This window comes from Ovis canadensis, chromosome 7 (genome assembly GCF_042477335.2).
Source record: "Ovis canadensis isolate MfBH-ARS-UI-01 breed Bighorn chromosome 7, ARS-UI_OviCan_v2, whole genome shotgun sequence".
Classification (NCBI taxonomy): Eukaryota; Metazoa; Chordata; class Mammalia; order Artiodactyla; family Bovidae; genus Ovis; species Ovis canadensis.
In genome coordinates, this window is record NC_091251.1 from 55,330,988 (window position 1) to 55,475,166 (window position 144,179).

At 42.1% G+C, this 144,179-nt stretch overlaps 2 protein-coding genes across 2 annotated transcripts; one reads left to right on the forward strand and one right to left on the reverse strand.

Annotated features, from left to right (window-relative positions):
• The first annotated feature begins 7,186 nt into the window (after positions 1–7,186).
• On the forward strand, positions 7,187–21,840 carry RTRAF (RNA transcription, translation and transport factor). Its single transcript, XM_069596182.1, has 8 exons — positions 7,187–7,457; positions 9,207–9,331; positions 12,238–12,337; positions 16,420–16,509; positions 17,355–17,443; positions 19,454–19,522; positions 21,364–21,412; positions 21,520–21,840. Exons 1-8 carry the CDS (start codon positions 7,397–7,399, stop codon positions 21,672–21,674), a joined length of 738 nt encoding a protein of 245 aa, XP_069452283.1. The 5' UTR covers positions 7,187–7,396; the 3' UTR covers positions 21,675–21,840.
• A 116-nt stretch (positions 21,841–21,956) lies between these two features.
• Positions 21,957–106,130, reverse strand: NID2 (nidogen 2). The gene is made up of 20 exons (XM_069596180.1): positions 105,808–106,130; positions 104,870–105,178; positions 95,656–95,888; positions 88,759–89,444; positions 78,080–78,229; positions 77,407–77,652; positions 75,949–76,149; positions 74,421–74,651; positions 44,153–44,296; positions 43,328–43,456; positions 42,284–42,427; positions 32,895–33,014; positions 29,602–29,823; positions 28,813–28,982; positions 26,845–26,974; positions 26,297–26,468; positions 25,479–25,636; positions 23,753–23,876; positions 22,937–23,046; positions 21,957–22,658 (listed from the first exon to the last, which is right to left on the reverse strand). Exons 1-20 carry the CDS (start codon positions 106,030–106,032, stop codon positions 22,648–22,650), a joined length of 3,915 nt encoding a protein of 1,304 aa, XP_069452281.1. The 5' UTR covers positions 106,033–106,130; the 3' UTR covers positions 21,957–22,647.
• Positions 106,131–144,179: the final 38,049 nt, after the last annotated feature.

A 144,179-nucleotide genomic window follows, 5' to 3' on the forward strand; every position in this document is an offset into this window, starting at 1 on the left:
TGACATTCCTGAGGTCTCCTTTAAGCCATCCCCTTTTCATCCCATGCTGAGTCCCACCAACTCTGGACTGTTTCTTTCAACCCTCTCTCTGGTATCTGTCCTCATGTTAGGACTATTTCATTTGTAAGTGAAAAAACCCCAACCCTAGCTGGTTCAAGGACCCAAAGGAATATATGGGCTCACATATATGAAAAGTAAGACATTTTCAGAAATTGTCTTTCTCCACCTCTTGGTTCTGTTTTCTTCACGTTGTTTTCATTGCCAGGCAAGGTTTTCTCCTGAGCATCAAATGTGAAAGGTGGATACTTCATGCTCCCTAGATGGCTAAGGAAATTCCTATTCATTCCTATTCCATTTCTACCATTAAAATTGAGCTTCATAGGCCTGCTTTTTGCTTTTAATGCTAAATCATGAAATTCCAGAGCCTGACCTTCCAAAAAAAAAAAAAGGAATAAAGATGTCCTATCTCCAAGGAAGAAGAAAGACTCTCTGTATTTACAATTTGTTTTAAAACGAGATCTAATTTAATGGGGCATTAAATTGATAGCATTCATTAGAATATCAAACTTGTCTTTCTAGACAATAGAGACTTCTGTAGAAGTGTTATTAATTTGTTCTGTTTATTGTTTTTGGAAGAATAATTTGAACAAAGAGGTCTAGTAAATCTGCTAAGACTTTTTTAAAAATGTTGCAAATCATGAAAATAACCTTCAAAGAGTAACCTGTATCTCTGATTTGTTGTTTTACTTGATAGTGAGTTGGCCTGGTAATAATATTGAAATTTCCACCTCTGCATTTCTGAAACCATGCAAACTCTCACAGATACTCCAGGCTTCATGAGCCATGTGGTCCCTGTCACCAGCATTCAACTCTACCCTTTAGCACCAGAGCAGTCAGTGAGCACATGGTTGTGACTATGTTCCAATACCACTCTATTTAGGGACACAAAATTTGAATTTCATATAATTGCCATGTGTCATGAAATAATCTTCTTTTGATTTTTCAACTATTTAAAAATATATAAACCTTCCTTATCCCTCATGTGTACTGAGTACTCTGTCTAGAACAGTCTTAACCCTGTGTATTTATGTGGCTAACTCCCTTGCCTTCTTAGGTCTCTACATTTTACCTTCTTTTTTTTTCTCTCATATTTATTTATTTGGCTACACCAGGTCTTAGTTGTGGTACTTAGGATCTTTAGTTGTGGCATGTGAATTCTTGACTGGGGTGTGTGTGATCTAGTTCCCTGATCACGGATCAAACCCAGGGCCCCTACATTGGAAGCATAGAGTCCTAGCCACTGGACCACCAAGTCCCTACATTTTACCTTCTCTGTGAGGCCTAACCTGACCATCCTCTTGAAAAATGCTACCTGTATCATTTCCCACTGCCCCTGCCATCCCCATCTCTCCTCCTTATTCCCCTTATCTGATTATGACTACCCCATAGAATTTATCACCTCCTAAAACATGAAATAATTTACTTATTTATAATCATATAGTTCATCTTCCCTTGCCAGATGGCAGGCTCTCAGAGGGCAGAGGTTTTTGTGTGAAAGTGCCTAAAAGACTTCCGGGCATGCAGGCAAGATTGAAGAAGTTTGTTGAATAATTAAACAGATGGATTAATGACCTATCAACCCCTTGGCCAACTATTAGATTGGGGTTCAGGTCATTTGATTTAAAAAAAATAGTCAATTTCTCCTTCTTGATGTACATAAAGGACTTAATTTTCAGAAATGGAATTGTCCAAGATTTACTTCCTGTTGGACACTATAGGCCAAAGGACTCCTTCAAATGCAGGGGGGAAGAAAAGACAAATTTTTGTAAATAAAAAAGTTGAATGCTTATAATCTTCTATACTTCTTTTCCATGATTAGTTTTAGCCCCTGCTTGAGTCTGGTGGTTCCTGCAGCATTCTGTGTGTCTGAATCCTCTTCCAACCTTCTCACACCTGGGGGTGATGACCAGGGAGTTTCAGGTGGCTGATAACTTTGGGCCTGAAATAGAGAGACATGGTCAGGAGCAAAAAACTTAGTGTTTTGCACTAAGGAGTCAATTCCAAAAAGCAAAATTTAAAAGCTGCTTATCCTCACTCTTTAAAGAAATACACTATCTGTAGTTGCATTAAGCATTCCTTTATTATTTTCCCTTTGTTTATGGGTTCTGGTCATTTTTCTTAATTTTTGGCTGGTACCTCATTAATTATACAATTAGTATAAACCACAGTGTGTGACTAGGGCCACAACTCTGATCAAATTTTGTTTGAGGCAAAACACTTGGAGGTAATTTTCCTGATTTACTCAGTAAACATCTTATTTGGAAAATATAGATTTTTTCACAGTTCCTCCTTAAAGCTGTATTCTGACCTGATAGCACGCTTTGCACTTCTCAAAATGTATCACTTTATAACTCTAGATCATAAGCACTTATTTACATGCATACTTTTGCTTTTATACTTGAACTTCCATGTGTAGAGTCTTCTCTTGTGTTGTTGGAAGAGGGTGTTTGCTATGACCAGTGCATTTTCTTGGCAAAACTCTATTAGTCTTTGCCCCGCTTCATTCCGCATTCCAAGGCCAAATTTGCCTGTTACTCCAGGTGTTTCTTGACTTCCTACTTTTGCATTCCAGTCCCCTGTAATGAAAAGGACATCTTTTTTGGGTGTTAGTTCTAAAAGGTCTTGTAGGTCTTCATAAAACTGTTCAACTTCAGTTTCTTCAGTGTTACCGGTTGGGGCATAGACTTGGATAACTGTGATATTGAATGGTTTGCCTTGGAGACGAACAGAGATCATTCTGTCGTTTTTGAGACTGCATCCAAGTACTGCATTTCAGACTCTTTTGTTAACCATGATGGCTACTCCATTTCTTCTGAGGGATTCCTGCCCGCAGTAGTAGATATAATGGTCACCTGAGTTAAATTCACCCATTCCAGTCCATTTTAGTTCGCTGATTCCTAGAATGTCGATGTTCACCCTTTCCATCTCGTTTGACCACTTCCAATTTGCCTTGATTCATGGACCTGACATTCCAGGTTCCTATGCAATATTGCTCTTTACAGCATCGAATCTTGCTTCTATCACTAGTCACATCCACAACTGGGTATTGCTTTGGCTTTGGCTCCATCCCTTCATTCTTTCTGGAGTTATTTCTCCACTGATCTCCAGTAGCATATTGGGTACCTAATGACTTGGGGAGTTCCTCTTTTGGTATCCTATCATTTTGCCTTTTCATACCGTTCATAGGGTTCTCAAGGCAAGAATACTGAAGTGGCTTGTCATTCCCTTCTCCAGTGGACCACATTCTGTCAACACCGAAATCAGATTGATTATATTCTTTGCAGCCAAAGATGGAGAAGCTCTATACAGTCAACAAAAACAAGACCAGGAGCTGACTGTGGCTCAGATCATGAACTCCTTATTACCAAATTCAGACTCAAATTGAAGAAAGTAGGGAAAACCGCTAAACCATTCAGGTATGACCTAAATCAAATCCCTTATGATTATACAGTGGAAATGAGGAATAGATTTAAGGGCCTAGATCTGATAGATAGAGTGCCTGGTGAACTATGGAATGAGGTTCGTGACATTGTACAGGAGACAGGGATCAAGACCATCCCCATGGAAAAGAAATGCAAAAAAGCAAAATGGCTGTCTGGGGAGCCCTTACAAATAGCTGTGAAAAGAAGAGAGGCGAAAAGCAAAGGAGAAAAGGAAAGATACAAGCATCTAAATGCAGAGTTCCAAAGAATAGCAAGAAGAGATAAGAAAGCCTTCTTCAGTGATCAATGCAAAGACATAGAGGAGAACAACAGAATGGGAAAGACTAGAGATCTCTTCAAGGAAATTAGAGATCCCAAGGGAACATTTCATGCAAAGATGGGCTCGATAAAGGACAGAAATGGTATGGACCTTACAAAAGCAGAAGATATTAAGAAGAGGTGGCAAGAATACACAGAACTGTACAAAAAAGATCTTCACGACCCAGATAATCATGATGATGTGATCACTAATCTAGAGCCAGACATCTTGGAAAGTGAAGTCAAGTGGGCCTTAGAAAGCATCACTACAAACAAAGCTAGTGGAGGTGATGGAATTCCAGTTGAGCTGTTTCAAATCCTGAAAGATGATGCTGTGAAAGTGCTGCACTCAATATGCCAACAAATTTGGAAAACTCAGCAGTGGCCACAGGACTGGAAAAGATCAGTTTTCATTCCAATCCCAAAGAAAGGCAATGCCAAAGAATGCTCAAACTACTGCACAATTGCATTCATCTCACATGCTAGTACAGTAATGCTCAAAATTCTCCAAGCCAGGCTTCAGCAATACGTGAACTGTGAACTTCCTGATGTTTAAGCTGGTTTTAGAAAAGGCAGAGGAACCAGAGATCAAATTGCCAACATCCGCTGGATCATGGAAAAAGCAAGAGAGTTCCAGAAAAACATCTATTTCTGCTTTATTGACTATGCCAAAGCCTTTGACTGTGTGGATCACAATAAACTGTGGAAAATTCTGAGAGAGATGGGAATACCAGACCACCTAACCTGCCTCTTAAGAAACCTCTATGCAGGTCAGGAAACAACAGTTAGAACTGGACATGGAACAACAGACTGGTTCCAAATAGGAAAAGGAGTATGTCAAGGCTGTATATTGTCACCCTGCTTATTTAACTTATATGCAGAGTACATCATGAGAAACTCTGGACTGGAAGAAGCACAAGCTGGGATCAAGATTGCCGGGAGAAATATCAATAACCTCAGATATGCAGATGACCCCATCCTTATGGCAGAAAGTGAAGAGGAGCTAAAAAGCCTCTTGATGAAAGTGAAAGAGGAGAGTGAAGAAGTTGGCTTAAAGCATTCAGAAAATGAAGATCATGGCATCCGGTCCCGTCACTTCATGGGAAATAGATGGGGAAACAGTGGAAACAGTGTCAGACTTTATTTTTGGGGGCTCCAAAATCACTGCAGATGGTGACTGCAGCCATGAAATTAAAAGACACTTACTCCTTGGAAGAAAAGTTATGACCAACCTAGATAGCATATTCAAAAGCAGAGACATTACTTTGCCAACAAAGGTCCATCTAGTCAAGGCTATGGTTTTTCCTGTGGTCATGTATGGATGTGAGAGTTGGACTCTGAAGAAGGCTGAGTGCCGAAGAATTGATGCTTTTGAACTGTGGTGTTGGAGAAGACTCTTGAGAGTCCCTTGGACTGCAAGGAAATTCAACCAGTCCATTCTGAAGGAGATCAACCCTGCGATTTCTTTGGAAAGGATGATGATAAAGCTGAAGCTCCAGTACTTTGGCTACCTCACGCAAAGAGTTGACTCACTGGAAAAGACTCTGATGCTGGGAGGGATTGGGGGCAGGAGGAGAAGGGGATGACAGAGGATGAGATGGCTGGATGGCATCACGGACTCGATGGACGTGAGTCTGAGTGAACTCTGGGAGATGGTGATGGACAGGGAGGCCTGGCATGCTGCGATTCACGGGGTCGCAAAGAGTCGAACATGACTGAGTGATTGAACTGAACTGAACTGAACTTGAACTTCCTGAAAATATCTAACTCATTTGTAGGCCCCACAAATGCTAACACAGTGTTTAATTATAATCTGTTGAAATGAAATTTATATAATTGGCTTACCCCCCAAGAACTTCAATAGTTCCCAGTAGCATGGCATGAAAGATCCTTCTTGATCAGGTCCTTGCCTCTGTCCAAGTCTCATCAGCTGTCATTCTGTCCTACCCTCCAACTCCCAAAAGTTCTAGCTCCCCTGGGCCATGCCTTGCCTTTGTATATCCTCTTCCCTCAAGACAAGTTACCCTTTTGACTGCATGGTGAACTTACCACCTTCAAGTCATAATTTAAGCTTGTTTGTCTGTTTATTGCTTTTCTTCCCTCTAGGGCTTATAAACTTCATAAAAGTAGAGGCTTGGTCTCTCTGGCTCACTGTTGTCTGTCCAGTATCTGAAAGCAGATGGGGACTGAATCAGGAAGGATCTTAAATATGATAAGGAGTTTTGATGATTGCTAGAAGGCAATGAGGACCCACTGAAAGATACTAAGCATTAAACTGTTATGGACAGGTTTTTGTTTTTGGAGGTTTTTATTTTACAAAATCACTATCATTGCTGTGTGGGGGAGTGGGCTGGAGAAGGCAAAACTGGCTCTAAGAAATCAGATAATTAGAGCAAGCAAAAATTATGAATCCCTGATTTGAGGTAGCAACAGTGAGGTTGGGAAGAGGTGAGGAATTTGAGAGGCAGAAACAGCAGGAATCAAGGAGCTACTGGATGTTGTAACTGCAGTCAGAGGGAGTAAAGGGTAAGTCCAGGTTTCTGGCTTCAAAATTTCATGGTTGCTAGACATGTCAGGAACTATCACGTAGTATTATAGTTGTATGTTTATCTATGGACCACTCCTAACAAGTCATGTGTATGCATACTCAGTCGCTTCAGTCGTGTCCGACTCTTTGCGACCCTACAGACTGTAGCCCGCCAGTGCATGGAATTTTCCAGGCAAGAATACTGGAGTGGGTTGCCATTTTCTTCTTCAGGGGATCTTCCCAACCCAGGGATCAAACCCAGGTCTCTTGCATTGGCAGGCGGGTTCTTCTACCACTAGCGCCACCTGGGAAGCCGAAGGAGTCATAAAGTGGTGGTTTGAGTGAGTGAAGTCACTCAGTCGTGTCCGACTCTTTGTGACCCAGTGGTCTGTAGCCTACCAGGCTCCTCCATCCATGGGATTCTCCAGGCAAGAATACTGGAGTGGGTTGCCATTTCCTTCTCCAGGGGATCTTCCCGACCCAGGAATCGAAGCCAGGTCTCCCACATTGCAGGCAGATTCTTTCCCGACTGAGCCAGGAGGGAAGGCCCAGTCATAAACGGACCTCGCTAAAAGTCTTTGTATTAGCCTTGTTAGAAGAGCACCTATTATGTAGGAGGCATATAATTAAATGAATGAATGAATGAATACACTGAAAATACTAAACAGTTTGTATGGTCCAATAAGAGGTATGGCCCATAGCAGAAATTCTAAGGATACTGTTCTTTGCGTGCTGTTATCAAGACCGCGAAGAAAGCAAGCGGTAACTATGTTTCTCAGTTGCTCTCTGCCTATTGTACAACTAGAAAGCTGACAATAAAGTTTATTTAAGCGTCGACGTGCCCCGACGTGGCCCCGCCTCCCCAGCCAGAGCCGCGATTGGTGGGCATTGTCCGGCGGCTGCCGTTCCTAAGCCACGATTGGCTAAGGCCGCCGTCATTTCGGAGCTCCCGGTGCCCGCCCGCCTTCTCGTCGCGTCACCCGTGTTTGCGCCTCCTGCTTCTCCTTGCCTTGCCTCGCCTCGCCTCTCCCGGCCGCATCCCGGGGGACCGAAGCGAGCAGCGGGGACCATGTTCCGACGCAAGTTGACGGCCCTTGACTACCACAACCCTGCCGGCTTTAACTGCAAAGGTGAGGCGGCGGCCCCGGGCCCGCAGCGCGTCCGTGACCGGCCGGCCGCCGCTTTCTCAGCGCCGGCTCCTGGGCTCTCCACCCGGACCGTCCGCGGCCTTGTCTCCCCGGCGCCCCTCTCCTCCCGGCCCCGAATACCTCTGCTTTCTCCCATCCTTCCTTCTCCGCTACCCACTCTTGCCTCGGCATCGCCACTTTCTGCACTTGCTGAACTCCAGACACCACCCCCACAGCCCTCGCCCGCGTCCTCAGCACTCTAGAAGGAAAGTCTTCGCTTTTTAACTTAGCCCTTCAGCCCCGTGTTTCACGGGTGATTGGGCGATACCCTGAGCACCTGCTGGGGTCGGCACAGTGCTGGAATTCGAAGAGAAAAACCGAGTAACTTGAAGACTCGTTCAGGGAACTAAGGAGGGGAGGGATTAGGAATAAGGGCAGTTAGAACCCATCCAGTAGTTTGAGCCCAAGACAAAAATGAAGTCCAAGACAGTGTTGGGGTGAGCGCGTGTATTAACGAGCTAATTACAGTGTGGGGATTGTTGGGGGGGGAGTTAATAGATGAGCGGGGCGGTTGAATTGTAAATACAAAGGTGTTTGGGATTTCACAGCTTGAAACTGTAGAAAGTATTAAGATTGCTACCCACTGCTACTCACCTGTCGCCCACCACTACTTATTTTCTTCTAGAATTCTTGGCCTGTGGTAGATTAAGTTTGAAAGGGATCAAGTAACACCTGGGATGTTAAGACCATTGTGTATTCTCAAGACTTGGGGAAGCTGGAATTTGAACTCAAGCTTGAACTTGAAAATTGAAGATGATTTCCAAGCAGGATGACAGTGTTTTGTCATCTCCTGTAGAAGCATGTCATCTTACAGAATCTTGTTTTTCTGCTTTGCCTTTTATTTAACAAAAAAGGTTCAGTAGGAATAGAGCTTAGATATGGTTTTGAAACTTTGAGCCTCAACTTTTTCACTGGTAAAATGGGGATATTACTTACCTCAAAAGCATATGGAAGGATTAAATGAAACCACATGCACACTATTTCATGAAAGTGTTTAATGTCCTTAATAGCAAATGACAGTGATAGTCGGTATCCTTGTTGTGATCGCCATTTAATTTCTTGTACTTTATTGTTGCTATTAATTTAACCTTGCACAGTCCATTCTCCCCCTTTTCCTCACAGGAACTGAAATAATAACTGACACTTAAGTAGCAAAATTGTGTGCCAGGCACTGTTTTTATTGTTATTTTATTAAATCTTTCATAACAAGCCTATGAGGTAAGTCCCCATTTTGTAACTCAAGAATCTGAGGCACAGAAAATTTAATTAGCCCAGGTTCACACAACCACTAAATTTCTGGAGCCAGAATTTGAATTTGGGCCAGAATATGAACAGAAGTTAATTCAAAGTCTGTACATTCAACTCCTACTTCAAGCAGCTCAAGTGATTTATGATTTTGCAGTTAAAAAAAAAAATTCCACAAGACTGTTTGTGGAGAAGGAAGTGTTTTACCTAGTGCTTCTCAGGGGCTTCCCTTGTGGCTCAGCTGGGAAAGAATCTGCTTACAATGCGGGGAACCCTGGGTTCGATCCTTGGGTTGGGAAGATCTCCTGGAAAAGGGAAAGGCTACCTCTTCCAGTATTCTGACCTGGAGAATTCTGTGGACTGTATATAGTTCATGGGGTGGCAAAGATTCAGACACGACTGAGCAGCTTTCACTTTCTTGTGATTTCTATGGTGTTTTTATTACAGATGAAACAGAATTTAGAAACTTCATTGTTTGGCTTGAAGACCAGAAAATCAGACACTATAAAATTGAAGACAGAGGTAACTTAAGAAACATCCACAGCAGTGACTGGCCCAAGTTCTTTGAACAGGTAATGAATTAGAAAGTAAAATATACCAAGAGCTTGTCTATGAAGACAGCTTTTAAAATAATATAATTTTTCTTTTAAAATAATATAGCTGAATAAAACGGATGTTTTATTTGCAGGGCGGGAAGAGAGATGCAGACTTAAAAAACACTTGAATACAGCAGGGGAAAGAGAGGGTGGGACAGACTGGAAGATTAGGATTGACATATATACACTGCCGTGTGTAAAGTAGATACTGGGAAGTCAGTGTATATAGTGCAGGGAGCTCAGCTCGGTGCTCTATGATGACCTAGATGGGGGATGAGTGGAATGGGGGGTCGGGTAGGAGGGAGGTCTAAGAGGGAGGAGATATACACACACATACACAGGCATAAGTAAGTCATTGACAGCAGAAACTAACACAACATTGTAAAGCAATTATACTCCAAACAATAATAATAATAATAATAATCAGTGTTAGAAAAGCTTGATTTCAGGGATGGAATTTTTTTTTTAAACCATATTTTTAAAGCATATTCTCTCTTCCTACCAAGCATTCAGTATTAGATAGAAATAGTATGGTGAACCATCAGGCATGAGGGTGGGGGCAGGGGTATAGGGGATAAAGAGTTTGATCTTGATCGAACTAGGGAGCTCTCACAGTTTTAGGTGATATGACTGGACTAGTGTTGCCACTCCTCAGCTTTCCCAACCAATCCCTAGCTTCTCGAAACTGTCAGCATTAAGGTAATGTATCTGGAGAGCAGGCCTTTATCCCCAGTACTTAGATGAGTGCCTGACATTCAACAGAAGGATGTTTCTTTCATGAAAATATATATTTATAAGTGTGTATTTGTATACATATATGTTCTGAATATAAATGAGTGATTGATATGTCAGTATTCATTTCTGCATTTTCCCTATAGCAAAATTTATTCAAATCCTCTAGGGCCCTGTACCTGACTAGCAGGCTGCCCATTGAAAACAAGCTTTATAAACTATTAACTAATAAAAGTAATGGCACAGTTAGACACTCAAAAGAAATAGTGTAGTCCAAAAAACAAAGAGACTTCTTAATTAAACAGTGATACATATTATATAAATAGTAAAAATGGCCAAAATAAGATTTTTTACATTACATTAAAAATGTAGCAGAAATAGTATTATATTAAAATAAGACATTATTAACATGATTGTAAACTAAGGTTCTCTTGTGTTTGCTTATATTTAATATACACAGTTCTCCTTTGTTGTGTACTATAGAAATAATACTTTTTAAAAAACGGTATTATCTTATTTTTGTGGGTGGAATAACTTTTTCATTGACCTAGTTTAATTTTAGTAACATTTTTGCAGAAAACAGTTTTTTTCAAATTAGAATAAAAATTACATTTTACAGTGTCATTATATTAAACATTTTATCAGCTCTGTTACTTTGATGAGATCTTTTCCTTTAAGAATTTGAAAATGATGATGTATGGCAAAACCAATACATACTGTAAAGTAATAACCTCCAATTAAAATAAATAAATTTATATTTTAAAAAAAAATTTGAAAATGATTTAATTTTTCATTGACTGGAGCAGAGTGTTTAGGTAGCTAACTTTCTCCTTTTGTGGACTAGAGAACTATGTAAGTTACATACTATCTCTGTGACAGTGAGTAAGTTTATTAACCTTTCTGTGGCTCTAGATTTTTATCAATAAATGGGGATAACAGTGGTATCTTATCTCAGGAGTGGCATATTGTTAATGAAATATACCTTCAGCCTGTCACAGAGGTGCCTGGCCCATCGCAAGTGCTATATGTTTGTTGATATTCCTGCTTCTGCTACTAATACTGGTACCACTAGATCATTTTCCTTTACCCTTCAAAATTATATTTTGAAATTTTTGACAGACTTGTTAAGACTTTGAAATACATTATTAGAATTTTATATTTGCTTTTATCACATTTTACTTACTGGTCTACTTGTGTACAAGACGATACAGAGTTCCACATGTGGAGGGTGTTGAAGAATAATAAACTTTCCAATGAAAAAGACCCAGAAATGACAGTAAAGTAGTACAACCTAAAGATAAATATATTGGAACTCTCTTTGGAATGATGATGTCATTGCTTAAAGCATATTTAGAACTTCTTTTGGAATTACTTTTAGATCAAGAGACTTATTTTGAATATTGGCAGTTTTTTTATACTTTGAAGGTGGGTTTGCTTTTTGTATCATGACTAAATCTTGTGAATGAGGTGCCTTTTTTTTTTTATAAAAGCAGGTGAATAACATTTTTGGTTAGAAAATAAGTTATGGTTAAAAAGTGCTGATTCATTAGGTATCCACCAAAGGATTTCCAGAAGGTTTGAGTTATAGCATTGTTGTGGGATTAGATTTTAAGCTCCTGAGATATTTACTTTAAGGACATGCTCATTTGAATATATTGCTTCTGATGTTTATTCAAAACACCAGTGTGTCACATAGCTTACTCTGTTGGAAGCGTTCCAAAATATGAAAGCTAAGGTTTAGATAATAATTGGGTTTTGTTTTTTGATACATATTTTTATTTAACTACTCTGTGTATTGAGACCTAGAATCATATGGTTTAGATTCAGGTCCCTGATTTCAGTTGTGTAACTGTCAGGAAGTGTTGACCTATAGGCTTTGGTTTTCTCATCTACAAAATGAAGTTATCCTAGATCAGTGATACCCTGTCTGCAATCTGCAAAAGTAAAACTTTCATAAACCATGATGGAAGTACTTAATTTTTTTCCTAAGTAGTATATGCTTAAATGGGTTATATAATTGCATCAAAGGTTTAGTAATATAAATGTTGCAAGAAATTCTTAAGAGATACAAACTCAGGTCTCTTAATTCTACTGTGTTTTATTTTGTGACTTTATAGTAACAATGAAGCAATTTTCTTTTTCCTTCACAGTATCTCAGAGATGTTAACTGTCCTTTCAAGATTCAAGATCGACAGGAAGCAATTGACTGGCTTCTTGGCTTAGCTGTTAGACTTGAGTATGGAGATAATGGTATGTTTTGTGGGGAATATATTGTTTTAGAGAGAAAGGGTGGGAAAGGGGGTTAAAAATGTAGGGAACTTGCCCGTTTGTCTTAGATTGTTTTACCTTTGATTCATTTTAAGTTTTGTACATCCTCATCTCACTTTGCAGTATCTGATTAAAATTTTACTTTTTGTTTGTAGTCATTCTGGATTTTCTTTTTTAGAATTTGAAGGTGATGTCCTCTCACAAAGTCACATCACTTCAGTGAATTTGCCGGCTTGGCACAGTCTGGACCTTAGCCTTCAAGTTCACTTTTTGCTACTGTCCCAGAATTGATAGGATTTCAAGTCTTGGTTGCAGCAGCCAGTTTCACTAGAGACTGAAATATACATCTAATGCAGATATGCACAATAAGCCAAAATATATTTATTATTCATGTTTAACATTATTTTATTACAGAGACTGATATCATTGGAAGATTTTGAATATTAGTACTTATTATGAAAATAGTTTTCCAATAAACCATTTTCTCTCATTAGGCCATTTCATTTTGAAAGGCCTGTTAACATCTAAATGTAAGATCCGATTATCTTATTTTATCTCCATCTTCTGCATTTATGTTGTTCTCTTTCTTGCGACTATCAGTTCCAGTCTTAATCATTTGCTTTTGAAGCCTTTTTAATGCCTTTTGTTGTTTAGTCTTTAAGTCATGTCTGACTCTTTGGGAATCCATGGACTGTAGCCCACCAGGCTCCTCTGTCCATGGAATTTCCTAGGCAAGAATCCTGGAGTAGGTTGCGAGAAATGCTCCAGGTTTGGTTTCAGCGTCTTTGGCCCTCTTTTCTTCCCATCCATCTTTTCCTTTGTCTGCTGTATCTTTCATTCTGCATCTCCACTGCTGTCACCCTAATTCTAGCTCTTGTCCCTTTCTCCTGAGATTATCGTAACACCTTTCATAGTAGTCTCCCATCTGTGTCACCCTCTGTTTTCATCCACATGCCCCCAGCAAGCTAATTTTTTAAACATAAATGTTATAGGATGCTACACTTTGTCTCCAAAGAATAGTTCCTTTTATATGTTCACAAACACCATTGCTTTCCCATTTTCTACAGAAGGAATTCCAGGCTCCTTAGCATGATATTCAAAGCCTTTAAACTAGTATTCATATACTTGCCACCCCAGCCAAACTGCAGTAATGCTGTTTCCTCTTTCCATCTCCTTTTTTCCCCCTTCTTTCTTTGCTTTCACTTTTCCCTTGGCTAATATGCCATTTCAGTCTGTCTGTCCTTGTAAGATCCAGCTCAAATGCCAGCTAGCAGCAATGATACTTCTTAACTTTCATGACTTTTACCTCAATACCTTTTTAGATCATTTTCACTTTCCATTTTGCTCGTCTTACTGGCCTCACTAAATTGTAAGCTGATACTCAGCCTTGTTTTCTACATGGTACCTCTGTTAATTTCCTGTTGCTGCTGTAACATATTGCCATGAACTCAGTGATTTAAAAGACAGTATCTTACAGTTTTGGAGGTCAGAAGTCCAACACCTGTATCAGGACTAAAGTCAGTTTGTCGACAGGGCTGGTTTGTTTTGGAGGCTCTAGGGGAGGATTCATTTCTTTGTCTTTTCCGTCTTCCGGAGGCTGCCTGCTTTCTGCTCCCTTTGTCTTCGAGTCTAGCTGCACAGCAAGTTCTAATCTCTGTAATTCTGCTTTCATTGTCACCTCTCCTCTGACTCTGACCTTCCTGCCTCCCTCTTCTAAGGATGCTGTGATTTCATCGTGCCCACCTAGATAATCCAGGGTAACCCGCCACCCCCAGTTTCAAGGTCCTTAATTCAGGCACACCCACACAGTCCTTTCTGCCACATAAGATACCATATTCATAACTTCTAGGGATTGCAGTATGGCCATCTTTTGTGGGGAGGGAGCAGTCATGATTCTCTCTGCCACAGTGCCTGGTGTAATTTCTTGTGTACAATAGATGTGCTTATCAATTTTAATAAATCCTTGGTAAGTGCAGTATATTAACGTAAGTACAGGTATTTCTCAGTGACAGCATGGTTTCTTTTAATGTGTAAAAAAGCTGAGTTTGTATCTGAAACACTGCCCCTTATCAGTAGGGGGCACTGTTGCTCTCTTATGGCTTTACGTTGGTGAGTTCATTCTTCTTGACTTTTAAGTTATTTAAAATTTTTATTTTTGATAAATTATGAATTTTTATTATTTATGCCATAATATTTTGTAAAGCCTTTAGCTTGCTTGTCAATTAAGGTGGTTAAAAGCTAACTTAAGTTCTTCTAACTTTTTTTGATAATTTAAAATTTACAGATATGTTGCAGGAATAATAAAAAGAATTATTACATACTCAAATTCTGCAGGCGTTATTAACATTTTACTTCATTTGCCTTATCCTTTTCTGTGTATTCACGTACTCCTAATTTTTTTCTAAACCATCTGACACTAAATTGTAGATGATTTCTCTTTTAAGTACTTAAATGCACATTTCCTAAAAGAAAAAGTCATTGTCTTACATAGCTGCAGTATGCTTATCATAATCAGGAGATTAACTTTGATTCTCTGCTGTTGTCTGTAGGTATTACTCACATTTCAGTGTTTGTCTCAGTAATGTTCTCTACGGCAAAAACAAGCGAATAAAAACCTCCAGAGCAATCCTGGATTGTGTGTTTTGTTCATTCTCGTTCATCTCTTGTGTTCATTCTCCTACACTCTGGAACGATTTACTCAGTCTTTGTGCTTTAGGACAGTGACATTTATTTTGTAGAATGTCCTTCAGTTTGGGTCTGTCTGATGGTTCCTCGTGGTTGGGTTGAGAGTTTGTAGTTTTATTAAGAATAATACAAGTTATGTTGCATTCTTGTTAAGTACCTTATATTAGGATGCATGTGTTAGTGATATACCTAAATGTTAGTCATTTTGCTGATCACTTCGGTAAACTTCTCAGTGTAAAGTTACTGTTTTCCCCTTTGCGATAAATATGTGTCTTATTTTTTTCTTTTTGACTGCACCTCACAGGATGCAAGACCTTGGTTCATCAAACCCCATGCCCTCTGCAGTGGAAGACCAGAGTCCTAGTCACTGAAATTCCTTAGATACATATCTTGGAAAAGAGATACTTTGAGATGATTTCTCTGTGCTTTTCCTCCTTAAACCTTAGCTTTAGTATCCATTTGATGATTCTGGCCTGAGTCAATTATTATTGATTATGATGGCCAGAAAGTATTTTTCTAATTCCATCATTCTCCATTTTTTTTGGCTTTCCACTGAAAGGCCTTTAAGAGCAGTTTCCTTCTTACCAATGTATGTTTTTATTCAAATCAGTATAGATATGTGAATTCTTATTTTACTCAGTGGGTTTTAATCCTTATTTGTCATCATGTATTTAAATGTTTGTTCCAGATTTGGCTAGTGGGGACTCCTTTCAGCTAATTTCTATCTGACTTAAATTTTAATGCTTTTATTTTCCCTTTTTTTTTTTTTTAAGCAAATTATAAAAGCACTGTAGCCAAAGATGTCTTTGGGGGCATTAAATTTAGTGAATTACTATTAAATATTTTTATTTGTAAAATCTTAAAATATTATTTTTCAAGTAGAGCTAATAAAATCTATTTTTGGAATTCTGTATTTTAAGACTCAAAAGTTTAGCTTTGTGTATCATGGTGTATTTGAAGTGCTGTTTTTTCTAGAAAGCAAAGTTTTTGATTCTGTATACAGCATTCAAAAGAAATTTTGGTAAGAAACTTCTTAGTGAGTTTGTATTTAACCTCATGTGACCTATATTTACCCACTTCCCATTCTTCTACCCCTCCGAAGTTTCAGAGGAAGCTGAAAAGCACACTCTCTCTCTCAAAATTTAGATACTTTAAGAAACATTAATAAAAAGGTATTTGTGTTGGATAATCATTTTAGCTTAATTAAAAAAATAAACTCGCATTGTCTTGTAGAGTTTTTTAATAGCAAAAAGTAATTTTGAATGGATGAGTTGTCTATGCTTACAAGCAATTTAGCTTAGTTAAATTCAATAAATAAGCAGTGTTTATTTTACCTTAAGTTGAAGTCCTACAGATTGTATTTTTGCCTATCTTTACAGCTGAAAAATACAACAAGGACTTGGTACCTGATAATACAAAAAATGCTGACAATGCAGCTAAAAATGCAGAGCCACTGATCAATTTGGATGGTAAGTTTATAAATGCATAAAAATTATCAACATTTTTGGTTTCTTAAATGTTTTTTACTTCTAGAATGAAGTTTGGGTTTACTTGGTTTTAGTAGATTAAGAGTGTTTCATGCAGACAGACATTTGTGTTCATATTTTTTATTCTCTATGCTGTTTTTTATTGTTGTGACAGTGTCCTTTCTCCCTTATATAGTTGAATACCTGAAATTTAAAATGCTTTTCTTTCATCTGTCTGTAGTAACTTGGGCATTTGATTTGTATTTAATCATAGTGGTGATTGCTTTCCTAGGTGTAGAAAATATTAAATCTAATGACTATGAAACAGGTGTTAAATTTTTTCATTTTTATAAGTCCCAGATGTCTTTAGTTCTTTCTCCTTTTAAAAGTATGATGATTCTAATTACTTAGGTTATGTTAAATATTCTTTTGCTGACTGATGTTAACTTGTTATTTATGAGTTACTCTTATGAATTAATAAGCTACTTGGACACTCTAGGGCTGCTGCTCAGAGAAAAGGTTTTGGGAAAACTGTCCTTTGAAGGGAATCTGTGTGTTAAAATTAATAGCTTTGTGAGAAAAGTTAATTAAAAGTGCTACATAAATGGGCCTTGCAGAGAAAGTTACAGGACAAACCTCATGTAAGTTAGTCATTTATTGGGTTGTTCACTTTGGTTAATTAATAAGAAGACCATTGATCACATCAATTTACCTAATGATGATGCCCCATACTACTTTTGTCAGCATTAATTTTAGAAATTGAGATTTTTTTTGTTATATATGCTTACATTTATGTCTGTAATTACATGCTTACAGAGCTATAAGTTTCCATTTTTAATCTTTTATAGTAAATAATCCTGATTTTAAGGCTGGTGTGATGGCTTTGGCTAACCTTCTTCAGATTCAGCGTCATGATGATTACCTGGTAATGCTTAAGGTCAGATTCATATTTTTGATTCATACATGTAACAATTTTAAAAACTCATTTATAATTATATATTTGTATATAATTTTTAAAATCATCATTTTCTAAAAATAATTGATATTTAAATCTGTGGTTGAATGAGTAAAATGTGGAGGAATGTAGGACATAAACCGGATTTAATTAGTTCATTGGTTTTATATTATCTAACAACCAATATCAAAGTATTTACTGTGTACCTGCCTCTGTGCTAAATCTTTTGCAAAGATGATCTCATGCAGTCTTCCCAACAGTCCTAGAGCTAGTTAACTGGTATCTTTTTAAAAATATGTATATGAAGAAACAGACTGAATGATAATAGATAGAAAATGATAGGATTTAAACTAGACACTTGACCTTAAACTAGACACTCGGTCCAGTCTTCCTCCTATCATCCCACCTCTTTTTAATTAGTCCTTCTAAAGATTCATGGTCTGTAATTCATTAAGATCATGGAAAATGCCAAACTAGTAAATGGTGCATTTGGTCAAAAATATATACCCCCAACTTCTTTGAGTAATGAATGTTTCTGTCCTCCAAGCCCCCCATGCTAGATAGGCCATTCAGTTCAATCCTTCCATCAGGGAATCTGATGGTCTGAAAGATGTCTTATTTCTGAGAGGAAAAATCTACTCTTGCTTCAGACAATTCATGTTGAGTAACTATGATAGTCTTGTGGGGGAGGGACAGGGGAGTGGTCCTTAGGATACCAGATTTGAAAGTTATTTTAGAAATTATTATTGATTTTTATGAGAAATTAAGGAGCTTTAAATTACTTTAGGCTACTTTGCAGGAAATTAATCTCACTCTCCCCACAAGAGATTAAGCCATAATTTATTCTCCTTTTTAGAATTATATTAAGTGACAGTTGTAAGAAGGGGAAGACTATTCTCTTCCTAGATTAGTATAATTCTGCTGAATCTGAATGTTAACTTTGATTGTCTCAACTCCAGTTGGATGCCAAGAGACAAAAGTTGTTTTTAGTGAAATTTAGCTCTTTCAAAGGCTTGTTCCTTTCTTGGGCAATTACGGAAATTATTTTGGGATGGTTCTACAGTGGTGGTGTCAGCCTTAATCATAAACAGAGAGAGAGGAAAATACTGTATTTGGGATGCTAAAGTATAAGTCAGTTACAATCAAAAACTATAAAATTCTAATCCTAACTGCATGTTTGTTCTTTTGAGTTAATTGAAGCAAACAATACATGACAATATGGACATCTTCATAGGTTTGCTAGGTGTGAGAATCAGTACATTAACTGTTTGGCAACTGGACTATGTAATATATTTGCAGTGCCTGTTAAGATTGGTTTAGTTATTTTTCAAATGTATTTTTCCAGGTTTTTATTAAAAATAATTTTTCACACTTTCATACTTATTTTGGGGTTTTCACTATCATTCACTAAAATTCCTTAAAATCTTTTCGAGTGTGCAAGTACATGCATGCACTTGTGTCTGCAGTGATAAAATGTGTTGATAATGAAAAAATCAATGTGTCCTATGAATAATATGAAAAAATTTTACTATAATGAAGAACCCAAGGACAGTATTATACACTACTCTTTGTGTCAAAGATTATGTGTGTAACACACGCATGTGCATATATCCCTGGTGAGCTTGTAATTTGATAGAGACTGTGTGAGTATGTAGAAGGATCTGGTAGCAACAATTGTTTTCTGAAACGATGACTGAGGCTTGGATAGAAAGGAGACCTACTTTTTCACCGTGTATCCTTCTTTATTAAAATTTTTTACCACACACAAATTACTTATTAAAAAATGTAATTGTTATGAACATCATTCCACATTATTAAATGTTAAAAGTGAAAACTTTCATTACAGTAGCTGTTTTATTTAACTTGCTGGCAATTTGGTACTGAATTAGGTATTTCTAATTTCATCATATTGAGCATCCTTATTCTATATATTTAGAGAAGAAAAGATAACAGCCAATAAAAAGTAGAAATAATATTTTGGGGAATTTTTAGGCAATTCGCATTTTGGTCCAGGAGCGCCTGACACAAGATGCAGTTGCTAAAGCAAATCAAACAAAAGAGGTACGTTGTGTTTTTTTTAATCTAAATAAATTCTAAATTATTACTGAACGTTTTTTGGGGGGTTTGAACTTTGCTTGACAATGCTTGAGATATTCTGTGTTAGAACTGCCCAGAGAAAGTACTTCAGCAGGGTTGAATTTGATTCTTAAGCAAATTGTACCCAGTCATATTTGAGTGAAAAGTGAACTTCACATTTATCTCACTTCATTACTTTTAAGAAGCTACCAGTAGCACATTTACAGCCTACCAGTAGAAAACCACTGTGTGTACTCAGTTAATTTAAAAGAACTTACCCTTGTGAAATTTACTGGGTTATTTTGACTAACTACTAGAAAACAGGACACATCTCCTCTTTGTTGCTCGTTAGTTTTCCTTTTCTGCGTAAATCTTTATCTTCACCCTTTTGTTTCTTCAGAGAAATCTCATTTCCTACCATAAACCATGATAAAGTAACTTGTTCATAATTTTAGGGTAGTTTTCGATGGATTGTACCAAAAATCCAAATGTCCCTAAAGTCTTCTTGAGTATGGGTCAGTGTAGACAGTGTCCTCGGGTTAGCAGCTGCAGATATCTGATAATGCCCCTTCCTGCTGCATAGATGAATGTCTTGGTTACAGTCTGTATTCTGAACCCTGGTCCTTCGGTCATGCCTCCCTCACCCTCTAATTCCCCAGTGTCTGTTGTCCTCTGACCTCATCTTTATCAAAGCCCGGTAGTTTTGAAAGGTTATTAATGCCAGGGCAGGGTAGTGCCCCTCTGAAAGACACTCAGTTTCTTTTAAAGGTTTTTATTGGCTTATTAATTATGTATGAATCAGGCCACTGGAAACTAAAGATCAGCTTATTTCACCCCCACTGCAGAACAAACAGTAAGTTGTTTTGGCATAATAAAATCATTCATCATCATTCAGCAAAACTATGCCTTTGGTTTGGAAGGCAGTACAGATAAGGCCATAACCAAATAATCTTTGCTCTTATTTGCCAAGTAAAATTCAGTTTATTTTCAGTGTTCCAAATAAATCCTAACTTCAGTGTCATCTCAGAAGATACTGTGCTACAATAGTAACAGTGGAAGAGTTCTATAGTTTCTTGTTTGCACTCATTCATTACACCGGATTTGGGGCATGAAGTGAGAAGTGACAGTTCAGCATTTGTAACATTGAAAGTATTGACGTTAACTGGTAATAATTTTATACAGTATATAATTAGCAGAAAGTCTAAACCGCCTTCCTGATTTTTGATAGTTATTGTGAACTTTATATGGTTTGGCATCATACCAAAGATGGTGATTATGATACAGGTGCTGACTGGTTAACTAAATGGTTTAGATTCTGTTCGTTTTCCTAGACCATTTCAAAGTAACTTTTAAGTAATATATAATCTGATGTCATAACCAGAAAAAAAGTTATGTATATTTTAGATTTGTACAGTTCATAAAGACAATATGCTCAAACAAAGTTGAGGAAGCTCATGAATAGAAGTGATCCTGTTGGTTCTGTACACTGGCTGCTCACTGTCACTAAAGTGGGATCAGAGCAGCCCTGTTCAGCCTTTGCTGCATAGCTGTAATGATAGCACTGCTGCAGAAAGGAGCTATGCTTTTATATTGCCTGGGTTTTAAGGATTGGATTGTGTTACGAAACTAGCTTCTTACTACATGGAAAAAAGCCTTTTTTGGGTGGGGTTGTTTTTTTTTTTGGTAGTAAGAGAAAATTCTCAGGCACCTTGCCACTGCAGCTAAAAGGGCTAAAATAACAGGCTAGCTAGCTGCTTTTCAGTTTGAGGTAAGAAAATAGAAATGTATAACTATATATAGTCTGATTTTTGTCCTTTTTCCTTAAGGGTTTGCCTGTTGCCTTAGACAAGCATATTCTTGGTTTTGACACAGGGGGTAAGTGATTTTTAATTCAAACTTTTTAGAGACTTGGTGATTATTTGGGGGAAGTAAGTGAATAAATGCAAAAGTTACTGATTAATCCAGTGTTTCTTATGAAACAGATGCAGTTCTTAATGAAGCTGCTCAAATTCTGAGATTGCTGCACATAGAAGAGCTCAGAGAGCTACAGACAAAAATTAATGAAGCCATAGTAGCCGTTCAGGCGATTATTGCTGACCCAAAGACAGACCACAGACTGGGGAAAGTTGGAAGATGAACACTTTAGGATTTCAGCTTCTCACCTACTTAGTACAACTGGGAACCATGTACGCTTTGGCATGTGTTTGGAAATGTCATGTTTTCAAGGGAAGAATCCCAGAAAATTGACTCTGTTCTAGAGATTTACCATCATTGCTTTTTCTTTAATAAAGTTGGGAAGGCCATTTTTTTTTGACTGTGTGTTGTTTTATGTATCTGTAAAAGTAATCTTTCTCCCTTGTGGTTCCTGCCCCCACCCCCGCAACTTGATTATAGACAACACAAATCCTTAAGTCATAGGAAAACTTAAAAATATATTTTTATTGGAGTAATCTAGAAAATTTGAGAACTGTTACATCTTTGGTATTTATATATAAATGTAATTTCTGTGGGTAATCCTATAGAGGGATTTACAGGATCAGAAAATACAAATTGAAACATTCTAGCACCTTTTAATATAAATAGAAATGCATTGATGTAGAGGTAAAAAAAAAAAACAAACCCTAGAACTTTTGTTGGGAGACTATAAATAAGTTGGTTATTTCCCATCAGTTCTGCATTAGCCTTCTCTTAACTATGTCAGGGTTTATGATCTTTTAGGATTGTATTTTTATACTGATCACGTGTGCTTTAATTTCTTGTCCAGAAAGCAAAAATCAGATTTAGGATCTCAGCATGCTCTAATTGGTTATTAGTTGAATGAATTTGACCTTTTAAATATGATATAAATGTTTATGGAAAGTTGCTTATATAAGCAACAATTAAAATTCTGTTGCCTTTCTTAATCTTGAAATAACTTGTTTTTTAAAAAATACAGTAGTAAAGATTGAGGTATAAACTTTTCACAAAATATACTTAGTCTTTTTGCACCGAAAATGTTCATCTTGTATGTCCAGGAACTTCTAATGACCAATTCCTTTTTCACTTTCACCTTTGTTCCTGATAAATGTTCTTTAGGGTCCAGATTCCAATTGTAAATTCCAAGTCCATATTTACTTTCTTCCTGTGGAGGGAGGGAACAATATGTGAGTATTTTATATCTACTTTGCAACAGCAAGTCTTTTTAAAGGGGAAATACTCTGGTAGGCTGACACTTTTTGTATACAGTTAAGCTTGGTAGGCTTAAGGGAGCAGAATGGTCACCCCTATGTGTTAGCCATTAGCTTTTCTAGCTCAGAGTGGCTCTCACTGGTGGTGGCAGCAGGCCAAGGGTGATCAGCTACTAGATCTATCCTCCTCTACCCAGCTGATCCAAAAGGAGCTGCCTGAGCAGCTGTTTACCTGGGCAGTAGGGGTAGACTGCAGTTATCCCATAGAGGTGAGATCGCTGCTCTGGGAGATACTCATCAGTAAACTGGCCGGTGTCTCTGTTGACTGCTATAACACCATCCCTGGTAACAGAAAGGAAGAGTGAATTCATAGGATTTAAGACTGGGGTAGAAAAAGTCAGTTTATCGATAAACGAAATCTCTGCCAGACTTCTCAAATACATTTTTAAAATTAATTTAACTGTAACTTTTGACTTGGATTCTGAAGATCCGTCTATATCAGTGATTCTCAAAGTAGTCCTCAGATCTATATTATCTGGGAACTTGATAGCAGTACAGATTCTTTGGGCTCCTACTCAGATGTCATGCTAAAGTTTGAGAACCACTGTGCAAATCAGAATTGCTGGGGGTGGAATGGAAGAACATATACTTAATGTTTCCCAGTTCCTCTTGGTGAACTAGTGTAAGGTGTAGTATTTTTCATTCTCCTAGGGAGCAACTAATACGTCCATAATGTCATTTTTTATTCTCTGAAGATCAGATTCAGACTAATGTCCTTGCTTTTTGGATAGTTTATTACCAAGTAGTATTGCTCACATGTAACTTAAAAATGGCAGAGCTATTAAATTTCTGGGTGATATAAAAGTATGCTTTTAAAAGTCTTCAGTAACACTTGAATATTATCTACTAATGAAGAAAGAATGAAAAAAAAAAAAAGCTCAAGCATAGGGCTTAATTTCTAAAGTCACTTACTAACATGGTACAACAAGTGCTGTGTCCTCCAGAACAGTTTGCCTTTTCAGGCTTGTCCAGAGTGTTTCAGGCTCACCTTCTCCAGTCGGTGTGGTAGAAGTGATCTGCGTAGCTCACAATGTTGAAGGGGTAGTTGAGGTTGCTTTGAATGACACGCCGTCCAGTTCCATCAGGTAATATACACTCCAGTTTTTTAGTTCCTTTTAAAACAAAGAGATCCTTTTATATGATGAAAAAAAATTTTTTCTTTTACCAAAAACAGTGGCAAGTAAAATTCATTCTCAGAGAAAACAAAGGTGGAATATTTTATCCCCATTGCAATAATACAAATTAAAAACTGTGAAATTTTCCTGTTCTATTACCAGTCTTCAGGTTGTTTAAATTCCAATAAAAACTAGAATGGTCTTAAACTCTTAATCCTCTTTTGGAAAACAGGATTGCATTTACAGAAACCTGGCTAAGTTTCTCCCAGAGGAGGAAATAGAGATAAAGTTACATCAGTGTTAAAGAAGTTTACATGTGAGCTCATACACTGCTAAAACTTTTGGATAAATACCTGCCCTTTGTAAGCAATGTATGATAATAGCCAAGGCTGCCTTTTAACTTAAATCCTTTTTTTTAGACTATATTATTTTCTAGGCAGGAATAAAAAGTAAAATGCTAGCCTGACTTGTATTTTTCAATGTAAATATTTTAATAGCTAAACAAGACAGGAATTTCCAAGTGTGACCTCATGGACTGTGTATCCCACCAGGCTCCTCTGTCCATGGAATTCTCCAAGCAAGAATACTGGAGTGGGTAGCCATTCCCTTCTCCAGGGGATCTTCCCAACCCAGGGATTGAACCCAGGTCTCCTGCAGTGCAGGCAGATTCTTCACCAGCTGAGCCACTGGGGAAGCCATTTTCTCATGGAACCCTTCAGTAAATTTCAAATACCTATTAAAAATATCACTGTTGTTTTAGGCAGCTGGATTGTAATATTGACCCACCTGCATTTTTGTCCCTTTTATTAGAATCAAATTCCTTAAGAACAGCTTTATTTTTTAGTATCGAATGAAACAAAGTATCTTTTCAGTTGTACTAATAGTAACGAAATTACACAACAGAGAGAGAGAACCTGGGAACAGGCAGCCCAAATTTATTACTAAAGGAAGCCATCCTGCCACATTGCTTTTCAAAGAATGTCCCCAGCGTAACAGCATACTGACTGTTAGAATAACATAGTTATACATGTTGTAATACTGAGACAAGAAAATAATAACCTCTGTTCATTTTTCTAAGCCTGTCAATTCCAACAGTGTATAATACTTATTTTTAACCTAAAAGATGTGCCAAGTGCTTGTGTTGGGAGAAGGAAAGCAGTAAAAAATAAGTTGGACATCGTACTAGTTCTCAAACTTACTGCCTCATTTATACACATAAGACCTCAGGAAGTTCACTGTAAGAATTGTTACAAAGTGTCCTTTAAAACAGGGGTCCCAAATTTCTGGGCTCCAATGCCTGATGATCTGAAGTGGGGCTAATACAATTAATAATAGAAATACAGTCACAGTAAATATAACCTGCTCAAATCATCCCAAAACGCCCTGTCCTCCCCCGTCCATGGAAAAACTCTTCGACGAAACCAGTCTCTGGTGCCGAAAAGGTTAGGGACGCTGCTGTAAAAGGCATAGAGCATTTGCTGTAGTGTTATAAATTTAAACCAGAAGTTCCAAATGGTGGGATCTGGTTTTACTGTAAAATCAGAGTGCTCACACTGCACGCTGTAGTGTTCTGTATTTGCATTCCATCAATAGTATTACCTGCATCTGCCCAGCAGAGCAGTTTGGAGAAGGGGTCGAAGGTTAAACCATTGGGTAGTCCAATGTCTTTATTCACTAGAATTCTTCTGTTTTCTCCATCTAAGGATGACATTTCAATCTTAGGTGCTTCTCGATTCCAATCTGTCCAGTACAGGTTGCTATGGGTAAATGAAATGGAGAAAGATAAACCTTCCTCAATGCGTTGAATCCAAATTTCAGAGTCAAAAACACTGCTGAAAGTTAAAGCTGAAGGTTATCTTTATATGTCCCAGTTGATGACGTTAGCAATTATTGTAGACAGGAAACACTGTTCTGTTAACCACTGCCACTGTGAAAATGGGGCCAGAGGAATAACACATCTGGTGTCTGAGTTTTGCTTACTTGCACCATTTTACACAGGTAACCCCACTATGGCTTTAACAACTGGGATTTCCTAATATGTTGCTGGAGGGAGACCCACCTCATTCCAGTTGAAGTCGCGGGGTTGGCCTGATCCAAAGTAGCCCCCAGTCTCTCTCACATACTCTTGAATTCTCTACATAACCACATCACAGGCTTAGTAATTTCCTTGTTATTCTGTTATTCATTAGTTTACTGTCTTATTTCCTAGAACGTAGTAGAACATAGGCTCCATGAAAGGACAGACCCTGTCTTTGCCTAAACAGTGCCCGACACCTAGTAGATCCTCCGTGAATACTGTTAAATTAACGTGCACTTTTATGCTCATGTTCTGACCCTCCCTACATTGAACTTAGAACCCAAGGGCTTCAAGTGAGGGTCAACAGGTAACAGAGGAGAATTAGGGAAGCCCAGCTGACCCCTGGATTGGATCCACAGCGATGGCACGAGGGTTCACTAGGTCCGTGTGGAAGAGGGCCCGACGCTCAGAGCCATCCAGCCTGGCCCTCTCTATCTTATCCAGGCCGCTGTCCGTCCAGTACATTGTTCTACGGAAGTGGTCGATGGCAAGACCTTCAGGGCTTATTAGACCTGAAATAAAGCAAAGGCAAGACTGAAGCAACTGCAGCTATGAAAGGAGAATCTGAAGCAGAAAGGTCTACAATGTTCCAACAGTTAAGGGGAAAATCTTGAGAGTCTCTAAAAAAACAGACTTACTAGAGGAGTAGGTCCTTTGTAGTTTTCCTGCCATGTCTAGTTCACTCTAGCCTCATAAGACCTCCCCCCAAGCCTGGTGGCACCAAGCGCCCCCAGGGCTGGGGCCACTCCCTGAGTTCCTACACAAGCCCTTCCTGTTCAGAGTCCTATCTAGAAGGTAGATGGGAGACTTAGGCACAAAACAGGCAAATAACCTGGACTGAGTAGAATGAAATAAAATGGGAAGTGTCTTCTGGGTGGAGCTGCTGACCTGAGTTAATGACCATCTCAGGCTCTGCTCCTGGTTCCAAACTGGCGCGGCTAATTGTCCGTCCAGCAACATCTGTCCAGTACACCATCCTCTCCCGGCAGTCATAGTCAATTCCCACGACTATGGAGCCCTGTGTGACCAAAACACAGAATTGGAAGAATTAAGATTCCTTGTACTTCCCCCGACTTCATGCTCAGCCACCTCACTCGTTTGTTCATGGCAGCATTGACCAGCCCTGCACTGTATGGTTTTATGGGCAGCTGGGCGCAGTGGGTAGAAGTATAGGCGATGGAGGCTGGCTTCCCTGAGCCAACACCAGGCTTGGCCACTTACTTCGGCACTGCCTTCATTTTGCAAATGAGGTGACAAAGGCATACAGAAGTTAACAGCACCTACTTCACATGGCTGCTATCAACATAATACCAGAAAAGCTTATGAAGTATCCTAACCAGTGATGAATACATTGTAAGCTTTCAATAAGTATTATTACTGTTGCTGGTAAAAACAAAAGTGATTTCATGAAAAGATCAGCCCATTCAGTGATTAGAGGACAAACGTTAGTCTCAGCAAAGTAAGTCTTCAATACTTAACTGGACAAAAACTGACTCTGTCAAATGTAAGCCAGCACTTTTTGAAAAAGCCTGTCTAAAATTTGCCAACATATAATGAAATCAACCCTCCCCTGCCCTGTCAGATCTTTCTGCTATTTGAGGTGCAGACACCCTTACCCTTGCCTCTGCGTCTTACTACAAAGCAATCCTTGGGCTGTACTCTAGTGTGAAAGAAAGTCTGTTAGAACTCGAAGGAACTGGGGAATGGTGGCCACCTGACTTCTGGCTTGGGAGCTCTCCCCTCCTTCCTTATTGCTAAATAAATGACAAAATCCTTTTTTTAAGTGCTGAGTCGGTGATATTCCTTTCCAAAATTCTGCACAGAAGTTGCTTCATTGAATTTCCAGCCCAGACTCCTGCTCTGAGAAGCCCAGCAGATGTGCAAAGCCAACACCAATGCTGTCCCTGAGGTCTTACAAGCTCCCTGCTTGCCTAACAAAGCCTCCTGGGGCTAGCCTGACTGGGAGAGGAGTCAGGACAAGAAAAGCAGCATTAGGCTACTGTGGGAAAGTGGGCAGTTTTATATAGGAGGATTTTCATTTTCAATTTTACTTGAAAATTGAAAGTTACCTGTCTTGGGCAAGGGGGCACATCCATACAGGCTTCCGTTAACCCAGGGATCATGGGATTTTTAAGCCCGTTAATGATTTCAAGATTTCTTGGAGAAAAAAGTCCCACTTAAATCTTGTAGAGAAACTACAAATCAGCAGCTAGTGTCTGGAATAACACACAATTCAAATCTTAAAAGTGGGGAGGGGAACCCATTATAAGTGTCAGTGCCTTTCTGGTGAACTCCCTTCTCTTTCCTCCCATCTTAGTGAAGAAATCCCTGTTCCAAAATGGAGTGTGTTGACCATAGGGAAGCTGTCAGCTCGGGAAGCAGCCAGCATCCCTTGGGGAAAGCCCTGTCTACTCCTTTCCAGCATCATGTGCTCCCCATATTTTCATCTATGACAGATTCAGAGAAGAGAAGAAGCTGGTCAACAGGACCAAAGAGGAGGGAAAGGGTCCACAACAACAAGGCTATCACTAGTTGACTTCCAGATGCAGAGATGTCTATGGCTTAAAGAGAATGCTGGGGGCTGGGGTTAAAAATCACTTTCCCTTGGATCCCCATCACTGCCTCAGTATCCTGACAACTCTGAAATTTGCCTTCCACATAGCTGAAACCCCACACACCAACTGGAGAAAGTGGCCTGGATCAGTCAGATGTGGCTCCCAGCAACAGCACCCCTCCCTTAGGTTCCCAAAGATAACTGCCAAACAGGAGCCCTCCAGGAGCGCCCCTGCACCTCAGACCTTGCCGGGATCTGATAATGCAATACAGCCCCGCCCCCAGGGGAGAAGCCCACTTTACATGCAGCGACAGCAGGGTCTTGGCCATGTCCTTCTGAAGCCTGGTACCATTGAGGGGCAAGTGGCCAATCTGCTGGCCCTGGGCATAGAGCAGGAAGGTGCCCACTGGTGGAGGGGTCACGTCGGGCCGGGGCGTGGGCCGGCTGGTGGGCGGAGCCACGGTGGGTATACCTGCGGTGAGGAAGAGGGAGGTGGAAGGAGCAGAGCGAAGGAAATGGTCAGTGGAGAAGAGAAAAGTTTACTTCCCCATTTGCCAGAGTCTCCAGAAACATCAGAAGTTCTTTACTCTGGACAGATGTGCCCCAGATGTGCCTTAAAAGAAATTCTAATTTCCAGGGTTTTTTCTCCCAAAGATCAATTATACAAATCACTGCCAATTACTGGGAAGGAAGACAACAAAGTATTTCCCTTTGAACAAAGCAGAACATCCCCCTTTTTTTAAAAAAGAAAAATATCCAGAGCCAGTGTTGTGTCAGCTTCTCTTTGGGGCCCCATGGTGACACCTGTCCCCTTACACCCCAGGCTCAGAGTAGTGGGAGCAGGCAGTGGCACTACATATTGAACTGAGCTCCAGATGTTCTAATTACAGCAAGCGCTGATGACAAAACCAAACGTTAAATCCGCACTGGGAGCTAGGGCGGACAAGATTATAAATCAGCACAACCCATCAGAGACTTCTTCCACTGGACCTGTCCACCCCTCATTCCCCCACCTTCACCCACATCTGGCAGCTTCCCTACAGGGACCTCAACATGGCAGAGGGGAGGGAGGGCTGCCCTGGGGTGCTTACATGCAGGGGTGATGCCTGGCTGCGAGCGGGTGCCCTGCACCTCTCTGCCGTCCTGGTCAACACACCAGCAGAAGTCACTCTTGCCGTGGCACTGCAGTGGGGTGAAGTGGCCCAGGTCGTCGCACTGAGGCACGTACTGGTCGTCCCTGGGGGTGCCCCCGTAGTGCTCCAGCAGGCTTTCCCTCCAGCGCTCACAGACGGTCTGGGGCCTCTGGGTGGGCTCTGAGCAGATGCGGACAAAGAGCCTTTTGAGTGTGAGCCAAGGACAGACTGTAGCATGTGGTTCAAGATCCCCAGGCCTGGCCTCCTCATCTTCTTCCTCCTCATGTCCATAACAAGGCCTCAACCAAGCCCTTGAATGCTGGCCCCGAGCAGCAAAGTGCTCCAGGAGGTTCTCCTGGGGATCGGGAGAAGGGGTTGTCCCGATGCTCCTGTGACCCTCAGGCCAGGAGGAGTGTCATCAAGGCCCAGCCACATCAGGAAAGAACAAGAGGCAGTAACATCTGGGGTGCAGGGCTTGCTCAGCCTGGGAAGGGGCCTCTGCTAACAGCACTTCTGGGGACTCTCCTTGGGGACTCAGTGGCCTACATGATGCTTAAAGCAAATATTTATTCCTTCTTGTTTCAAACTCTGGGACCTGCATCTGAGAGGGCTGTCTTGAGACTGGCCAGTGTGTCTTAGGAAGTATTACTGAACACCCTGCTTACGTGTGGCCCTACGTATCTGTCCGCTGGAAAACTATACTGAGTAAAACTGACTATAATTAGTATGTGTGATCATAGAGTTGGTGGCAAACAACTTGATACAGACTGCGACACTCCAGCTCCTTGAAGTCCTTTGGCTACCCTGCCCTGGGTTTATCTCAAAGCTGAGGCCCCAGCTTCCCACCGTGTTGCTCAGTTCCTCCCTTTCTCCAGCATCTTTCCCCATCCTTCCTCCTTCCTTCCTCACGACTGTGCTGAAACTCTTGTTAGCTTCCGTGGCAGAAGAGCTCCCCTACCAGCAGTTTTTTCCCCAACTGCTTCTACAGGGCTGCCAAGGCTCTGTCTCAGATACAGCAGTCCTCTGTCTGCGAAGACTCTGCTTGAGGCAGTTTAACTTGACAGTCTCCTAAGATAGGATGACCTATAGGAATTGAAGTACTGATTGAAGGTATTTGTCCTTCATTAATTCCTGCAACTCAGAGCCTGCAGAATCACACATCAGACTTACTTCTATCACCACGTGGATGTGTAACAGATCTCAGAGGAGAACAAAAACTGAGCTTTCTCCCCTCAAAGCTTCTCTCCTCTAAACTTTTCCATAGCATTATACAGCATCTCCACCTTTCCATTGCTCAGACTCACTAAACCCTGACTCCCTTCTCCCACTCTACATCTGATATATCAAAAACTGCCAGCTGACATCTCTTAAATCTCACCACACCTACCCCTGTCGTCTCGTGCCAGAATTACTGTGTATGTTAGCCTTCTTACTGGTTTCCCTGCTTCCATCATCTTTCCTGCTCCCCACCCCCTGCCCTGCTGTAAACTCAACCAGCAGCCAGAAAGAGTCCCTTAAAAAAAAAAGTCATCTCATGTCACTCCTTTGGTTAAAACCTCCAATGAGTTCAAAGAACAGCTGGAAACACTACATTTGAGCACCTGGAAAGCCAGAAGATAGTGAATAAAATCTCCAGAGCTCCAACCAAAGGAGCACAACTCCAAGACTCACAATGTTGGGGGCAAGCCGATGCCCTTCAGGTTGCCGCTGGAGCTCATAACCCATGGGAAGCAAAGCTCTTTTTAAAACATCATGGAGAAAAAAGACTGACTTCCTCACCCAAATGTGTCTCAGAGGACCCAGAGAGGGAAACACCATTTCCTCAGACACTCGCCATCATCAACGGGTGGGATTCCCTGAAGAAGTTCCCAGCATCGCCCCTGGTCCACATTCCAAACTCAGAGCATCAGTTCTTGGGGGACCACCGAACAAGGCACACACAGCAGTCAGCCTCTGGGAAAGGAGTACCTCACGTCACTTACACGTGGGCATCTGTCATTGCTTACTACTTCAAGCTGTTTCTCAATCCAATCATGGATTTATTTCTCTTTCTGGCTGGCAGGGTTTTAAATACTTTTGAATTTTGGGCACAGAGTGTTCTCTCACCCGTGAAAGCGGACCCTATTATGCAGATGAGACTAGTCAGAAATGGCGACCAAGGCCAAACCAGCACCAAGAGAGGCCTGGTCATGGGAAAGAGTCTACACGAAGGAACGTGCCCCTCTTGCTGTAATTAATGTCTCATTCTCTTGGCTCCCTTCTGGATCACTGTCCTTAATACATGACTATCTTAATAAATTTAACAGGATTCTGAACCATTCTGTTAGGGCACCTCCCAACCATCTGATTTCTTCAAACCCAGCTGGAATTTAATCAAGACTTTTTAAAGACTAGGCATGAGTGAAACAGAATTTCTCTGTATTTGGCGGGGCGGGGGGGGGGGGGGGGGGCGGGGGGGGACCTGAAAAATCTTTCCCCAGAAACAGGGGAAACAAAAAGGAATGCTATAGTGGAAGCAAGGGTATATAGACATCTAGAGCAAACATCACCAATGTTTACTTACATGAATCTTAGAAGCACTAATGTCCTGGCCATAACAATTCATATTATGGAAAGGATCAAAACTGGCAATCAAAATCAAAACTGTAATCAAAATTACAAAAATGAAGTAATTTTCCATTTCTTACTCTCATACATTAAAAGCCAAGACTGGTACTTATGGAACCTTCCTCAACGGTAAAAACTGATCTTTGAATAGTGAGCTCATGGATCTGTACAGGAATTACTTTGGTTAAAATGATAATGCTGTGTTTCATTAATAAAGTTCTTCTGTATTAAAAGAAAAAGTTCTTCTCATCTTTGAACAACTCAGCAAAGGAGCAGTAGTCTGCCTTGGCAACCTACAGTTGGCGTGAACTCTTGAGTGCTTGGAAACCACACCCCACACCCATGCAGACAGGGAGTGCTTAGACCATAACAGACAAGTTCATCAGCAGCATCTTAGGTCTCTAAGGTGAACAGAACAGATCCCTGCACCTCTTCTATAGGTGGCAGGAGCAAGAGTGATTCCCCATCGACATATTGGGAAGAGGGCTGGGGTTACTAGCTTAGAATAAACCAGTGGGATCCACCTACAAGGGTCACACTTATTTTCCCCACTGATATTAAAACAGACTTCAGACTATTTCCTGCACTCCACAAGTCAGAGACAAGTGATACAAAGTCACATAGGGAGGCCTCCCTGACCTTACCAGGTGTGCACTGAAATCCATCCCCGTAATATCCAGGTTGGCAGCGGCAGGAGAAGGAGCCAGGGGTATTAGAGCAGGTGGCCAAGGGGTGACATCTGTTTTCCGAGCATTCGTCGACATCTGCAGCAGTCAGGGACAGAGAGGGAGGGAAGGAAGGAGCATGATTTCACTGAACACGTGCCTCAGTGTGCATGGATCGACACCCAGGCATCCCCTTCAGAAGACCCTCATGTAGGGGCAGAAACATACCGGCACCTTAAAGGGTACAGAGGGTACAGAGTGCAAGGGACACGTCCAGTGTAGAAGTCAAACGTGGTCTCTCACACAGAAATACATCCTGGCGTCTTTCCTCTACAGTTCATTCCAGGAGGTTATTACCTTTGAACTAACCTTTAGCTCATAAACCATTTCCTTTCAGTAACACTACAATAAATATAGATAACAATAGTTTATTTTTTCCTTTCTTTATTGGCACTATCTCGATATTCAATTCAGTTGCTCAGTTGTGTCTGACTCTTTGCGACCCATGAACCGCACCACTCCAGGCCTCCCTGTCCATCACCAACTTCAGAGTTTACCCAAACTCATGTCCATCGAGTCGGTGATGTCATCCAGCCATCTCATCCTCTGTTCTCCCCTTCTCCTCCTGCCCCCAATCCCTCCCAGCATCAGAGTCTTTTCCAATGAGTCAACTCTTCGTATGAGGTGGCCAAAGTATTGGAGTTTCAGCTTCAACATCAGTCCTTCCAATGAACACTCAGGACTGATCTCCTTTAGGATGGACTGGTTGGATCTCCTTGCAGTCCAAGGGACTCTCAAGAGTCTTCTCCAACACCACAGTTCAAAAGCATCAATTCTTTGGCACTCAGCTTTCTTCAGAGTCCAACTCTCACATCCATACATGACCACTGGAAAAACCATAGCCTTGACTAGACGGACCTTTGTTGGCAAAGTAAAGTCTCTGCTTTTGAATATGCTATCTAGGTTGGTCATAACTTTCCTTCTAGGAGTAAGTGTCTTTTAATTTCATGGCTGCAATCACCACCTGCAGTGATTTTTGGAGCCCCCCAAAATAAAGTCTGACACTGTTTCCACTGTTTCCCCATCTATTTCCCATGAAGTGATGGGACTGGATGCCATGATCTTAGTTTTCTGAATGTTGAGCTTTAAGCCAACTTTTTCACTCTCTTCTTTCACTTTCATCAAGAGGCTTTTAATTCCTCTTCACTTTCTGCCATAAGGGTGGTGTCATCTGCTAACCCTTTTCCAACAACACAAGAGGACTCTACACATGGACATCACCAGATGGTCAACACCGAAATCAGACTGATTATATTCTTTGCAGCCAAAGATGGAGAAGCTCTATACATTCAGCAAAAACAATACCGAGAGCTGACTGTGGCTCAGATCATGAACTCCTTATTGCCAAATTCAGTCTGAAATTGAAGAAAGTAGGGAAAACCACTAGACCATTCAGGTATGACCTAAATCAAATCCCTTATGATTATACAGTGGAAGTGAGGAATAGATTTAAGGGACTAGATCTGATAGAGTGCCTGATGAACTGTGGACAGAGGTTCATGACATTGTACAGGAGATAGGGATCAAGACCATCCCCATAGAAAAGAAATGCAAAAAAGAAAAATGGCTGCCTGAGGAGGACTTACAAATAGCTATGAAGAGAAGAGAAGCTAAAAGCAAAGGAGGAAAGGAAAGATAGAAGCATCTGAATGCAGAGTTCCAAAGAATAGCAAGGAGAGACAAGAAAGCCTTCCTCATTGATCAATGCAAGGAAATAGTGGAAAACAACAGAATGGGAAAGACTAGAGATCTCTTCAAGAAAATTAGAGATACCAAGGGAACATTTCATGCAAAGATGGGCACAATAAAGGACATAAATGGTACGGACCTAACAGAAGCAGATGTTAAGAAGAGGTGGCAAGAATACACAGACAAACTGTACAAAAAAGATCTTCACGACCCAGATAATCACAATGGTGTGATCACTCACCGACAGCTAGACATCCTGGAATGTGAAGTCAAGTGGGCCTTTAGGAAGCATCACTAAGAACAAAACTAGTGGACGTGATGGAATTCCACTTGAGCTGTTTCAAATCCTGAAAGATGATGCTGTGAAAGTGCTGCACTCAATATGCCAGCAAGTTTGGAAAACTCAGCAGTGGCCACAGGACTGGAAAAGGTCAGTTTAGATTCCAATGCCAAAGAAAGGCAATGCCAAAGAATGCTCAAACTACCACACAATTGCACTCATCTCACACACTAGTAAAGTCATGCTCAAAATTCTCCAAGCCAGGCTTCAGCAATACGTGAACCGTGAACTTCCAGATGTTCAAGCTGGTTTTGGAGAAGCCAGAGGAACCAGAGATCAAATTGCCAACATCCGCTGGATCATGGAAAAAGAAAGAGAGTTCCAGAAAAACATCTATTTCTGCTTTATTGACTATGCCAAAGCCTTTGACTATGTGGATCACAATAAACCTTGGAAAATTCTGAAAGAGATGGGAATACCAGACCACCTGACCAGCCTCTTGAGAAACCTCTATGCAGATCAAGAAGCAACCGTTAGAACTGGACATGGAACAACAGACTGGTTCCAAATAGGAAAAGGAGTACGTCAAGGCTGTATATTGTCACCCTGCTTATTTAACTTATATGCAGAGTACATCATGAGAAACGCTGGGCTGAAAGAAGCACAAGCTGGGATCAAGATTGCTGCGAGAGATATCAATAACATCAGATAAGATTGCCAGGAGAAATATCTCCCTATAGTACCAATTTATAGATGCAAAAGAACCCAGTGAAGCTCCAACTTCGTTTCTCAACTAACAAACACATTCAGTCTTACATAATCAGAGACTCCTACTACCTAGAATGTCCAAAAACTTTCAGAAATTAAAAAAAATTTTTTTAATCAGAAATTTACTTTCCACCTTTAGAAGAAATATAGAAGTATAAGAAAAATATCATCAGAGGATTTAAGACAACACATAGAAAAGAAAATTTAAATTTGTCCAGGTTTTCAGAACAAACAGTTCAGGTCCCAACATTCCTACACAGTACCATGTGGATTAATCTTCATATTTCTCATAGCTGCAACATCCTGAAACTTCAAAGAAAGGCAGATTTACATTCCTTTTATTTGCTGAAATCAGTGCAGGCAGACAATAGCAACACACCGCCCCTACCCTCCACCCTGCTGCCAGGAAAAAAAGTCTGACAATCTAACTGCTGAAACCAATGGCCAGTAGTTGAGATAAGCCATCTTCAGAGACAGGAAGTCTTCCTGAGCAAAGAGGGGATCAAGGGGGTGGATCTGATCAAGGCTCAATGGAAAATAAAGCAGTCACACCCGAGCTAACATACAAAAAATGTTTTAAAATTGTGTGAAGAGGGAAAAAACATGGGACGGGATGATCAACATTAAACCGAGAGAACAGGAGTCACAGGATGAACTCTGTCGAATCTGTACAGCTTGTGACAGAGACACATGGCGCCCTGGAAGCTGGAGACTTAAGAGTCCTGAATGCAACGCCAGTCAGCTGGGGACAAACATGGCTCCGGGCGCCCAGCCTCCCAGGTCCCAGATGGATTCTTTCCTGGGGTGACCAGTGCCACCCCTGCTGTGACCACGTTGCACCGAGCCGCCTCTCCATCACTAAGGGCTTTTCCCATCTACCAGTAAGTAGACGTACTGGACACAGCACAGACGTTCTCTTCAGGGGAAAGGAAAATCTCTGACATCGTAATTAGCAATGTAATCATTTACACTGCTTATCCTCCTGATCTGGCATTTCAGTTCAGTTCAGTTGCTCAGTCGTGTCCGACTCTGCGACCCCTGAATTGCAGCATGCCAGGCCTCCCTGTCCATCACCATTCCCGGAGTTCACTCAGACTCACGTCCATCGAGTCCGCGATGCCATCCAGCCATCTCATCCTCTGTCGTCCCCTTCTCCTCCTGCCTCCAATCCGTCCTAGCATCAGTCTTTTCCATTGAGTCAACTCTTCGCATGAGGTGGCCAAAGTACTGGAGTTTCAGCTTTAGCATCATTCCTTCCAAAGAACACCCGGGACTGATCTCCTTTAGGATGGACTGGTTGGATCTCCTTGCAGTCCAAGGGACTCTTAAGAGTCTTCTCCAACACCACAGTTCAAAAGCATCAATTCTTTGGCACTCAGCTTTCTTCACAGTCCAACTCTCACATCCATACATGACCACTGGAAAAACCATAGCCTTGACTAGATGGACCTTTGCTGGCAAAGTAAAGTCTCTGCTTTTGAATATGCTATCTAGGTTGGTCATAACTTTTCTTCCAAGGAGTAAGCATCTGTTAATTTCATGGCTGCAGCCACCATCTGCAGTGATTTTGAAGCCCCCCAAAATAAAGTCTGACACAGTTTCCCCATCTATTTCCCATGAAGTGATGGGACCAGATGCCATGATCTTAGTTTTCTGAATGTTGAGCTTTAAGCCAACTTTTTCACTCTCCTCTTTCACTTTCATCAAGAGGCTTTTTAGCTCCTCTTCACTTTCTGCCATAAGGGTGGTATCCACCATTTAGCCCCCATAAATTACTTCACTCTGAAGTCTGAAACACCTTGAATGCCTGACACGACCAAAGTTAATGCCACCTAGAGAGACTCTGCCTAGATGAGCATTTGGCCTGCCTGGATGCCTTCCTTTCACTGACAAAGGCAGGAAAGTGGTTATGAATTTATCTGTAAGGTTAAATTGGTTAGCTCTTCAATTAACCAAAACTAAACCAAATTAATTACAATGGGAAACTTATCTCCAATCTGATCAGTCAGGGCTGTATATTGTCATGTTTCATTATCTTTGAGGTTGGCCCAGTTTGTTGAGAAGGACAATGCCAAGGTCCAGTTGGCTGAAGTTGGTGCCCATTCAGTTCCTTGTGCCTTCTATGATGCTATAAAACCAAACTGCAAAAATCAACATCCAACCAAATACAGGAAATTAAAGCTATTCATAATGCATATGCTAAAAGTACTTCTCATGGTAACAGGAACCCCAGGCAATGGCAGGAAGCAGGAATTCCTGAGACACAGGGCCTATTTCTAGAACCCAGAGATCAGTTGCTTGTGATTACTTTTGTGAACAAAGAGAAAGAGGATTCCCCAGAGATTCTGAGTTATGTTCTTAAAGCCTATGGCCTAGAATTCCAACCAGACCTAAAGAGCAGCCATCCTCCCAAAGGCAAAGTTTGGGAAGATAATAACTTACGAATGAACAGCGAAAAAGTCTGTGAGGAGACTGAGAGCATCACAGGTGAACCACTCCCGTCCCCTAAAGCTGGAGAAGCTTAAGATTCCCTGAAGCAAGCTCCCCATCTCCTCCTTGGAGGCTCTCGCACCATGTCAGAGAACTGGAGCCCCACCAGCCACTCCAGGGCCTGAGTGCAGAGCAGGCTATCCGCCTTCCTCAGAGGGCCAACCCTGAGGAGTATAAGGGGGAACCAGAGCTTTTGTGTAAAGGAGAACTCTTCCTAGCTTCAGGGGATCAGGTGTCAGCAGAAAGTATAAAGACACTTTGAACTCCTTAGCAAGGGAGGAGTTTCTTCTTACACTCCTGAGACAGGGAGTGTAAGAACCATCACTGCCAGGGTCTTCAGGTGCTGGTAGGTCAAGGCAGCAAGGTTCAAGGCACAGGAGAGTCTCTGGGAAGTCAGACAATGCCAGATGGCTTAATCTCAGCGCAATTCTCCATTCTATCTGCTCCCAAGCAGCTAAAACACCTCTTTGGAAAATGTGTTTAAAATTATCTATTTTGAGTGCAGGCTTTGGTGCTTCAACATTCTTCTCCCTGCCTTAATTCTGAGTCCACACCCAAAACCCAGCTGAAATCCCTTCAAAACAAGCCCAGCCCCTGGACTCTAGCTTTCCCCTCCTGCCTCCCCTTGTTTGCTTTCGAAACACCCAGTGAAATTCCCTGGCACCAACTCTCCTTGATCCTGCTCCAGACCCCAACAAAGGCTTGAAGGCCCATGAGTTGTCACTCCCCACCTACTCGGTCAGGACCTGGATTCTGGCTGTGCCCATAGGATCCTGCATGGCAGGACCTGTGAGTAGAGGCAGCTTCTTCCCTTCAAGCCTTGGTCTCTATATCGCTTGTGGCCACACCAACTTTACTATACCTTATCCAGAGTCTGCACTCCTCCCACAAAAGCCATGTGCGAGAACAGTGTAAGAACCCCTAGTCACAGCCCTTCTGTGGGTAATGGGCCATCTGTAACCCAGTTCCTCAACTCACACGTGCTCCTCCCTGAAAAGGTCTCAGCTCACAACAATCTGCTTTTCCATCCAGCAAAGTCACTAAGAGCTGCAGGGACAAACGTGCCTGAGAAACATCCAGCTCACACCAATGCAGGATCGAAATCAATCCTGACTGAGGGGAGCTGGAAAAGATTTCATTCTACTTGCATAAAAATAATTCCTCCTTGTGACTCAGGCTAGATCGAGAACCCAAAGCCAAGGGCAGCCTCCCCAGGGAAACTGGTTTTTAACAAACTTGCTGGAGACAGAAAAACCCACACACTCTTTCAATGCCAGTTTGATGGACTGAAAACGAATGTGCTCTCTAAGGGTGCTCACTTCACAAAACAGAGCCTTCATCGCGATTTTCCTCCTTTCTTTATCTCAGTTGTCACTGGGACACAAGCACCCTGTGACATGCCTTTAAAACTGTGCGCACACACACACACGTTTATACACTTATCCTGAAGGCCACCTTCATGACTAGCCCAGCCTGATTTATGTGCAGCAGAGGCCTTTAGGAAAATGATTGTTATTTTCTACTGCCCCGAAGCTTGGACGGCAACCACAGGGTAACCGACTATGGCAGGCAGCCTCTCATAGATGATCCCAAAGATCCCTTCCTCCTGGTATTCAGGGTCTTCTATAATCCCCTTCCTTTGAGCAACTGGCTTCCAACCAAGACACTAAAGCAATACTGAGGAGACATCACTTTTGTGGTCACTGCCAACCTGCTAGAGAGGCCTCCTGCTGCTGGCTTTGATAAAGGAAGTTACCTTGTGGGAGAGGTCTGAGTGGCAAGAAGCTGAAAGTCACCTCCAGGCAATAGCCAGCAGGGACTTGAAAGTCCTTGGGGAACGGAATCCTGCCGATAACCATGTGAGCGTCTTTCCTGACCTGGACCCCAGATGAGACCCCAGGTCTGGCAGACCCCCTGACTGCAGCCTTGTGAAGATCCTAAAGCAAACGAATGAGCTAGACCATACAGATAATAATACAGTGTACTGTTTTAAGCTGTTACGTGTCTGGGGTAAATGGTTATGTTGCAACAGACTACTAATACACTGGGGAAGCAACAGATTGGCCTGGCCTACGTTTAAGTTTGTGGGTTCCAGAGAGAATCCCAAAAGTAGAGAAGCAGAGATGAAAGAGGGACAATTGAAAATGTCCCTGAAATCAGAAAGAGGGCAGCCATAGCAAAGAATGACAATCCTAGAAAACTCCCAGCATGGAAAAGTAGCTAATTTCAAGGTCCTACTACAACCCCAGAAGGTAACCCAAGTCCTCCAGGACAAGCAGAACTTAAAAGAAGGGAGAATGGTTCTCAAAGGGGTTAGGACAAGCAGCAGCTCACCTACATTAGCATTCTGATTTTAATCCTCATCACATCTAAGCGGCGATTAATTTCAACTTCTTTGTTTTAAACCAAAGACCTAAGGAATGAAAGGCTTTTGAAACACCATCTCAGCTGACCTGAGCAGCCAGACATTTAATATGAAATTCTACTGACAAGATTTTTTTCTCTGGTTCTCATTTCTGAGAGCCAGTAGTGTGTTAGGTCAAACTGAATGATGAGTTTCCACAAGGGAGGAAAAAGCAGTATTCCTACTGTGGGGCTCAACAGAAATGTGAGAGGTTTGTGAGCATCACCTGAGGCCTCCTCCCACCCCCCCACCACCCCCAGACCTAGAGGGTGCCTCCATCTGTATAGAGTATCTGTTGCAGATGGAGCTCTCTGGCCAGTCAAGTGGGACAAGCATCTGTGACTTACACCTCTACTCCATCCTAACTTGAAAAGCACTTGAGCTCTGCCTAAACCTGGGGGTGTTTTTAGGGAGAAAAAACCACCTCATGGCTGAACTGAGTCACAGTTTTGGGTCATTTCAATATAAACTGTGTTTTCAAGAAACCCATACAGCTAAGCTTCTGTACATCAGAAGTGGAAACGTTCAAGAGCCAGGTTCGAAAAGCCCCACATCTGGAAAGGAGCAGAGGGCTGTGCTGCCCTGACATATCTGTTGCGTCAAGAACATGTGGCTTTAGGCTGCTGGTCCATTCAGCCCATCCAGATGAAACCAAAGGGAAAGGGGAGGAGGAGAAGAAGCCAACGGCTGGTGAGGAGGGAGGGGCCAGGCTATGCAATCTGTTTGAGAAGATCGGACCTAGTTAAGAACAGGCTATTTGATCTGTTTGAGAAGGAGGAGAAGGGGACAACAGAGGAAAAGATGGGTAGATGGTATCACCAACTCAATGGACATGAGTTTGAGCAATCTCCAGAAGATACTGAAGGACAGGGAAGCCTGGCGTTCTGCAGTCCATGGGATCGCAAAGAGTCGTACACAAAGAGTCGCAAAGAGTCGTACACAAAGAGTCGCAAAGAGTCGGACACAAGAGGGACTGAATTCCTAGTTTTTCAGTAACAACCTCATACATCTTGAAGTTAAATTTAAACAGTTAGTCCTGCTTTCTGGTTTAGTGATTTCATAAAATATCGTATAAAGTCTTAAAGATAGTTAGATTTCTGGAAGGACAGCTTTGAGTACTTAGGTATGCATTAATATCCTTTTATATCTGTGGATTTTTCTTCTCTCTCTCCCTCTCCCCTTTCAGAGAGAGGGAGAGAGAGAGAGAGACAAAGGAATAAATTACACAGAAAGAATTGTATGCATGTTTAGAGATTGCTTCAAATACCACTTCAAGCAGGGGAATAGCAACTAAAAATTGGGCAAGACTGGAAGTGCTGAATTAAGCCATTAGCCAGAGAGACTGAAGGATGGAGACTTCCTCCCAGGGGAATATACAATTTTCCCTCGCATCCCTCTGAGCTACAGTAGCTCCAGGGAACAGAAGCCTGCAAGCTGGCAGGAGCTCCCCACTGCTCCAGGCCCGTCTCCTCCAAGGACAACCATCCTCGCTCAACAATCTGGTGCCAAGGCAATCACATTTGGCCTCTGACTCAAAGGACACCTCTTTTTTTCTCTTCCAGCAGTTCCAGGAGGTGTGAGTCAAAGGAAAAGAGAGGTTTCTGAGAGGCCCTGGGGATATGGAGATGTGCATCCAAAGCAACTTTCAGGGTCACTGAGTTGCCCACAGGTACTCACCGGTGCACCGGTGCCCATCTCCAGCATAACCAGGCAGGCAGGCGCAGCTGAAGGAGCCATCTCCATGGTGAATGCACCGGGCCTGGCTGGCGGGAGCACAGTTGTGACGGCCATTCTCACAGGGGTTGGGAGGTGGGGTGATCGCTGAAGAGAGAAGGCAAAGATGTCCAAGAGCCCAGGCCTGCAAACGGGTGAGCCCTGCTCTTTGCAGTGTGATCTGCACACCAACAGCATGGGGACACCTCGGGGTTTATAAGGAATGCAGTTCCCAGACCCCAACCCAGAGCCAGTGAACTGGAACAGGAATTTTAACAAGATCCCTGGATGGTTGTATGCAAATCACAATCTAAGAAGTGCCAGTCTTGGTTTGTGTCTATAATACTAGACGTGAAAATAAGTTGTCAGCAAATGTCCTTGACTAAAGCAGAACACTGCTACTTGGCATGCTTTGTGTGTACATGCACACACGCACACACGTCTCTATGATTGCTGCTACCTTGCTCACTGGATTCAAAAGTGGGTTTTCTCTAAAATCATCTAGCTCTAGCAATGGAGTGACTTCGGAATTCTAGTTCTTTTGGATCCACTGTTATATCAAGTATTTATCTGGAACTCTAGAAAGGGTATATTTATTACAAATGGAGCTTTTGGTCAGTCAAATAGGACAAGCCTCTTTAAATTACAAAATTTATGTCATTCTGATTTGAGAAACACTTGACCTCTATCTAGAGCTGTTGGTATTAGAAAAGTTCACAGTCTTACTACATGATGGGGCCCAACACCAAGCTACACAGCAGTCCTGACAGACGTGAACATCCTTCCATGACTTACACCAAAAATTTCTATTTAGATAGATAAATAGCACAATACAACAACAACAAAAACCCAGACAAAAACAAAACCCCAACACACAGGACTGAACTGAGCCATAGCTCTGGGTTCTTCCCATGTAAGTTGTCGGTCTCCTAGAAAACCTTGCAACAGGCCTTCTGTAGAGCCACAGTGCAAACAGTCGTGCATCCTGGGGCACGGGTGGGCACTCACAGATGCAGGTGTGCCGGTCGTCTGCAAACTCGTAACCACTCCGGCACTCACACCTGTAGCTCCCCAGCAAGTTGACGCACACAGAGTTGGGGCCGCAGCGGTGGAAGCCAGTTGCACATTCGTTGACATCTAAGGAGGAGTAAGAACAGAAAGGGCTGCTTAAACCAAAGGCCCCACAAGTGGACGGTCTGCAGACTTGGTATTCTCTCACCCCTGCGAGGTTTCAGTGGGACCAGCGGTCGGTAGACTAAACAGGGGGCAAAGTGAAGGCTGCCTCAGCTCCAGGTGCAGATGCCCATTGCAGACCGTCAAGAAAATAAACGTTTATTTCAAGTCATTCGAGTATGAGCCCCAGGCAGACGTGTTCTGAACAGATATTCTGAGAATTCTTTAAGCATTTAAGCAATTCGGAACATTGAGAAGAAAAACACACAGAGTAACCATGTTTCTTTTAAAGTGTAAAGAAATCTCCATGCCTGCTTTTGAGATACAGTGACTGAAAGAAATGGATGAAATGGATGTCTGAAATCTGAAGGTAACCAGAAAAATATACTCTTTAATGAATGTAAAAAATACTTGATTCAGGCCCAAAATGACAATGTTTAAGAGTATAAAATATCCACAAATTACAATAGCCCTAAATACCCACTCCAAACTACTCTGGTAAACCTAACCAGAATTATGCCTGGTTTTTAAAAAGTTGGTATTTTTCAATGAATAGCTGCTAAACTCATTGATCCATGGAGATGACAAAGCAGACACTTGTCTTCTACGGACAGGATGCTGGAGGCCTTCATGGAGGAACACAGAGCACCAGGGTCTTACCCACGCAACTCCGTCCATCTCCCTGGTACCCAGATGCACACTCGCAGGTGTAGTCCACACCGGTCGCCGGATGGCACCGAGCTGTGGTGGCACACGTGTGGCTCCCATCATAGCAGGGATTCACTGGGGTGGGCTCGGAGTCTCCTGGGTGGGTAGAGAGAAAATACAAAAGCAAAGCACAATCTGGCTGTCATCAAGAGAACGGCCCAGAAGGAAGAAGATCGGCAAGTGGAACTGGCTGTGGACTTGTAAGTTTGAGGCCTGCCTGGAAACCTGACTAAATTATTAATATCTAAAGTGAGGGTGGATCATCTGCATTGCAGTTCTCAATTCCAGAATGGCTTCCTCTCACCTACTCTGCAGATAACTAACCTTATTTACAGCAGGTTTGTGTCCAGGGAATAAAAATATCCAACACATAGCATCCTTTTATTTAAAAGTACTTTCATTTTATTATCTTCTGTGATTCTCGGGATAATTCTGTGAGGCAGGCTGTCATTCCTTTTATTGGTAATTTTCACCAATAAGGAAAATAAGCAAGAGACATTAGAAAAATTGCCAAAGCTCAGAAAGCTGGGAAATGGGACAGCAAAACTTATACCAAAAATTTCTGCCTCTAAATTGGGCAGTCTCACTAAGTGTACTACTCTATGTTTCAAAATTCAATTAATGAGAAAAATCTTGCCTTTTTAAGATTTATAAGACCAAATAAATGGGAATAACTTGTGCCGTATTTACTCTTTAGGATTAACCTTGCCATGGCTCCATCCGACCACTAGGCAGTGATGACAGTTAACATCTGAAATCTTCCCTTAATCTACTAGATTGAGTGTAACAGTAATGCATCTTAAGCACTTATGTGCCAGGCATTGTTCTAAACTATTACCTACTCTATTCTATTAATTACTCATGACTATACTGTGAGGCAATGGCACCCCACTCCAGTACTCTTGCTGGCAAATCCCATGGACGGAGGAGCCTGGTAAGCTGCTGTCCATGGGGTCGCGAAAGTTGATCACGACTGAGCGACTTCACTTTCACTTTTCACTTTCCTGCATTGGAGAAGGAAATGGCAACCCACTCCAGTGTTCTTGCCTGGAGAATCCCTGAGACGGGGGAGCCTGGTGGGCTGCCGCCTGTGGGGTCGCATAGAGTCGGCCACGACTGAAGCGACTTAGCAGCAGCAGCAGCAGCATCCTGTGAGGAATGTATTATCTTCTTTTTACCGCAGCACAGAGAGGTCAAGTAACCTGACCAAGGTCACACAGCCAGAAGAGATGGATGGGTCCAAAAGTCAGGCAGAGGCCATGCTCCCCAAATCATACAGGCATGCTTGGACGTCCCTCAGCCCTCCCCTCTGATTCTCTTGCCAGGAGGTCTGGAAGTATAGCATTCGGGTTATGGTGGCAGGGTTAACTTGATCTTACTGACCAAGGTCCGGAGTCAGTCCCCAGTGCATGCTGCAGTTGACAACAGGGTCAGGTCTTCACTGAAGGCCCCACATGAAACAAAGACCTGACTGCCTCCCATTATTCTCTCTCCATTTTAGGAGAAGGTTTTGTACCAAATTCCTGACCTACCCAGCCAAAGAAGAAGTGAGCTTGAGATACTTTAGTTTATAAATACTGATGACTTAGCCTTCTTGTTCAGTGCTCTCCAGCATCAAAACTGCACCATGGCACATTCCAGCAGAGATTAGTGGGTATACATAATGTCAGGAGCTTACCAGCCTGAGAGGCATTAAAAGGAGGGGAAAAAAAATGCAGCCCAGAAGTTGATTGGCCAACTTGGACAGGATATACTAGCCCTCCTGAAATTGAGGAGAAAGTGTGAATACCTGCATCATACTGACTTAAAATAGCCTTCACTGACAGGACGGCCACATCATTTGCTGAGTCCAGTGCAAAACAAAACTGTGGAACTCTTTGTCCAAAAATTATTAAGAGTTTCAAGACAGTGACAGCACAGCTTTAAACCAAGTATCAGCCAATTTCTGAGCCTGAGGCCCTATGCTCAGAATTTGGTTTCCAAAAACACTATATTAAAAATCCATTTTTAAAACTGTAAGTCTATTCATTCTCTGTGACTAGTTAGCTTTTCTCCTATTATAGTAAGTAAAGAAGAGCTGTATCCTTTTTAAGACATTTTCTATTTCTCCCTCTCCCTCTTGAACAGTTTGACTCTCTGACAGAGGATCTGGAACTAATTTAGTCATTTAATCAAGAGGAGAAGACTGGTTTTCCTTAAAGGAACAGTCCGTTCAGCTTCAATGCATGGCCCTCTGCCCAAAGGCTCCTCAACTGGAGAGCTGAGCCCTGAACTGGCAGCAAGGGCAGGAAGCATCCCTGGATCCTGTCCTGCAACCCCACCAACACCAGCCAAGCCACACGGGAAGCTCAAACACTTGGGCAAGGCAGGGAGCTGGCTGGTGATTAGGGAGAAGGGGCTCCCTGGGAAGACTGCCTCCTGAACCCTGGACACCCAACTGGGAGCTCCCACGTCAGGTGGGGCTGCTGTTTTGTTTCATACACATTCCAACCAGATCACCGCTCCCTCTGGAAAAAGGGAAAGGCTCTTAAGATACTTGCAGGCACTGAGAGAGGAAAGAAAAGAGGCTGTGTTTTTCTTTTTAATTTCCTTCTTTCTTCCCCATTTTTCTCCTATTTGGATAGAATGAACAGTATTGCTGTTTTACATAGGGGTGGATGGATGAGCAGAGTTGAAACACAAAGGGTAAACATCCACATTCCTTCTTTTAAAATTTGATCTATGTTACAAGGTAGTCCTGGAGTCTGTGGGGTTCACGGGGAACAGCCATGAGTGAGGGATGAGAGTGGGCTCTGGGGCTGGCGTTGGATTTGAGCCCCGGCTCAACTCTTCCAGCTGTGACCAGGCAAATTACTTCATGTCTACACCACTGTCTCTGTAAAAGGGAGTAACAGTCCCTTGACTGGTAGGGTTGTTGTGGGGATTTGATGAGTTAAATTCATGAAAGGTACTTAGAACGGTGCTTGGCATCAAGTAAAACTGTCCTTTACTAACTACCACTACTACTGCTACTAATTATTATTATAATTAGACCTGGGTAGAAAACAAAAAATCATGTCATCCTAAAAGCAAATTAGCAACCTGGTACCCACCAGTTTGTGGGCTTTCTGACCTTTTGCTACTCCCTTAGGGTGTGTCTCGAGGAAAGATACACCCAGAGATCTGTCTTTTCCATAAATGATTCCAGAGTCTGAATGGGACTCTGGCCTAGGAAGTTCTCCCACTAAGTTACTTCTCTTACAGATCAGACTCCTATACCTAGCGAAGGGCTGAACTGGACATTCAAAGGTGACGGTCGTTTTCCCTAGATGTTTCTGTTGAAATCTCTCCTTAAGAAATCAGCAAAAACTGATTTTTCCTTCCTTCTGAGGTACATGTTTCTATAAAGTCAGCTGATATTTTCATGCTATTAATTCACTACATTATAATCCCTTCTTCGGACACTCAGCAGCTGTGCCCCCAACCAAGTTTTCTAAAACTGAACCAACCAAGCACACCAACAAGCTCGGGATTCCTGTTTTGTGTCACCTCTATATTCTACAGGAGAACCCAGTCCTCTTTATCTCCTGTTATCATACTGCTGAAGTGACACCTGCCCAGAGAGCCTAAGGAGGTGGTAAAGGAGGCCTCAGCTCCAGTGGTAAAACACAGAATTGCTGGTTATGAGCCCACCTGTCTGAGGTACAGATTCTGGACTCAGCAGTGTCAGTACTGCTAAGTGTCAGTAGAACTGAAGGGAAACATTCATTCTCATCATGTGCCTCTAGTCTTCAAGAACAAAACTGCCTACTGGCTTTCAGAATTAATATTCCCCTTGATCTGACAAAGTCATTTCCCATCAGTAGGGTTCCCTGACGTCCAGGCTCATCCTCTGGCTTGCCTAGAAATTTTTTAAAAGCTTAAACACACTTTATTGTTTAAAACAGTTTTAGGTTATCAAAAAATTGAGCAGAAAGTATAGAGTCTCCATAGCCACCCCCTAACCAATTTACACAGTTTCCTCTATTATTACCATTATGTATTAGTATATACATTTGTTATAACTGATAAATCAATATTGACACATTATTATTAACTAAAATCCGTAGTTTACCTTGGGGTAGACTCTCTGTGCTGTACAGTTCTACAGGTTTTGACAAATGTATAATGACGCGTATCCTCTATTATAGTGTCACAGTTTCCCCTGTGCTCTACCTATTCATCCCTCCCTCCCTCCCAGCCTCTAGCAACCACTGATCTATCTACTGTCCCTACAATTTTACCTTTTCTAGAAAGTCTAGAATCACACAGTATGAAGCTTTTTCACACTGGCTTCTTTCCTTAGTAATATGCACTTAAAGTTCCCAGAACAAGTTGGCAGAGCAGAAGGATGAGCGCTCATCTTGTCCCGAGGGAACACCAAAATCGCAGCTAGCTACTGAACAATCATCAACAGGAAAATGTTGGAACCCACCAGAAAAAGATGACCCATGTCCAGGGGCAAAGGAGAAGCCACAACAGGACAGTAGGAAGGGCCCAACTGTGCCTGAAATCAAACATTATGCCCGCCAGAGGAACTGAGAGCACGCACTGGGACTCAGGGAAAGGAGCAGTGACCCCCCCAAGAGACTGAGCCAGAGCTGCCCGTAAATGTCTGAGGGTCTCCTGAGGAGGCTTGGGTCAGCAGTGGCCCGCTGTGGGGAGAGGGGCTCTGGCAGCAGCAGTCCTGGGAGGCACAGCATGTGGCATTAGTCCTCCTGGAGGTCGCCATTAGCCATACTATAGAGCTGCGGGGTGGGGTGGGCGATCCACAAACTGGAGAACGATGATACCAAAGAAGTTCTTGCACTGTTGTGAAAATTCTAGGCCCCACAACAGACTTCCCAACCTGGGGATCCCACAAAGGGACTGAGAATCCCCAGGGAATGTGACTCTGAAGGTCAGCAGGATTTGATTACTGAATTTCCACAGGACTGGGGAAACAGAGACACTTGGAGGGTCCAACAAAAGCTTGTGCGCACCAGGACCCAGGAGAAAGGAACAGTGACTCCACAAGAGACAGTCAGACTCACCTATGAGTGTTTGGGAGTCACTGGTGGAGGCGTGGGTCAACAGTAGCCTGCCACAGGGCCAGGGGCACTGACAGCAGCAGCCCTGAGAGGCATGGCATGCTGGTGTAAGTCCTTTTGGAGGAGGCTGCCATTACCCTTTCCATAGATTGGCCTCAGGCCAAACTACAGTGAGAGAACACAGTCCCACCCATCAGCAGAAAATTGGATTAAAGATTTACTGAGCATGGCCTTGCCAAAGCAAGACCCAGTTTTTGCCCCAGCCAGTCCCTTCCATCAGGAAGCTTCCATAAGCTTCTTATCCTCATCCATCAGAGGGCAGACAGAATGAAAAGCACAATCACAGAAAACTAACCAATATGATCATGCGGATCACAGCTTTGTGAGCCATGCCGTGTAGGGCCACCTAAGACAGACAGGTCATGGTGGAGAGTTTTGACAAAAAGGGGTCCACTGGAGAAGGAAATGGCAAATCACTTCAGCATTCTTGCCTCGAGAATCCCATGAATAGTACAAAAAGGCAAAGAGGTACGACACTGAAAGATGAACTCCCTAGGTTGGTAAGTGTCCAATATGGTACTGGAGAAGAGCAGAGAAATGGCTCCAAAAAGAATGAAGAGACGGAGCCAAAGCAGAAAAGATGCCCAGTTGTGGGTGTGCATGGTGGTGAAAGTATAGTCTGATGCTATAAAGAACAATATTGCATAGGAACTTGGAATGTTAGGCTCATGAATCAAGGTAAATTAGAAGTTGTCAAACAGGAGATCGCAAGTGTGAACATCGACACTCTAGCAATCAGTGAACTAAAATGGATGGGAATGGGTGAATTTAATTCAGATGACCATTATATCTACTTCTGTGGGCAAGAATCCCTTAGAAGAAATGGAGTAGTCCTCATAGTCAACAAAAGAGTCCAAAATTCAGTACTTGGGTGCAATCTCAAAAACGACAGAATGAACTATTTGTTTTCAAGGCAAATCATTCAACATCACGGTAATCCAAGTCTGTGTCCCAATCACTAATGCTGAAGAAGCTGAAGTTGAACGGTTCTCTGAAGACCTACAAGACCTTCTAGAATTTACACCAAAAAAAAAAGACACCCTTTTCATCATAGGGAACTGGAATACAAAGTAGGAAGTCAAGAGATACCTGGAGTAACAGGCAAATTTGGCCTTGGAGTATAAAATGAACAGGGCAAAGGCTAATAGTGTTTTGCCAAGAGAACGTACTGATCATAGCAAACCCCCTCTTCCAACAACACAAGAGATAACTCTACATATGGACATCACCAGATGGTCAATACCAAAATCAGATTATTATATTCTTTGCAGTCGAAGTTGGAAAAGCTCTATACTACTCCATTTCTTCTAAGGGAGTCTTGCCCACAGAAGTAGATATAATGGTCATCTGAATTAAATTCACCCATTCCCATCCATTTTAGTTCACTGATTGCTAGAGTGTCGATGTTCACACTTGCGATCTCCTGTTTGACAACTTCCAATTTACCTTGATTCATGAGCCTAACATTCCAAGTTCCTATGCAATATTGTTCTTTATAGCATCAGACTATACTTTCACCACCGCGCACACCCACAAAAGTCAGCAAAAATAAGACCAGGAGCTCACTGTGGCTCAGATCATGAACTCTTTATTGCAAAATTCAGACTTAAATTGAAGAAAGAAGGGGAAACCACTAGACCACTCAGGTATGTCCTAAATCAAATCCCTTAATAATTATACAGTGGAAGTGACAAATAGATTCAAGGGATTAGATCTGATAGAGTGCCTGAAGAACTATGGACAGAGCTTTATAACACTGTACAGGAGGCAGTGATCAAAACCATCCCCAAGAAAAAGAAATGTAAAAAGGCAAAATGTTTGTCTGGGGAGGCCTTAAAAAAAGTTAAAAGAGAAAAGATATACTCATCTGAATGCAGAGTTCCAAAGAATAGCAAGGAGAAATAAGAAAGCCTTCTTAAGTGAACAATGCAAAAAAACAGAGGAGAACAATGCAAAAAAAAAACAGAGGAAAACAATAGGTTGGGAAGGACTGGAGATCTCTTCCAGAAAATTAGAGATAACCTAGAGAACATTCAGTGCAAAGACAGGGACAATAAAGGACAGAAACAGTATGGACATAACAGAAGCAGAAGATATTCAGAAAAGGCGGCAAGAAAACACAGAAAAACTGTACAAAAAAGGACTTAATGACCTGGATCAACCACGACGGTGTGGTCACTCACCTAGAGCCACACATCCTAGAGCGTGAAGTCAAGTGGGCCTTAGGAAGCATTGCAAGAAGTGAAGAGAAAGTGAAAGTCACTCAGTCCTATCCAACTCTTTGCAACCCCATGGACTACACAGTCCATGGAATTCTCTAGGTCAGAATACTGAAATGGGTAGCCTTTCCCTTTTCCAGAGGATCTTCCCAACCCAGGGATCGAACCCAGGTATCCTGCCTTTCAGGCAGATTCTTTACCAGCTGAGCCACAAGGGAAGCCCAAGAATACTGGAGTAGGTAGCCTATCCCTTCTCCAGCAGATCTTCCTGACCCAGGATTTGACCCTGACCCAGGGGTCTCCTGCATTGCATGTGGATTCTTTACCAACTAAGCTATCAGGGAAGCCCTAGGAAGCATTGCTATGAACAAAGCTAGTGGAGGTGATGGGATTACAGCTGAGCTATTTCAAATCCCAAAAGATGATGCTGTGAACGTGCTGCACTCAATAAGCCCCCAAATTTGGAAAACTCAGCAGTGGCCACAGGACTGGAAAAGGTCAGTTTTCATTCTAAAGAAGCGCAAAGCCAAAGAATGTTCAAACTACCACACAATTGCATTCATTTCACATGCTAACAAGATAATGCTCAAAATCCTTCAAGCTAGGCTTCAACAGTATGCAAGCCGAGAATTTCCAGATTTACAAACTGTATTTAGAAAGGGCAAAGGAACCAGAGATCAAAATGCCAACATCTGTTGGATCACAGAAAAAGCAAGGGAATTCCAGAAAAAATCTACCTCTGCTTCATTGACTATGCTAAAGCCTTTGACTGTGTGGATTACAACAAACCATGGAAAATTCCTCAAGAGATGGAATACCAGACCACCTTACCTGCCTCCTAAGAAATCAATGTGCAGGTCAAGAAGCAAGAGTTAAAACCAGCCATGGAACAACAAACTGGTTCAAAATTGGGAAAGGAGTACATCAAGGCTATATATTGTCAACCTACTTATTTAGCCTCTATGCATAGTACATCATGCACAATACCAGGCTGGATGAAGCTCAAGTTGGAATCAAGATTGCTGGGAGAAATACCAATAACCTCAGACATGCAAATGATACCACCCTTATGGCAGAAAGTAAAGAAGAACTAAAAAGCTTCTTGATGAAGGGGAAAGAGGAAAATGAAAAAGCTGGCTTAAAACTCAACATTTAAAAACTGAAGATCATGGTATCCGGTCCCATCACTTCATGACAAATAGATGGGGAAATAATGGAAATAGTAACAGACTTTCTTTTCTTGATCCCTTTTCTTGCACTCATCTTCTCCTGCCAGAGCACCAAAATCATAACTAGCTTTTTAACAATCATTGACAGGATGACACTGGAACCCACCAAAAAAGACACCCCACATCCAAGGATAAAGGAAAAGCCACAACAAAATGGCAGAAGGGGAACAATTACAATAACATCAAATCCTATGCCTGCCAGGTGGTGACTCACTAACTGGAGAATAATAATACCAAAGAAGTTCTCACACTGTTGTAAAGGTTCTAGGACCCACGTCAGGCTTCCCAGTGTGGGGATTTGGCCAAGGGACTGGGAATCCCCAGGGAATCTGACTTTGAAGGTCAGTGGGATTTGGTTACAGAGCTTCCATAGAACTGGGGGAAACAGAGACTCTTGGAGGGCACACACAAAATCTTGTGTGCATAGGACCCAGGGGAAAGGAGCAGTGACCCCACAGGAGACTGAGCCAGACCTACCTGTGAGTGTCTGAGGGTCTCCTGCAGAGGTGTGTGTTGGCAGGAGCCTGCTGAGGGGATGGGGGCACTGATAGCAACAGTCCCAGGAGCTGCGTCATGACATAAGCCCTCTTGGAGGTCACCAATAGCCCTACTACAGAAGCCTATAGACTCCAGGACTGGGTCATCTCAGGCCAAACAATTAAAAGGGAGAGAGAACAGCTCCACCCACAAGCAGACAACTGGATTAAAGTTTTACTGAGTATGGTCCTGCCCACCAGAGCAAGAACCAGTTTCCCCAGCAAGTCCCTCCCATCAGGAAGCCTGCACAAGCCTCTTATCTTCAGAAGGCTGACAGAAGAAATAAGAACTACAATCTCATCAGCCTCCAGAACTAATACCACAATCAAAGAAAGCTACCCAAAATGAAAAGAAATAGGATTATGTCCCAGATGAAGGAACAGATAAATTCCCAGAAAAATAACTAAATTAAGTGGAGATAGGCAACCTTCCAGGAAAAGAATTCAGAATAATGATAGTGAATATGATCTTGGAAAAGAATGGAGGGCAAAGATTGAGAAGATGCAAGAAATGTTTACCAAGGACCTAGAAGAACTAAGAAACAGAGGTGAACAATACACTAGAAGGAATCAATAGCAGGGTAACAGAGGCAGAAGAATGTATAAGTGACCTGGAAGACAGAAGGTGGAAATCAATGCTGTGAAACAGAATATAGAAAAAAGAATGAAAAGAAATGAAGGCAGCCTAACAGACCTCTGGGACAACATTAAATGCATCAACATTCACATTATAGGGGTCCCAGGAGAAGAAAGAAAGGACCCTAGAAAATACTTGAAGAGATAACAGCTGAAAACTTCCCCAGCATGGGAAAGGAAATAGTCAATCATGTCCCGAAAGCAGACAGTCACCAGGATAAATCCAATGAGGAATACATCGAAACATATGGCAATCAAACTGACAAAAATTAAAGACAAAGTTAAATTATTAAAGCAACAAGGGAAAAAAGACAAATAACATACAAGGAAAAACACATAAGGTTATTAGCCAATTTCTCAACAGAAACTCTACAAGCCAGAAGAGAATGGCAGAATATATTCCAAGTGATGAAAGGGAAGAACCTACAACCAAGAATGCTCTACCCAGCAAGACTCTCATTCAGATTTTATAGAGAAATCAAAAGCTTTCCATACAAGCAGAAGTTGAGAGTATTCAACCCCTCTAAACCTGTTTTACAACAAATGCTAAAGGAACTTCTCTAGGCAGGAAACACAAGAGAAGGAAAACTACAAAAAATAAACCCAAAGCAATTAACAAAATAGTAATAGGATCATACATATTAACAATTACTTTAAATGTAAATGGATTAAATGTACCAACCAAAAGACATGCACCAACCAACTGACTGACTGAGTGGATACAAAAACAAGACCCATATGTATGTTGTCTAAAAAAGGCCTGCTTCATACCTAGGGACACTTACAGACTGAAAGTAAGGGGATGGGAGAAGGTATTTCACACAAATGGAAATCATAAGAAAGCTGGAGTAGCAATACTCATATCAGACAAAATCGACTTTAAAACAAAGACTGTTATAAGAGACAAAGAAAGACACTACATAATGGTCAAGGGTTCAATCCAAGAAGAAGATACAACAATTATAAATATATATGCACCCAACATAGGAGCACCTTAATATGTTAGGCAAATACTAACAAACAGAAAGGGAGAAATCAACAGTAACACAATAACATTGGGGGGCTTTAATAACCTACCTTCATCAATAGGTCAGACAGAAAATCAATAAGGAAACACAGGCCTTAAATGACATTTCAGATGAACTGGACATAATTGACATTTATAGAGCATTCCATCCAAAAGAGCAAACTACACATTTTTCTCAAGTGCACACAGTCATGTGTAGCCCACACGTGACCACATGCTGGGCTACAAGATGAGCCTTGGTAAATTTAGGAAAATTGAAATAATATCAAGCATCTTTTCTAATCACAATGCTATGAGATTAGAAATAAACTACAAGGAAAAAAACTCTAAGAAACACAAACATGTAGTGGCTAAGTAACATGTGACTAAACAACCATTAGATAACTGAAGAAATCAAAGAATAAATTAAAAAATACCTACAGACAAATGAAAAGGAAAGCGCAAAGGTAAAAACCTTACGGGATGCAGCAAAAGCAGTCCTATGAGGGAAGTTTATAGCAATACAGTCTTACCTCAAGAAACAAGAAAAATCTCAAATAAACAACCTAACCTTACACCTAATACAATTAGAGAAAGAACAAACTAAACCTAAAGTTAGTTGAAGGAAAGAAATCATAAAGATCAGAGCAGAAATAAATAAAATAGAGACAAAGAACACAACTGCAAAGATCGATGAAACTAAAAGCTGGTTCTTTGAGAAGATAAACAAGACTGATAAACCATTAGCCAGACTCATCAAGGTAAAAAAGGGAAAGGACTCAAATCAGTAAAATTAGAAATAGAAAAGATGTTACAACTGACTCCACAGAAATACAAAGAATCATAAGACTACTATGAACTTATACCAATAAAATGGTATTTTTATTGGAATTACTGGAAGAAATGCACAATTTCTTAGAAAGGTACAATCTCCGTAAACGAACCGGGGAGAAACAGAAAATACGAACAAACCAATCACAAGCACTAAAATTGAAACTGTGATTAAAAACCTCCCAAGAAACAAAAGTCCAGGACTGATGGCTTCACAGGCAAATTTTATCAAACATTTAGAGAAGAGTTAAAACCTCTCCTTCTGAAACTATTCCAAAAAGTTGCAGAGGAAGGAACACTTACCAATTCATTTCATGAGGCCACCATCTGATACCAAAACCAGACAAAGATACCACACGCAAAAAAAAAGAAAGAAAATTACAGGCCAATATCACTAATGAACATAGATGCAAAAATTCTCAACAAAATACTAGCAATCCGTATCCAACAATACATTAAAAAGATCATACACCATGATCAAGTAGGATTCATCCCAGGGTTGCAAGGATTTTTCAACATCCACAAATCAATCAATGTGATACACCATACTCCACAAATTGAAGAATAAAAACCATATGATCATCTCAATAGATGCAGGAAAGGCTTTTGACAAAATTCAGCACCAATTTACGAAAAATACTCTCCACAAAGTGGGCATAGAGGGTACATACCTCAACATAATAAAGGCCATATATGACAAACCCACGACTAGCACCATATTCAATGGTGAAAAGCTAAAAGCATTCCCTCTAAAATCAGGAACAAGACAAGGATGTCCACGCTCACCATTTTTATTCAACATAGTTTTGGAAGTCCTAGCTACAGCAGAGAAGAAGTAAAGGGAATCCAAATTGGAAAAGATGTTAAATTGTCACTGTTTGCAGATGACATGATACTATACATAGAAGATCCTAAAGACATTACCATAAAACTACTAGAGTTCATCAACAAATTTGGTAAAGTTGCAGGTCACAAAATTAATACACAGAAATCTGTTGCATTTCTCTACACTAACAATGAAAGATTAGAAAGAGAAATTCAAGAAGCAATTCCATTTATCATTCCATCGAAACAAATAAAATACCTAAGAATAAACCTACTTAAGGAGATAAAAGACCTGTACTCCAAAAAGTATAAGATGCTGATGAAAGAAATCAAAGAAAACATAAACAGATGGAAAGATACACCATATTCATGGATTGGAAGAATCAATATTCCCAAAATGACTATACTATCCAAGGCAATCTACAGATGCAACACAATCAAATTACCAATGGCATTTTTCACAGAACTAGAACAAAAAAAAAAAATCTCAAAATCTGTATGGAGACACAAAAGACCCCAAAGAGCCAAAGCATCTTGAAAAAGAAAAATGGAACTGGAGGAATCAGGCTCTTGGACTTCAGACTATACTACAAAGCTACAGTCATCAAAACAGTATGGTACTGGCACAAAAATAGAAATATAGACCAATGGAACAGGATATAAAACCCAGAAATAAGTCCATGCACCTACAGTCAGTTAATCTATGACAAAGTAGGCAAGGCTACACAATGTTGGAAAGACAGTCTCTTCAACAAGTGGTGCTGGGAAAACTAGACAGCCACATGTAAAACAATGAAATTAGATCATTCCTTAACTGCATGCACAAAAATAAGCTCAAAATGGATTAAAGACCTAAATGTTAGAACAGACACAATAAAACTCTCAGAGGAAAACACAGGCAGAACACTCTCTGACATAAATCACAGCAAAATCTTTTTTAATCCACCTCCCAGAATAATGGAAATAAAAGCAAAAATAAACAAATGGGACCTACTTAAACTCACAAGCTTTTGCACAGCAAAGGAAACAATAAACAAAACAAATACAAAACCCACAGATAGGGAGAAAATATTTACAAATGATGTGACTGATAAGGGATTAGTCTCCAAAATTTACAAACAGCTTATGCCACTTAATAGCATCAAAACAAACAACCCATTCAAAAAATGGGCAGAAGACCTGAATAGATATTTCTCTAAAGAGAACATACAGATGGCCAATAGGCACATGCAAAGATGTTCAAAATCACTAGTTATTAGAGAAACGCAAGTCAAAACTACAATGAGATATCACCTCACACCGGTCAGAATGGATATCATCAAAAAATGCACAAACAATAAACGCTGGAGAGGGTGTGGAGAGAAGGGAACCCTCCTGCACTGTTGGTGAGAATGTAAACTGGTACAGCCACGATGAAGAACAGTAAGTATGCAGGTTCCTTAAAAAAACTTAAAATAGAGCTACCACGATGAGAGAATTGACAGAACTTTGTGGTTTAATGTTGGAGACACATTTAAAAGAGATACATACACCCCAGTGTTCATTGCAGCACTGTTCATAATGGTCAAAACACGGAAACAACTTAAATGTCCACTGACAAAGGAAAGGATAAAGAAGATGTGGTGTATATCATATACAATGGAATATTTCTCAGACATTATAAAGAATGAAATAAGGCTGTCTGCAACAACATGGATGGACCTGGAGAGTGTCATACTGAGTGAAGTCAGTCAGACAGAGAATGTCACATGACATCCCTTATATGTGGAATCTAAAAAGAAATGATACAAATGAACTTACAAAACAGAAAGAGACTCATAGACTTAGAAAACCAACTCATGGGTGCTGGGGGGAAGGGACAGTTAAGGACTTTGGGAAAGTCATGTACACACTGCTATATTTAAAATGGATAACTAACAAAAATCTATTGTACAGCACATGGAACTCTGCTCAATGTTATGTGGCAGCCTGGATGGGGGGTGGGTTTGAAGGAGAATGTATACATGTATATGTTTAGCTAAGTCCCTTCACTGTTCATCTGAAACTATCACGTCATTAATTGGCTATACCCCAATACAAAATGTTTTTGGTATTAAAAAATAAAAGTAAAAAGTAAAAAAAAAAAGTAAAGTGACAAACACTAAACAAAAAATTATTCCTACAATTATACTAATACCACAAACATGACTATCAAAGAACATAATCTCAATATCACAGTCCATAGCTTATTAATTAGTCTATAAGCTTTTTCATCTTAATTTAATGACAGTAGCCTTAACTTCTCACTAATCTTTTTCTCTAACTCCTTAATCAGCATCATTATTAATTTTTAACAATATGACTCATGATTAACATTAATAGCTAACCAATTTCGCCTACTGAAAGAATCATTAGTTTGAAACAATATTTACCATACTAATTATATTAGAAATGTTCCTAATTATAAAATTCACAGCCACAGAATTAATCTCATTGTATATTTTATTTGAAGCAACAGTAATTTCAACACTTATTATCATTACCCAATGGGGTAATCAAACAGAACATCTTGAAGCAGAACCTTCTCATTTTATACCCTAGTAGGAGTTGTTCTTCTCTTAGCAGCACTAGTATATATTCAGATCATCTCAGGTTTGGGACCTCCTGGAAGTTCAGGGGTTAAGCCTCCAAGCTTCTACTGCAAGGGGCGTAAGGGAACTAAAGATCCTCCTGCCTAGGATTCTGCATGCTGCACTGCATGGCCAAAACAAACAAAAACTGTCACAGGCTCACTAAATTTTCTAATACTTCAATACTGAACACTAGCAGCACCCAACTCCTGATTCAACATTTTCACATGACTAGCATGTATGTTAGCCTTTACAGTAAAAATACTCCTCTCCAGCCTTCACCTTTGATTATCTAGAGCGCAGGCAGAAGCCCCCGTTGAAGGATCCATAGTCCTAGCAGCTGAACCAGTAAGATTCTGAGGCTGTGGTATATTGTGAATCACAACAATTCTAAACACACTAGCAGGTTTTATAACATACCCCTTTTTCATACTCTCCTTAGGAGGAATAACCATAACTAGTTCAATTTGTTTACGCCAAACAGACCTGAAGGCACTGATTGCGTATTCTTGTCAGTCACATAGCACTTGTTCAGTTCAGTGGCTCAGTCATGTCCGACTTTTTGTGATCCAATGGACTGCAGCACACCAGGCTTCCCTGTCCATCACCAACTCCCAGAGCTTACTCAAACTCATGTCATGTCAGTGATGCCATCCAACCACCTCATCCTCTGTCATCTCCTTCTCCTCCTGCCTTCAAACTTTCCCAGCATCAGCAGTTTTTCCAGTAAGTCAGTTCTTCCCATCAGGTGGCCAAAGTATTGGAGTTTCAGCTTCAGCATCATCCTTCCAATGAATATTCAGGACTGATTTTCTTTAGTATTGACTGGTTGGATCTCCTTGCAGGCCAAGGGACTCTCAAAAGTCTTCTCCAACACCACAATTCAAAAGCATCAATTCTTTGCTGCTCAGGTTTCTTTATAGTCCAACTTTCACATCCATACATGACTACTAGAAAATCCATAGCTTTGACTAGATGGACCTTTGTTGGCAAAGTAATGTCTCTGCTTTTTAATATGCTGTCCAGGGTCATAGCTTTTCTTCCAAGGAGCAAGCATCTTTTAACTTCATGGCTGCAGTCACCATCTGCAGTGATTTTGGAACCCCAAAAAATAGTCTTTCACTGTTTCCACTGTTTCCCCATCTATTTGCCATGAAGTGTGGGACCGGATGCCATGATCTTCGTTTTTTGAATGCTGAGTTTTAAGCCAGCTTTTTCACTCTCCTCTTTCACTTAACACCTTAACGGTTATATAGGAGCCACGAATCTAATAACTGGCCACAACCTCACATCATCCACATTATTCTGCCTAGACAATTAAAATTATGAAAGAATTCACAGCCAAACAATAATTCTAGCATGAGGTCTTCAAACATTCCTCCCATTAATACATGATGACTACTAGCAAGTTTAACAAACCTAGCTCTAACCACCAACTATCATTCTAACTGGAGAACTACTTGTGGTAGTATCATCCTTCTCATGATCAAATATCACGATTATCTTAATAGGAATTACCACAGTACAATAATTACTGCCTTATCTTCCTACACATATTAATTGTAACACAATGAGGCAAATATAACATACCGGTAATATTAAACCATCATTTGCACAAGAAAATGCCTCATAACCTCTCACATTTTACCTTTCTTACTCCTATCATTAAACCCTTGAATCATTTTAGGGTTCTTATACTATAAATATAGTTTTTTTTAAAAAAACATTAGATTGTGAATTTAGTAACAGGAGACTAAACCTTCTTATTTACCAAAAAAGTATGCAAGAACTGCTAATTCATGCTACCCCATATAACAGCATGGCTTTTTCAAACTGGATAGTAGTTATCCCATTGGTCTTAGGAACCAAAAAATTGGTGCAACTACAAATAAACTAAACTTATTTACTTCTTTCACACTACATATTTATACTAACTGTATCAATTATAATAACAAACGCCAACATCTACAAAAGTAATATATATCCATCCTACGTAAAAACAACTATGCTTCTATCACCAGCTTAATTCCAACAATATTTATTCGTATATGTCAAGAGATAATTATCTCAATCTGAACCCTTAAATCATCACTTAGCTTCAAATTAGACTATTTCTCAATAATATTTGTTCCAGTAGAATTACTTCTCACATGATCAGTTAAGGAATTTTCAATATGATATTTAAATACTACTTTTTCTTATCACAATACTAATTCTTGTCACTGAAAACAATCTTTCACAACTTTTCACTGGGTGAAAAGAAGTCAGAATTATATCTTTCCTTCTTATCAGGTGATGATACGGATAAGCAGACGCAAATATAGCTGCTCTTCAAACAATTTTATATAATCACACTGGAGACATTGGATTATATCAGTAGTATAATTTCTATTTAACTTAAACCCATAAGACATACAACAAGTCTTGATGCTTAACCTAAATCACTTACTCAAACCTACCTCTAATAGGACTTGCATTGGCTGCAACTAGAAAATCTGCCCTATTTGGCCTCTGTTCGTGACTTCCCTCAGCAACAGAAGTCCCTACTCCCATTTTAGCCCTACTCCACTCAAGCACAGTAGTTGTAGTAGGGATTTTTCTACTCATCCACTTTTACCCTTTTTAACAGAATAATAAATTTATCCAAACAACATTATATTTGGATAAATATCACTACATTATTTACAGCAATATGCACTCTTACTCAAAATGACATTTAAAAAATTGTTGCTGTCTCTACTTCAAGCCAATTAGGCCTTATAATCATTAACAATCAATATTAACCAATCTTATGGAACATTTCTCCATATTTGCACACACCCCTTTTTAAAGGCCATACTGTTTATATGGTCTGGATCTATTATTCATAGTCCAAATTACCATGAGTAACCTATGGTTTTTCCAATAGTCACGCATGGATGTGAGAGTTGGACCATAAGGAAAACTGAGCACCAAAGAACTGATGCTTTTGAACTGTGGTGTTGGAGAAGACTCGAGAGTCCCTTGGACTGCAAGGAGATCCAACCAGTCCATCCTAAAGGAGATCAGTCCTGAATATTCATTGGAAGGACTGATGCTAAAGCTCCAATACTTTGGCCACTTGATGCAAAGAGCCAACTCATTGGAAAAGACCTTGATGCTGGGAAAGGTTGAAGGCAAGAGAAGAAGGGGACGACAGAGGATGAGATGGTTGGATGGTATCACCAACTCAATGGACATGAGTTTGAGTAAGCTCCAGGAGTTGGTGATAGACAGGGAAGCCTGGCGTGCTGTAGTCCATGGCGTCACAAAGAATCAGACACAACTGAGCGACTGAACTGAACCTTTATAATAACCACAATACCAATAAGCAGTGATACACCAGTAACAATTATCAATCAAGTACCAGAGCTGTACAACACCCCAATTCCTGTACCTCTTCATCAAAAAACTCATAATTACTTGTATCATAAATAACCCAATTATCTAGCCCATTAAACTTAAATACAATCTCCCCTTCCTCACCATTTAACACACAAAATACTACTGAGAATTCTATCATCAACCTTGAAAGAAATATTCCTAAAACAGTCTTACTAGAGACTCAAACTTCAGAATACTTCTCAGTAGTCATAGCTGACATGTAACCTAATACTACTACTATTTTGCCTAAATAAATAAAAATACTATTAAACCCTGAAATGAACCACCATAATTCAACACAAGCCCACAACCAATACCACCACCTACAATCAGTCTAAGTGAACATAATTAGGTGAAGGTTTTGAAGAAAACCCCACAAAACTAATTACGAAAATAGTACTTAAACACAATATGTTATTGTTCTTACGTGGACTCTAACCATAGCCAATGAAATGAAAAATCATCACTGTTAATTCAGCTATAAGAACGCTGGGGCTTCCGTGGTAGCTCAGTGGTGAAGAATCTGTCGGCCGGTGCGGGAGACACGGGTTCAATCCCTGGTCTGGGAAGATCCCACATGCCACAGAACAATTAAGCCTGTGCGTCCCAACTCTTGAGTCTGTGCTCTAGAGCCCCAGAGCCACAACTACTGAGCCCACATGTCGCAACTACGGAAGCCCGTGTGTTCTAGAGCCCTTGCTCCACAATGAGAAGCCTGCATACCACCAACTAGAGAGTAGCCCCCGGCTTCCCACCACTGGGGAAAAGCCCATGCAGCAACGAAGACCCAGCACAGTCAAAAATTAATTTTAAAAAGAACATTAATGATCAGCATCCAAAAATCACGCCCATTAATAAAAATCATCAACAATGTAATTATTGATCTAGCTCCATCAAACATTTCATCATGATGAAACCTTGGTTCCCTACTGAGCATTTGCTCAGTTCTACAAATCTTGACAGGTTTACTCCTAGCAAGACATTATACATCAGACACAATCATCACTTTTGCATCAGTAACACATGTCTGCCAAGATGTAAACTATGGATGAGTTATCCAATATCTACATGCAAATGAAGCCTCCATATTTTTTATTTGCCTATTTATTCATGTAGGACAAGGCTTATATTACTGATCCCACACTTTTTTAGAAACATGGAGCACTGAAATCAACTTATTTACAGTCATAGCTATAGCATTTATAGGCTATGTCATACTGGAGGACAAATATCTGAAGGGCAACAGTTATTACTAATCTCCTTTCAGCAATTCCAAATATTAGCACAAGCCTCATCAAATGAACCTGAGGTGACTTTTCAGTAGATGAAGTAAATCTTACACAATTCTTCACCTTCCATTTTATTTCTCCCATTTATCATCGCAGCACTAGCAGCTGTCCACTTACTATTCCTTCACAAAACAGAATCTAATAACCCCACAGGAATCTCACCTCATATAGACAAAATCCCATTTAATTCCTACCGTGCAATCGAAGGGGCTTCCCTCATGGCTCAGTTGGTAAAGAATCTGCCTGCCAATGCAGGAGACATAGAAGACCCAGGTTCAGTCCCTGGGTTAGGAAGATCCCCTGGAGAAGGGAATGGCAATCCATTCCAGTATTCTTGCCTGGAGAGCCCCACGGACAGAGGAGTCTGGCAGGCTACAGTCATGAGGTTGCAAAGAGCCGGACATGACTGAAGCAACTGAGCATGCACACATGCGTGCAATCAAAGACATCCTAGGTGCCTCATTACTAATTCTAATACTAATAACATTAGCAGTATTTTCACCACTTCCTAGCAGGCCTACACAACTACACCCCAGCAAACCCTCTCAACACACCACTTTGTATCAAACCAGAGTGATATTTTCTATTTGCAATTCTACAGCCAATTCCTAATAAATTACGAGTACTGACCCTAATCTTTTCAGTTTTAATTCTAGTATTTATCCCAATGTCTCACATATCCAAATAATGAAGTGTAATGTTTCAACCTCTCGGTCAACATGTATTTTGAGTACTAGTAACAGAACTGTAACACTGACATGATTTAGAGGACAACCTATAGAGCACCCCTTCATTATTATCCAACAATTAGCATTCATATATTTCTTTTTAATTCTAGAACAATGCCAGTATGGCTTCCCAGGTGGTGCTAGTGGTGAAGAATCCACCAGCAATGTAGGAGACCTGGGTTCAATCACTGCGTCAGGAGGATCCCCTGAGGAGGGCACAGCAACCCACTCCAGTATCCTTGCCTGGAGAATTCCACGGACAGAGGAGCCTGGCTGGTTACAGTCACACAGAGTTGGACGCGACTGAAGAGACTTAGCATGCATGCACACACATAATGCCAGTAACTAGCATCATTGAAAATAACCTCCTAAAATGAAGAGTCTTTGTAGTATATCTATATAAACCAGAAAAGGAGAATAATACGTCTCCCTAAGACTCAAGGAAGCAGCTCCAGCTCCACCATCAGCACCCAAGCTGAAATTCTATTTAAACTAGTCCCTGAAGATTTGTTATGGGATATTTATAAGATTTACATTTACTAAGTATCATCTCAGTGTTAAAATAACCTCTTTTTACCATAAATTTCTATGTACTTCATGCATAACACGTATTACCACATTAATAAGTACAAATACATATTATACATAATATACTACATGTATAATTGTTATTTACCCTATCTTATAAGCATGCACATGAACCTACTGATAGTATATAATACACTATACATAAATTCATTATTTACTCCATGCTTAAAAGCATATATGTTATATTATTACATGGTACATATTATTGGGTGTACATAGTACATTAAGTCAAATCAATTCTAGTCAACATGTGCATCATATCCAATAGACCACAAGTTTAATCAGCAAGTCACATGAAATCATAAACCCCTCTTGGCTGGCGTCCCTCCTCTTGTTCCAGACCAATAACCTGGGGTGGTTTCTATTAATGTCTCAACTTCATCAGATATCTGGTTCTTTGGGACCTAAAATGACCTGCCCTTTCCTCTTAAATAAAACATCTTGATAGACTAATGACTAATCAGCCATGCTCACACATAACTTTGGTTTCATGCATTTGGTATATTTTTAATTTTTAAAGGCATGCTGTAAGTTGCTGTATAACACAGGGAGCCCAGCCTGGTGCTCTGTGATGACCCAGAAGGGTGGAATAGGGGGGCAGGGAGGGAGGCGATACACATACAATTATGGCTGATTTGCACTGTGGTACAGGAGAAACCAACATAACACTGTAAGGCAATTTTCCCCCAATTAAAAATAAATGGGAAAAAAACCCATAAAGGGATGCTGTGACTCAGTTATGGCCATCTGAGGCCTTAACACAGTCAAATAAACTGAACGTTAATTGAATATTATTAAATATTATTTACCAACATCAACTACAAGGTGTTACTCAGTCAATGGTCACAAAACAAGGAAATTGCACACATGTACATACATGTACAGACTGAACAGGTAAATGACCTATTTAACAAACTCCCCTCATTCCCCACTAAATCCCATGCTCTACAAGTCCTTAATGCCCTGTCAAACCCCCCAAACAGGGCAGAGACATATAAATACATAGAATTTAATCTATCCAACAATGTAATGTGCAAAATAAAATAGACCTAGAAAATAAGCATTAATCATACCGAAGAACTGCTTACATATTTACTATTTATATAGACAGATATCTCCCAAGATCCATCAACCATTTTAATAAAAAGTTTAACACTAAATTTAGCATAAATCACACAAAACATTATATACATGTTACTTCACTATACAAACACAACTTGTCAATGTAGCTTAAAACCTAAAGCAATGCACTGAAAATGCCTAGATAAGTTTATCAATTCCATAAACACATAGGTTTGCTCCCAGCCTTTCTATTAGTTTTTTTTTTAATTGAAAGATAACTGCTTTACAATATTGTGTTGGTTTCTGCCATACATCAACATGAATCAGCCACAGGTATACATATGTCCCCTCCCTCTTGAATTTCCCTCCCACCTCCCACCCCTCTAGGTTGCCACAGAGCCCCAGTTTGAGCTCCCTGCATCATACAGCAAATTCCCACTGGTTATCTATTTTACACATGGTAATATAAATGTTGCCATGCTATGCTCTCCATTCATCCCACCCTCTCCATCCCTGCTGTCCATCAGTCTGTTCTCTGCATCCACATCTCCATAAAACTACATATGCAATCATCCACATCCAATGAGAAGGCCCTCTAAATCACTAAGATTTAAAGGAGCCGGCATCAAGCACACTAACAGTAGTAGTTCATAACGTCTTGCTTAACCACACCCCCATGGAAGCAGTAGGAATAAAAATAAAGCCATAAAGAAAAGTTCAACTAAGTTATATTAACTAGGGTTGGTAAATTCCATGACAGCCACCAAGATCATATGCTTAACTCAAACTAATAGAAATTTAGTGTAAAACATGTTAAAGAGTAATATAAAGTTAAATTTCAATTAAACTGTAAAAAGCCATAGCTAAATAAAAATAGACTATGAAAGTGACTAGTATTTCCTGACGACATGACAACTAAGACCCAAACTGGGATTAGATATCCCACTATGCTTGGCCCTAAATCCAAATAATTATAACAACAAAATTATTCACCAGAGTACTACTAGCAACAACTCAAAACTCAAAGGACTTGGCTATGCCTCACAAGCCTCTAGAGGAGCCTGTTCTATAATCGATAAACCCCACCAACCCTTGCTAATTCAGTCTATCTACCACTGTCTCTAGCAAACCCTAAGAAAGGAAAAAAAGCATAATTGTCACAAATAAAAATGTTAGGTCAAGGTATAACTGATGGGGTGGAAAGAAGTGGGCTGTATTTTCTATCTCAAGAATATATTTCTCACTACATGAAAGTTTTTATGAAAACTAAAAACCAAAGGACGATTTAGTAGTAAATTAAGAATAGAATGCTTGAGTTTCCCTGTTGGTCCAGTGGTTAAGAATCCGTCTGCCAATGCAGGGGACATGGGTTTGATCCCTGGTCCAGGGAGATCCCATATGCCTCAGGACAACCAAGACTGCGTGCCACAACTAGGAGCTCACGTGCTGCAACTACGCAAGCCCATGTGCCTAGAGCCTGTGCTCTGCACCAAGAGAAGACACTGCAAAGAGAAGCCCAAGCACAGCAATTAGACAGTAGCCCCAGCTCGCCACAACCAGAGAACGCCTGCGCAGCAATGAAGACCCAGTGCAGCCAAAAGTAGATATTTGCTTTTTAAAGAAAACAGAATGCTTAATAGAATAAGGCCATGGAGCACGCATACACTGCCCATCACCTTCCCCAAGCACTGTAATAAACACCAAGTATATGAGAAGAGACAAATCAGAACAAAGTAAGTATACTGCAAAGTGTGCTCAAGTAAGTCAAAACATGGCTTGAAGAAAAGCATCTAGTTTATACTGGGAAGATTTCATAATTTATGAATACTTTGAACTAAGTCAAGCCAAACCCCCACAAGTTTTACTAATATAAGCAAATTAAATAAAACATCCACTCAACATTTAAAGTATAGGGGACAGAAATTCAAAATATCTTCTGGCACTATAGAGAAAGTACAGTAAGAGAATAATGAAAGAAACATTAAAAGTAACAAAGAGAAAAGTTTACCCCTTGTATATTTTGCATAATCATTTAACTAGCAAACATTAACAAAAAGAAGTTAAATATCCTGAAACCAGAAGAGCTACTTATGAACAAACTCATCTATGTAGCAAAATAAGATATATAAGTAGAGGTGACAAGTCTAACGAGCCTAGTAATAGCTGGTTCTCCAGGAAAAGAATTTTAGTTCAACTTTTTAAATTACCAGAAAATTTAAAACCTTAATGTATTTTTAAATGTTAATATAAAAAGGTTAGATTTTAGACATGGACACAACCTTATCTAGAGGTTAAAAACACCACCACATTGGCTTAAAGGCAGCCACCAATTAAGAAAGCATTCAAGCTCAATAACTTTATCTTCATACCAATAATAAGCAAACTGACTCCTAGCTTTATACTGGACTAATCTATTGACCAATAAGGGCAACAGTGTTAATATGATGATGGAAGTAAAAGTCACTCAGTCATATCCAACTCTCTGTGACCCCATGGACTGTAGCCTGCCAGGCTCCCCTGTCCATGGAATTCTCCAAGCCAGAATACTGGAGCGGGTAGCTGGTTCCCTCCCTTCTGCAGGAGATCTTCCTAACCCAGGGATGAAACCCAGGTCTCCTGCATTGCAGGCAAATTCTTTACCAGCTGAGCTAGGAAGCCCAAGAATAGTGGTGTGGGTAGCCTATCCCTTCCCCAGCGGATGTTCCTGACCCAAGAATTGAACTGGGGTCTCCTGCATTACAGGTAGATTCTTTTGTTTTTAAATTAATTTTAATTGGAGGTAATTTCTTTACAATATTGTGGTGGTTTTTGCCACACATCGACACGAATCACCTGTGGGTGCACATGTGTCTCCCCATCCTGAACCCCCCTCACCTCCTGCCCCACCCCATCCCTCTGGGCTGTCCCAGAGCACCGGCTTTGAGTGCCCTGCTTCATGCATTGAACTTGCACTGGCCATCTGTTTCACATATGGTAATATACACGCTTCAATGTTATTCTCTCAAATCATCCTACCTTCGCCTTCTCCCACACAGTCCAAAAGTCTGTTCTTTACAATTGTGTCTCTTTGGTTGCCCTGCATATAGGATTGTCATTACCGTCTTTCTAAATTCCATATATATGCATTAATATGGGCTTCCCTGATAGCTCAGTTGATAAAGAATCCACCTGCAATGCAGGAGACCCTGGTTTGATTCCTGGGTCAGGAAGATCCACTGAAGAAGGGATAGGCTACCCATTCCAATATTCTTGGGCTTCCCTTGTGGCTAAGCAGGTAAAGAATCTGCCTGCAATGCGGGAGACCTGGGTTTGATCCCTGGGTTGGGAAGATCCCCTGGAGAAGGGAAAGGCTACCCACTCCAGTATTCTGGCCTGGAGAATTCCATGGACTATACAGTCCATGGGGTCGCAAAGAGTTGGACATGATTTTCACTTCATGCATTAATATACTATATTGGTGTTTCTCTTTCTGACTTACTTCACTCTGTATAATAGGCTCCAGTTTCACCCACCTCATTAGAACTGGCTCAAATGTATTTGTTTTTATACATGAGTAATATTCCATTGTGTATATGTACCACAACTTCTTTATCCATTCATCTACCGATGGACATCTAGGTTGCTTCCATGTCCTAGCTACTGTGAACAGTGTGCAGGTGGATTCTTTACCAGATGAGATACCAGGGAAGCCCTCAATAACTTTATCTTAATACCAATAATAGGCAAATCAACTCCTAGCTTTATGCTGAACTAATGTATTGACCAATAGAGGCAACAATGTTAATATGAGTAACTAGAAATATTTCTTACATAAACTTATATCAGTAACTAATAATATACTGACACATGCATGCATGCTGTCCCGTCAGTCGTGTCCAACTCTGCAACTCTATGGACTGTAGCCCGCCAGGCTCCTCTGTCTGCGGGACTCTCCAGGCAAGAATAGTGGAGTGGGTTGCCATGCCCTCCTCCAGGGGATCTTCCTGATGCAGAGCTCAAACCATAGTCTCCTGTGTCTCCTGCATTGGCACGTGGGTTCTTTACCACTAATGTCACCTGGGAAGCCCAATATACTGCTAATTAACAGCAAATAAACACAACTCAAGATTATTCAGTAATTATGCTATTAATCCAACGCAGGCAGGCACTCAAGGAAAGATTTTTAAAAAGTAAAAGGAACATAGCAAACAAAAACACATCACCTCTAGCACAACTAGTATTAGAGGCCCTGCCCGCCCAGTGACAACTGGTAAACAGCCATGGTGTCCTGACTGTACAGAGGTACCATAATCATTTGTTCTCTAAATAAGGACTTGTATGAATGGCCACATGAGGGTTTAACTGTTTCTTACTTTCAATCAGTGAAACTGGCCTCCACGTGAAGAGGCAGCAATAGCAAAATAAAACAAGACCCTTTGGAGCTTTAATTAACTAACTCCCGAGAAAACTAACTAAACCACTAAGGGATAACAAATTTTTATATGGGTTGACATTTTTGGTTGGAGTGTCCCCAGAGAATAAAAATATCTCCAAATGACTAAAGTCTAGACTTACTAGTCAAAATATTATTCCTTATTGATCCAAAAATTGATCAACAGAACAAGCTACCCTAGGAATAACAGTGCAATCCTATTCTAGAGTTCATATTAACAAAAGGTCTATGACCTCAATGTTGGATCAGGACACCCCAATGGTGTAACTGCTATTAAAAATGTGTTTGTGTCATCCCCATGCACCAGCCCCAAGCATGCTGCATCCTGCGTCAGACATAGACTGGCGATTCAATTCACATGATAGTATACATGTTAGAATGTCATTCTCCCAAATCATCCCACCCTCTCCCTCTCCCTCTGAGTCCAAAAGTCCGTTATACACATCTGTGTCTCTTTCCCTGTCTTGCATACAGGGTCGTCATTGCCATCTTCCTAAATTCCATATATATGTGTTAGTATACTGTATTGGTATTTTTCTTTCTGGCTTACTTCACTCTGTATAATCGGCTCCAGTTTCATCCATCTCATCAGAACTGATTCAAATGAATTCTTTTTAACGGCTGAGTAATACTCCATTGTGTATATGTACCACAGCTTTCTTATCCATTCATCTGCTGATGGACATCTAGGTTGTTTCCATGTCCTGGCTATTATAAACAGTGCTGCGATGAACATTGGGGTACATGTGTCTCTTTCAATTCTGGTTTCCTCGGTGTGTATGCCCAGAAGTGGGATTGCTGGGTCATAAGGTAGTTCTATTTGCAATTTTTTAAGGAATCTCCACACTGTTCTCCATAGTGGCTGTACTAGTTTGCATTCCCACCAACAGTGTAGGAGGGTTCCCTTTTCTCCACACCCTCTCCAGCATTTATTGCACCAATACAGTATACTAACACATATATATGGAATTTAGGAAGATGGCAATGATGACCCTGTATGCAAGACAGGGAAAGAGACACAGATGTGTATAATGGACTTTTGGACTCAGAGGGAGAGGGAGAGGGTGGGATGATTTGGGAGAATGACATTCTAACATGTATACTATCATGTGAATTGAATCGCCAGTCTATGTCTGACGCAGGATGCAGCATGCTTGGGGCTGGTGCATGGGGATGACCCAGAAAGATGTTATGGGGAGGGAGGTGGGAGGGGGGTTCATGTTTGGGAATGCATGTAAGAATTAAAGATTTTAAAATGTAAAAAATAAAAAACTAAAAATAAAAAAAAACAAAAACAAAAGCGGAGAAAAAATAAAATAAAATAAAATAAAATAAAATAGACAACCAAAAAAAATAAATAAATAAATAAATAAATAAAAATAAAAAATAAAAAAAATAAAAATGTGTTTGTTCAACAATTAAAGTCCTACATGATCTGAGTTCAGACCAGAGTAATCAAGGTTGTTTTCTATTATATAGTTCTTCCAGCATGAAAAGACAAAGAGAAATAATGCCCACTTGAAAAAACTGCCATATACACACACACATATATAACCAATTAATGATGTAATTTAATATATACAAAATATCACCCAAGAACAAAGTTTATTAAGGTGACAGAATCTGGTAATTGTGTAAAACTTAATCCTTTATAACCAGAGGTTCAAATCCTTTCCCTAACAAATGTTTATAATCAACATCTTAATATTCATCATCTCTATTCTTTTAGCTGTGACATTTCTCACATTAATTTAGCCAAAAATCTTAGGTTATATGCAACTTCCAAAGAGACCAAATATTGTCAGACCATACAGCCTATTACAACCTATTGTTGACACAGTCGAATTAGTTATTAAAGAACTGCTATTCCTTAAGGAACCAGCTACATCTTCCATTTCTATACCAGTCCTAACTTTAACCCTAGCCCTAATCATATGAATTGCTCTACCCATACATTATCCCCTCATTAATATAAATCTAGGGGTAATATTTATACTAGCTATGCCAAGCCTAGGTCTATATTCCATCTTATGATCCAGATGGGCTTCCAACTCAAAATATACATTAATCAGAGCCTTATGCGCAGTACACAATTTCATATGAAGTAACACTAGCAATTATTCTTCTATCAATCCTTTTAATAAATGGATCTTTAACCCTCTCAACCCTCATCACAAGAACATTTATGAATAATCTTCCTATCACGACCCCTAGCTATAATCAATTTATTTATTTCCACTCTAGCAGAAATTAACTGAGCCTGAGCCCCCTTTGACCTAACTGAAGGAGAATCTACACTCGCATTGGGTTTCAATGTAGAATATGCAGCAGGCACATTGGATATATTTTTCTAAGCAGAATATGCCAACATTATTATAATAAATACTCTCACAATAATCCTCTTTCTAGAATATTCCACAACCCCCACATACCAGAACTACATACAACCAACTTTATTATAAAACACTATCCACAATTTCTTTGCTATGAACTAAAGCATCCTACCCTCGATTCCCATATGATCAACTAACATACCTACTCTGAAAAAACTTCCCACCACTAACATTGGCTCCCATGCCTATGACACATCTCACTACCTATTATAACATCAAGCATCACCCTCCACAAATGTAAGAAATGTATGACAGGGACTTCCCTGGTAGTCCAGTGGTTAAGAGTCTGCCTGCCAATGCAGGGATCACAGGTTCAACATCTGGTCCAGGAACTAAGATCGCCCATGGCCTAGGGCAGCCAAGCACATGCAGTGCAACCACTGAGCCCAGGCACTCTGGAGCCCATGCTCCTCAACAGGAGAAGCCACCAAACGAGCAGCTCATGCACAGCAACCAGAGAAAGCCCGCCCACAGCAACAGACTCAGTGTAGCCAAAAATAAACAGGAAAAATAAAGGCAAAAAGATTCTTTAAAAAGAAGTCTGGTATAAGTTACTTTGCTAGAGTAAGTAACAGAGGTTTAAACCCTCATATGTCTAGAGTCATAGAAATTGAACCTGCCCTTAAGAATTCAAAATTCTTTGTGTTACCATATTACACTATATTCTATAGTAATGTCAGTTAAATAAGCTATCAAGCCCATTCTCTGAAAATGTTAGTTTATATCCTTCCTGTACTAATAAAGGCCATCATCTTTATCATCATCCTAACAATCATTATCTCCAGGGCTGTAACTGCAATGACCAGCCCCCACTGACTACTTATCTGCATCCAATTCAGGCACTGGATCTTTGTCCCACCTTGATTTGGTGAAATCCTTATCACCCTTTAACTAGCTTAAATGTCACTTCCTTGGGGACATCTTCCCTGAAATTCCCAACTAGGCTCACAGCACCCTGTGCTTATCACTATCATAACAAATATTTGTCAGCATCATTCTCCCTCCTAACTTGGCCACGCCTTGATCACAGGTGTGTCCCCAACACAGATGTGTGCACACAATTGGGTGTTACAACAAACCAGCCTCATGTATAATGCTCTATTCCCGATCTTGGCAGGGACACTATCTAAAAGCCCCATTTCTACCTCTGTCTCCACCTCAAGGACAGGATCCTGCTTTATTCATCCTTACAACCCAGCACCTAACAGAGCCTGGCACTCAGTTACCCTTAGTAACCTGTGTAAATCGTTCTGAGGCACTAAAAAGGAATGAAGAGAGAGGTTCAATCTAATTTTTGCCCAGTAAGAACAGAAAAGGGAAACCATACCTTCAACGGGGCCAATTTGATTGGTCACGGCGAATCTGAGCACTTTTTCTTCATCCGAGTACAAGGCAAAGACCCGGTCAACATTTAGCTGCTGGGTGACGGGGACGGCCCAGTGTCTAGGGGCATGCCTGCACACCTGGTAAGTGATGTTCTGGTGGATGCGGTAGGACTGTGTTTGGTTGATGGCACCAGACATGAGAGAGTAGGTTCTGGTACTTGTGGAGGTCACAGCTGCAACAGACATCATTCAGTCAAACAAGAAAATTTGCAAATATTAAAAACAGAGGTTTTTTTATGTGGGTTGAGTTTCTTGGCACAGTTTTTATGTAGTTGCTGGAGTATGTCCCCCTCAGAAGTTCCTGAGTTTAAACGGGAACCTGTGAGGCAACCTCAAGAACCGGAGTAAAAGTAAAACCAAAGCGCTGAGGGCAGGAGATATAAACCCTGCGGTCACTATTCACAAAGCATCCACTATGTTATCTGCCAGCCATTCCCAGCACTCTATATGCACTGCCTCATTTACTCCTCACAGTAGCCAGTAAGGTGGACCCTGTCATCTTGTAAGGAGAGCCTTACAGAGGTTACGGAGTAGTTAAGAAGTGCTACACAAGGCTGGTAGCACAGAGTGGTAACTGGAATTCAAGTTGGCCTGACTCTACTTCCCAAGTTTTCAGCCAATCCATCCATCAGTGCACAGAAAAGAAGCTTTCCAACACCTTGCACTCAAGTCTGAAGGCTTCTGGGGAAAGGAAGTGTGGGAGAGCGTCTTTTATCTCCATCTGAATGCAGAGCAGGGAGGCCTGACAGTTTTCTGGCCATCAGTCACCCTGTGCCCAGGCCAGGTCTCTGCTGCCCATTCTCTTCCCTATGCCTTTTGCCTGATTTCATCATAGAAGAAGCAAAGGCACAATCAAAACCCTTGTGCTGCAGGACAGGAGCTGAGATCGGGGCAGCATCTTGAAAGCAGGTGGTGTTTTACAGAACACATCACACTTAACATGTCACCCAAGTAAGGCAGAAAGAAAGCGGGTTATTATTCTCGAGATGAGCAAACAGGCTCTCTGATGTAAGTGGCCTTCTTTCCCAAATTCTTTAGACACATTATGACAAAAATTCCTATCTTCTGACTCCAAATTTAACAGTAGTTTTACAACACTGCAGCTCCAAACAAGGTTAGAGAACAAGTATAAAGTCCAATAATCAGTACTTTTCCATGGTCCAGAGAGGACGAGAGTTAAAAACCATACATAATTATACCATCCCTTCCCACTCTGCAGACAAGGTTGTAACTGATTATGTTATTACTTGCAAGTACTGGGTAGGGATGTTGATATCCTTGTGTTACCACAGCCAGCACCTTTCTCACACTAACAAAATAACAAGAATAATCAAACCAATGTTGAACTCATTTCATGGGCCACGCACTGTTCTAAGGACCTTCCATGCAGTCACTCACATCAGCTTCATAACTCTCTTGTGAGATGTGTACCATCCCCATTTAACAGATGTGAGAACTGGCGGCATGCACCTGAGTCTGCGTGGTGGTAGAGTTCCTTGTAGGGAGCCATGTGGGCGGAGAAGTTTGCCGGGATGTAAGGCACCTGGCCTTGAATGTTGGTCTTAATGCTCAAGTAGTTCTCTGGGTCCAGCCCCTCAGCAGTTTGAGTGATTCGAACCCTCTCCTCTCCTGGGTAGAAAGTAACTTCCACATCATGGATAAAGGTAGCACCTGGAGTGTAAAATAAAAATTCAGCCCAAGAGTGAAAAGAAGCATTGTATCTTTCAGCAATAATCACCACTGCATACTTCCACTTCCCAATTTCTGCTGCTGTTGGAGACAGTACCTAAGGAGATCTGATAACCAGGATAAAGTACTATCAGCTGTTGATTTCATGAGTTTCCCCAAACTTTCTGTTCAAGAGTGTGGTTCCATCCTATCCCATTTCACACTGCTTCTCTTTGTAGGAACTTGTTTTCTGTTAAAAATAAACCCCTATGAACATCCTCGTTCTCTTTCTAAGGCTGCCAGACTTAGCAAAACCAAACAAAACTCCCCAGGACACCCATTTATATTTGAATTTCAGATGAATAAAAAAACAGATTTTTAGTATAAGTTATGTCCCATACAATATTTGCGGCATACTTACAGAAATTATTCAAATTAATCATTGTTTATCTGAAATTCAAATGTAACTAGGTATACTATATTTTATTTATCTACTTTTGACTCAAAGTTTTATCAAACCTTGATTAAAAGCAAGACCCTACAAATAGCTATTGAGCTCTATAGCTGGAGGTGGGCAAAGAACTTTTCTCTCACACTTTACGTGTAATAAAGATAAATCCACTGGGGAACAAGATGTACTGAGGTGAGAAGCCAGGATGTATTCTCTACACACTTGCTATTAAAGGGTGGGCCTCAGACCAGAATTATCTCCTGGAAGCTCACTAGGAAAACAGGATCCCAGATACCCCTGGCCCCCCTTCTCTGTACCTTTCTCCTCCCCCTACTTAATCAGAACCTACCCTTTCCTGAGGCCCCAGGGGATGTGCATGTGGGTTAAAGTCTAAGGAGTGCTGTCTATACCATTATAGGTACAGGTCATCAAGGGACAAGGAGGAAAGGCACCCTTCCCCATGAAGTGAAATCACCTCCAGGTGCCCTAGAATTTTCACGTGCATCCCAATTTGACAGATATGTGCATGACAACTCAGTTACATGGGGTGTGACACACAGGCTTCAACAAATGGGGTAAGAGACCATGAATGATCCCAATGGAGTCATCCTGCTTCTCAGAACAACCTGGAAAGCATTTAGAAGGAATCATGGGGTCTTAAAAACAGTCCTGCAAGGCCAAACCATCCCCCACTACCTTGGACAGAACATGCCCACCCGTGTGGCTCTGGAGCAAGTGAATCCTCTTCCACTGAGTGGAAACCCAAGCTTCCAAGCCACCAAAGCAGCAGTGACCATGGTCTTGCTCACCTGTGAGGCTGAAGCCGTTCTCCCAGCCTGGTTTTTCTAATGCAAAGAGCCAGCCAAACAGACCTCCGATCGGCGTGAGTGGGAGAAGGGCCTGGGCAGCAGGCTGCGGGATGTGGCTGATGGCCGTGTAGGCTCTGCCGTCGTTGCCCACCACGTAAGCGTGCAGATCCACGTCGGTGAAGTGCACGGGTGTATGGCCCACGAGGAGGTGCCCACTCACCTTCCCATTGACTCGATGAGGTGCCCCTGAGAGATAGCATACCCTGTCAACCTTGACCATCATCCAAGCGCACAGATAAAGCCACCCACCAACTCCCCAGTCTCCATCTTCAGCCCTTTTCCCAACTCCTTAACACCCCACTGGCCATCTAGGTACCAGACAAACCTGCCTTCCATCTCTCTCCTCCCATCCTCCCTCTCTCCCATCCACTTTGACTCTAACGCACTAGCAAAATGGGAGGAAACATTTCTGGTTAATCCTCAAATTGGGAAATCAGCTCAAACGTGTTCATTCCTCAGATATTTATGGGGCACCTGCAAGTTGCTAGCACTTTGATTCAAACAGTAGTGACACAATGTCCACAAGCAGAACTCATGGTGGCCGCTAGAAACAGCAAGTGGCAGGAACAGACCCAGAGCAGCCCCCTGCCCCAATCAAGCCATCACCCCTCACCTTCAGGTAGACAGTGCTTCCCATTCCCGTAAAACCTGGACTGGCAGTGGCAGCAGAAACCCGTGGCGTAGTCAGTGCAGAAGGCATGCCGGGAGCAGCGCTCGTGGTTGTGTTCACAGGTCTCCTTGTTGGCAGCATTGTATGTGAAGACTGGAAAGTAAAACAAACTTGCATGAAAAGGACTAAGTGATTCTGGCGTCGTGGCTGCCAAGCTTCATCGTGGACACAGCATCTGCTCCATAAAATCCATTTAGAGCGTAATAAACAAATGCAGTTTCGATGTTTAAGAGACAGGGATGACATTCAATGCAGGGGGAATGAACTTGCTTGGTCTTCTGGCAAGAAGCACTGCTGACTGCTTGCATCTGGTCTCCCTACAGAGCTGGTGAGCACGGATGAGGCTGAGACCCTCTGTGTGGGGATAGGAAAGCCAGCCAGGAAGTAGGTCTTAGGCTGAACTGTACAAAACGGCCATTTTCTGGGTCAAAAAATGGCCAAAGGTCAGCAATTTTATATGGTTCTAACTACTAGCAATGAGTTTCTGAGAGGATGACGAAAGAGAAAAACTAACAAATGCAGTCTTATGTCTAACCATTCTTCTCTTCTTTTTGGTAACCCTGAACTTGAGAGAGAATAACCTATAGCTTGTTTTACTACCCAGGGGAAAAAAAAAAGTTTTTCTGAAAGAGAAGAAGGGTGTTAAAGAAAGAACACACATACACACACACCCCCTAAAGAACGCGCATGGAGAGGCAGGTCGAGATGGAGGAGGAGCAGCAGGGAACCTAGGCGTGAAAAGTTCTGGGCCTTCGCAGGGTTTCTTGTGGTGGGTGTGACCCAAGAGAGATGTCTGGGCAGTAGTGGAGAGCCTGGGCACAGGCACCCCTCTCTAGGAAGCCATGTGGCCCCAGGTAAATTCAACGCTCCAGTAGCTGTCCCTTCCATCTCCTGCTTATTCTGCCCATTAAGAAAAGAAAAAGGACCATTTGTGCTGCCAAGAAAGAAACGAACTGGAGCAGATTCCATTGTCACTATAGCAAATGGCCACGGAGCTGGGGTGTGGCCAGGGGGGCTGGCAGACAAGAGAAGCCTTTCTCCGGACACTGGGGACGATGCCAGTCCCGAGCATGGCCACCAGGAGGCAGAGCGGCTGTGCACACCTCTGCCGCCGCATCCCCTGGAGCAGGACTTGGGCGGAGACTCCCCCAGCGGACTGAGGAGGGAAGACGGCGCAGAATCCAGGACTAGACTCCGGAGCTGCTGTGAGGAACACGGATAACCTGCTCTTTGGAAAAACTGAGTGGCAGCTGCATTCCAGGACTAGGTCTGAAAAGGAGGAAATGGGAAGGGGAGGAAGAAATGGAAAAACCAATACTGACCCAGTATTCCAGAAGAGAACAGAAGACAAAACTGGGGGGCGGTAGGGGGAGGGGGCACCACCATAGAAGCTAACAGTGGGGCCGGCATAAAGACTTGTACCAGCAAGTGAGGATACAGCCAAGTGAACATCGAAACAGTGCCTGATAAATCCCAGGTACTTTAAATGCCAGGAACTTAATTTGTTCAGTTTGCGCAAGAGCAGGGACTTTTTTCAAATTCCTATATGCAGATAAACAAGTTTTGGCACAGATCAAACTGACTCTCCTAAAGTCACACAGGTGACCAACGTGGGATTTGAACCCAGAGACACTTGCTCCAGATTCTTAACAGCTGCACCTGACCACCAGCTGGTGGGGCCCAAGGACGTCTATCCTGAGAACCAGGCAAAGGAGCTGGTCAGGTAACCAGCGTTAATCAACATAGGCTTCGACCAGTAGAGTCTGAGTCACACTTCATGTATCAGACGGAATGCGAGAAGACAGCAGAGATCCCCCAGAGGGCTCTCTCCCTGACAGGAAAGCACAGAGAAGAGAACTGAGCAGCAGCAGCCACTTCTGGACAGTGTTTCCAGGTTCCTTTGAGAAAGCAGAGAGCTGAGGGTTGGCAGGACAGACGATCTTGACTCAAGTGGAATATCTGACTGGGAACAGAAAATAAAGTTGGTGAATCAAGATTTGGTACTGGGCCTTGAGCACATGGCTGAGAAATTCCAGCTCGTTAAAAATAGAAAACTAGGCATCACTCTGAACATTTGGGAAAAAATAAGAACAGGAAGCTGACACAAAACTCAATGCAGAAAAATAAGACATAATAAAAAAGATTGTAAAAGGTGGCTATGAGGAAAAAACTATGCATCATTATTTACCATTGGTTTAATAAGAAAGAGGGGAGGAAAGCCCAGTCCGAGTAAAAATAAATGAATGTAACTTGTCAAAATCTCCTATTCCTCCAGCTCAGAAAGTCATGACTAAAGTGTTAAGAAGCGGCCCCTGGAAGGACTGGCACACGTGTGAGTGTGTTCATGGCCTCAACTGCCATCAGGACCCTCCTCTCCTGGAGCATAAGGGAACTGGGTGGCAAAGCATCCACGTCAGACACTCAACAGCAGCCTGGCTCAGATGGCTCCACGGAAACCACAGAGATGTCGAGTCTGTTCCTTCCTCTCCAAAATCAGGATGACCCCCCCCACACACACACACATACCCCTCATCACCAGAAATCACACTGTTTCTCAGCATACTTCTGGATGCAAAGGTGAAAAGGTAATCTGATGCAGGACTAAAGGGTAGTCATCTTCAGGAAATTCAGGTTAAAAAACTTGGTATAGATGAACCTATTTCCAGGGCAGGAATAGAGACGCAGATGAGAGAAGAGGTATGTGGACACAGGGGGAAGGGTAGGAGGGATGAATTGGGAGATTGGGATTGACACAGATACACTACCATGCGTAAAACAGATAGCTAGCGGGAACCTGCTGTAAAGCCCAGGGAGCTCAGCTCGGTTCGCTGTGATGACCTAGAGGGGTGGGATGCGGGTGGAGGGAGGCCCAAAGAGGGAGGAGATTTATATGTGTGTGTGTGTGTGTGTGTGTGGCTGTTTCACGTCATTGTACCGCAGAAACTAATGTTGCAAAGTGTTCGTATTCCAATTTTCAAAAACACAGTTCTGCCATCACATTAATAAATGATGGGTTTGTATTCAGTTCAGTTGCTCAGTCGTGTCCGACTCTGTGACCCCACTCTTTGAGCCTGCCAGACTCCTCTGTCCATGAAATTCTCCAGGCAAGAATACTGGAGTGGGTTGCCAGTTCCTTCTCCAGGGGATCTTCCTTACCTAGGGATTGAACCCATGTCTCCTGGATTGCAGGCAGATTCTTCACCATCTGAGCCACTAGGGAAGTCCTACAGATGTGTAGAGTTGGGTTAATTGAACTAAACTACTAGGTGGAGGCATAGCTACGCTATGGGTAAAAAGAGAGGCTTGGCAGTGTAGCCAGCAACATACAAATGCAACTGTGCCAAAGTTTAAAAGTTTATGGGCACACTGTCTGCATGTTTCCGACAAAAAATAAGTTAGGCCCCCATGAAAGTCTGTTACATGACTGACTATAATTATAATGGGTTAGCTACTGGTAGGCTGGTTTGGGGATCTTTTAAAACTGTGTATGTAGAGGGGAGGGGAGCTGCATGCTCAGGATGGGACTTGCTGAGCCAGGAATACAAGCTGTGCTTTCCAGACCGTGCAGGCCACACCAGGGGGAACGTGGGTATGCTCGTGGTCAGAGGAACATCCAGTTCCTTTTCTGTACCTGCCTCCATGTGCAGATGAGCACATGTAATACTGGCAGTGTCAACCTAGGTGAAAGGCAAAGGCTACCATTTTCTTTCAGTAATTCAAACAAGTATTTACCAAGAACTCCCTATGCACCTGGCCCTGGAGTAGGAACTGAGGATACAGCAGGGAACAAGAGAAACAAAAATTCCTGTCCTGGACTTCCCTGGTGGCACAGTAGATGGAAATCCGCCTGCCTTGCAGGGGCCATGGGTTCAATACCTGGTCCGGGAAGAGTCCACATGCCTCGGAACAGCTAAGCCCGTGCACCACAGCTACTGAAGCCTTCGTGCTCTAGAGAGCCGGTGCTCTGCAGCAAGAGAAGACACTAGCAATGAGAACCCTGCACACTGCAACCAAGACTAGTTCCCCCATGCTGCAAACAGAGAACGCCCTCGTGCAGCAACAAAGACCCAGCGTGGCCAGAAATAAATTTAATTAAAAAAAAAATAATTTCCTGTCCTGAAGCTTATATCCCCCTCCCTAGACAACAGTCAACAGACAGGTAAATTATTTGGCATGAGGGATAATATCCAGAGCTATGCAGAAACTTAAGTCGGGGAGGGACGGGAGGGCGAAGGTGACTCTGGGCAGAGGCCTGGAGGAGAGGAGGATGAGTGAGGGCAGGCACCCCCTGGCAGGCAGGCAGGCAGGCATGTGGGAGAAACAGGGGCAGGGAGAGGGGATAAGGCCGGAGAAGTAGCTCTGGCCACTTCCTGTCAGGCCTGGAAGGTCGAGGGGAGGATCTGGGTTTTAGTCTGAGCGAGGTGGGAAGCTGCTGGAGGGTTTGGAGCAGACGGGTGATGCTGTGTGGTGGGGAAAGGGGCGGTGGCTTGGTCGTCGGAGGTGCTCATGGAGGGGCTGGAGAAGGGACCAGATCTGGAGTGCTGTGAGGTGGAGCTGATGGACTGGACAGAGGGAGAACAGGAGGAGGAGTCGGGGGTAAGGCAGAGAGAGGGGAGGCGGGTGGGGAGGAGAAGAGGAGCAAGAAAGGGCTCCACAGGGATGTTCATTTCCTGACGTGGGAACTGGAAGCCTGGAGCGGCCACTTACTGGAGGAGGTCTGTGGGAGGTCAGTTCTGGCAGCACCTTTGAGGCGCCTGGGAAGCTCCACTCTGGCTCTGACAGGTACTTACATCTTCAGCATGGTGCCAGGATGAGGGAACGCTGCCTTCCTTCCTATGAATTCTGGGAACTGCTGCATCAGAATCACCTGGGATCCCAACTAAAAATGCAAATTCCTAGGGCACACCTTTGACCTACCAATTCAGACTCAGTGGGCGGATCCCGAGTCTGCACCGTAGCCACTCCTGGGGTCTCTTATGCCCATGGATGACAATGGTCAGCATATTTGCAAACCGTCCCTTTCTGAGTTGGAGAATGCGGTTTCATGTAGTGAATGAATTTCATCTGACCAATTAATTAGCAGCTCCTGGGGTGGGTGGGTTTCAGGGAATGCTTTAGCATTCACTCCTGCCCTGGCTGAGAAGCAGGACGCTGCGCTGGATGGCCCACTTAGGCTAAGTCTCCAAGTGTGGCACGTGAAAATCCTTAATGGAGGAAACCAGGTGCCCAGGACCCAGGTCTTTATCCGGGCAAGAAAAGCCAGACTTCTGGCCAATGTACTTCTCAAACTTCTATGGGAACTGCAGGTAGATTCAAGGATGCTGAACCCCATGGAGGTGGGGAATCAGTGTCTGAATCCCAGATGGATGAGATGTGCAGTGAGTACCTTTTCTTTCTCAGTGGTCATTTCTATGCCTCTTTATCTCACAGTTGTAAATGTGTTTTCACACACTTCTTCCTGTTCCACAAAGACTATGTGATCTTCTGGCTCTAAATCCCACACTCCTTCCCTCATATCAGCAATACTCAATTGAAGTGGACTTCAGAATCACTAGGGACCTGGCTTAAACAGGCAGATTCTGGGTCAGAAGGTGGAGGAGGGGTGTGGAATCAGCATTTTAAACCAGGGCCATGAAAGAAAGAGCCACAAGTGGACTAGAGCCACACTTCAAGAAATCTAGCTTTCATCCCACAGATTCCTCTCTCCCAAATTTTACCCACTGGGCAGGCTTCACTCCAGACGCTCTGGGGGCCCACGTTCTGCCTGGCGGCTCCTGTCACAAGGGAGGGACAAGTCTGCTGGCAACTAGGACCTCACAGGAGGGTGGAGGGCAGCCAGGTCTGAATAGGCTCAGTTTGCAGCAGTTTTGTTAAATGAGGTTAGACAATTGCTAAAAGAATCTCCGTATGAGGATTTAAAAAACGTCATTTCTTTTTTTTTTTTTTTTCGTTAAATGTTTTTTCACTCTTTTCCTATCCTTAACGGAAAGAAAAAATGAGGGTGGAGTCACGGGGCTATATCAGGAAAAAGAAAGAGAGGCGCTGCCAGGGCACTTGAGACTTGTCCTAACTGGGAGATTTTCACACAAATGGAAAACTCGTCCTCTGCACTTATTCTGATCCATCCTTCAGTCTTCATTTCTCCAAAGATCTTTAAGCACTCATCTTCAGCCTTGGCCCAGCCACGTGGAAGACCGGCAGGCTCCAGGGTACAGACCAGATTCACCGTGCAAACGGGGACCAAGGGCTTTCCTGAGCTGGCCCTGCCTCTGGCAACTGGGCTGACCTTTCTTTAACAGCTCTTCCTGCTACCTCAAGATAAAGAACCTACATTTTTCACTGCAGGACAGAGTTTTTCTAAGTTTCCCACCTCACAGCATAATAGACGAATTAAGAAAAACCACATCCAGCTTTATAATGAAAAACAGTAGCAGGCTTTTCCCTCCAGTGTTCATTTGTTTTTGGTGTATATGTATGGTACATAGTGAAGCTGGCTGGGCAAACAGGTATTAGGACCCTGTTTTTTGTTGAGGGGAGGGTTACATCTGACCCTCGAAGGCTCTCCCTTAAGGTGTCTTCAGCGGTATGGGCGACCCTCTTGTTCACATTCCCTTAGCAACCTGGGGGTGCCCCCCACCCCTGGAGAGGGGCTTTTGTGTCTGGAAGGCTGGGTTGGGCAGCAGAGCCTGTTTGAGTTCATCCCAGGGTAGAAGCTACTTGAGACACATCCCTAAGGCCTTTCCCAAGGCCAGAAGCCACAGGGAAACCCTATTCACATCTTGGGCCTTCCCTGCATGACTGCCATCCAAGTACAATCAACAGGATCGCAGGCCAGAGTGAGAACGCCTGAGGGTGCTGAAAGCCAGGTGTCGCCTTTCCAATTCATCATGCAGACTGAGGTCAAATTAAGCTCCTCATTGCACCACCTGGGCAGGTAGGTTTCAGAATCTTAAGAATCTCTATGGCCCCTGTGAATCAAGCTCGTCCCTGCTGCCCACAATACTGGCTCCAGGCAGCAAAAGCCTTGCTGGCAGCTGCCTCTTACACCTACCCTCTATAACTCTCCTCTCTCTCCCCATTTCCACCTTATAACCTCCACTCTTGTCACTCCCTGTCCAGAATATGCCCCAGTTTCTCTCTCCCAAAACTGAGGCCTTGACCTCAAGACCTGGCTCAAGTCCTCCTTCTCCAGGAAGACGTCCCTGACACACCACAGGTGGATCTGCCCTGCATGGTGCTTGCTCTAACCTTCCATGGCTCTGCTGCAGTCCTGGCCTGCCTCTTACCCCAACAAATCATTCAGTACTTCAGGCTTCCGTCTCCTTCTCTGCACTGTGGGAAGGATCTACTGTGCAGGGCAATTCTGAGGATTAACTGCGCTAGTGGCATCCAAGCAAAGTTCCCGCTCAGAGTCCAAGTGGACACCCAATAAATATGAGTGAAGACTTCCACTAGTGCCCTGATCAGAGGAGGGTCAGGTAATTTTTGGTTTGACAACAAGTTTCCAGAGTTGCTTGGAGAAACAATACCCCTGAAACAGAGAAAGTTTGTGCAGCCAATTTACTGCTAGTTTTATGGTCTACAAAAAGATAAAGAAAACAATAAGCTTGAGGCTAGAACTAGAGTGAAATTGGGACATTCTTGCCTGGTGTGGACATGATCTAAAAAGAATCTAGATTTCTCAACAAAAACTCTATAAAAATAAAAAAATTTTTTTCCTTAGGGACTAAAGAGAAGGGAAATCTATTTAATTTCTTGGTTTAGCAAGTTAACCACTATGAAACTTAAAGGCGAAAGTAAAATCTACTGGGCCTGGTGCTTCCATGCCCAATTTTAATTCTTGCAACTCTTCGATGAGGTCCCAGGCGGCGCTAGTGGTAAAGAACCTGCCTGCCAATGCAGGCGATATTAGACTTAGGTTCGACCCCTGAGTTGGAAAGATCCCCTGGAGAAGGGCACAGCAACCCACTCCAGTATTCCTACCTGGAGAATCCCACGCACAGAACTGGGCCACAGTCCACAGGGTCGCAAAGAGCTAGACACAACTGAAGCAACGTAGTACACACAGCACACAAACATTATCTCTGCTTCACAGCTGAAGAAAATGAGACTCCAACAGAGCAAATGTCTTATCCTAAACCACATAACAGAGCTGGAAATCAAACTCAAGTCCATTGAAAACCAAAATCCACACTCCTCCACTCCATCATTAGAAAAAGCTGGCAACGTGGCTCAAGGCTGGCATTTTAGCAGGCAGTGTTCAACGTGAGTCTTGCCCACCCCATCCACTAACTTTCCCAGAGGGAGTCCACTTTTGCCTGATAGACTTGGGGGATGCTAATGTTTTGTTTGAAAAAGCAAACTTCACTACCAAGAAAAACCAAGTAATTAATAACTGCATGGTTCTATACAGTCAGCCCTCTGGTGTCCACAAGTTCAGCAACTGCATATTCAAGAAGCTGAGGATTCTGTGCTGTGTTTAAGATCCACGGTTAGAGGAACCCACAGCTGGGGGAGCTGAGGTTGTAGAACCAGGGATCCGAAGGGCTGACTGAGGGCCTTGAGCATACAGATTTTGGTTTCTGCATGGGAAGAGGGGGTCCTGGAATAAGTTCCCCGAGGATACTGAGTCTTCCTAAAGCCTGAGATGAAATCAGAGGTTCAACTATTTTTCATTTCTGCTTTCAAGTTTTAAAGCTTTCTCTCTCTGCTAATATGGTGGCTGATTTTTCTTTTTTCAAAGTTCAAAAACGTATAGATTTTTCCCCCTAAATGTCTCATTGTATTACCCAGATGTTTCAAACGCATGTTGCCATTTCCGAGATGTCAGGGGTAGGCGTTATCTAGCAGCTGGTAAATATCATAGTTCATGCCCGACGAGAGTTATGGCTGCTGCCTCTGTTCTCTATGGCCAGTTCCCTTGGCCTCCTACAGTTACGCCGCTTCTCTCAGCCCCTCACAGCTCAAAACAGGGCGTGCAGCCCGTTCTTAACCCTTTAACAAATCACTCTAGGGATCTGCTTTCTAATATTCCAAGCTCTTCTCAGGGCAGGAAGTCACAACCCACAAATGAAAAGACCACTTTGGAGCATATCTTTACCTCAAAATCTCTTTGGTCAACAGAAACCAACACAATATTGTAAGCAATTATCGTCCAGTTAAAAATAAATATTTTTTTAAAAAAACAAAAAAACAAGTCTTTGATACTTGGCTTTATATTTTCTTTAGATATATGTCACTTATGCTGAAAATTCAGGAGACTAGACTAAAAAGGTGTGAAGGTTCTGAAGCCTCCCCATAAAATTTGCATCTCTCTCTTGAGAGAAAGGCAGTCCTTAGGCACAAATTAAAGCACAAGTACTTAACAAGCCCACTCTTCCTTCTCTACCACCCCACCCCCATTCCCACTGCTTTAAATCCTCTATAATTAGTAAAAGCAGCCACCACTTATTAAGATCTAACTAGTACAGACACTAACCTAAGACCTTCATTATCTCTTTCAATCCTCTCAACAAATTTAGGAGAAACTAGAGGTTTGGGGTTACATGAAACCAGCATGACAGCCAAGATTCAACCCTAAGTCTGACACCAATGTTCTCCTTGTCATCATTACCCAGCGTCACCACAGTCACGAAATAGTTTCATCCCCCCACCTCGCAAAAGAAGCGCTTCTTCAAGCAAATTCCTGCAGGTCAGGGGCCACTGCAGAACCACCTGAAAGACCTTTTGCTAGGTCAACCTGTTTTACCGTAAAAAGTATGGGAAACAGGAAAGGTGAAGAAAAAACACAAAGGTTCTAAAGAATGCTTTCACCTCTGACCTCTTTCCTCCTGTCAGAGGTCAGATGAGCAGTCCCTGGAACAAATGGGATAAATCTGTGGCCAGTTTCCCATTCAGGTGTTCACATAAAGCTGACCTGACAAGTCTCGCCTTCAAGAGAAGGCGACATGGGCTCCGTGTCTATATTAATTAACCGAGGCCTCCCCTGGGCATTTCTCTGCTGGCCCCTCACTCTGGTCAGTGAGTCATGAAATGAGGACAAGGCTCCAGGGAGCTGAATAGCACAGCTGCACAGCCGTGAACCAGAAATGACAAGACACAGGTGGTTCGAAGTTTTCTCCCCAGGGGTCCCCTCTCCCACACACTCCACCACCATGTCCCTAACTGAGGGGAGCACTGAGGTCATCCCATTATGGAAGAAGAATCTGGAATGTTCATCCCAGCCAGAACAACTCATCACTTGAAACTAAAGCCCGAAGCCCTCTATCACCATAATATGTGTGAGGCCTCAAAAACGCTTTACCTTTGTTGAACTTTCAGACTAAAATACTTCATTCCACTTGAGAGCGTAGCTGGCACGAGCAACCCCCAGTTTTTCCCCACGTGCTTCAAGAAGCCCCTTTTTTTTAAAAAAATATTATTAATGGTCAACAGATTCCAAACAGAATTTGCCTGCCAAGATTTCTTTGGCAACGAAAAGATACTTGGGTTTTAAAAATAAGTCCCCAGCTTCTTTTTGCTAAACTCTTCATCTACACGCTTGAAAGAAAATTCATGAGTCTCTGCAAGACCAGCATTTTTTTTCAATGAATTCTTAGCACCCACGGTTCAAATCCACTTACCCTCAGTGTTGGAGCTGATGTCGTCCTCCACCCCGACCACTTGCCTCCGGTGACCCAGGTGCGGGGCGTGGTCGGGCCCAGGGTAGTTGGGAAGGGCCGCCTCTCCTCCGGGATGGGCTGGAAGAGCATCCTGGTCCGCTGGCCCGGCTCCTCCCTCTAGGGAGGGCGGCGGGGCTTCCCCGGGAGGAGCAGGTGACTCTCCTTCAGTCTCTGGAGGAGCAGGGACTCTGGTCCCTGGCTGTTGAGAAGACTCGACTCGCTGTTTTAAATCCGGGGCATTGGTCTCCCCCTGAGGTCTCCTCTCTTCGGCGTGAGGGTCCAAGGGGGAAGCTTCTGTTTCAGGCCCACCCCGAGATGCTGAACGTGGCACAGGGGAGGCCAGGTCAGAATCTGGAGCAGAGATCCTACCTCCTAAAGAAACATCGATTGCGCTGTGGCCATTTGATGCCTCCGCTGGCTCACTAGGCGGGTATTCGATTTCCTCCTCATTCTCATCATATTCATCCAAAGTGTCCTGAGTGTAGTCATCCTCCAGGGCCACGGCATGGCTGAAGGACTGTCCCAGAGGGGCCCAAGGACGGGCTTTGGAAAGGACTCCTCCAACGGTCGCTGGCCTGACGTTGTCCAACGGGGAAGTGCTGCCTATGTGAAAAGCCCACACTCCAGGAATGCCCAGGTTGCTGTGTCTAAATAGAAAGGAAAAAAGATATTGTAGCATACGTGTCCACCCACCACCTTCTTACAAAGGTGAGCAATTTATTTGAAAACTGAAAGACTATTCAGATCAGATTAAGTTTTCACTGGCAGGAAACCAAACAAAACCAGACTTACACGATAACTGAAAAGCATTATATTGGAATTTTGATGCAAACAATCTCTTATTAAACAATGGGTTTCAAAGGCCATATGCCTACTGCCGGACACTCAAAGCAGAATTCTGTACTACTTGTTTTATCTAAATGGCTATATGAAAACACCTAGGGAACAAGGGCTTCCCTGCTAGCTCAGATGGAAAAGGATCTGCCCACAACATGGGCGACCTGGTGTTCAATTCCTGGGTTGAGAAGATCCCTTGGAGAAGGGTATGGCTACCCACTCCAGTATTTTTGCTTGGAGAATTCCATGGACAGAGGGGCTTGGCAGGCTACAATCCATGGGATGGCAAAGAGTCGGACACAGCTGAGCAACTAATACTCCCTGATGACTCAGTGGTAAAGAAGACTCCTGCCAGTGCAGAAGACATGGGTTCAATCCCTAGGTTGAGAAGATCCCCTGGAGAAGGAAATGGCAACCCAATCCAGTATTCTTGTCTGGAGAATTCCATGGACAGAGGAGCCTCGTGGGCTACACTCCATGGGGACACAAAGAGTTGGACATGACTTACCTACTGAACGCAAGCACACACACACTTTTAACAAACTCAAGAAAACATATGCTTAAACATTTCTGCCAAACACCTAAATAATAATGAGTCCTTTTTATTTAAGAGCTAATTACATGCCAAGTGCTTAACATTCTTCAACACAACTTGCAAGGTAGGGGCAGTGATATGCCTGATTTTTCAGAGGAGAAAACAGGTTTAGAGAGGTTACCTAATCTTCTTAAGGTTGCAAAATAATAATTGGCAGAGTTTGGACTTGAATTCAGTAATAACACCAAAGCCCATGCTCTTAATATCCACGTCATGTCAGAAAACCAGTACACTATAATCAGTCCACATCCTAATTATTTTACACTACAGAACATTAGAAACATTTCGCTGTTTAGTCACATGGATTATTCAATTAACTAATTCACAAACCCTGGTAAATCAATGTCAAAAAACTCAAAGAAATAGAAATACCTAAGGATCAAAAATGTTGAGCAAATGTAGAACAAAGGTAAGGGGGGTGGGGATAAGAAAGCAGGTTAATTAACTGCCACGGGTCACAGGTGAGAGATGTCCAGAAACATCTGGAGCCAGGGGGCTCACTTGTACACCTCCACTAGAAAAGGACACAGGCTCCATTCAGTCTTCCAAATATCCCAGCGATCCATTATTTTAGTCAATGATACATTCTAAAGAGAATAACCCCGCAAACAATTTTTTAAAAAAAGGAAAAACCCGAAGAAAGAAAGCGTCTGGCTGGCTTAAATACACCCATTTCTATCCTCTCTGGTATATGGACCAAACACCAGGTGCTCAGTCTCTCATGTTGTGGGATTTTCTCCACAGTCAGTCCATGAAAAGTCAGTTAATGACTAATAATATAACGGGAAATTCATTGACTCATATGAGGACAAGAGAATTTTGCTCATTTGGGCTGGTATTCCTCACCTCCACGTGGATTTCTATAGCAATAATATTTATTAACACAGTTCCAAGAATCAATCAGTCAGTCCCCACCCCTTCACATGTTGTTACCACCACTGCAGTTGTAATTAGTTTAGGGAAACGAGTGTAGAAAGAAAAACTTTTGATCCTTTGTGCAATATGCTATGTAAACTTGGTAAGTTCTAAGAATTAAATGCTGGTGCTTTCTGGCAAGCAAGCAAGGAATGTTAAAGAAGATAAGAGAGGACTCAGAAGATCTGAGGATGTTGAGTTTATTATCACATCGGAGGTGTTGCAGCTGTGAAATTTCTTCTTGAGGTTAGAAACAGAACTATAAAAGCTTCAAAGAGTAGGAAAGCACAAATTATGGCAGTTAAAAGCTAAATAAAATAGCCTTCTACTTAAATATGAATCACTACCCTGGCTTTTGTCATTGTGCATGATAGGAAAGCAGCCAGTTTGAGTTTATCCTAAAATCCAAGGTCATTTGGAAAGCTTAGCGATAGAAAGAACTTAATTTATTTCCTAGAAAGAAAACAAGGCTACAAAATGAGATGGACAGTGCCTTCCTCCCTGGGGTATTAGGAGGATTAAGCTAGAAAATCACATAAAATGTTCAGCATGGGGCCCTGCATATAATAAGTGCTTAGTAACTACTGTTTTCTAGGAGACAGAAAAGAATAATCTCAAAAAATGCAAATGTGTACATTCATATTTAAATGTGCAGAAGGAGAATTATTACAAACACACTATGAATTATATAATTTATGACCTCTATATTTATAAGACAAGTTTGAGGAAGAAAACTTTATTGACTAGGAGAATAATTTTTTTTTAATGCATACTGAAGCACTGAGGGGTGAGTGGCATGATGTGTGTCACTTACTTTAAATTAGAAACATAAAGGAAAAAATTATTAAGATGGCAAAATGTCAACAGCTTGTAAATCTAGATTACAAGCTGCATATTTTTGATATTTAAAATAATGAATGCTGGAGAGGGCGTGGAGAAAAAGTAACCCTCCTACACTGTTGGTGGGAATGTAAATCAGTACAGTCACTATGGAGAACTGTATGGAGGTTCCTTTAAAAACTAAACACAGACCTGTCATATGACCCAGCAATCCCACTTCTGAGCATATATGCAGAGAAAACCATACTTTGAAAAGATACATGCACTCCAATTTTCATAACAGCACTATTTACGATAACCAAGACATGGAAGCAACCTAAATGTGCATCAACAGATGAATGGATAAAGATGTGGTGTATATATACACAATGGAATATTGCTCAGCCATAAAAAAAGAATAAAGTAATGATGAAAGTGAAAGAGGAGACTGAAAAAGTTGGCTTAAAGCTCAACATTCAGAAAACTAAGATCATGGCATCTGGTCCCATCACTTCATGGCAAATAGATGGGGAAACAGTGGAAACAGGGTCAGACTTTATTTTTCGGGGCTCCAAAATCACTGCAGATGGTGATTGCAGCCATGAAATTAAAAGATGCTTGCTCCTTGGAAGGAAAGTTATGACCAACCTTGACAGCATATTAAAAAGCAGAGACATTACTTTGCCAACAAAGGTCCGTCTAGTCAAGGCTACGGTTTTTTCCTGTAGTCATGTATGGATGTGAGAGTTGGACTATAAAGAAAACTGAGTGCTAAAGAATTGATGGTTTTGAACTGTGGTGTTGGAAAAGACTCTTGAGAGTCCCTTGGACTGCAAGGAGATCCAACCAGTCCATTCTGAAGGAGATCAACCCTGGGATTTCTTTGGAAGGAATGATGCTAAAGCTGAAACTCCAGTACTTTGGCTACCTCATGAGAAGAGCTGACTCATTGGAAAAGACTCTGATGCTGGGAGAGGTTGGGGGCAGGAGGAGAAAGGGACGACAGAGGATGAGGTGGTTGGATGGCATCACTGACTCAATGGACATGAGTTTGGGTAAACTCTGAAGTTGGTGATGGACAGGGAGGCAGACAGGGAGGCCTGGCATGCTGCGGTTCATGGGGTCGCAAAGAATCGGACACGACTGAGCGACTCTACTGAACTGAACTGAATACCATTTGCAGCAACATGGATGGACCTAGAGATTATCACACTAAATGAAATAAGCCAGACAAAGAAAAATATCATATGATATTACTGATACATGGAATCTAAAAGAAGAGAAGACACAAACGAACTTACTTCCAAAACAGAAAGACACAGACACAGAACACAAACTTACAGCTACCAAAGGGGAAAGTGGGAGAGGGATAAATAAGGTGTTTGGGGGTAACACATACACACTACTATACATAAAATAGATAACCAGTAAGAATCTATTGGATAGCACAGGGACCTATATTCAATATCTTGTAATAATGGGAAGGAAAGAATGAAAGGGAAAGGGAGGGAGGAAAGAAAGAAAAGGAAGGAAGGAAGAAGGGAAGGAAAGAAGAAAGAAAAAGTAAAATAGAAGACTAAGTTGGGGAATCTTTCTAACATTTGGAGGTAGAAAAGGCCTTCCTAAGAATAATACCAAGACCTGAAATCATAAAGGAAAAGGCCAATAAGTTTGACAACCCTAAAGTTATACCTTTTAGATTGTAACTACCTTTAAAGATGAACAACTGAATAAAAATATGGATGTCACTTAAGAGAAAATATTTTTACTAGCTTTTTCTTATTTGTAAAAGATCTCTGTAAAACCTCAGCAGAAAAGAGCAAAGAAATGGCTATTAACCATTGAAAAGATGCTCAGTTTTACCATAATCATAAAAATTAGAGTGAAAATATGAACATTTACACCTATCAGATTCACAAATACTAAAAAGATTAGAAGCCTGTAGGAAATGAACATTGTTGATCATAGCTCTCTGTAGATTGTAAGCTGGTGCAGGGTTTCTGAAGGGTGAGTGATTGGTTAACGTGCACTAAAATGTTAAACTGCATATACCTTTTCTCAGCAATTCTACTTTTAAGAATTTATCTTTAAGACAAATGAGCATCCAAACAACATGTATTATTTTGTTTACTGCCACAGTAATTATAAAAGGAAAAACCAGAAATGTTTAAATGTTCATCAGTTTATCGTTTTAATAAGACAGGCCATATATGATGCCATGTTTTATAGCCTTCAAATAATACTATAAAGATATCTTACTGAAAGATGTCCATACGACAGTGGTGAATGGGTAAATGGCCTCCGCTGCCTCCTATACCCTGCGGAGGTGTTAGCACCTAGTCCCATGCTCTGGAACTAACTGTTCCTCCATCTAGCCTAGGAGAGTGCAGGCTGCTAGTATACAGGGCCTAGGCCTTAGACATCTTTGTCTTTCCAGCACTTGGATGATGTCTGAAAAGCAGAGAATCCATGGGCTCCAGAGATGAGGGTGGCGGAGCTAGGGCAGAAAAAGCAAGGAGCTAAGTTTTCTCCAGAGTCAAGACTAAAAGGCAGCCTCAGTGGAGCCCATAAGATACCCAATGTGAGTCTTGAGAATGGGAAAGCAAGCCAGGATTCAGCATTAAAAAAAGTAGTTCAGAGCTCCAGACTCGTGCTTGAATTTTGGCTTTGCCACTTCATAACTTCAAGATTATAGGCAATTTAACTTTCCTAAGCTCATTTGTCACATTGACAAAGGAACAGAACTTACCCCCTGAGACTCTTGTTGAGTTTTAATTAAGAGAACTTCTGGAAAGTGTTTAACATAATGTTGGCAAACAGTAAGCTCTCAATAAATGTCAGCTCTGAGTAACCCTGTTTGGCTATAGGGCCGCTCTCTGGTCTCTGAGTAGAGCGGATGGCATGCAAAAGTGTAAGCTGTTCCAGTACCCAGTAATCTCATTCTGTCCAGCTTGTAGACCAGTATTCAGGGAAGCATAAAAGCAGAGATTTTTTTCTTAAGCCCAGAAATGAGTAAATATCAACTGATGCCAACCCAGATACTGAGCATGATATGGACAAGCAAAGTGGGCTCACGTGATGGGACTAAGGAATGTGCCCAGTTCCAGGCATTTCATGAAAAACCCATCAGGACGATTTCAGATAATGAAGCCATTGAGAAAATCCAAGACTTCCAAAACCCTAGCAATCTGTTTGTTAGTTTTTCTCTTTTTTTTTCCAAATTACACAACCCTTAATTTAACTTTTAACACCTATCTGTTTAAAAGACTAACTCACAACATTTCCAGCTGTGAAACGATTAACCTGGAAAAACCTCAACCTGGGCAGTTATATTACTGAATATTTTTATGTGGTTCCAAGAGCAATGTTTTCCATAGCAAGCCTCAGTGGCTGTGCTAACACACACACACACACACACACACACACACACACACACAAACACACACATATATTCACACACATAGTTTGGTTTCTGGTATCCCTAGCCAATATGGCAGGAAAAATAATGAACCTTTTATATTTTGGTCAACTTGCTCCTCCCAGGGTCTAGCCTAGTTCCTGGTTTTGACATTGATGCCTTGCTTAATTAGCAACTACCAAGATACTTAATGGTCTTAGAGCCACTGAAGTTTGGTAGCTCCTAAGAGTCCTTACATTCCAACAGGAAAGGGCTTAAGCCCTATGCTACTTACTGGTAGAGATTTTTCACAGACTGTTCAGTGCTAGTCAAGCTGAAATATGGTCCCTGTCTATTCAGGTCATCAACCTCTCCTCGGCAGAAGCCCACCCGGGCAGGAAGCTGGAGCTGGACGTTGTAAGACTCTTTGGGGCGTGTTCCAAAGAACTGAAGGCCATTGGCAGGATAAAGAAAGAGGGCGTAGGTGTCAGATTCATCAGATGCCAACACTGCCTGGAAAGTATTCAGCTGTGAAAAAAATAGACAATATTCTTAATAAATCAAACAAACAACAACAACAAAAAAAACTGCAAGCAAAGCATTATGAAATGCAAAGTGTTGTCCCCCTTCTCAGGATTTCTCTAAATTGTTTTAACATAATATTCTTTTAAATTTCCTCTCCAAGTTATAAGCATAATTACATAAGCTGTATTATTATAATCATCTTTTATCAATTTAGATTAATAGTTGAAATATGCATAGGTTAAAACAAACAAAAAAAAACACAGAGGTTAGGACTTCCTTGGTGGCATAGTGCCTAAGAATCTGCCTGCCAACTTAGGGGACACAGGTTTGATCCCTGGTCCGGGAAGATCCCACATGCCATGGAGCAACTGAGCCCATGCACCACAGCTACTGAGCCTGTGCTCTAGAGCCCACGTGCCACAACTGCTGAAGCCCGTGCACCTAAGGCCTGTGCTCTGCACTGCCATGAGAGGCCCACACACTGCAACAGAGCGTAGCCCCCACTCGCTGCAACTAGAGAAATCCTGCGCAAATCAACAAAGACCCAGCGCAACCAAACATAAAGGACTTTTTTAAAAACACAGGTTAAAAAAATAAAACTAGTTTTCAAGGTTTCAAACTTTTATCATCCAAACTTCTTTCAGAGCTGAGAGTAAATAGGAAAATTAATGTGTACATTCCTGTAGTCACTGCCCTAGTTTACTGCTCTGGGCACTTATCGGGATCATTCATTCACTCATTTACTGAATCCCCTTTATGGGGAGGGGTGGTGTGAGGCACTAGCTGATCAAAAGGCCTCATTACTGTTCTCACAGCCTCACTCTCTATTCTCTTCCATCTACCTTCTGACACCAGCACCAGAGTTATCCTATCCTCATTTCTCAGATGAGGAAAACAAGACATAAAGGCTAAGAGCTCTGCCTAGGGTTAGGCTGTTAGTATGCAGTGGCAGGCCAGCCAACTCCAGGGTCCCTGCCCTGCACCACCAGGTCATGCCAACCACTCCTTGGCCTGCCACACCAGGTGATTTATAAGCTGCAAACTCTCTTTCCAGGCTCACATCCACTGTATCTTCACCAGATTATTTAATATTGCCCATCTGTCCCATGTACTTTGATGCTTCTAAACATTTATTTACTCACGTTTTCCTGTGCCTAGAAACACTCCTGACCTTCTCATACTGACCTCTGAGGGGTTTTTGAGATTCCCTGTAGATTTATTGCTGTTCTCTGACCCTCCACAACATCTTAGTGAGTGTTTCTAGTTAGCAGTCACCTAGCTTAGCCTGGTTAGCTGTTTACATGTTTGTAAACTTGATTCATTAATTCATTTGTACATTAATTCAGAGAGCCAGGTGCCAGCTAAGCACTGGACAGTATGCTTGGTGGCAAGAAGCAAAGGGGCAAAGGATGGAAGCCTCCAACCAGGACAGTCTCAGAGTTTACGACAGGGAGCAGCCATGGCTGGGATTCCAAGAGAGTTGCTGGAGAAGGTAGTAGAGGCCAGAGAGGAAGGCGTGGGCCCCAGACCTCAGGGCTGGAATGGGCAGGCGTCGCAGAGGCTGACTGTGAATAGTAATAAACACTGAAGGAGCCAAAGCAGACCAGAAGGACAGGCCAGGAGCCTGAACTAGCCACAAACGCAACACCCAGGTCCTTATAGAATCACTCCTTAAAGTTCAATTTACTCTAGTATTTTCAACAGGACACTTTTTTTTTTTGCCTTTATCTACATCCAGCTATTTCCCTCACAACACACAAATGATCAGTTAATGGTATTTGAGTATCTTGTAAAAAATGTTATATGAAGGCCTCTGAGGACACCCCTCTCACTAAATCCCATTCTTTTTGCAACTTAGCAGGGAGCAGGAGAGGTATTTATAAATACCACTACTTCCTAAGTAATGTGACTCCTAGAAACATTCTTTACTGGTAAGGAGCACTGTCTCCCCATTTTGCTAGACACACAAAGTTAGGCAGAAAGAAACATATCGCATTTTACTAAATAAAACAGCAGAAAATAGGTATGGGCCTGTCCTGCGTCCTTCCCCAAATGGTGGCCAAGCTCTTTTCTAATGTTAATTATTCTTTTTTGATGTTTAATTTCAAAGTATAGTTTGGACGGTTTGCTTACAAGATAAAGTTTAGGTGTTAAAATGTTTTCCAGAAAAAACTCAAAATATTATCCAACTTTTCTTCCAGATCGCCAACATAGAAAAGGTCACCTAGCGTGGCTTGGCTTTTTGCTTTCCTTTAAGTTCAGAAACTTAAAGACAAGGGGAGGGGGTTGCCTCATATATTTGTTATTGTTTTCGTTGTTGATTGTTTCAGCCGGAAAGCTTGACTTTTCCACAAACAAAAGGCAAGGGATGTTTTCTAGAATTTCTCAAAGCTCGGAAGCCATAACTTCTGCCAAATGTAAACAAAAGCCATTCTGTATCATGTCCATACAGAATGTATACATGATCGATTAATGGCGATTCAGTAACTTCAGAGTTTTACTTTACTCAGAATAAATAAAGTTCAGCTAGAGAAAGAAAGGTACTCAAGGAAAGAGACTCTGTTTTAAGAAGCAAAGCTTTCAAAGCTTCTGGCATTGATTGCCCACAATAAATGTCAGATAGGAGGAATCCTGGTTCTACATCTAGAGAAGCTCTGTGAGATAAGGAGGTCCTATAGATTGTGAAGGAATTGAATGGGATAGGAAAGGGAAGGGAAAAGTAAACAGAGCTGGGAAGGGAAGAGTCTGGCTTTTTACTGTGGGGTCTGGGTATTTAGCTAGTCAACAAATTTTATTCATTCTTTCAGCCAGTGAGCAAATTTATTTCAATGAAAAGTTATTCAACGTCTTTATATGCCATCCTTGAGACATGCACTTATTACAGGTGGCAAGCATTTATTTAATCTACTTGTCTTCAGTGAAATAGGCAAATAGAAGAAGTTTAAATAGAATTTAGGATCCCAGAGTACCAGCCAAAAAAGTCTGGCTGTTTAAAAACCACCCACACACCAAATGATCACGTTTAAAGTTCTCCCTCAGTTCCACAACATTCTACACCTAATCGCTAAAGAGCCTGCTTCATGATGTCCTGCAGGGCTCCTCTCCCTAGAACACTCCTTGACTGGCTTCCTAACCGGAAAGGTCTACACATTCCTGGAGAAAAGACTTCCCAAGAACCCTACATGCTCTGTCCCTGAAGGGAAAGCCTCAGATGGGCTGCCAAACCTCACAAAAGGGTCACCAGTTTCCAACTTCCTCAGGATCCCAGGGAGGAGAGGAGTAGGGCCTGTGCTGCAGAGCTCCAGGATCCACCTTCCTGCTATCAGAAAGAGAAAAGCCAGAGCCCTCAGCAGAAATCAGACAGCTTCGGGCTCTCCCTTCCAGGTGCAGGGCATCACCAATCAGTGCTGACTTGATGCTTGGCAAAGCCAGGCTGATGGATACAAAGCATGCTCCTCAATGAGTTCCCAGTTTATTCAATTTACTTAATTTCAGCCATCTGGCCAAATATCACGACAATACCATCCATGTCCCGAAGGGTTTGCCTAAAGTGGCTTACAAAAATTATAATGAAAATTAAGAAGTAGGGTCACAAAGTTCCCCTTCCTGTCTTCTTTAGGGCCTCATGCTTTCTATACTGGAGAAGGCAATGGCAACCCAGTCCAGTACTCTCGCCTGGAAATCCCATGGACGGAGGAGCCTGGTGGGCTGCAGTCCATGGGGTCGTGAAGAGTTGGACACAACTGAACAACTTCCCTTTCACTTTTCACTTTCATGCATTGGAGAAGGAAATGGCAACCCACTCCAGTGTTCTTGCCTGGAGAATCCCAGGGGCGGCAAAGCCTGCTGGGCTGCCATCTATGGGGTCGCACAGAGTCGGACATGACTGAAGCGACTTAGCAGCAGCAGCAGCTGCTCTCTATACTCCTAGCATTATTAGCTTCTCGTCTCCATTGTTTGGTGTGAATGCTAACCTTCATTCCTTAGCATATTTCTCTATCTACCATTACCTATACATCACTGTCACTTGTATGATTTCCCCTCATTCATTTTTTCTGCCCTAATCCTACAGATCCTGCCAAAAATACCAAAATTAATGTCCAGTACTATCACATCCCTAATATTATAACCTTCCTAACACTTGGTCTTTAGCAAAACTGCAGCATTTCTTTAACCAATTTTCATATATGTCTCTGTTCTCTATGTCTGCATAGCCAGATCTCAGACACAAGCTAAACTCTCTCAGACTGTACACCTCCCTTCTTTGGGACCTCAGCTTCAAAATTCAAAAAAGCTACAACCATGTCCTGCTTTTACTTCTCACTTTCTCACTGGATCCTACCCCCGCCCCACTGGATCAATGACCATCATTCTTTGAAACATGTTGGCATATATCACTCCCGAGGTGAGGCCTCCACTAGGAAGCCTTCTGCTCATCTTATTTTACTGCCCACATCTGCCTTCATCCATATCTCCAGCCTTAGCTCTCTTGGCCTTCTCCCAGGAAACATCCTTGGTCAGCACAATCTGTCCTGTTGCTCCATTCTCGATATCCGTCATTTCAGCCCAACTTAGATAAAAGTTGACAAAACATACCCTGTACCACACAGATCTGTGAAGCCCAGTTTTCTATCCCCCTTCATCCCTCAAATAACAACACCCTCACCCGCACCACCCTCGAGAAAAAGACACAGCTAAGGTAAACATTAGTCCTCTTTATGTCTCCTGTCAGTAAGTTCTTTGAAGGTCAAACTGACTCACTGGAAAAGACCCTGATGCTGGGGAAGACTGAAGGCAGGAGGAGGAGGAGATGACAGAGGATGAGACGGTTGGATGGCATCACTGATTCGATGGACAGGAGTTTGAGCAAGCTCTGGGAGTTGGTGATGGATAGGGTAGCCTAGCGTGCTGCAGTCCATGGGGTCTCAAGAGTCAGACACTACTGAGCAACTGAACTAAACTGGGACTTTGCTCTGTGATGTACTTATGACAATTCAAGGCACCTCAGACTGCGCTGACAAACACTATTTGGTCATAGCTTTTTAGATACAGTAACACCTTGACATTCCTACAGCATCAGGTACCATATCCTGTCACATCCATCAAGAATGTCCAAGGTGAGAAAGGACAACATCTGAAACAGTTTTAAAAGGTAAAAATGCCTTTCCTCTGACATCTTCAAGTCTCTGATAACTCTGCAACATGTTATATGCCAAGGTTTAAGAAGGTCATGTAGAATTCACACAGTCCTTCAAGCAAAGTAGATTACTGTTTGGCAGAATCTATTTCCAAAGAACTATTAAAACAACAACTCATGTCACAGGGCTCTTTAAAGTATTCAGAAGGAACCTTCAATGTGGGTAATTAAAAAAACATCCTCTCTCCAAACAGAATCTTTATCTCCTTTCTAAATGAAACATTCTGAAGCCAGCTCAGCATTTGGCAACATTCCTGAAGAATAATTTTAATTAGAAAAGTAAGAGATGGATTCTACAAATCTTCCCACGCTCCGCCCCCACCATAAAGAGGTCCAGACAGAAGTTGCAATGCAGAAAACCTTGTATTTAAAGAGTCCTTAAGTAAAAGACTCACATCACAGTATCCTTTCAAGATAGGGAAATCAAAGAACCAGAATCTGGTCCTATATCAACCCCATGTAGGGGAACACAGATCTGCTGAGCAAATGCACCTGCTAAGTCTAAGGGACTATGATGGCTGCTTTAAAATGTCACCTTAGTGAATTCTCACAACAGTCCTGTAAGTTAGGCATTGCTACCTCATTTTACAGGTTAGTAAACTAAGACTGAGGCAGGATCATTGCTTCCAAAGTCACTGGATAACCTTTCATAAACTACTTTCAAAACGTTTTTTGTCATTATCTTCACATCAGAAGCATTATTTCCATGCTACAGATGAAACAGAAAAATATTTGTCTGCATTATAATTTCCAGTTTCAAATAAGTTCTGATAAAATTGGACTCCCGAAGCTCTAAGAGTGACTTCATCACCGCATAGGTTCTGTGCAACTGCTCATCTCTCCAATTCATCTCACTCAGCTCAACATTACCTTTTTTCCTCTGTTGAAAAAGTAAGACAGATGCAGCTGGATTCACTTCAGACCACTGGAATACTAATTTGGAAGTAATAAGGCATCAATAGTATCCTTGGCAAAATTCATTCCAAGTCAATTCTTCCTTTGAATGAGATATGAGTCCAAGGACTCTTCTGGTACTAAGATCACATCAAAACAATAAAACAAGCCTCATTTACTGGAAGTGTTTGGAAAAGGCATAACTATTGTGTCTGCCTACATCACTTGTGCCAACAGAATGGGCCCTGCATGAAAACTCTGGGTAGAAGCAACAACAACAAAAACCTAAGAATCAACAAGTCTATACTATAGGGACTTCCCTGGTGGTCCAGGGACTGGCACTTTACGCTCCCAAAGCAGGGAACCTGAGTTCACTTCTGGTCAGGGAACTAGAGCTGAAACTGGAACTAGATACTGAAACTGAGAGTTCACATGCCACAATGGAGGATCCCACACACCACAAAAAAGAAAAAAAAGTCTGTATTCTAAACCTGCCTTTGCCTTACTACGTACAGAATTCTGCACACTCACCTTAACTTACTAGGTAATGGCAAACAGTGAGTCTTTCTGTACTTGTCTTGCAGCAGTGTTGTGAGAAGACAGCAAGATAAAGTGTTGTTATAAGAATTAACAAGATATCCTGAATAAACAACACATATAATCATTGTCTAAGTAGTCAGCCTTTCCTTTGAACCCTTATCTTCTCAATAGTCAGAAAGAGCACTCTTTGAAAACCAAAAACTTCTATTTAAAATCCTTCAAGATCTGCCCAGTGCCAAAGAACCAAGTCCAAACTCCTAGCAGAGCATGATCTGCCCCTACCCCATGGCCTTCCCAGCCTCATCCCCACCACCCTTCCTGTTCAGTAACAGGACCACGTGTAATGCCCCAAAACACATTAACAATATAGTATGTAGGTGATACATCATATGCTACCCCTTCTATAGGGAATGTTCAACTCTGCTCAACTCAGATTCAAAGACAATTGCTCACTGAAGCTTTCCCAGATTAGGTTCCCTAACCAGTGAGGGGTGGAGTTAGTCTCCTTAAGATGTCACTTCACTTCTATTGAATCATAATCAATATTAAACTCTGAGATTCTTGAAAGTAAAGAATGTGTCCTTTCACAGTGCCTACACATCCTGACTTACAGTAAGTGTGCAAAAAAGTTTGCTGGATAAATAGATCTCAACTATGTTTAAATATAAATTACTTATACATACATATATTAATATATCACATATATATGTTTAGAAAAGAAGATTGGAAGACAATAAAATAGCAGTGGTGACCTCTGATTAGTATAATTATAAGCTGGATTTATTTTCTAAACTTTGTATTAGAGATATGTTAAACTTTAAATATGTTTTTTAAACTTATTGACAAAAATAAATGAATGAATCAACATACTTACCTTATTTATCTTTATCCAACCCTCCACCTAGCCCAATGCCCTGCATAAAGAAGGTGCTCAATATATGTGTTTGAATTAAATATACTCTGTTGAATTGAATAACTGAAATGTCAAATCTATGCATTAAAAAGTTATTCAATAAACAAAACTAGATGTTTCAAAACAATTGGCTAAAATCAATTCAAATGATTTTTTAAATCTCTAGATCCCCCTTTGCTTAGTAGAGTCTTTAGAAGATACTCCTCTCACTCAGGGAACACAGTAAGAATGGCCACCATCTTGAATCATCCAGGGAGAGTGCGCAAGCTACTTAACCTCTCTGAACCTAAAGGAGGATATGTACCGCTTCTATATAGCTAAAAATCACATTGATGAGTTAAAATAGAGATAAGCTGAAAGAGTTTCAGCCCTTGGAGTATGACATTTTAGATTTAGGTTGAATTTCATGGAGGAAGCCCATACCTACCCCAGGAATGAGGCAAGCACCCTTTTGCCAAACCACCCTGACCCATCTGATAATCCATTTGGAGTACCTCAGTGAATGAATGCATGCAACATACTTACCTTCTTTATCTTTCTCCAACCCTGCACCTAGCCCAATACCCTGCACAAAGAAGGTGCTCAATATCTCAGGTAGAGACTATACAATGGATCAAGGGCAGTCTCCTGTAAAGTAAGGGAGCATGTGACCTGGTACCTGAGTGACAGTTTGGCAAAAATTATCAAAAACTTCATATAAAATACATCACTCTGGCCTACCAATTCCACTTCCTGGAAAGTCAAGTGGTGACATGGCATAAAGATTTAGCCTAAAAAAGAAAAAGTGCTTCACAAATTTATAATGATGAAAAATTGGAAATGACATTGCTGACCACTGGGCACAGTGAGAAATCCACTGGATGGAATATACAAACATTAACGATGATGTTGTAGAAATATATTTATTGACAGTGAAATATATTCACAACTTACTAAAAAAAGTTACAAAACAGTATGTGGAGTGTGAATCCATCATTAATAGACAGAGACACATACAGATATGGATAGGAAAAAGCTCTGGCAGGTGCACACAAAACTGTTTAATAGTGGTTATCTTAAGTGGCAGGAAAATGAGTGGCTGTTCTTTTCAAAACTGCCTGCCATCTTCTGATGTTTTTCCTTCAGTGAACATATAATTAGAAACAATTCTTATATATATGAGGTGATTCTAAAAATAAACAATCAAACCATAAACTCCCTCCTGCATCTGCACTGGGGCACTCACATCTCCTAAGCAGTTCTCCTTACAAGAGTGACCACCTCTCAGACCCTCAGAGAAAGCCTGGAGAAAACCAAGCCACTTCAGCCCCGGTGCCAGCAAACTGTACCTGAGGTTCATCAGGGGAGCAGACTCAGGAGAAACTTCAAGCCTGGGTTCCAGCCCAGAATTCAAGCCCATCTTTCAGTAAGCACAAAGGCCAAGCATCCCTGGTCGCTTACCTCTCCCGAGGGCGGGGCCCCACGCTTGGCTTCTTCGTAGGCGCCCACCTGCTCCCAGGTGGCCAGAAAGGCGTGGGTGGGAGTGAAGTGTGCGCCGGAGAGCGGGAAGCCTGTGCGCACATAGTTGGCGGCCAGGCCCAACACCGCCGGAGAGGTGTCCTGGCGGTACAGGACCCGGCCTCTGCCGCCACTGGTGTCGATGTCGGCCAGGAAGGGGGCGATGGCCGGGAAGTCTGTGGGGAAATCGTCGTCCACATACTGGGTCTCCCTGGGGAAGTCCTGGGTGGAGATGATGCCGTTGGTGCCCACCTGGGGAATGAGGGGGACAAAAAGGTGACCGTAGGAAGCCCAAGGACGCGAGAGCCTACCCTGGCATCGCAAGGAGGGAAGGAAGCCCTCGAGGCATGAAACTCCCCACTTCCCCATCCTCTGGAAGTCTGACTCCTGGTTCGGAGCGACCAGTGCAACTTCAGCCGGCGTCGTCCCCCCGCCCCACCACCCTATCCCACACGTACAGTGCAATTGGTCCAGGAGCCCTAAATTCCTTCACATATCTTTTCATTTCCCGCACAACCCTGGGGAAGAAGCTCTGGGTTCAAGGAAGGAGCACCCAGTTCTGCAAATTTGCACGGCCCTCTCGCTGAACTTAACTTTAGACCCCACTGGCCGCCTTAGGAATCCCACCTTCTTTTCTGCCTGGGACGCTTATGCGGCTGATAACAATTCTTACCGTCCCCTTGTAGCAGGGGAAAGCAGTGCGTTTGGCAAAGGCAAAAAGCCAGGTCCCACCCCAAGGGCGCTCGGGGACAGCAGACGATGCGGACTATTTCCTCCCCTCGGAAGGCAGGGGTCCGGTGAGATCCACACTACCAATGACCCCCTGCTCAGAAGCTGCTAGAAATCTGCAGAGTCCCGCACCATGAAGAAGCTAAACTTACGTAGAGGTCGCTGAATTGGGCGTCGTAGAAGCGCAAGGAAAGCGTCAGCTTCACGGCGGCTGAGCTTTCGTCGTCGCCTTCCTGCAGGAGCTGGTCCCCTCGCGACTGCCCGTAGGGGAAGAGCTCGCTTGGGTGCAGCGCCGCGGCCCGCGACAGCAGCAGCAGCATTAGCAGCAACGGCGGCGGCGGCAGCGCCGGCCGCCCGGCCGCCCGGTCCGCCCGCATGCTTGCTCGGCCCTGGGCTGCCCCGCGACAGACCGCGTCCAGCCCGGCCCGCCAGCCCACTAGCGGCGCTGAGCGGGCCTCGGACCTGGATCCCCGCGGGTGCCGGGGCGGGGCGGGACTCTGGGCCCTCCCAAAGCGCTGATTGGCCGCGGCCTTGGGCCCGGACCCAATCGCCGGCTCTGAGAAAGTTCGGCAGCGGCCACCACATCTGGTTCTCGTTAAGTTCTCTAAGGCAGCGGTCACCGGAGCGGCGGGGGCTGGAGAGGTGAAAGCCCCCGCCAGGGGTGATCGGAATTACTTCTCCTCCGCCTCCGCTCCCCGAGAGCTCGCGGGGCGGGGAGGTCATCTCCGCCCTCCTGACGGGGCTACCCGGAGATCCTGGCGAGTTCCGCCCTGTGGACCAAATGGCCCACACGGTTCGAAGGCGGCGGCGCTGCAGGAGAAGACCTCGGCGCCAAGGGGGACCTCGAGGCGGCGTGTGCAGCTGCCGGCTGGCGCAACGTGCCCCGCCAGCCTGGCAGGGCGAGGGTGGTGGGGGTTAAGGTTTGAGCCCTGCCCTGGGGTCCCAGGCGCCCGTCGCCCTGGACGTCAGGCTCTCGAGCCGAGAAGCAAAAGGCATTGTCGCAGCCACAGCTTCCCGCGCGGCCGCTTCACTTCACCCAGAGACGCGTTGCGGAGAACTGCGGCTTTGTGTGAAGCCTGGGGACTGACTCCTAAATTCCATTCCCCCACGCCCCCCCACCCCCCACCCGAAGGTTGCCTCCCAGGCGGACGGCACCGCCCGGAAGGACTGGGCCACCGGGCCGAAATGCCTGCCAGTCCGAGTCAAGAGCGTTGTTTACCTTCCCCAGGGAAAACCGCACCCGGGAAGGGCATGAAACGCTACAGTGTGCGATCGGCTCTGTTTGGGGCGTGAAATAAGGCATCCGGTTTGGACACCAAGCAGAAAGGGCTAGGCGCCACGGTGGAGAGACCCTGGGTCGGGCATCGAAGCTGCTCTTGACCGCTGCCACAGAGGTGGTAACCCGAGCTCTCCGCGAAACTGGAAACCTCACAACCGCCAAACCAGATGCCCTGAGAGTGTGGGGGAACCCCATCTACCATAAATGTACCCTCAGCGAAGCTCCAGTAGCTGGAAGAGATTTTACTACCAATTTGATTATCAAGAGCTTGAAATTTCCCAGATAGTCTGTTTTCTCTCTTGGGATCTCCCTGGGGTCTTTGGAAGCAAAGGTATTTTAAAAGAAGGGAAAAGTAAACCCTTGGAAATGCCTTTAGGAACGCTCAAGAAACAGATTTCCTTTTGTGGGTGTTATTCCCGTTATACAAATCCTTACCAGCCCACAGGGCCAAGCCCTGAAAACTTTAAAAAGATCAGACTGGGAGAGTCACAGAGTTAACACAAAATGGAAAACTGGCCTAAAGTAGTTTGCTTCCTCAAACTGTGAAGACCTATATTTGATGTTACAAAAATGTATTTGTGTTTGCATATATTATGTTCTCCTTTCTTTTGGAGACATTATTTTTATCGTACTGAGGAGGAAATAGCTCAAAGACATTAGGTGACTTGACTTGCCCAAGTTCACCTAAAGTTACTCTGTGATATGAAATCCTTCACTGATTTCTGTAGCTCTTGCAAATCTCTCAACTGAGAATAATCATAGTTAACATTTATGAAGTGGTAATAAGCCAAAAGTTAGTGAGTCAGGCAGACCCTAAGATGGCCCTCAATGACCCCCATTTCCTAGTGTTCACTCCCTTGTATAATCTCTTCCCCTTGAGTGTAGGCTGGCCTAATGACTTTTTTTTAAAATATAATTTTATTTATTTATTCTGCTTATTTTGGTTGCACTGGGTCTTTATTGCTGCGTGGCCTTTTCTCTAGTTGCAGTGAACAGGGGTTACTCTTTGTTGTGGTGGGTGAGCTTCTCATTGTGGTGGCTTCTCTTGTTGTGGAACACGGGCTCTAGGGCACATGGGCTTCAGTAGTTGCAACTCCTGGACTCCAGAGCACAGGCTCAACTGTTGTGGTGCACAGGCTTAGTTGCTCTTGGTGTGTGGGATCTTCCCACATCAGGTATTGAACCCATGTCTCATTCATTGAAGGTGGATTCTTTACCACTGAGCCACAAAGGAACCCCCTGCTGCTGCTGCTGCTGCTAAGTCACTTCAGTCGTGTCCGACTCTGTGCGGCCCCAGAGATGGCAGCCCACCAGGCTCCCCCGTCCCTGGGATTCTCCAGGCAAGAACACTGGAGTGGGTTGCTACTTCCTTCTCCAATGCATGAAAGTGAAAAGTGAAAGTGAAGTCATTCCGTCGTGCCCAACTCTTAGCGACTCCATGGACTGCATGCAGCCTACCAGGCTCCTCCCTCCATGGGGTTTTCCAGGCAAGAGTACTGGAGTGGGTTGCCATTGCCTTCTCCAGGAACCCCCTAGTGACTTCTAAACCAAAGAATGTGGCAACAGAGTTGAGTAATCATTTCCAATATTAGGCTAAATCTGTCTTGCTGGCAGACTCTTTCTCCCTGGTTTTGATGAAGCAAGCGATTATGCTGGGAAGGCCGGTATGGCAAGGAACTGGGGGCAGCCTCTGGCCGACATCCAACAAAGCACTGAATTCTGCCAACAACCATGTAAGTGTGCCTGGAAGGAGATCCTTCCCCAGTCATATCTTGAGTTGTTGTTGTTCAGTTGCCCAGTCGCGTCCGACTCTTTGCAATCCCATGGACTGCCACATGCCAGGCCTCCCTGTCCCTCGCCGTCTCCTGGAGTTTGCCCAAGTTCATGTCCATTGCATTGGTGATGCCATCCAGCCATTCATTCTTTGCCACTCTCTTCTCCTTCTGCCCTTAATCTTTTCCAGTATCAGGAACTTTTCCAATGAGGAAAAGTTCACTGGAACAGATGGAACAGCCACCTGTTCACATCAGGTGACTAGAATACTGGAACTTCAGCTTCAGCATCAGTCCTTCCTATGAGTATTCAGGGTTGATTTCCTTTAGGATTGACTGGTTTGATCTCCTCGCTGTCCAAAGGGCTCTCAGGAGTCTTCTCCAGCACCACAGTTCGAAGGCATCAATGTCTTGAGACAGCACCTGGCTGACACCTGGACTGCAGTCTTGTAAGAGACCCTGAAGCAGAGGACCCTCACTAAACAGGATTCACATTTGAGACCCACAGATACTATGAGAATTTAATAAAACCATGTTATTTTAAAGCTGTTATGGTTTGGGATAAATTTGTTATACAGCGATAGTTAAGCCACAGATCTAGACACCATGCTAAAGAAATCAAGACTTGATTTCTGGGTTAAACACACACACAGAGTTACTGCTACATAGCTAGTAAGTACAAGAACGTGATTTGAACTCAGTTTTGTCTGATTTCTAAACCTCTGCTCTTTAGTAGTAAATCACATTGCCACGAGGCCCTCTGCAAGGCTGCTCAGGCCTTCCTCTCTGGCCATGGTTATCCTTTCAGGTGAGACTTTAGTTCTCAAATGCAACCTATATTATGGTTAGGAACATCCTTATATGCCTTTCCCAATTCATCTCATCTAGCCAAAACCTACTCATCATTCAAGACTTGAATCAAAATCCTTCTCTTCAGGAAGCCTTCTTGGAAACAAGCCTAACACAGAAGACCCTTTTCTGTCCCACATGCCCAGTGCTTGTCATTATCATATGTCCTGTCATCCCTAGTCTCTGCATGTCCCCCTCCCCACCACCACCACGCTTGGAGAATGGGAACTTGGTCTCATTCAGGGCCTGCTACAGTGCCTGCCTGGCCTGTTGGAAGACATTTAAAGAAGTATTTGTTGAATGAGTGAAGCCAAGCAAGGCAACCTAGGGCTAGGATCCATGTCTGTGGCTCAAATGAAAGATTCTTATCCCTACACCACCTTTCCTGTTAATCGGACCTGAGTTTTGTAATTATCTTCATCAGGCTGTCTAGTGACTTACCTACCTTGGCTCTCCAGTTTTTGTCATTCTTTCGTTCAGTCACCTGCTCTACAACTATTTCCTGGGAGTTTACCATGACAAACACAGCTCTGCAAGAAATACTGGAGTGCAAGATGTGACCCTTCACCTTACAAATCTCATAATCAGTTGCAAAAACAAAGCAGGAATATGAGGGAAAAAAAAAAGGACCAATGCTGCAAGGTAACATGCATTCAATAGAAAAAACAGGCCAAAAAATGCCTTTGAACTGAGAGACTGTCCCTAGGTGTGAATCTGGTGTTATCTGAATATAAAAGAAGTAGATTCAAAGGCAAGAGGCTGAAATGAGCAGTCCTGACTCCTGTTTGCTAAGTGGCCAAATTCTTTTTGAAACATGAGGCTTTGGACAGCTGTGCTTGAGCAGATATTCCTTTGAACTTTTATTCTAATATTATTTTTAAAAGACTCTATGGCACCCAAAGAATGGTTTCTTCTTTAAAATGTCACTTTGGGCCTGGAGGAAAAGAAAAAAAATCTGTCATGGCTATTTCAATGGTCAAAGTAAATACTGAAGAAATATTTCTCTTGTATCTTCAGCTCCAGAGTAGAATTTCCATGACCTGCCAGACTAGTTAAAGAGGCAGAGGCCCCTTTCTGGCCGGAAGTTATAGAGGACTTCTCTAGACACTTTTAGTCCTCTTGGACTGGATCTTCAAGTAATTGCTTGAGAGAGAAGATCCTCAAATGTAGTTTTTATCCCAAGCCAAGGACAGTACCAGACACCTTGTCAATCGACCTTGGCAAGTCTCCAAAGTTACACACACACAAATATATATATAGTGGTTATATTTTTGTTATAAATACCAAGACTGCAAGAATGATGATACTTTCTATTATTTTAATCAAGAGAATGAAAACACATTTGCTCCACAGTGTGGCAAATAGATTTTGGTATTCAAAGCCAAGTTCTATATATAGAATGGACTCGTGTGTGTACATGTTTATACTGGAGATGGCCTTGGCAGAAAATGTTCTGGTTCTTGTCACACACAGCGATTCTTTGCATAACTTTACTCTCTATTAAATTCCAGACTGGGTGTTCTAGCATGTAGTGAAAATAGAGTTGTACAAATTAGCATGTCTCCACAGACTCAGGATGGACTGAAACCATCCATAGGCCTGAGAAAAACCACTGAGACATTCCTACTGCTTGGATTATATTTGAAGGTTATTACAATGTAGGTGGGATGCTCTACTTTCAAATGACCTCCAAATATATCCCAAGCCCTAAATCTTCACTTGAGTTTTGCATTTATATTCAACTCCCTGCTGAACATACTTGGGATGGCACCGCAAATCCACATTTAAGTGTTAGGGAAATTAAAATGGAGGAAGTCCTGTTCAGGCTTCAGAAGCAGGATAGCAGGCCTCTGACCTGCTTCTGACCATCCTAGATGCTCCCCAGATTCTGTGTCTGCCTGTAAGCACAGCAAGTTAGGCAGAACTTCAGATAAGAAAAAGAGTGGGTCTTGGAATCTCTTAAGTCCCTAAGGGCCTGACCAGCCCCCCAGCACTGAAGAAGTCATATGACTCACAAAGTAAAACAAACAGCATTGTAAAATTTAAAAGAAATACCAGAAATGACACTTAACATCATTGAAACAAACAACCCAATCAACAAGTGAGCAGAAGACCTAAACAGACATTTCTCCAAAGAAGATATATAGATGGCTAAGAGGTACATGAGAAGATGTTCAACAATGCTAATTACTAGAGAAATGCAAATCAAAACTACAGTGAGGTATTACCTCACACTAGCCAGAATGGTTATTACCAAAATATCCACAAACAATAAAGGCTGGAGAGGGTGTGGGAATGTAAACTGGTACAGCCACTAGGAGAACAATATGGAGGTTCCTTAAAAAACTAAGAATAGAGCTACCATATGATCCTGCAATCCCACTCCTGGGCATATATCCAGAGAAAAATATGGTCCAAAAGCATACATGCACCTTTGCAGCACTGTTTATAGGAGCCAAAACATGAAATTAACCTAAATGTCCATCAACAGAGGAAAGGATAAAGGAGATGTCGTACATATATACAATGGAATATTACTCACCCATTAAAAAGAATTAAATAATGCCATTAGCAGCATATGGATGGACCTAAAGATTGTCATCCTGAGTCAAGTGAGTCAGAGGAGCATTACTGTATGACATCTTTTATATGTAGAATCTAAAAAAAAATGATACAAATGAACTTATAAACCAGAAACAGACTCACAGACTTGGAGAATGAATTTGTGGTTGCCAGGGGGAATGACAGGTGAAGCACTCATTAGGGAGTTTGGGATGGACAATGTACACACTGCTGTATTTAAAATGCATAACCAACAAGGACCTACTGTATGGCACATGGAACTCTACTCAATGTTATGTGGCAGCCTGGATGTGAGGGGAGTTTGTGGGAGAATGGATACATGTATATGTATGGCTGAGTTCCTTCTCTGTTCACCTGAAACTATCATGACATTGTTAATTTGCTATACCCCAATATAAAATTAAAAGTTCTAAAAATATGTAAAATACTTTTTTTAAACAAGAAAAACCAGAGCTGTATTTTTGCATGCAAACTGATGATGGTAGGACCCCCCCAAAAGGCAATCTGAAATCTCTTCCATGGGGTGGATGCACCGTCCGAGACTATTCCCAATTGGGACTCCAGATTGCTGTTACTGAGGGACTTCTTGTACTGTTTAAGTCTGGATGTAGGTTGGCCCAATTTGATGATGTATACACTGCTACTTCTCTCTATTGTTTCTATTTCTTCTCTTTTGTTCATTGTATATTGAAATTGTCAAAAATCTATAAAAATTTGAAATTATTCATTTGTGAGTAATGAGTGGTTTCTTTTGTTAATGAATGCTTCAAATCTAAAATAAAAGTAATCCTTTTGGCCAAACATACTTTGGTGCTAAGAACTGAATTTGTAAAACAAAACACAACTTGTTAAGAAGAAAGAGGTTACGATTGATGAGGTTTTTATTCCCAGATGGGAAGATCTGTCTTACTGCTTATTAGTTGCTATAAGGGGCACATCCACTGGATTGTGTGAGAATTGGGACCCCAAATTAAAGTGGGCTGAACCTTTTGAAATTATTGAATGTTTGCAGCTCGTGCCAAATGAGAAAGGATAAAAATGTACCGTGTTGGGTCTGAGAGGCTGGATCCTCCTCTCTGCATATCATCAGGCACATGAAGCCAAATTAAAATTGGTTGAAGAGACGTCAAAACTAGAGAAATAATTATGTGATTTGCAAGGATGACTGTCCATGTTATAATGCCAAAATTATATTTTAGGTGACTAAGTCTCCACTTGCCAGTCGATAATGGAAAAAGCCGCTGTAAAGGCTGCACAAGCTAAATATCGAAAGCAGCACAGTAAGGTTAACAAGAAGGTAGCTCATCCAGCGATAGCTGAATCAGGGTAGACTGGGACCCTGACGCTTGGGATATGGATATCTGGGATGATAGTTCAAATTCAGAGGCAGAGGATGATGCAAGCTCGAGAGCGCAACCTAGCTCTATGCAAGCCAAGGAGGAATCAAACCCCCTAACTTTTATGCTGAGTCGGCATAGTGTGGAGAATGGAAACTGATGCCCAAGGGAATGTCATAAAGAAGGATATGCTTGAGGATAATACCCAGTATGAAATTAACAACATTCTAAGCAGATTTACTCAGAGGGCTGAAGAGCTCCTTACTTCTCAGATGGTGTGTGTATATGACACTGGGGCAGCTGGAATCCTCATAGATGGGGATGACGCAAATAAATTTGGCACTATCAGCAATGATTCTTTTGTGCCACAAATTTTTAGAAATAAAAGTCAAAGTCCTGGAGACTCAATTCTGCTAGAAGTGGTGGTTGAAGGGTGCGTTAAGAAATATTCTTTAAAATCCACCTGGCCTGGGAGTGATCGCCCTTGGTATGCATTAAAGGACTGTGTTCTGAGACTGAAGAAAAAGGCTATGAAAAGCACTATCTTCGCAGAGCACACGAATGAGATGTCACAAATACCTTTAACAGTACAAATGAGAAAGAAGATCTTTAAAATGGCCCCTCCAAGCTACAATCATGCCATTTTAACCCTATTTTAAATAAGATGGGCACTCCCATCAATTAAGTAATTGATAAAGTCCAGCAACTGAGTGACTTAGGAGAATGGAATTTTGAAAAATAGGAGGACAGAGGAAAAAAAATAAAAGCAATAACAGGGTATCTAGAAAGGACACTTTTATGGCTCACATTAAAGAGAGAGTTCCTAAAGAGAAAATTCATGGAGTAACAACTAAAGAATTATGGGAAATGTACTGTAAGAATGGATTAGATATAAGAAAGACTTCCCAGAAAACTGTTAAGGGTAAGGAACAAGAGGAAGGAAAAGGGGGACCAAGAGGAAATAATCCATTTAATGACAATAATGGTAAAGATGAGTCTAAGTAATCAGATTTGTTCCCCAACCCCATTTATCCCTGGACAGATATGGGGAAAATTTAAAACAAACAATGACTTGTGGGACAAGCTTCAGTAAATTCTTCAGCTGGGAAAGATAGGCGGCCTCATTTTAAAGTAATAATTTTTTTGAAAAATGACTCACCAGTTCCTTTTAGGGCATTCTTTGATATTAGGGTGGAAGCCTCTTTAGTCTATGGGAATCTCAAGAATTTTAAAAGACAAAAAAATAATAATGACAGGCCTTAGAGATAAACAGACAAAAGCTGTACAAACCAAAACTGATTTCAAAATAGGGCAATTACCTCGAAAATTTTATTCAGTAATAACTGTTCCTCTTCCAGAATATATAATTGAATTTGACATCGTGGCAGGCATGACTTTAAATCTAGAAGCAGGAAGATATCAATTTGGAGTTTATGCTTTACAACTGGCATCTCCTGTAATTGTGAGAAAGTTAATCATGCCCCCCTAAAACTTCTGGCTGCTACCAAATTAATTCAGCTAAAACAATATCAAATTCCTGAGGGACAGACTGAAATTACTAAAACTATACAAGACCTATTAGAGGCTGGAGTATTAATTGCTACATCTACTGAATGGAATAACCTTGTATGGCCAGTAAAAAAAAAAAAAAAAAAGATGGCTCTTGGAGAAAGACTGTAGATTATTAGGACTAAAGAAGGTGGCAGGTATGACTTTAAACAGTCTGCTGCAGTTTCTGATACTATAACTTTAATAGAATGAATACACAGCCATTCAGGACAATGGTATGCAGTAACTGATCAGGCCAGTACTTTCTTTACTCTACTTATAGAAGAATAATCATGGAATCAATTTACTTTTACATGGCAGGGGTGACAATATACGTTCACCCACTTGCCACAGGGTTATGTGCCCAGTCCTATTATTTGTCAATGACTTGGAGCTGAACATTTAGATCACATGGAAATGTCTGATGATGTAAAAATATTTTATTACATTGATGACATTATGATACAAGGACCAACCGAGGAAACCGTGTTAAAACTCTAAACCAATGTGTTAGTATTTTAACGAAATAAAGGATAGGAGATTAATCCCTCCAAAATTCAGGGACCTGGCCAGACTGTAAAAGTTTTGGGAATACAATGGGTTAAAGAACATAGAGAGATGTGGTCCCTCACCTAGAGCCAGACATCCTGGAATGCCAAGTCAAGTGGGCCTTTGGAAGCATTACTACAAAGTTAGTGGAGGTGATGGAATTCCAGCTGAGCTATTTCAAATCCTAAAAAAATGTTGCTGTTAAAGTGCTGCACTCAATATGTCAGCAAATTTGGAAAACTCAGCAACAGCCACAGGACTGGAAAAGGTCAGTTTTCATTTCAATTCCAAAGAAAGGCAATGCCAAAGACTGTTCAAACTACCACACAATTGTGCTCATTTCACATGCTAGCAAGTTAATCCTCAAAATCCTTCAAGCTGGGCTTCAACAGTACATGAACCAAGAACTTCCAGATATACAAGCTGGATTTAGAAAAGGCAGAGGAACCAGAGATCAAATTGCCAACATCTGTTGGATCATAGAAAAAGCAAGAGAATTCCAAAAAATATCTACTTCTGCTTCACTGACTACACTAAAGCCTTTGACTGTGTGGATCACAACAAAATGTGGAATATTCTTAAAGAGATGTGAATACCAGAGCACCTAACCTGCCTCCTGAGAAATCTGTACGCAGGTCAAGAAGCATCCGTTAGAACCAGACATGCAACAACAGACTGTGAAAGGAGTATGTCAAGGCTGTACATTGTCACCCTGATTGTTTAACTTATATGCAAGTTATCCTGCTTGTTTAACTTATATCATGTGAAATGCCAAGCTGGATGAATGACAAGTTGGAATCAAGATTGCTGGGAGAAACATCAATAACCTCAGATATGCAGATGATACCACTCTAACAGCAGAAAGTGAAGAGGAGTTAAAGAGCCTCTTGATGAGGGTGAAGGTGGAGAGTGAAAAAGCTGGCTTAAAATTCAACATTCAAAAAACTAAGATCACGGCATCTGATCCCTTCACTTCATGGCAAATCGATGGGGGAAAAGGGGAAACAGTGACAGATTTTATTTTATGGGGCCCCAAAATTACTGCAGACAGTGACTGTAGCCACGAAATTATAAAATGCTTGCTCCTTGGAAGAAAAGCTATGAAAACCTTGACAGTGTAAAAAAAGCAGAGACATCGCTTTGCCACATATTCAAAGCTATGGTCTTTTCAGTAGTCATGTATAGATATGACAGTTGGACCATAAAGAAGGCTCGGGTCCAAAGAATTGATGCTTTCGAAATGTGGTGCTGGAGAAGAATCTTGAGAGTCCCTTGGACAGCAAGGAGATCAAACAAGTCAATTCAAAAGGAAATCAACCCTGAATATTCATTGGAAAGATTGATGTTGAAGCTGAAGCCATACTTTGGCCATGTAATGCAAAGAGCTGACTCCCTGGAAAAGACCCTGATGCTGAGAAAGACTGAAGGCAAAAGGAGAAGGGATGGCAGAGGACGAGATGGTTAGATAGCATCATTGACTAAATGGATATGAGCAAATTCCGGGAGATAGTGGAGGGCAGAGGAGCCTGGAGTGCTGCAGTCCATGGGGTCACAAGGGTCAGACATGACTTAGCACCTGAACAACAACGAACATAAAGAGATTTTACCTAAGGCAAGTGGTGCCAGTGGTAAAGAACTCTCTTGCCAGTGCAGAAGACGTAAGAGATCCAGGTTCAATCCCTAGGTCAGGAAGATCCACTGGAGTAGGGAATGGCAAACCCATTCCACTATTCTTGCCTGGAGATTCCCATGAACAGAGGAGCCTGGCAGGCTATAGTTCGTGGGGTCACATGACTGAAGGGACTTAGCATGCACACTAACAAAAGATAATGAAATTTAAAAGTCCCCAGACAAAAAAGGGAGGCTCAGAAATTTAGAAGGCTATTTGGTTTCCGGTGACAGCGTAGTCCGCATTTGGGCCAGATAATAAGTTTACTTTACAAAGTAACTAGGAAAAAGTATAAATTTCAATGGCCTGATGAGCAACAACAGGCTTTTTATGCCACTAAAAGTGCAATTGTTATTGCTGTTTAGCTGCTAAGTCAGGTCCAACTCTTGCAACCCCAAGGAGCCCACCAGGTTCCTCTGTCCATGGGATTTCCCAGGTAGAAATACTGGAGTGGGTGGCCATGCCCTTCTCCAAGGGATCTTGCCAACCCAGGGATCAAACCCATGTCTCCTGCTTGGTAGATGGATTCTTTACCATTGAGCCACCCAAGAAGCCCCACGGAGGAAGGTAAAAGTAGCCAATTTGCAGAGTTATATGCTGGGAGTTGGTGATGGACAGGCCTGGAGTGCTGCACTTCATGGGGTCACAAGGAGTCGGACACGACTGAGCCACTGAACTGAACTGACTGATGCTATTTATCAGGTATTAAAGCACTCATGGTGGCTCAGATGGTAAAGAATCTGCCTGCAATGCAGGAGCCCCAGGTTCAATCCCTGGGTTGGGAAGATACCCTGGAGAAGGAAATGGCAATCCACTCCAGTGTTCTTGCCCAGAGAATTCCATGGACAGAAGTACCTGGTGGACTACAGTCCATGGGTGCGCAAAGAGTTGGACACGACTGAACGACTGACACTTTCACTTATCAGGTATTAAAGCAAGAGAATTTAACTAAATGTCATGGTCAGTAGCCAATGGATGGCCACTTGGCTTCCCCTATGGGTAAAGAATAACTGGCAAATTCACTGCAAAGTGCTATGGGGAAAGGAATCATGGTCAGATATTTTGGAAATTGCTCAAACTATTAATGGTTCAGTCTTTCATGTAGATGTTAATAGTGTTCCAAATTCTATAGAACGATGGTATAACTCTATTACAGATGAACAAACCATAATTCAAGCCTCAGAAGTCAATCCAGACTCTAGCGACTTAAAAGATTTGACTCTACAGACACACCAAAAATATGGCCATCTGGGAGAAAAAGCAACATACAGGTGGGCTCAGGATTAAGGTGTTTCTTTTAACTATGGCTCTCATTAAATTTGTTATTTTAACATAGCTGATCTGTCAACATATTAAACACAGAAGCTTGCCACAACTAGTCAAAGGGCAACTGGCACATGACAAGCTGCCTGGGCAAATATGGCAATTGATTATATTGGTCCGTTAATTTGAGATAAAGGATGCCAATATATATATTCTGCTGTGGATAGCTATTCTGTATATTTAGTGGCCACTCCCTTTGGGAAAGACAATCAGACTCATAATATTAAAACATTGTAATAATTAATTTATATTATGGTGTTCTACTCTAAATTCAGAGTACAATGGGTCACATTTTAAAGGCAAGTTAATACAAGAATTTGCCTAGGAACATAATACACAATGGATTTTTCATATTTCTTACAGTCCTCAAGTTGCTGGTTTGACTGAAAGAATGAATGGTTTGCTTAAACAACAATTAATTAAACTTGGAGAGGCTTTTACAAAAATTGGAGGACTAACAACATTCAGAAAACTAAGATCATGGCATCTGGTCCCGTCACTTCATGGGAAATAGATGGGGAAACAGTGGAAACAGTGTCAGACTTTATTTTGGGGGGCTCCAAAATCACTGCAGATGGTGATTGCAGCCATGAAATTAAAAGACGCTTACTCCTTGGAAGAAAAATTATGACCAACCTAGATAGCATATTCAAAAGCAGAGACATGATTACTTTGCCAACAAAGGTCCGTCTAGTCAAGGCTATGGGTTTTTCCAGTGGTCATGTATGGATGTGAGAGTTGGACTGTGAAGAAAGCTGAGTGCTGAAGAATTGATGCTTTTGAACTATGGTGTTGGAGAAGACTCTTGAGAGTCCCTTGGACTGCAAGGAGATCCAACCAGTCCATTCTAAAGGAGATCAGTCCTGGGTGTTCATTAGAAGGACTGATACTGAAGCTGAAACTCCAATACTTTGGCCACCTCATGCGAAGAGCTGACTCATTGGAAAAGACTCTGATGCTGGGAGGGATTGGGGCAGGAGGAGAAGGGGACGACAGAGGACGAGATGGCTGGATGGCATCACTGACTCAATGGACATGAGTTTGAGTAAACTCTGGGAGTTGGTGATGGACAGGGAGGCCTGGCGTGCTGCGATTCATGGGGTCTCAAACAGTCGGACATGACTAAGTGACTGAACTGAACTGAACTGAACTTGAATACTTCCCTCAATATTTTAAGTAACAGATCTGTAGGTGTATCAGAAACTCCTTTGATGAAAATGACTATACCAAACCTACAGATTCATAAAATAGACTTCCATCCTGAGACAACTGAGTACCAGGAAATTATCCCGGGAGCACCACAGCTCCTTTCTGAGCTCCTTCTGGGGCCTCGGGACTGGATTTCTATCTATATCTAAACATACACTTACTAAAAGATTGATATGTGCTATTTCAACTGGTATTGGAAATAAAATGCCTCATGGACACTGGATTAATCAAAGAACACTCCAGTTTAGTGTTAAAAGGGATTTCTGTCCATGGCAGGGGCGGGGGGGCGCTGTTATAGACTCAGACTACCAAGTAGAAATATGAGTAATTTTACAAAATAAAGGAAAGGATGATCTACTTATTAATACACAGGATTGCATTGCCCAGTTGTGGATTCTTCCATGTGTAATTGGCAAAGTGCGAAGAGGAGAACCTCCCACCTTACTGAAGGTTAGAGGTGATGCAGGGTTTGGATCCACAAACGATATACATGCAATTGGAGTTAAAGTCTGGGTGAAGCAGCCTAATGGTCCTCCCAAACCTGCTGATGCAACTGTGCAGGGGAAGGGCAACACTGCGTCAGTGATGATCCCTGGACAGGAAAAAGGGACATACGTGCCATTAATGCACTGTTATTCTCGTGAATAGACTATTCTTGGAAGCCTGACTGTAATGTGCATTGTCATTCACACCACAAACTTTAAGAATACGGTACAATTAAAAGAAAATATGAAGTGTACACACTGCTATATTTAAAATGGATAACAAGACCCTACTATATAGCACATGGAACTCTGTTCAATGTTATATGGCAGCCTGGATGTGAGGGGAGTTTGGGGGAGAATGGATACATGTATATGGATGGCTGAGTCCCTTCACTGTTCACCTGAAACTATCACAGTATTGTTTGTTAATTGGCTATAATCCAATACAAAATAAAAAGTTTGGAAAAAAAAGAAAATATGAAGAAAGTCATTGGGGAATCTTCAACTGGAGAAATATAAGCTGGACCTGAACTCAGGATAACTTCACCTGCCCTGCAAACAAGGCCTGTCCTTTCTTATCTCTGAGTTTCCATGGACAAAATTTATCTGTCTGTTAGATTACACAGCACTGGTACATATATAGCTCAAGCCTTAGCTATCAATGCTAAATGGATGCTAAAGCCCCGTGAATATACCTTGATTTATGATAAAAAAATTTTACAGTTGTTTAATGATTCAGATGGAGAAGGCAATGGCAACCCACTCCAGTACTCTTACCTGGAAAATCCCATGGGCTGAGGAGCCTGGTAGGCTGCAGTCCACGGGGTCGCTTAGAGTCGGACACAACTGAGCAACTTCACTTTCAATTTTCACTTTCATGCATTGGAGAAGGACATGGCAACCCACTCCAGTGTTCTTGCCTGGAGAATCCCAGAATCCCTGGTGGGCTGCCATCTATGGGGTTGCACAGAGTCAGACATGACTAAAGCGACTTAGCAATGATTCAGAAGGCAAAAGGAGAAGAGGGTGGCAGAGGAAAAGATGGTTGGATAGCATCACCGACTCAATGCACATGAACTTGGACAAACTCCAGGAGATAGTGAGGGACAGGGAGGCCTGGCATGCTGCAGTCCATGGGATCACAGAGTTGGATAGAACTTGGCAACTGAACAACAATAACAATGACTCAGTGATATTTCATCTACACCAAACTAAATCATTAACTGAAATATTTGATTGGACTATTTGTTCTAGGCAGTTATTATATTACCTTGTTCAAAAGGATAAAGCCCAAGGAATTTTAATGTCTACTAATGTGTATGCATGAAAGAAATTATTTAAAGAATGGGTTCCTGACAATCATTAGGTAGTTATCCCTGAAGGCATTACTAAATGCACTGACACCTGGTACCAAGGAACTCTGTACCACTACAGTATAGTTAATATGAGTTTAATATGCCAGTTTCATGTGTTACCTATTGTTTTTAGAGATGAGTATTGGCTATTTCATTTCACTGGAAATTATTTGGACTTTGATAACCATATGCACTTATTAACGGATTTTGACAAAGCTACCAAAAGACTTGGGCTTCTCTTGTAGCTCAGTTGGTAAAGAATCCTCCTACAGTGCAGGAGACCTGGGTTCGATTCCTGGGTTGGGAAGATCCCCTGGAGAAGGAAATGGCAACCCACTCCAGTGTTCTCGCCTGGAGAATCCCATGGACTGTAGCCTGCCAGGCTCCTCTGCCCATGGGATCGTAAGAGTTGGACCCGACTTAGCAACTCAACCACCACCACCACTGAAAGACTGTTATGTGGACATACTTCTTGTGTTTAGGACCCCTACTTATTGGATAACTCCATCAATTTAGACTCCCCCAGGGGTCTAAGAAGTCAAATGACTCACAAGGTGAAACAAACATCATTGTAAAAGTTAAAACCAGAGCTTCATTTTTATGTGCAAACTGATGATATCAGTTTATGGCTGGGGATTATAAGCAGTAGCCCCCAAAACTGCAATTTGGAGTCTCCCCCATGGCGTGGATGCACCATCTGGGACTCTTTCCCAATTGGAACTCCGGATAGCTGTCATTCAGGACTTTCCAATGCTGCTCAAGTCTAGATGTAGGTTGGCACAATTTGGTGATGTATACATTGTTACTTCTCTCTATTGTTTCTATTTCTTTTCTTTTAATGGGTGTATGTTGAAAGCAAGTCAAATAATCCTCCATAAAAAACTGAAATTGTTTATTTGTGAGTAACAAACAAATGGTTCCTTTTGTTAAAGAATTCTTCAAATCTAAAAGGAAAGGAAAACTTTTGTCAAAACACTGAGAATGAGATCCACTCCTCAGAATTTCTGAATTTTCAGTTTCAGTTAATTGACAACAATCACTCTCTCTTACCATTGCCTTGTTTTGGGTCCTCATTACCTCCTACCTACTACCTTTTGTGGCAGAAATTATAGATCAGCTAGACACCACTTATTCCCAACCTCCTCCCTTGCCCAAATCTGTTACGTTAGAAGATCACTGCTTTCCTATCTTCTGTTGCAACTGGAGGTGGCAGCTAGTATAGTCCTGACCTGCTCACCGGTAGTTCACTCCAAGTCTGGTGGCCTCCCGGAGGGCTTTTACATTGATGATTAAAGGGAAGACTTGCATCTCTCCCTGTTCCTGCCTCCTTAAACACAGATGTGGTTTCTTTTGAGCTCAGAAGGCTATCTTCTGACCAGGACAAAATCTTGGCAAAACAAAAAGACAGCAAGGATGCGAATGTCTTAGCCAGTGAGGAACTGCCCATCTTTACACTTCTTATGTGCGAAAATAAACCTTGCTGGCTTAAGCCAGTGTTTTATGCAGCAGTACCTAATCCTAACAGGTTCCTTGCTAAATCTTTTCTCTACTTGTGTCTGAAACACAAATCTGACCATCACATGTTCCTGTCTAAGACCCTCTGGTGGATCTCCCTCAACTTTAGGATGAGTCTTAAGCCCGAAGGGCCCCCGTGGTTTGGCCTCTGCCTGTCCTCTCCTGCCCCTTCCTACTCAGACCTTTCAGTTCAGTTCAGTTCAGTTGCTCAGTCGTGTCTGACTCTTTGCGACCCCATGAACTGCAGCACGCCAGGCCTCCCTGTCCATCACCAACTCCCAGAGTTCACTCAGACTCACGTCCATCGAGTCAGTGATGCCATCCAGCCATCTCACCCTCTGTCATCCCCTTTTCCTCCTGCCCCCAATCCCTCCCAGCATCAGAGTCTTTTCCAATGAGTCAACTCTTTGCATGAAGTGGCCAAAGTACTGGAGTTTCAGCTTTAGCATCATTCCTTCCAAAGAACACCCAGGGCTGATCTCCTTTAGAATGGACTGGTTGGATCGCCTTGCAGTCCAAGGGACTCTCAAGAGTCTTCTCCAACACCACCGTTCAAAAGCATCAATTCTTCGGCGCTCAGCTTTCTTCACAGTCCAACTCTCACATCCATACATGACCACTCAGACAAACCATAGCCTTGACTAGACGGACCTTTGTTGGCAAAGTAATGTCTCTGCTTTTCAATATGCAACACCCAACTGTTTCTAGTTCCATATCAACATGAGTCTCCAGTATTCCTCTGGTCATGGTATTCTTGGCCCGAAGCACCTTGCCCATCTCCTGATGGTCTCTCCTTCCCTTCAGGATTCTGTGCAGACATCACATCACATGGGCAGAGAACCTCTCCTCTGTGCAGCTATGACACCTGGGCACACTACTGTCTTAGCTCCTCACAGAAACTACTGAAATGGCCTCTTTATGTCTGTTCCTTCATCTGGTTGAAAGGGCCTCAGAAGTAGTTTTCCTGTAAAGGCGATATTCTGTCTTCTTTTTCTCTTATGCACTCATATGTCTATTTCAGACTGTTTTTACCACGAGCTGGGGCACAGAAAGAGAGACAGGTCTTGACAGTCCTATCTGGCTGCTAGAGTGTGAACCGCCCCTCAAGGGCAGAATCATCTCTTCTTCATAGTCTAAATCTCCCAAGTCTAGCACAGTACCTACTACAACCCTCTGGGCTGTTTAGTAAACCACTGCTGATTTGAAGGGGAAAGTGTTGTAAAGAAATCTTTCTTAACTCTTGCACTTTTTTCCTGACTAACCCACACCCTGCTTCTTTACATATTAATTATATTCTAGACTGTTGCACGGAAAATAAAAATTTAAGGTGTAGCTTTTACGTGGGTAGACAACAGTCCCACCAATGAATATGTTTGAAGGTATTCCGGTTGAGGGCATAAGACGCCTATAGAGAGACTAGTGCAGAAAAGCCAGTCTTGCTGTCTCTCCTCCTGTGAGTACCACCCCAAGTACAGGCTGAACCACCCGAGTTAGCATTTGATTCCTCTATCATTGGCATTCAGCTCCTTTCACAAAGACTTCTCTCCGTGCCCAGACTGTAAGTTCCTCAAGGTCCTGCTTTCGCCTTCCTCTAAGACTCCCTCGGCTGTCTAACACAAAGCTGAATAAATAAGGGCTGGTCAACTTCTAATGAGCTGAGAGACTGCCCAGGAGTGATCTCAGTGTGTGCTCTCTCCGCTGGGCACTGGCTGTGGCCATGTTTCCACAGGCTGTTGTCCTTGGCTTCATCTATGCTGCTTTCCTAGACATCCTGTGCTTCTTACCAAATTGAGTCACCTCGTTTCTGCCACATGTGACCGGCTGGCCATTGTTACTTCCTCTAGAAATTAGTGCATGAGTCAGAACAATGCTAATAAAGCCAAAAATAATCATAACAAGCCTTAATTGAACCTTTATAAAGTGCCAGGTTCTAGTTACGGGACTTCCCTGGTGGTTCAGTTGGTAAAGAATCCTCCTGCAATACTGGAGATGCGGGTTCAGTCGCTGGATCTGCAAGAGCCCCTGCAGAAGGAAAAGGCAACTCACTCCAGCGTTCTTTCTGGGAAATCCCATGAACAGAGGAGCCTGGAGGGCTATACACCATGGGATCACAAGAGTTGGGCACAACTTGCTGACTAAACCACCACCACCAGGTTCTAGTTAAAACTGGAAATGCATGATTTCCTGAATCCACTGAACATATCCAGTGTGCAGATAAAGAAACTAAGGTGAGAGGGTTAAAGGAACTTCACTAAACACAGCCAGCAAGGGCTGAAACCAGAATTCAAACCCAGGCAGTCCTACTCTGCTGTGCATATCTGTGACTTACAGAGCTTTTTTTGATTTGCCACACTGAATATTGCTTTGTCAGGTCCCAGCAGAGACTGTGATCCAAAATTAACCAAAATCTGCCCTCAGCAGTAGTTTCCCGGATGCATCTGATATCTGAAACACAGCCCAAGGACATATATTCTCTACATTCCATCCCTGTATTAAGTGATGTCATCAGAAAACAATGCACTAGGGTTATGTTATTTTACTGCTTCCAAAAAATTCTTTGACTGAGTTAAGATTTAATTTTATGCTTTCAACTTTTATGGAAGGTCTTTACGAGAAAAGTCAACGTGATAAGTATTTCATTATCTTTTCATAAAACTGTATTTAAAGACACTCTATTTTAACAAATTTTCTCATACAAGGTTTATGAGAAAAATGCTTCCTAAAATTCAGAACCAGGAATAAGTGTTTCCAGTCCAATCTGGGTGTCTCTTGAATCAAATATTGACTAAACTGTATGACTCCACATAGACCTCATGCTCCAGTCACAAAACCCAAAAGTCAATCCTGAGCTCACTTCCTTTCAGGAAAGCATTTTACTTAGATAGCAATTCTCCAAGTTCATCGGGCTGAAAACTGAATGTGTCACAGTTCGTACCAACCTAGTCCTCCTCCTGCCTCCCACTCCTGTCAACTGTGCTACCATGTCCCAGACACAGACTGGAAACTTCAGGCACCTCTATTTGACTCCTCACTTTCCCTTTTCATGTACATCTAATTACTTGACAAACACCAAAGACCACAAATTCATTAAGATTTTGTCCCTTTTGCTCTCCAGTTGTATTCTCTGCCCCAATACAATACCCGACACACAGAAAATATTCAATAAATATCTGCTGAATGAATCAAGTTCTGCAGATTTCCTTCCTGCCTCCTGGTCTCCAGTCTTTTGCCCTCTTTCAATCTTCCTGCCATCACTCAAGTCCAGGCACTTACCACCTCCTCTTGTCAATAAACAACACTCTAACCTACCCAGTCTTAGCCCACAAGTTCCAGTCTATCAGAGTCCAGCTGCTGCTAAGTAAGCTTCCTAAAATACCTGCACATGCACTTTCCTTGTTCAAAAGCTCCCCCTGACCTAACATTCAGGATGAATGTTTGATATTATTCTTACATCTGCTTCCAATAACAACTACCTGATTTATTGACTGAACAACAACAAAATGAGTGAAGAGGAGCAGGAGGCGAGGCCAGACCACGGCAGCTGGGGAGGAAGACGCTGATTAGAACTAAGCACAGGGTCAGCACGAGGACAGACAGCTCAAGCACCTTTCAGGCTGTGGGAATGAAAGAAGGTTATGCAAAGCAGGTTAAAATGGTAAAGCGCCACAGACAGGTATGCTTTATGTGTCAGTAATACATGTTCCTGAAGATGAATCACCCCAAAAAAGTGCAAAGACATGTCAGAGAAATGGATATATCATTTTAGAAATACTTCCGTCATAGGTTTTCATTCATTGTCTTACTAGGTTATAACAATCTTTATGTCAGAGGAGTTTCTGGTTTACAGTGTATGATTTACAGTGTGTAATTATCTCACAAAGCTCACTTTGACACCTGGAGAGACAAGAATCAGTATCTTCAAGGAGAGACCGAGGCTTGGAGAGGTCAGGAGACATGGCCAAAAGTCACCTAGCTAGTAAATGGCAATACAAATCCAGTGGCATTGACACTATGGAAATTTGTTTATGGGCACAAAAACACACAAAGGCTTCTGTGTCATCTTGAACTAAAACCCTAGACTCTGGATGCCAAGCCTGGTACCTTAGTCATTCCACCAGAGCCTTCCCTTCTCCCCTTCCCCTCGACCATCCACTGCTGTGTAGTTCTGGAATGTTATCATTCACTATATACTCTGTGTAGTACTGGCAGTCTGCTTCAAATGTTTCATGTTCCAGGCAAATATGCACTATTTCATTGAATCTTTCCAGCAATTCTTTGAGAAAAAAAATATTATCTCTTTTTACATCTTTTTAAAATTATTATTCTGATGAGGCCCAGAAAAGCAATTTAACTAAGGATACACAGCTAGCAGGTACTGAGATTAAAATTCAAACCTAGGTAGGCTATCACAAAAACATGAGTATTTAACATCATCATACCATGTGCCCTCAAATTTTAAACATTTCCATCTTTCTAAGTTGTCCTTAATAATGTTCTCTGTCTCCCCTTGTCACATGTTTAATTTTTATTTTATTCTGTACATTAAATGAGCAGTGTCCTGATGAACAGGTAAGTTCGTGATTTAGAAAAAATCCTGAGCATTATGCATCCTTGAACTCCATTACTGATTTGATCTCTTTGAGTTTCAAATGTTTCCCCCTCTTATTTCATAGACTCATAGCCTTTCAGAACTGAAAAGGGCCTGAGATATCCTGTGCTCAAATCCCCTTGCTTTAGAGTGACAAAACTCTGACTCAAAGTTTTGGTCCCTCTTTCACAAATCACAGCAGGAAGAGAATCAAGTTTCAAGTCCCGAAGCTAGCAATCACAGAGCCAGAGCTCCAGGCCTTCACCCCAGGCTATGCCAGCAACCAACGGAGATGATGGAGAGAAGCACCCTCTCTCAGATCAGTTCAAAGTGCTGGTGAGCTCTTTGCTGAGCTCTCTGGCTATGACCTCTTCAAAGACAAGGTATATGGGAAGGCCATAATAGAGCCCTATTCACTTGACTTCCATGTAGAAGCATTCCCTTGATAGTTTGGGTTGAAAAGCCCTCCTTTTAGCCCTTAATTGAGGCATCTGGCAGGCACAGTAAAGAGAATAACAGAATCACATAAGCAGCGAGCTAGCTTCCCAGTGTTATCTTCTGATAGGAGGGGAAAGGTGTTCTATCCCAAAAGGGGAAATAAAATGATAGGCATTTGGGGAAGGGCGCTTTCTTCAATTGAGACTCCTGGGTAAGCTGTTCTGTGAAGTGGTGACTTCACCAAGAACATTTGGTGCATTCTAACCATTACTTACTACTACTACTACTAAGTCAGTTCAGTTGTGTCTGACTCTGTGCGACCCCATAGACGGCAGCCCACCAGGCTCCCCCGTCCCTGGGATTCTCCAGGCAAGAACACTGGAGTGGGTTGCCATTTCCTTCTCCAATGCATGAAAGTGAAAAGTGAAAGGGAAGTCGCTCAGTCGTGTCTGACTCTTCATGACCCCATGGACCGCAGCCTACCAGGCTCCTCTGTCCATGGGATTTTCCAGGCAAGAGTACTGGAACCATTACTTAGGATCCCATATAAAAGACCTATTTACACTGAATGATCTGTTTTAGCCTTCTCTGTTTACAACCCAAATTTGTCAAGCCTGACTCGTTAATAAGCCATGTGAATAGGACAGGCCTCATCTCTAGGCTGAGCTGGAAAATGAACACGACCAAGAAAAATTTAGCCTTCTGACCTCAGGCTGGCAGATTTTCTTGGGTTGTTTTCTCCTTCTCTTCCTCCTCCTTCTTTTCCTCTCTTTCTTTTTTTTATAATTGCTCTTGCATAATACACAGAAAATTAAATAAAAAATGTAACTGAAAACATTGCTTTTATTTGGCAAATACCAGTGCTTCCCTGGTGGCTCAGAAGGTAATGAATCCACCTGCAGTTCAGGAGACCCAGGCTCAATCCCTGGGTCAGAAAGATCCCCGGGAGAAGGGAATGGCAACCCACCCCAGTATTCTTGCCTGGAGGATTCCATGGACAGAGGAGCCTGGCCTGCTACAGTCCATGGGGCCACAAAGAGTCAGACATGACTGACCGACTAATATAACACATACTAACTGCTGAAGAGATTATTCTCATGCCACCCACCAAAGCGTTCCATATCGCATCCAGGCAGATATATACAGTTAGGGTCCATGAAACTGTCACAGAAAGGAGATCATTGCTTACTGTGGTCCTCAAGGGCCTTCTTTACTCATGGCTTTAATAAAAGAAAGAAGGAGGACTTCCCTTCTTAGTCATCCAGTGGTTAAGACTCTGCTCTTCCAATGCAGGATTCATGGGTTTGAACCCAGGTCAGGGAACGAAGATCAGGAATACTCTGTGGTGCCGCCAAAAAGAAAGAAAAAAGGAGCATAGGCATTTAAGATAAATAGGATGAAACAACATTTTGCATCTAATTGGTGGTGGGAAAAGGCAACCCTCAGGCATGAAGGGGGTTAAAGCCTTAATGACAGACATACATCTTCAACAATCTGACGTCCACTCCTGAACAATCGGGCATTGATCTACACTTCAAACATTTTTCTTTTGTACAGAGTTTGCAAGCAATGGCTCTGGACTCCCAATCTCTCCTCAGGTAACAAGAATATCACAGTTCATTTACCCTTGGCAACCATCTTTGTCAATTTAAAAGCAATCTTTCTTATCTCTACCCAGAAAATTTATAGGATGAATAAAAACTTGTGGAGAGAGATACATATTTTTCACAAAACATCAATTAGATCTTTTTTCCAATAACAATTTTTCTGTTTTAAAAGTTATTTTTAAATGTACATACAGTAAATTTCGCTGTTTTGGTGTCTAGTTTTACGAGTTTCAGCAAATGCTTAGTGTTATATGATCACCATCACAATCAAGAGATAAAAAGTTCCATCACCTAAAACACTGCCCAGTGCATCCACGTTCCTCCTTCCGCCCCTCAGCTCTGAGCACCACTCCTCTGTTCTCCAAATGTCATAAAAATGAAACCATAGAGCTATTTGAACTGGATTTCTTTCACTTAGCATACTGCATTTCAGATTCATTTATGTTGGTGCACGTACCTGAACCTTATTCTTTTTTACTGCCAAGCAGTCCATTTTATGGGTGCCCTGCGGTTTCTTTATCCACTCACCAGCTAAAGGGTATTGCGCTCTTTCCAGATGTTGCTGATTATGAAAAAGCAGCTATAAACATTCATGTATAGGTGTTTGTGTGAAAATAAGTTTTCCTGTCTTTTGTCCTATGAGTGCAATTTCTGAGTCATATGCTAAATATATGTTTAACTTTATACCAAAATGTCAAACTGTTTTCCAGTATGGCAGTACCATTTTGTATTCCCATCAGCAATGTATAAATAATATGGTTCTTCCCATCCTTTCCAGCATTTGATGTTGCCACAGTTTTTTACTTTAGGCATTGTGATAGATAGCCAGTGGTAGCTCACTGTGGCTTTAATTTGTATTTTTCCAATTTTAATGATGTTGAGCATCTTTTCATATGCTTATTTACCTTCTGTACATACAGATTTTTAAAACAGTCTTTATCTGATTTCAAATGTGATACATGCTTGTTATAAAATTTTAAATGTTAGAGAAATATGTTATACTGAATACAAAAGTTTAATAATTTTACTTTCTAGTCATAGCTACTGTTAACACTTTAGTGCATATTCTTCCATGTATAAGCTAACATACATAGTATTTATAGCAGTACAAAAATGGTGGTATTTTATACATACTGTTTGAAAACTTGCTTTTAATCACCTAATAATAATCCTGGATAGTTTTTCACATTGTGTTATTCAATTTCTTGTGTCATATTGTAAGAGAAATGGAGGAAGTCTTGTTCAGGCTTCAGAAGCAGGGGAGCAGGTCTCTGTCCTGCTTCTGACCTGCCTGGACACTGTCTGGATTCTGTGCCTGCCTGTAAGCACAGCAAGTCGGATGGCACTTTAGATAAGAAAGGGAGGGCTTCCCTGGTGGCCCAGTGGAAAAGAATCTGCCTGCCAATGCAGGGGACATGGATTCAGTCCCTGATCTGGAAAGACCCCACATGCTTCAGAGCAACTAAGCCTATGCAGCGCAACTACTGAGCCTGTGCTCTAGAGCCTGGGAGTCACAATTCCTAAGCCCATGTGCCACAACTACTGAAGCCCTTGCACCCTAGAACCCATGCTCTGCAATAAAAGCAGCCATCGCGATGAGAAGCCCTCACACAACTAGAGAGTAGCCCCTGCTCAGGACAACTTGAGAAAATCCAGCTAAGGACCAAAGGCCCAGTATGGCCAAAAAGAAAGAGAAAAAAAGGGAATGGGTCTTGGACTCTCTTAAGCCCCTGAGGATCTGGGGTCAGCCCCCTTGGGTCTAAGAAGTCATATAACTCACAAGGTGAAACAAACAGCATTGTGAAAGTTAAAGTAAAACCAGAGCTGCATTTTTGTGAGCAAACTGATGATGACATATCTGCAGCCTGGGATTATAATTGGGAATCCCCAAAACTGCAATCTGAAGTCTCACTTCTGGGATGGACACACCACCTTGGATCCTTTCCCAGTTGGAGCTCCAGACAACTGCCACTCAGGACTTCCCAGTGCTGTTCAAGTATGGATGTGCTAAGTCACTTCAGTCATGTCCGACTCTGTGCGACCCCATAGACGGCAGCCCACCAGGCTCCCCTGTCCCTGGGATTCTCCAGGCAAGAACACTGGAGTGGGTTGCCATTTCCTTCTCCAATGCATGAAAGTGAAAAGTGAAAGTGAAGTCACTCAGTCATGTCCGACTCTTAGCGACCCCATGGACTGCAGCCTACCAGGCTCCTCTGTCCATGGGATTTTCCAGGCAAGAGCACTGGAGTGGGGTGCCATCACTTTCTCCATGTATGTGCTATAACTTTTCTCTATTGTTTCTATTCCTTTTCTTTTACTGACTGTATATTGAAATTAAGTCAAATAATCTTCCATAAAAAATTGAAATTGTTTATTTGTGTTTAATGAGTGCTTTCTCTTGCTAATGAATCCTTTAAACCTAAAACGAAAGTAAAATTTATAGCAAAATATGTATTTTCTAATGAAATAGAATTTTTCTGATTTTAAGTACAAAATATCACATTTTGATGATTCTATATCCTTAGAGATAATAGCAATGAGTATTTCTAGTATATTTGAGTAAAATTTTAAAGTTACACAAACTTTCTGATTGCATATTTCTCAGTTCTGAACTGAGAACTTCATTGCAGTAATAAGAACTATTTCAGAAAGATACCTAAAAGATGATGCTGTGAAAGTGCTGCACTCAATATGCCAGCAAATTTGGAAAACTCAGCAGGGGCCACAGGACTGGAAAAGGTCAGTTTTCATTCCAATCCTAAAGAGAGGCAATGCCAAAGAATACTCAAACTACCACACAATTGCACTCATCTCAAATGCTAGCAAAGTAATGCTCAAAATTCTCCAAGCCAGGCTTCAACAGTATGTGAACTGTGAACTTCCAAATGTTCAAGCTGGTTTTAGAAAAGGCAGAGGAACCAGAGCTCACACTGCCAACATCCGCTGGATCATGGAAAAAGCAAGAGAATTCCAGAAAAACATCTATTTCTGCTTTATTGACTATGCCAAAGCCTTTGACTATGTGGATCACAATAAACCGTGAAAAATTCTGAAAGAGATGGGAATACCAGACCACCTGACCTGCCTCTTGAGAAACATATATATAGGTCAGGAAGCAACAGTTAGAACTGGACATGGAACAACAGACTGGTTCCAAATAGGAAAAGGAGTACGTCAAGGCTGTATATTGTCACTCTGCTTATTTAACTTATATGCAGAGTACATCATGAGAAATGCTGGGCTGGAAGAAGCACAAGCTGGAATCAAGATTGCCAGGAGAAGTATCAATAACCTCAGATATGCAGATGACCCCATCCTTATGTGAAGAAGAACTAAAGAGCCTCCTGATGAAAGTAAAAGAGGGGAGTGAAAAAGTTGGCTTAAAACTCAACATTCAGAAAAACTAAGATCATGGCATCCAGTCCCATCACTTCATGGCAAATAGATGGGGAAACAGTAGAAACAGTGGCTGACTTTATTTTGGGGGGCTCCAAAATCACTGCAGATGGTGACTGCAGCCCTGAAATTAAAAGACACTTACTCCTTGGAAGGAAAATTATGACCAACCTAGACAGCATATTGAAAAGGAGAGACATTACTTTGTCAAGAAAGGTCTGTCTAGTCAAGGCCATGGTTTTTCCAGTAGTCATGTATGGATATCAGAGTTGGACTATAAAGAAAGCTGAGCACAGAAGAATTGATGCGTTTGAACTGTGGTGTTGGTGAAGACTCTTGAGAGTCCCTTGGACTGCAAGGAGATCCAACCAGTCTATCCTAAAGGAAATCTGTTCTGAATGTTCACTGGAAGGACTGATGTTAAAGCTGAAACTCCAACACTTTGGCCACCTGATGCAAAGAGCTGACTCATTTGAAAAGACCCTGATGCTGGGAAAGATTGAGGGCAGGAGAAGGGGACAACAGAGGATGAGACGGTTGGGTGAACTCTGGGAGCTGGCGATGGACAGGGAGGCCTGGCGTGTTGCAGTTCATGGGGTTACAAAGAGTCAGACATGACTGAGCGACTGAACTGAACTGAACCAGTTGAATTATGTGGAAATATAAAACAAGTTTCCAGTTAACTTCATGTTTGTGTCTTAAGAAACTTGGCATGCGGATAGTGCTCTATCACAGGGAATAGCAAGACTATAAAGAAATTTATTACATTGTATTATTGTTCCCCCAGGTTTTCCATATTAAACAAGCTGATTTTGGTACATACTTTTAATTATTTCACTCACAGGCAATTCCTTTCTGCATCAATCATTCCTATTAACTCATAATATTCTTATGGGGGTTAAAGTACTATCAGTGTCCTTTTATGAAGATTTCACAGAGAACAGATAGCAGGCAAAGGAATGTAAATGATTTATATCTTGTGACTTAACCCTAAACCCCCATGCTTGTTTAAATTTAGGAAAATTAGGGGGAAATTCTGACAATATGATTATTCTTAAGTAGAAGAGGTTTTTTGTTTTGGTTTGAGGGTTTTCTTTTGTAACCATAGATAGAAATATTTAATCTTAGAAGGCTATTGAGAAGGAGGAAAGAAAATGGAAATATCAGAGACCTTAGTGGGTATTTCCTCTCCCTCTCTTCTAAGAGCATTTAATCTTTTGGTTTTCGAAGCAAATCTCTTGCAGCTGCTTAGCTCTCTTTCATGCCAAGGACCCTTTGTTTATACTAACTGCACCCAAAGCATTCTTCTTACACAAGTTGTACTACTTAAGCTCTTTTGCAAGTCTCAGACTTTATCGCATACATGGGGAAACAGAGCCATACTTTTCTTTCTCAGCATTCCTTCTGGTCAAAGGAGAATGTAAAGGATTTAATTTCTTAAGCATCAAGCCTTAACCTAAGACCGCTTGTGATATGCACGTACCAGTGTATAAGACAATTCTCACGAGGCTTTGGCTAGATACCCTTACCATTTCCTTGCATATGTTGACAGTTCTAAGGGACCACTCATTTGTATTCAGGTGGTTTTCTAACTTATCCTTAAAATTAGCAAGAACCACCTAGTGTAAGAAACAGAATAAAATGTGTGTGCATGCTTAGCCATGTCCAACTCTTTGCGACCCCATGGACTGTAGCCCGCCAGGCTCTTCTGTCCACGGGATTCTCCAGGCAAGAACACTGGAGTGGGTTGCCATGTCCTCCTTCAGGGGATCTTCCTGACCCAGGGGTCAAACCTGCATCTCCTGCATTGGCAGGTGAACTCTTTACTACTGAGCCACCTGGGAAGCCCACCCAAATAGACATAGTTCTCCTAGCGAAGACTGATTTTGGATATTCTTCTGTAAGTTCACAACTTTTTAATTCCATGAAAAATACACTTATCTTGGACATATTTTTAAAGCCCTTAAAGATTAAAGAAATTATGTATCATCTTTTTATCACTAAACTCCAAATTATAAAATTGAGCCAATTGTCAACTTTTAACATTTCTTCCTGAAAGCTCAAAGGCTGTGAATAAAAGGAAGTTCCTTCTTTCAAGTTTTGTATATTCAACCCCAAAACTTAATATTATGTAAACAGTTGGATCATAAATGCCATTCATTTATATTGTCTCCAGTGATGCTTGTTTGTTTTAGAAATGAGACAATCAAAAGCTAGGAAGGGTCAAAGGACACATCCAAGATCATGTAGCTGACGCGGCTGAAGGTGGACTGAATCTAGACCCTTCAATTCCTCCATACATTTTTATTGTCATTCAGTTGCTAAGTTGTGTCTGACTCTTTGTGACCCATGGAAGGCTGCAGCATGCCAGCCTTCCCTGTCCTTCACTATCTCCTGGAGTTTGGTCAAATTCATTGATGCTATCTAAACATCTCATCCTCTGCTGCCCTCTTCTCTTTTTGCCTTCAGTCTTTCCCAGCATCAGGGTCTTCCATAAGTTTATTGTACCAAAATTTATTGCTTTTCCTAAATTATACAGATGATACAATTAATTTTGCAGATTCTCCAGATGATAAAAATTATAAAAATGAAAATACAGCCAATCATTCTGACATTTGCTATTGCCCTGATACTAGTGAATGATAGCATGCTTTTTTTTTTTTTTTTTTTGCATCACATAGATAAAACTTCATCTATGTCCAAGCTTGCTTGGCTAACACTACTCTCCAACCTCTTATTTTCCTGTTCCTACTGAAAAGTTCATCAAGACTCACAGATTCACATCTAGCCTTAGCTGTGAGCTGTGTGACCTTCACCAAATTCCCTGAGCACTCTGAACATCTGTTTCTTCATTTTATGAAATAAGATAAAAACAACAGCAGTCTCCTCAAAATGGCTATAGGGAAAATTAGATGAGAAGTCTTTAGGGAAGTGTCTGGCCAGGGTAAGTACTCAGTTTCAGTGCCCATAGAAGGCATGCTTCAAGAATAAATATACGGATATATGAAGAGTAAAGAGACTGGGGATCTTATCACTAAATCGTGGGTGACACAAGTGTGCTCCAGGCTCCAAAATGTGTTCAATAACAATATAACATACAAGGTAAGCTGTGGTTTACCAGTGGCAACTGATACCAGCGAGAGTCGATTTTACATATTTCTTCCCAACTCCGTTTTCAGTGAGGTCAAGTTGGTAGCTTGAAATCAGCCATGGCTGGGGGTATTTACACTCCAGGAAACTGGCAGACTCTAAAGCAGACCTCCTCTCCCCCTCTACAGAGCTGGCTGTTGGACATTGGCCAGCATACCACTGATAGAGACCAGGCTTTGAAGTCAAATAAATCTAGGTTTGTAGCCAAATCTAAACTCTGACGCTTACTAATATACTCTTATATATAAATAGTAGAGTCAAGCCATCTGAGTTTCTGGTTTCTCATTTTTGAGATGGGGATAACAGTACTAAGTTTGAAGACTCGCTGAAAAAATTAAATGAGATAAAGAATGTGAAACACTTAGAACAGGACCTAAAGCGTGAGTAACATCAAAAAATAGATGATAATGGTTGTTACTATTGTTGTAAAAAGTCTGTCAGCCTAGGTTAGGAAAGAATTTGTTTCACGGAAAAAATTTCTATTCAAGTTCTTTTATTGTCTCTGTCTGAGAAAATATTTAAACAAATTTGAAAATCTAAACAAAGACAATTTTAAAGCCAAAAATCTTTAAGTGCTCTGAGTCTCCTCTAAGCATTTTTCAACAATGTTGGGCCCCAAGCCAGAACATGTTACAACCTTTTTGAACCCACCCCACCCTGCCTCAACAGCAGGCCTCCCCCAGAGAAAAGAATCTGATACAATGCCAACAAGAGAATCTTCCTCCTTAGACTATCTTAAGGCTTTCATCTTTTTTGTTTAAAAAAAATAATAAAAAAAGAAAAGCTAAAAACTTGGGATGCAACAGGCTTCAAAATATTCAGATACACAGAGTGTAGAGAAAGGAATATTCAAAATTTAAAAACCTGTGGTTCAGAGGTATGCAGATGAAGGGCCTGGGCCTGAGGTACCCCTTGCCATATTGCAAGAAGGGCTCAGATACCCACAGGTCTGGTGTCTCTGTCTACTTTCAAGCCTTTTCTCCAGGTCCCTCATGAAGGGGGGTAGCTGGTCACCCTCCTACTGAGGCCCTCGGCAGAGATCTGTTGCAGTGGCTCAAGACAGTCCAATTGAGCAGCTGGGTGATGGGCGATTCATTTTTCACTCTGTTGCAAGGGCATGTGGGTTGGGGGGACAGGAAAAGGGGAGCAGACAGGACTTTAGAACACTGGTGGAGCCCTGGAAGCCACACCAAAGCCACACCCCGTGAGCTCGTGCAGGAAGGATGTGGAGACGACATTCCCGTGGAGACGACATTCCCGTGCAGACCCATTCAGTGTTCTGGGTAAGTCTCTCACTTCCTCTCCATCCCCACCATCTGCCTCTTGCTTTTTATGGAGGGGCTGTCAGAAGCACGTAAGGCATCTGATGTCCTCTCTAGCAGAGTAAATCAAGATTTTCTATGGACAGCTCTTTATTCTTATACAGAATTTCCCTGGCACAACAACAGTATCATAAGCTGTATCACCTCTGCCCCATTACCATGCAAAGTGAAAGTGAAGTCGCTCAGTCGTGTCCGACTCTTTCTGACCCCATGGACTGCAGCCTATCAGGCTCCTCCGTCCACAAGATTTTCCAGGCAAGAGTACTGGAGTGGGTTGCCATTTCCTTCTCTAATTACCATGCAAGATGAAAGACAAATAGAACCTTAGAGTTACACTTCGTTCAATGGACAGGACTCCAAAGAGTTAAATCCTTTTCTTACAGTTGCATAACTTGTTAACTGCGTCTAGAGCTCGTTTTTGTTTTTTTTTCTTTTGCCTCCTTCTGAGCACAATTTTCCTAGTCTGTACCTTTTTTGAAAAGAAGAGAAGTGAAAAGCAAAGGAGAAAAGGAAAGATATTCCCATTTGAATGCAGAGTTCCAAAGAATAGCAAGGAGAGAAAAGAAAACCTTCCTCAGTGATCAATGCAAAGAAATAGAGGAAAACAACAGAATGAGAAAAGCTAGAGATCTCTTCAAGAAAATTAGAGATATCAAGGCAACATTTCATGCAAAGATGGGCTCGATAAAGGACAGAAATGGTATGGACCTAACAGAAGCAGAGATATTAGAAGAGGTGGCAAGAATACACAGAAGAACTGTACAAAAAACAGCTTCATGACCCAGATAATCACGATGGTGTGATCACTCACCTAGAGCCAGACATCCGGGAATGTGAAGTCAAGTGGGCCTTAGAAAGCATCACTACCAACAAAGCTAGTGGAGGTGATGGAATTCCAGTGGCGCTCTTTCAAATCCTAAAAGATGATGCTGTGAAAGTGCTGTACTCAACATGCCAGCAAATTTGGAAAACTCAACAGTGGCCACAGGACTGGAAAAGGTCAGTTTTCATTCCAATCCTAAAGAAAGGCAATGCCAAAAAATGCTCAAACTACCACACAATTGCACTCATCTCACATGCTAGTAAAGTGATGCTCAAAATTCTCCAAGCCAGGCTTCAGCAATACGTGAACCGTGAACTTCCAGATGTTCAAGATGGTTTTAGAAAAGGCAGAGGAACCAGAGATCAAATTGCCAACATCTGCTGGATCATCGAAAAAGCAAGAGAGTTCCAGAAAAACATCTATTTCTGCTTTATTGACTATGCCAAAGCCTTTGCCTGTGTGGATCACAATAAACTGTGAAAAATTCTGAGAGAGATGGGAACACCAGACCACCTGACCTGCCTCTTGAGAAACATATATGTAGGTCAGGAAGCAACAGTTAGAACTGGACATGGAACAACAGACTGGTTCCAAATAGGAAAAGGAGTATGTCGAGGCTGTATATTGTCACTCTGCTTATTTAACTTATATGCAGAGTACATCATGAGAAATGCTGGGCTGGAAGAAGCACAAGCTGGAATCAAGATTGCCAGGAGAAATATCAATAACCTCAGATATGCAGATGACACCACTCTTATGGCAGAAAGTGAAGAGGAGCTAAAAAACCTCTTGATGAAAGTGAAAGAGGAGAGTGAAAAAATTGGCTTAAAGCTCAACATTCAGAAAACTAAGATCATGGCATCTGGTCCCATCACTTCATGGGAAATAGATGGGGAAACTGTCTGACTTTATTTTGGGGGGCTCCAAAATCACTGCAGATGGTGACTACAGCCCTGAAATTAAAAGACATTTACTTCTTGGAAGGAAAGTTGTGACCAACCTAGAGAGCATATTCAAAAACAGACATTTCTTTGCCAACAAAGGTCCATCTAGTCAAGGCTATGGCTTTTTCCACTGGTCATGTATGGATGTTGAGAGTTGGACTGTGAAGAAAACTGAGCACAGAAGAGTTGATGCTTTTGAACTGTGGTGTTGGAGAAGACTCTTGAGAGTCTCTTGGACTGTAAGGAGGTCAAACCAGTCCATCCTAAAGGAGATCAGTCCTGACTGTTCATTGGAAGGACTGATACTGAAGCTGAAACTCCATACTTTGGCCACCTCATGCGAAGAGTTGACTCATTGGAAAAGACTCTGATGCTGGGAGGGATTGGGGGCAGGAGGAGAAGGGGATGACAGAGGATGAGATGGCTGAATGGCATCACCAACTCGATGGACATGTGTTTGAGCAGACTCCGGGAGTTGGTGATGGACAGGGAGGCCTGGTGTGCTGTGATCCATGGGGCTGCAAAGAGTTGGACACGACTGAGCGACTGAACTGAACAGACCTTTTCATCTCTAAGACCCTAAACTTTGAGTCTTCTTCTCTGAATTGACTTTTGGAATTTTGCTTCTTCAGGCTACCCTTGAATTAAATTCCCACATGGAAATACCCTTCCCCTTCCATATTTTTAGGAGCAACGACCTCCTTCTCATTGGAAAAGACTCTGATGCTGGGAAAGATTGAAGGCAGGAGGAGAAGGGGACGACAGAGGATGAGATGGTTGGATGGCATGACTGACTCGAAGGACATGAGTTTGAGCGGGTTCCAGGGGTTGGTGATGGACAGGGAAGCCTGACATTTGTTGAATGAAATGATAGAGAGTGACAGTGATATTTTTTTTTAACTTTCACTTTTTCTTTTTTTTTTAATTAATTTTAAAATTTAAAATTTGCGTCCATGGAGTCGCAAAGAGTCGGACAAGACTGAGCAACTGAACTGAACTGACCTCCTTCTAGATTCATTTCTCCCTGTGCCTGGGTGGAGCCCTGGGTCTGGCTTGGTAGGCCTCCCAGCATCATCCGCCCTCTCTGGGTCTCTCCAGCCCTTGGCTTTTCCATTCACAAACTCTGGCTGCCGGGCCTGGCGGGGCTCAGGCAGCCTTTGTCACTGTCGTTGCTGTTTGGTCGCTCAGTCGTGTCCAGTTCTTTTTGCAGCCCCATGGACTGTAGCCCGCCAGGCTCCTCTGTCCATGGGATTTCCCAGACAAGAATACAGGAGTGGGTGGTCATTTCCTTCTCCAGGGGACCTTCCTGACCCATGGATCAAACTCTCATCTCCTGTGTTGGTTCGTAGGTGGATTCTTTACCACTGAGCCACCAGAGAAGCCCCACACCTATCCTTTAGGTAAGAAAAGCACTAAGAGGCTTTAGAGATTAAGAGACATTATGGGATTTGCTCATAGTGCCTGGCAGGCAGATTTTAGAGTCACACCCTCTTCCTCTTGACTTCTTGCCTTCAACTTGCCCACTAACCATACCTCCTCTGCACCACTTAAAAATATCACTGTTGCATGAGACAGGGTGCTCAGGGCTGGTGCACTGGGATGACCCCAAGGGATGGGATGGGGAGGGAGGTGGGAGGGGGGTTCAGGATGGGGAACACATGTACATCCATGGCTGATTCATGTCAATGTATGGCAAAAACCACTACAATGTTGTAAAGTAATTAGCCTCCAATTAAAATTAATTAATTAATTTTTTAAAGAAAAAGTGAAAGTTATAAAAAATATATCACTGTCACTTTCTTTCATTTCATTCAACAAGTGTCAACTGAGCATATACACTATAGTCAGCATAAAGGAGGTGCAAGAGCTAAAAAGATCAAAATGACACACCCCATCTTCCTAAATCTACATCTCCTTCCTAGAAGAACCCAGACTTTAGCCTATCATATTTTAAATAAGGAATTTTTCCCATCTTCCCAAACTACACAATTTTGATTTATTTATTTAATTGTATTTTTGTTTATTTATTTGGCTGCACTGGATCTTAGTTGCAGCATGTGAGACCTAGTTCCCCAACCAGGGATAGAACCCAGGATCCCTGCACTGGGAACTCAAGAGTCCTAGCCACTGGCCTACTAGGAAAGTCTCTACAATTTTTATTTATTGAATGTGCTCAATATATTTATTAAATGTCTCTTTGAAACTCTGTGTCCGTTTTCTCCATTATTAATTATGAGCCTGGGCTCCCTAACCCCTTGTTTTACATAAGGAGCAGGTAGATTTTAGGTTTAGCTGCTCTTCTGACTTAACCTGACCTTTCCAGAAAGCAGGGCCTGAGGCGGTTTTTATGTCATTACCTTATTAGGGATGCATGCTCAGGTAGCAGGCATGAGATGCAGGGAGAGTGAGGCAGGAAGGAAAGTAAGCCAACAGAAGGATACTTCATAGTTTTATGCCATTAAATTCAATTGATGCCTTGATACTGTTGGGCCTGTCCCTTAAAAAGCCATGATAAAAGCTGCATGTGGGGTAGGGATAAAGGAGGAAGAATTTACCCATCAGTTTCCTTTTCTAGCGGTCAGGAGTTTGCCCCATGGAGTGTTACTGCTTTCTGCACTTTCAGGATTGCATGTGCAAGTACCAAATAGGGTGTGACCCACACCTCAGCATCAGAAGGGAAGCTAAGGGCTGGAGACAACAGAGGTGCAATATATAGAGAAAGGGGCGCCCTGGCGGGGGGCATCTGCGTGAAGTTTATCTGAGCACACGTCAGTACCGGGTCCCACAGGGGGTTTGAACCAGACCAGGTGAGGTCTGATGCAGGTGTTTGATATGATTGCTATTGACTTTGATCCTGTTCTCTGTTTCCTTATAAAGACAGGAATAAAGACAGTTGATTGTAGTTGCATTTGACTGTTCTTAACCCATGGTTCCACGGTCATGAGTCTGAAAAGGCTAGGTTGAACGAGTTCAGTATGGAGCCTCCAGGTGATCATACTCCAGCCAGCCAAAACTCACACCTCAATAGATCCTGAGGGTCAGGGTTGATAAGGTTCATCTTCTAATTGATCAGATAACCATCTGTAGCACTGCACAAAAGAGATGTTCTGTCTTTTTAACTTGAATTTTAATTATTAAATGCCTGCTATTAAGAATTGAGACACATTTTCAATGCAAAGGTTATGGTTTTACAGCAATGTACTAGGAGGGGTCTTTATAGACTATTAGTCTTACTAATAAATTTTTGCCAGAAATAATGGCTTAAGAAAGAATCCTAATAAAAAATAGTTAATTCTGGCATATGTTTTCAATTCTAATCAGATTCTCTCCATAATTCTGAATGACAGATGTGGTTTCTTCCCCTTCTTCCTTTTAGCAGAACCTTGATTTTGTTTTAGAGGGCTTCCCTGGTGGCTCAGATGGTAAAGAATTTGTCTGCAATGCAGGAGATCCTTGATCTTGTTTTAGTAACCATCTCTTCCCCAGCAAATTAGTGTTGGATCTTGATCGGTCTATGTGTATCCAGGGATCCCATTCAGGTTGCCAGTAATTCATTTGGGTGAATTGCTCACCATTTGAACCAGTGAGATATGAAGGGGAGACAGTTGAGGGGCTTTGGGGACACATTATACTTGATCTTAAAAAAGTAAACAAAGATAAGAAATGAGTTTATTGCCACTGGATATTGTTGAATAGGAATGGAATGCTTGAGCATCTGTAGCCATCTTGTGATAGGAAGAGAACGTGACTGAAGATGAGTCAGATACTCTAATGAGGAATGGTGGAAAAGCTACAAAAATACTAGATTCTTGATGATGTCGTTTAGTCACTAAACTGACCAACTCTGGAACTGCTCAAACTGTGGGTTTGTTAAATGAGAAATAACTCCATTATTATTCAGGCCAGTTGAGTCAGGGTTTCTGTTACTCACAATTGAAAGTATCCTGATGTGGTCGCTGGGAATTCAATGTACAATTAATTTATACCGGAGAGCAAACCAGAAAGGGACACAGCTTAGAATCAGAAGTTCTATGAGAATTTCATTTAAATTTTTCTATGACTTTGGCAGGAAATGAATACTATCTTCTTTTAAAATTTTCTAATCTTATGATTAGATGATCTGTTCCATACCACAAGAACTTTAGAGTCCTGGAGTCTCTGTCACTTAACAAATTAGAATAACCCCAAACATATTTCAAGCTCCAAGGTAGCACTAGTGGTAAAGAACTTGCCTGCCAATGCAGGAGACTTAAGAGACATGGGTTCAATCCCTTGGTCAGGAAGATCCCCTGGAGGAGGGCATAGCAACCCACTCCAGTATTCTTGCCTGGAGAATCCCATGGACAGAGGAGCCTGGAAGGCTATAGTCTGTAGGATCACAAAGAGTCGGACACGGCTGAAGCAAGTTAGCACGCACACAAGTGAACGTATTTCCTGGGGATGATTTTGGTTTTGCCATGGTTCTGCCCAGACAACTGTCCTGGTTAGGCTCTTTAATTTCAATAAGAAAATCATAATTTTACCCTGGGCTCTACTGATTGCCTTTGGATCTGGTTTTAATTAGTGACCCAGAATACAGATACTCCAAGTTTTTGCTAAATATTACAACTTTCAACTCTCTATGGTCCAGGACTTTTCCAAAGCTCAGCTACAAGAATGGAGCTTGCCAACAGGCACAGAATCCTCATTCTACTAGAGATGAGAAACCTTACTCTTGGCCCAAACAGACGATCCAGCAACCACAGCTGTACCGTTATGCCTCCTTCTCTCTCCCATGTCACCC

Bases quoted from the DNA above. Each gene is read 5' to 3' on its own strand.
- NID2 (XM_069596180.1), bottom strand. From the start codon at position 106,032: ATGCGGGCGGACCGGGCGGCCGGGCGGCCGGCGCTGCCGCCGCCGCCG. The intron at 89,445-95,655 runs GTAAGTAGCATA...CTTTCTATTTAG, and splicing joins TCTGTGAAAAATCTCTACCA to ACACAGCAACCTGGGCATTC. The intron at 23,877-25,478 runs GTAATACTATTG...TTGTTTTAAAAG, and splicing joins GCTCTGCTGGGCAGATGCAG to GAACTAAAAAACTGGAGTGT.
- RTRAF (XM_069596182.1), top strand. From the start codon at position 7,397: ATGTTCCGACGCAAGTTGACGGCCCTTGACTACCACAACCCTGCCGGC. The intron at 12,338-16,419 runs GTATGTTTTGTG...CTATCTTTACAG, and splicing joins ACTTGAGTATGGAGATAATG to CTGAAAAATACAACAAGGAC. The intron at 16,510-17,354 runs GTAAGTTTATAA...AATCTTTTATAG, and splicing joins GCCACTGATCAATTTGGATG to TAAATAATCCTGATTTTAAG.